The sequence below is a fragment of the Capricornis sumatraensis genome, chromosome 8 (assembly GCF_032405125.1).
Source record: "Capricornis sumatraensis isolate serow.1 chromosome 8, serow.2, whole genome shotgun sequence".
Lineage (NCBI taxonomy): Eukaryota > Metazoa > Chordata > Mammalia > Artiodactyla > Bovidae > Capricornis > Capricornis sumatraensis.
The window spans coordinates 37,577,779-37,721,957 of NC_091076.1; the positions used below are offsets into that span (position 1 = coordinate 37,577,779).

The following is a 144,179-nucleotide window of genomic DNA, read 5'->3' on the forward strand; positions in this document are numbered from 1 at the left end:
TACATACAACCAACTTATACTTGCAGAAAAATAGTCATTTGGGAGCAACTAGTCTCTCCACAAAAATGCAGCTCATGCAAACAATCAATATTAAGTGAAGTGGCAATGTATATTTTAAAGATTTTAAGTAAAAATGCTTTGATGGACAACACACTACAATGAGAACTGAAGGCTTCTGAAACCAGACAAAGATTTTTCTGTATCTCCCAGATGCCAGGCGAAGTAGGAGAAATATTTTGGTCTCCCATCCAAGAACAAACACTATATCTGCATTTTATTAAAAAAAAAAAAAAGCACTTTAGAAATAATCAAGCTCAAGATACAGTTTTTTAAAAAGCAGAAAATGTTACCAAGGCAGAATGAAGAAAAAAAATTGAGAGAAAATAAAAAGAAACAAGGGGAAAGAAATCTTTTAACAGAGTAGAAACTGTTAGAATCTCTGTGTCCCTGAAAGGTTTTGATCCAACCCTATTTGTTATCCTAGAAAAGCTCTTCTGAAGAAAGGTCTCAGTGTAAGAACTGCTTAAAAGAAGCCAACCCCTTGGAAATAAGAACGGCTCAGCCATTTATTAATGTCAAATATGCTGCCTGCATGAATTAGTCAGCTTGTCTTTTGGAAGCTATACAGAAAAGTTCTTCTGCACCTGCCTCTTAGTGTCCTGACACTTCTGGCTTTAATGACAACATAACAACCACCAGAAAACGAAATTTAAAAAACAAAACACTGAACACTACTATGTTTTACCTTCCGAATAGCTGATAGATCAATTTTTAAAGGCTTCTTACTGAAGTATCATCAGCGACTGGAGAATATAAAAGCTTGCTTAGATGTAAAAAGAAAAGGAAAACAGAGTCATTTTCCTAAACTGGCAAAATGTAACCAAATTACCACAAAACTTACCTTAAAAACAAAGAGAAATGGGGCAGAAAAGGCCAGATTTCTTACTGGCAGTACCAGTGGCAAATATCCCAGAATAAGAAAAGCTGCCAAATAGAAGAGAGAAAATTAAAGGACTTTCCTTTAAAAACAGCCAAGCCCAGTGCACACAGCATTCCTAACAGCTGGAGCAAGCTTCAGAAGCAACACACAGGTATAAGGTCCAGCCCTATTCTTTATTTACAGCACAGTTCAAAGTCATTGAATCAAGCACAAAAGAAACGACTCCCATTTCCTGATTTGGCATTGGATATCCTTCCTACCAGCTGCAATTACATCATTTTTATCCATCTTCTTCTTTTCCTTTTGGGAGGGTAGAAAAGGGACAAGTGACAAATGGGCCAAAGAGACTTCAAATTCAAAACCAAGAGAAATCCTTGCTTTCAGAGAAATAAAAGAAGGGATTCTCCCTCTTGTGAAAGGCAATCAATACTCTGCTCCAGTTATGAAGGCCGTGGATGGTGTGGGAAAGCTGTGGTGAAGAGATTCTTCCTGGAGGTGCCACAAGGATGGCGAGGACTCGGGTCGTGGGATGGCTGCTATGCCCACCATCAAGTTTGCTCTATCTCAGTCTTCACCACACGAAATTTAATGAACAAGGGAAAGTAATTATGCACAGAAAGCCAAAGTGGAAATGTAGGTGGAATGAACTTAAAAGAAGAAACTGAAAATGATCAAAAGTTACTCAGTTCATTTTTCTCAGATGGACATAGAAATCAGTGACCCACTGCTTCATGTATTTAACTTCCAAGGAGCGAGTTAACTGCACACTGACAGGATCCAAGGCATTGCTGGCTCGGAGATCTAGATGATGGGCTCCATTTGGGATGACGATCGCAAGTAAGGTGTCTGTGATATCCTTGGTTACTCCACCTCCTGACCAGGGGTCTAGTTCACCATTGCTAAGTGAGGGAAAGAAAAAAAAAATCAGATTGCTAGTTTTTCATATCTACATAAAAGATAAGATAGGAGAAACCTATTATATGCATAACACCTAAAATTATAAGCTTATGAACTAGGGAATATGATCTGAGGATTTAATCTGTCATATAGAAAGGTGCTTCTTCCTGGAGTTTGACAATACCTCTGTAACCAGGGACAAGGAATAGGACCAGAGAACCCTGAAAGTGGTGCCCCATCAATCAATTTAGACTATACTGGAACTTCGAATTTAGAAGACTCAATTCTAATCCTGGCTTCATTACTCAAAAGTTGTCTGACCTTACATAAGTTAGCTGTCTCAGTTTCCTCATATATAAAGCAGAGTTAACAAGGCCTACCTCAGGAGGTTGCTTTAAAGGTTAAATCAGATGGTACATGTATATATACTGAATAAATGTTAGGCACGAAGGAGTTCCTCAATTAAAACCTGTTTCATTCCTTCCTAGAACCCAAATATTAGTGATAAGGGAAAAAAAAAAAACCCTATATTTTAAAATGCTAATTATCTCTTCAGTCAATTCAGTCACACAGTTGTGTCTGACTCTTTGCAACCTCATGGACTGCAGCATGCCAGGCTTTCCTGTCCATCACCAACTCCCAGAGTTTGCTCGAACTCTTGTCCATCAAATCAGTGATGCCATCCAACAGTCTCATCCTCTGTCATCCTCTTCTCCTCTGCCTTCAATCCTTACCAGCATCAATGTCTTTTCTAAGGAGTTCTTCGCATCAGGTGGCCAAATTACTGAAGCTTCAGCTTCAGCATTAGTCCTTCCAATGAATATTCAGGACTCATTTCTTTTAGGATTGACTGGTTGGACCTCTTTGCCGTCCAAGAGCTATCAAAAGTCTTCTCCAACACCACAGTTCAAAAGCATCAATGCTTCAGAACTCAGCTTTCTTTATAGTCCAACTCTCACATCCATACATGACTACTGGAAAAACCATAGCTTTGACTAGACAAACCTCTGTCAGCAAAGTATTGTCTCTGCTTCTTAATATGCTCTCTAGGTTCATCAGAGCTTTTCTTCCAAGGAGCAAGAGTCTTTTAACTTCATAGCTGAAGTCACCATCTGCAGTGATTTTGGAGCCCCTCAAAATTAACTCTGTCACTGTTTTCACTATTTCCCCATCTATTTGCCATGAAGTGATGGGACCAGATGGCATGATCTTGGTTTTTTGAATGCTGAGTTTTAGGCCAGCTTTTTCACTCTCTTCTTTCACTTTCAACAAGAGACTCTTTAGTTCCTCTTCACTTTCTGCCATAAGGGTGGTGTCATCTGCGTATCTGAGGTTATTGATATTTCTCCCGGCAATCTTGATTCTAGCTTGTGCTTCATCCAGTCTGGCACTTCACCTGATGTACTCTGCATATAAGTTAAAAAATAAAAAAGCAAGGTGACAATATACACCCTTGACATACTCCTTTCCCAATTTGGAACCAGTCTGTTGTTCCATGTCTGGTTCTAACTGTTACTTCTTGACCTGCATACAGATTTCTCAGGAGGCAAGTAAGGCAAAATATAATAAGACAAGTGCCAGTCCTGAATATTCATTGGAAGGACTGATGCTGAAGCTAAAACTCCAATACTTTGGCCACCTGATCCAAAGAACTGACTCACTGGAAAAGACCCTGATGCTGGGAAAGATTGAAGGCAGGAGGAGAAGGGGACAACAGAGGATGAGGTGGTTGCATGGCATCATCAACTCAATGGACATGAGTTTGAGTTAACTCCGGGAGTTGGCAATGGACAGGGAGACCTGGGATGCTGCAGTCCACGGGGTCACAAAGAGTTGGACACAACTGAGCAACTGAACTAAACTGATACAGCTTCTCCATCTTTGGCTGCAGAGAATAGAATCAATCTGATTTCAGTATTGACCGTCTGGTGATGTTCATGTGTAGAGTTGTCTCTTGTGTTGTTGGAAGAGGGTGTTTGCTATGACCAGTGTGTTCTCTTGAAAAGACTCTGTGTAGCCTTTACCCTGCTTCATTTTGTACTCCAAGGCCAAACCTGCCTGTTACTCCATGTATCTCTTGATTTCCAACTTTTGCATTCCAATCCCCTATGATGAAAAGGACATCTTTTTTGGTGTTACTTCTAGAAGGTCTTGTGGGTCTTCATGGAACTATTCAACTTCAGCTTCTTCTGCATTCGTGGTTGGGGCATAGACTTGGATTACTGTGATGCTGAGTGGTTTGCCTTGGAAACGAACCAAGGTTATTTGTCATTTTTGAGATTGCACCCAAGTCCTGAATTTCAGACTTCTTGGTTGACTATGAGGGCTACTCCATTTCTTCTAAGGGATTTTTGCCCACCATAGTAGATATATAGTAGATATCTAGTAGTAGAGGTCTTTCTTAACCACCTCATCAAAAATTCAAACTCCCTCCCAACCCCCACTAACATTTCATAGCCTTCTTCCCTGGTTTATTTCCACCACCACCACCCCGCCCCCCCGCCCCTTAGCATCTATCTCCTTCTAACATTCTTATAAGTGCTATCTTGTTTTTACCCATCTCTCAAACTAAAGCTTCCCAACAGCACGGTTTTTTGTCTGTTTTATTACTGTATCTTCAGTGCCTGGCATACACTAGGAGCTATACAAATATTTATTGAATGAATAAAAAAGAATAATCTAGTTATTTATAATCTTATATCAGATGCCCTGCACAAAAGATGTCTATACATATATGCTTGTGAGTTCAGGAACATGTAAATCACTACAGTACTTTTTACATGGAAAAGTAGAGTTCACATAGGTAATGTGATTAATGTAAATATACAGACAGTGACATTCAGCTAGGTATAATACTGGCAAGAAACAATGAACTAAGTCAGCAGGTCTAAGTTTTATACCCCAGTAAGCCACATGACTTTGGGTAAGTTATCTGACCCCTCTGAATCTAATTCTCATGTGTATGACCAAAAAAATAACTTTTAAAGATAATGCCCTTCAATCACAGAGACATTGTGAGGTTCCACTTGAATAATACATTTGGAAATAAGGTATAAACTATAAAATACCACACGAATGTGCAGTATTATTATAATTATTATCACATTCTATAAGCATGAGAAGTGTTAATACTTCTGAGAGGTAAATGAAACATGAAAAGGGATGCCACAGCATTTCTCACAGAAATTTGGTCAGAAAAATGCATGCAATCAATTTTCTAGGTAAATGTTCAAGTTAAAAAGGAAATAAGCATTTAGGTACATTAAATATATATGTGCTTGAAATACAAGTCTAAAATCCCTGTTCTAGCCTGACCACACTTTTAACCATATTTTTGGTTTTTTAAGAAATTAATTCAATTGCAACTTAACATCATTCTTGGGGGGAGAAATCACTCTGAAATTTTACCTTTTTTGGTTTTATTAAAAACAAGAGGAAAAACTCACATGCAAAATAGGATGTTAGTTTTCAACTATGAGATAAATTTTTTTTTTTTGAGATAAATTTTTAAAGTAAACTACACAAGGGGTTGGATTTTCTTAAATGAACAAGTGGCCTTTATCATTATTCCAATTTGACAGGACCAACCAAGATAGGAAACTCTCCATTATTTGCAAAACAAAAAAGCCATCCCCACAGCTACATAATAAGCAAACTGCATTTGATTTAAAAGGTCATCTGAATCCACCCAGTGGCTTAGCAACAGTGTTTGGAGTTGCTGAGAGACCTAAAATGCACATGGACTTGAATTTCTTAGTCCTAGACATGAGAAAGCTAAATCAGTCAATGGGAAATTTACAGGAGAAAAAAAACTGGCTTTCATGAGAGAACCTAGATGCGTGCATAAAATTCCCAACAGTGAGCCTCACTTAATTGCTGGCAACAATTTCCCTGAAAAATTATGTTAAATTAACCAGCTTCTCAGGGACTCCTTTTTGAATTTACATTTAAATAACTAAAAATGACCATTGGTAAGATAATTTCTCAACACCTGGGTTTTGGGGAAAAAATAAATCCTTCCAACAAAAATACTGTGGAATAAGAAAATTGCTGAAATGGAACTATTAATAGCTACTATTAAATTCTTATTTGCTCAACATGTTTACTGACTGCCTACTATGTATCAGGTACTGACTCGGTACAGTTAACTCAACTGTGAACAGACAAAAATCTCTACCCTCATAGTGCTCACTTCTATGATTATCTACTCCTTGAAGTAACTCTGGCAGATAGTTATTATTTCTAACTAATATAAATTGGCAATTTGCCTGAAGGCACATGGTTAACAGAAGCAGAATGGCACCTAGGTCTCTCCAACTTCAAAGCCCAAGCTCTTAACTTGCAGATATCTAATTCAACAGTTAAAAACAGACTGAACTTTCTAACCAAAAAAAGTAGTCACAGTTGATGCCTTAAGGAGAGAAGTATCAACATAAAATATGCTTTCCACATGGTTCCTTGGACATTTTCTTATCGTCAACCATAAATATTTTGTAACTGATAGCCACTCAGTAGACAGAACCTAATGCTGCTTTTTTATTTTTGGAATGTGTTTTCTTTAGAAAAGCAATAGAATTTTGAATTTTTAAATAAGGTAAGTTTTACATTGAATTCTTCACACCTAGCAGTACATGGGAAAAAATTTCTTTTTAAAAGTATATTTGCCACCGCAGGAAGATAAACCAGCATTTTTATATAGTTCTGCCTTCATACTTTCACATGCCTCTGAAGTTTTCCTGAACTTTATGTCATTTCTCATCCTTATCAACACACACACTAACTGGGCATCTACTATGTGCCAGTCACTGTGGCAGGTGCTAAAGGCACAGAGATGATTAAGAAAAATTCTCTGCCACTGAGAAGTTCATAATCTCATTTGAACAGAGAAATGAGATTTCTCTGTTCTCTGAGAAATGAGTGAGGGGCAGAGAGAAACACAAACAGGTAAATTCCACACAGAGTGTTAAGGGATAGTCACAGGCTTTAGAGAAGCTAAGTGTGTAGGGGAAACATAACCTCCTTGGAGATGTCAGGGAAGGTTTCCTTGAGGATGCCTAGGTCTTAAGAAAAGGAAAAAAAGTGGAAGAAAAAAGACATTCAGAGACAAGTAGTTCCCTGCTAGCTCGAAGCTAAAGTACAGGGCTGTGCGTATACTTCCACTTATTCATTCAATGGGAATTTTTTTGGCATATAATTTGCCAGTTCAGTTCAGTTCACTTCAGTCACTCAGTCGTGGCCGACTCTTTGCGACCCCATGAACTGCAGCACGCCAGGCCTCCCTGTTCATCACCAACTCCCAGAGTTCACCCAGCTCATGTCCATCGAGTTAGTGATGCCATCCAGCCATCTCATTCTCTGTCATCCCCTTCTCCTCCTGCCTCCAATCCCTCTCAGCATCAGTCTTTTCCAATGAGTCAACTCTTCGCATGAGGTGGCCAAAGTATTGGACTTTCAGCTTTAGCATCAGTCCTTCCAAAGAAATCCCAGGGCTGATCTCCTTTTAGAATGGACTGGTTGGATCTCCTTATGGTCCAAGGGACTCTCAAGAGTCTTCTGCAACACCACAGTTCAAAAGCATCAATTCTTCGGCGCTCAGCTTTCTTCACAGTCCAATAATCACATCCATACATAACCAGTGGAAAAACCATAGCCTTGACTAGACGGACCTCTGTTGGCAAAGTAATGTCTCTGCTTTTCAATATGCTATCTAGGTTGGTCATAACTTTCCAAGGAGTAAGCGTCTTTTAATTTCATGGCTGCAATCACCATCTGCAGTGATTTTGGAGCCCCAAAAATAAAATCTGATACTGTTTCCACTGTTTCCCCATCTATTTGCCATGAAGTGATGGGACTGGATGCCATGATCTTTGTTTTCTGAATGTTGTGCTTTAAGTCAACTTTTTCACTCTCCTCTTTCACCTTCAGCATGAGGCTTTTTAGTTCTTCTTCACTTTCTGCCATAAGGGTGGTGTCATCTGCATATCTGAGGTTATTGGTATTTCTCCCGGCAATCTTGATTCCAGCTTATGCTTCTTTCCAGCCCAGTGTTTCTCATGATGTACTCTGCATAGAAGTTAAATAAGCAGAGTGACAATATACAGCCTTGACATACTCCTCTTCCTATTTGGAACCAATCTGTTGTTCCATGTCCAGTTCCAACTGTTGCTTCCTGACCTGCATACAGGTTTCTCAAGAGGCAGGACAGATGGTCTGGTATTCCCATCTCTTTCAGAATTTTCCAGTTTATTGGGATCCGCACAATCAAAGGCTTTGGCATAGTCAATAAAGCAGAAATAGATGTTTTTCTGGAACTCTCTTGCTTTTTCCATGATCCGGTGGATGTTGGCAATTAGATCTCTGGTTCCTCTGCCTTTTCTAAAACCAGCTTGAACATCTGGAAGTTCACGGTTCATATATTGCTGAAGCCTGCCTTGGAGAATTTTGAGACTTACTTTACTAGCGTTTGAGATGAATGCAATTGTGCGGTAGTTTGAGCATTATTTGGCATTGCCTTTCTTTGGGATTGGAATGAAAACTGACCTTTTCCAGTCCTGTGGCCACTGCTGAGTTTTCCAAATTTGCTGGCATATTGAGTGCAGCACTTTCACAGCATCATCTTCCAGGATTTGAAATAGCTCAACTGGAATTCCATCACCTTCACTAGATTTGTTTATAGCGATGCTTTCTAAGACCCACTTGACTTCACATTCCAGGATGTCTGGCTCTAGGTGAGTGGTCACACCATCGTGATTATCTGGGTGGTGAAGATCTTTTTTTGTACAGTTCTGCTGTGTATTCTTGCCACCTCTTCTTAATATCTTCTGCTTCTGTTAGGTCCATACCATTTCTGTCCTTTATCGAGCCCATCTTTGCATGAAATGTTCCCTAGGTATCTCTAATTTTCTTGAAGAGATCTCTGGTCTCTCCCATTCTATTGTTTTTCCTCTATTTCTTTGCATTGAATCACTGAGGAAGGCTTCCTTATCTCTCCTTGCTATTCGTTGGAACTCTGCATTCAAATGGGTATATTTTTCCTTTTCTCCTTTGCTTTTAGCTTCTCTTCTTTTCACAGCTATTTGTAAGGCCTCCTCAGACAGACATTTTGCTTTTTTGCATTTCTTTTCCATGGGGATGGTCTTGATCCCTGTCTCCTGTACAATGTCATGAACTTCCATCCATAGTTCATCAGGCACTCTATCTATCAGATCTAGTCCCTTAAATCTATTTCTCATTTCAACTGTAGAATCATAAGGGATTTGATTTAGGTCATACCTGAATGGTCTAGTGGTTTTCCCTACTTTCTTCAGTTTAAGTCTGAATTTGGCAATAAGGAGTTCACGATGTGAGCCTCAGTCAGCTCCTGGTCTTGTTTTTGCTGACTGTATAGAGCTTTTCCATCTTTGACTGTAAAGAATATAACCAATCTGATTTCGATGTTGACCGTCTGGTGATGTCCATGTGTAGAGTCTTCTCTTGTATTGTTGGAAGATGGTGTTTGCTATGACCAGTGTGTTCTCTTGGCAAAACTGTATTAGCCTTTGCCCTGCTTCATTCCGTATTCCAAGGCCAAATTTGCCTGTTACTCCAGGTGTTTCTTGACTTCCAACTTTTGCATTCCAGTCCTCTATAATGAAAAGGACATCTTTTTGGGGTGTTAGTTCTGAAAGGTCTTGTAGGTCTTCATAGAACCGTTCAACTTCAGCTTCTTCAGCGTTACTGGTTGGGGCATAGACTTGGATTACTGTGATACTGAATGATTTGCCTTGGAATCAAACAGATCATTCTGTCATTTTGGAGACTGCATCCAAGTACTGCGTTTCGGACGCTTTTGTTGACCATGATGGCTACTCCATTTCTTCTAAGGGATTCCTGCCCACAGTCTGGGCTAAATATTTCACTGGGTTAACTCTTTTAAGCATCACAGCAACTCTATAGGGTGATTGGCATTATTATTCTCATTTTACTGAAGAGAAAACTGAGGATCAAAAGCTTAAATAATTTAAGACAATTCACTCTAACTATGCATAGCTCTGTTAGGAAGTCCTTTCTTACACTAGCCGAAAGTTTTTTTTGGTTTTTTTTTTAATGTTGAGCCATATGTTTTACCTACTCTTTCAGTTCTACTCCAAACTTTTTTCAACAAAATCTATCCTTTCCCCAATGATGATGATGACAATAACTTATTTTGATACCTGGAGGAAAATAAGCATAAAAGGATAAATGGGCAACTAAAATACTCATGTAATGGTTGAATCCAACAAAAAAGCATAAAGTATTTGACCAAAACTCAGATATCAAAACCTTTATAGATAAGATTCAAAGACTCTACTTTACAAGTCAACTTGAACTTCAGCTTTATGAGGTCAAAGCAAATAAGGATGAGCTTATAGCCTCCACATGCCAGAGAAATCCATATAAGTACTATCTGGAGGTAAGTTTCTAAAAACAAGAAAATGACAAAGTATTTCCTTCTCTGAGGGAACAAAGATGAGCTTGATACCCAAGGCTTACATTTAAGCCTTTTCAGTCCTCTCAGTCCTTTCATGTTTTCCTGATTTCAAACATCCTAATTTGGTACAGTTTCCTACCCTAAATATACTTAATTGCTCAACTATCACCTCAAAAAGCTGAGCTGAAAGTATAGTTTTGAAGAATTCTACTGAGGACAAGGTAAATAATTCTAGGGAATTAAACAAAAAGAATCTTTAAGTTTTGCATTTAGTGTCTCACATTTGAGGGAGGGGATGGTATCCTACACCCAACTCCAGTACTCTTGCCTGGAAAATCCCATGGGCGGAGTAGCCTGGTAGGCTGCAGTCCATGGGGTCGCAAAGAGTTGGACATGACTGAGCGACTTCACTTTCACTTTTCACTTTCATGCATTGGAGAAGGAAATGGCAACCCACTCCAGTATTCTTGCCTGGAGAATCCCAGGGACTGGGGAGCCTGGTGGGCTGCCGTCTATGGGGTCGCACAGAGTTGGACACGATGGAAGCGACTTGGCAGCAGCAGCAGCAGCAGGGTATCCTACTGAGTGAGAAACTAGCATGAATCCAACAAGAAAAAGGTTCTTTTCCAAAATGGGCAGTGTCACTGGCCTAAACCCAGAGAGTGATCTTTCAGCTAAAATAGCATTGCTCCTTCCTAAGAGGGTTCAGTCATGTCTCAAAAGTCAAATGTGACTCTGTTTAGAAGAATTTGTAAAAGAATAACGTTTACAGTTTAAACAACTGGTTAAGAGATATGTATGGATATCTCTCTACTATTTCCACATAAACTTGGGGAATTTTCTTATTAAATGGTTGCTATTTTAATAACTAACAACCTAATGTTCAAGCCAAAACACGGAAATTTTGAAGTCACTATCAGGCACATTTAGAGTCTACTTGATTAACTCCAATATGAACCAATACCAAATATAATTCTTCTAGATAAACAGTTTTACAGAATAAACAGTTTTTGTAGTCAGATGGGCCAAGGTTGAAAACTGGCTTTATCACTTGGTAACTAAAACAAAACTGGTTAAGTTTTGGCAAGTGACTGTACACATTGACTTTCACTTTCCTCCTCAGTAAAGTAGGGACTGTAAAAACTTCTTTCAAAGTTTTTGTGGGAATTAAGTGATTTATTTAAAGTGCCTCATATAGTGCCTAGGACAGAACAGAGTGGGCACCTCAAAAGTGTTTGTTAGGTATATACTGAAGATTTTTTGTTATCATTGATAACAATAAAAACAATCATGAGATAAACTGAGAACAACAGATGATGCTTCCTTTTCTTTTGAGCACACTTTTAAAAATATTTTAACTTTGCTGCTGTTGTTTTTAAGCCTTTAAACATAGTGCAATAGAACAAAAAATCATATCACCTCTCAGAATCCTTTATCTTTCAAGGAGTAGAAAAATATGATAGATATCACTGCTATATTCTACATTGTTTTAACTGTACAACATTTTCCTGGTTTTCTTTTCTCATCCATTCTACAAATGTCTCCATCAACCAGAATTTTCTTTGAATCAACAAAAATTCACCTGAAAATGATGTTTGTGTGCGAACTGATGTTCTTGCCTCCATACATAGTAGGGATCCAAGAGGGCCTCGGTCTCACACCCCACTGTTTAAAACAGTCATCAGAATATTCCTTCATGTTCCACGAGTGAGGTTCGAACATGTCATCAACACCATCAGAACAGGTGGGCATGACCATTTCTGTACAGGCCTGAAAAAGCAAATCAGGAAAGATTCTAGTGAGAAAATGAAGCACAAAGAGTGAAATAAATTCCCCAAGGTCATACAGCTCAGAAGCAAAAAAGTGAGGGTTTGAACTCAGCAGTCTGGCTTCAGAGCCCCTGTTCTCTACTCCATACCACCTCTCTTTATTCCTAAGGCTCAGCTGAGAAGTCACAGAAGTTGGGGCTATATATTCCTTCTTCACAAACTATTTCATTTCATATCTATTATCATATTGAACTCTCAAAACAACTCTGGAGGAACATATTGCTATTATTATTACTATTCTCATTGTACAGATGAAAAAAATGGAGGCTCAGATAGAATCAAGTTAGACTCCCTCTTCTTTTCTGTGTCCATAAAATGCTACCCTTATAGGACTTACTAAGATCTATTGTAATATTAGTTTAGCTACCTATATTTTCCACCAAGCTACATTTGATGATTAGATCATATTTTATTTATAATTAAATAAATTTATATCCAGTTTGTATAGTTGGAGCCTGGAATTGTGCCTGACATGCAGTAAGTACTCACAATATATTTGGTGATGATTAAATACCAAACTGAAGTAGTATATATAGGATAGATAAACAACAAGGTCCTACTATATAGAAGAGGAAACTATATTCAATATCCAGCAATAACCCATAATGGAAAAGAATATGCATATATATAACTGAGTCACTTTGCTGTTTATTAGAAATTAACACAACATTGTAAATCAACTATACTTCAATAAAATTTTTTAAAAATTGAATTGGTATTTAATGAATCAATGAGGGAACTCATCCACAGTCTTGAAGTGTAAGGTAACAGAACTCAGATTTTTGGATCCAGGTTAGGTGACAAGATCTTGAGGATTCTGTTATAGTATGACCGAAACAGTGAAAAGTAAGCTCCAATTGGGGAAATTATACACACTTACCTGATAGCTCCAACCCTGGACTCCAAGACTGCTAGTTGCTGTCTCTGAGACATTCAGACATTTAGCCTGGCCCGAATAATTGTAATACACATTCAGAGCTTGGAAAATATTCCGCAGCATCAGGGTATCAGGTACATTGGAATATTTGAAATACTGGCATACTACCTGTTATTTTAGAGAGATAAAAGGGAGAAGAATCAAATATAAATATAAAATCACAGTTTATTAAAACAAAGAATAAACATGATTCTGATTTGATCATAAACAATCTTTACAATCTAACTTCACTGCTTGACAATTTCTATTTACTGAGTATAACCACTTTCATAAATGAATAAACCTTTAAGATTAGTCCCCATGGGACTTCCCTGGTGGTCTAATGGCTAAGACTCCACGCTCCCAATGCAGGGAGCCCAGGTTCAATCCCTGTTCAGGAAACTAAATCCCACAAGCCACAACTAAAGCGTTTGTATGCTGCAACTAATGATTCCACATAACCCAATTGAAAGAACCCACATGCCACAACAAAGACTGAAGATCCCATGTGCCACAACTAAAACTAGGCACAGTTAAAAAAAAAAAATTAGCCCCCAAATTATAGAAATAAACCAAAATTATCTGCAAGGTATGCAAAGTCCTCCCCACCTACCACTCTAGTTTCATCTTCCATAGCTTTTGCTCTAGTCTAGCAAAACCATTTCTACCACACCAACTTCTTGCCCTCCTCATTGCCATCGCTCACACTGAAATGCCCTGTTCCCACTCTCCCAATGCAGTAGTGCCTGGCAAACACCAACTCATCTTCCTCAATGCAGCTCAAGCATGACCTACTCCTTGAGGCCACTTGCCTATGCCTTCAAGGCAGGAAGAACTAAATCACTTTCTTCTTTGTGCCTCCACTGCATCCTGTGCCTATTTCTATCAGAGCCCCTGTAATGCTGACACCATTTGATTCCAGAATGTCTCCCTCATCTGGCAACTAAGTGCTTGCTGATTAAATGACTATCTTTTTATGAAAATGAAAAATTTATTAAATTTCTTTTGGAAAAACTCCACCAAGCTCCTATATCTGTAGCATTATAAGAAGCATCTCAGGCAGCTCCCCAGGTCCAAATACTCCTAACACTTGACTATAGTCAGTGCTAAAAATCACAGGTAATACCTGGGGTTGGGAGTGAAGACAGGACTGACTAGTCAGGGACACAGGGAACTTTCAAGGATATGAAAATATTTCTTATCTGTAGGGACCTAGTATACAACAAGTAGCACATTTATGATTTGTAAATAAATTTCACTTCAAAAAATGATAAACAAATATTGAACTCTAGATAATGTTGTTAAAGCTGAAGTATATAGTCTATATTTCATTTATTTCTGTTCTTTCTTTCCTTCTACTGACTTTGAGCTTCACTTGTTATTTTTCTAGTTCCTTGAGGTATAAATTTAGGTTGTTTGAGACTTTTCTTATCTCTTGAGATAGGCATTTATCACTATGAACTTCCCTCCCAGAAGTGTTTTCACTACATCCCATAAATTTTGGTATGTTACATTTCCATTTATCTCTATGTTTTTTTTTAAATTTCTCTTTTAATTTCTTCTTTGACCCATTGAGTGTTCAATAGCATGTTGTTTAATCTCCACATATTTGTGAATTTTTCCATTTTCTTTGTGTAATTTATTTCTAGTTTCATACCACTGTGGTTGGAAATGATGCTTCATATAATTTCAATCTTCTTAAATTTATTAAGATTTGTTTTGTGGCCAAACATTTGATCTATCTTAGAAAATGTTCTATGTGCACTTGAGTAGAATGTATATTCTGCTGTTTCAGAGAGAATGTTCTATAAATATCTATTAAGTTCATCTAGTCTAATGTGTTAAGGCCAATATTTCCTTATTGATTTTATGCTTGGATGAACTATCAATATAAGTGGAATATTAAAGTCCCCTTCTGTCACGTACTATTGTCTATTTCCACCTTTAGGTCTGTTAATATCTGCTTTACTTATATAGGCGCTCCTATGTTGGGCACATAAATATCTACAAATGTTATATCTTCTTGTTGAACTGACTCCTTTATTATTATGCAACACACTTCTTTGTGTGTTAGTAAAGTCTTTATTTTAAAGTCTGTTTTGTTCAATATAAGAATAGCTACTCCAGCTTTATTTTGGTTTCCATTTGCATGGAGTATCTTTTTCCAACCCTTTACTTTCAGTCTGTGTGTGTCCTTACATTTAAAATGACTCTCTTCTAAGCAATAATATTGATGGGTCTTGTTTCTTTAATTCAATCAGCAACTCTATGTATTTGATTAAAGAATTTAGTCCATTTACATTAAAGTAATTATTGATATGTTATGTGCTTATTGACATTTTGTTCATTGTTTTCTGGCTGTTTATGTAGTTTCTCTAGCTCCTTTCTTTTTTCTCTTGCTCTCTTTCTTTGTGGCTTGAAGATTTTCTTTAGTGGTAGGCTTATATTCCTCTCTTTATCTTTCATATATTTACTGTAAGTTTTTGTTTTGTGGTTACCATGAGGCTTATATATAACAATTTATATCTACAACAGTCAAAGTTGATAACACTCAAGCTTGATCTCACTGAAAAGCGCAACATTATTACCCCCCTCATTTTATGATTTTGAAGTCACATTCTACATCTTTATCTTGTGCATACCTAACAAATTATTGTAATCATAGTTATTTTTATTACCTTTGTCTCTTTCAGCCTTCATACTAGCTTTGTACATAATTAATCCCCTACCTTTACTACACAGTAAGTCCCCTACATATGAATCTTCAGATTGTGAACTCAAAGATGTAAATGTATTATAAACCTACTACAGTACAGTACTATGGAGCTAATTGTGCTTGTTGTTTACCTAGGCTAACTTTGTTGGATTTGCAAACAAACTGAACTTCTAATTGTGCTCTTAGAATGGAACTTGTTTGAATGTAGGGGACTTCCTGTACGTATTTTTCTTTCCAGTGAGGTTTACTTTTCATATGAGTTCTCATTACTAATTAGTGCCATTTCATTTCAGCCTAAAGAAGTCCCTTTTAACATTTATTCTAAGGCTGGTTTAGTGGTAATGAATGCCTTTAGTTTTTGCTTATCTGGTAAACTCTATCTGTTCTATAGAGTGTTCCTGGTTTAAAGGTTCTTTTCCTTTTAACACTTTGAATATATTGTGCCATTCCCTTTTGGCCTGAAAACTTTCTGCTAAAAAATCTGCTCACAGTCTTATGCGAGTTTCTTTGCATGTAAGAAATTACTTTCTCTTGTTGTTTTTAATATTTTCTCCTTAATAGAACTTCCATATGACCTGGCAATTTCACTGATGGGTATACACTATAGAAGATCATAATTTTAAAAGATACATGCACTCCAGTGTTCACTGCAGCACTATTTACAATAGCTAGGTCATGGAAACAACCTAACTGTCCATCAGCAGAGGAATGGATAAAGAAGCTGTGGTACATATATACAATGGAATATTACTCAGCTTTAAAAAAAGAATGAAATTGAGCCATTTGCAGAGACATGGATAGACTGAGAGACTGTCATACAGAGTGAAGTAACTTAAGAGAAAAATAAATACCATATATTAACACATATATGGAGAAGGCAATGGCACCCCACTCCAGTACTCTTGCCTGGAAAATCCCATGGACGGAGGAGCCTGGTAGGCGCAGTCCATGGGGTCGTTAAAGAGTCGGACACGACTGAGTGACTTCACTTTGATTTTTCACTTTCATGCATTGGAAAAGGAAATGGCAACCCACTCCAGTATTCTTGCCTAGAGAATCCCAGGGATGGGGGAGCCCGGTGGCCTGCCGTCTATGGGGTCGCACAGAGTCGGACACAACTGAAGCGACTTAGCAGCAGCAGCAGCAGCAACACATATATGTGGAATCTAGAAAAACTGTATAGATGATCTTACTTGCAAAGCAGAAATAGAGACACAGATGTAGAGAACAAATGTATGGACAGCAAGGGAGAGAAAGGGGTGGTGGTGAGATGAATCAGGAGACTGGGATTGACATATATATACTACTATGTATAAAACAGATAACTAATGAGAAGCTACTGTATAGCATGGGACACTCTACTCGGTGCTCTGTGACCTAAATGAGAAGGAAATCCAAAAAAGAAGGGACAGATGTATACCTATAGCTGATTCATTTTGCTGTACAGCAAAAACTGACAAAGCAGTGCAAATTGTTTTTATACTCCATTGCCAGTTTTTTATACTCCAATTAAAAATAATAATATAATCTGTGTAAAAATATGTATAAAGTTCCTTCTTGTCTTTAACTTCTTTTTTTTTTTTTTGGTTGCACAAGGTCTTTGTTGCTGTGTATGGCTGTCTCTAGTTGCAGTAATGAGGGGCTACCTTTAATTGTGGTGCACAGGCTTCTCATTGTGGTGGCTTCTCTTGTTGCAGGGCAGAGGCTCTAGGCGCATAGCCTTCAGAAGTTGTGGCACATGTGGTTAGGTACCCCATGGCATGTGGAATCTTCCTGGACCAAGAATCAAACTCACGTCCCCTGCATTGGCAGCCAGATTCTTATCCACTGAACCACCAGAGAAGTAAAGACTTTTGACATTTTAATTGTAATTTTTCTTGGTATTAGTCCGTTTGGATACCTCTTATTTGGAACTCTCTGAGATTCCTAGGTCTGGAAGATAGGGAAGCTTTCAGCTGTTTTGTCTTCAAATAAGATTTCTGCCTCTGTTTCTCTTTTTCTTCTGGGGACCCTATGATGTGAATATTAGACCATTTGATGTAAATGTTAGTCTATAAGTCCCTTAAGCTATTTTCACTTTTCTTCATTCTGTTTTCCTTCTGCTGCTCTGATTCAGTAAGTTCTACTGCCCTCTCTGAGTTGACTGATCTTGTCTTCCGTTTCATCTAATCTGCTGTTGATCTTCTCCAGTGTAATTTTATCAGTTATTATATTCTTGAGCTTTGTAACATCTTATTTGGTACATTTTAAATATTTTCCATGTCTTTTTTGAAGTTCTGTGTTCATTCATTCTTCTCCCCAGTTCAGTGAGCATCTTCATAATCATTACTTTTAACTCTTTATCAGATAAATTAATATTTCTCTCATTAAGATTTTTCTGAGTTTTATATTCTTCTTTCTTGGAACATATTCTTCTTGTTTCTTCATTCTGTTTGATTCTCTGTTTCAATTTCTATACAGTAGATGAAACAACCACCTCTTCCAGTCTTGAAGGAGTGGCCTCATATAGGAGACAAATCTTGTTGTTCAACTCTGCCTTAACTCTTGGTTGTCTTTCAAATCTCTGTGCTTATCCAAGCAGCCTACTATAGTCTTAATAACTCCAAGTAGTTGAAGACATGCCACAACCTGTCAACATTCCAAAAGGGAGAACCTTAGCTCTTTGATTCAGGCTGACTAGAAGCCAGACTCTCAAGCATCAGTTTTTAAAAATATGCAAATATATACAGTCCTGTGGGACTGCAAGCATGAGTCCTGTTGGCCACCAGAGTTGGATGATCTGGAAGTGTCCACTGCGCAGTCACAAAAAATGGGCTCCAGGTAAGTGTATAAGCTCTTTAATAGGTGATAACAGCAAGGCAGAATGAAAGCACCAAGATGGCATCCACAACCTACATTCTTTAAGAGCAGCCTTGAAGGCCACTAAATATATGTCAAATCTGAAGCCTGCCCTGCAGGCAGAAGCCCCAAACTAGCAAAGACGTCTCCTTCACAAAAATACTGGGCAATGTGCCCCAACCTGCTATCTGTGCAGTGCCCTGAGGGTGGCAACCTGTCAAAAATCATACCTCCAATTACACAGTCTCACGGGACCCAAGAATGCAAGCCCTAGTCCATCCCAGCCACCGGGGCCAGGTGATCAAGGGGTGTCCCAAGGGTGGCACCCATAAAAACTGGAGCATCATATATAAAAATCAGGACACCAGACATATGTAAAACTCTCTTCCAGGAAACACTTGCAGTCTGGAACATGGCAATAGGAAAAAAAAAAAAAAACAACCTGAACCCTTGAAAAGACAAAGAAAATTAACAAGTCTTTAGCCAGCATGACCAATGACCAAGAAAAAAAGAGAGAACTCAAATAAATAAAATAAGAAATGAAAGAGAAGATACTACAATTGATACCACAAGAATACAAAGGAACATAACAAACAACTATTATAGTTTGTTATTGATGTTATTGATATAACTTGATGATAATTATGTCATCAAATTCAACAACCTAGGAGAAATGGATAAATTCCTAGAAACATGCAACCTATCAAGACTGAATCATGATGAAACAGAAAATCTGAACAGGCTGAATACTACTAAAGACACTGAATCAGTAACCAAAAACCTTCCAAAAAAACAAAAGTCTAGGACCAGATGGTTTCCCTGGTGTATTCTACCAAACATTCAAGGAAGAATTAATATCAATCTCTCCTAAATTCTTCCCCAAAAAATAGAAGAGGGAGGAACACTTCCAAGTTCATTTTATAAGGCCAGCATTACCCTGATACCAAAACTAGTAAGCCTGCCACAAGAAAAGAAAATTACAGGCCAATATCTCTGATGACCACAGATGCAAAAATCCTCAACAAAATATTAGCAAACCAAATTCAATGATACATTAAAAGGATCATACACCATGATTAAGTAGGATGTATCCAGGGATTCAAGGATGGTTCAACATCCACAAATAAGCCAATGTGAACCACCATATTAACAAAATAAAGGATAAAAATCATATGATCATCTTAATAGATGCCAAAGAAGTATTTGACAAAAATCAACAGCCATTTATAATAAAAACTCTCCACAAGGTGGGCATAGAGGAAACATACTTCAACATATAAAGGTTATACATGGCAAGCCCAGAGCAAACACCATACACAACAGTGAAAGGCTGAAAGCTTTTCCTGTAAGATCAGGAACAAGACAAAGATGTCCACATTCATCACTTTTATTCAACATAGTACTGGAAGTCCTAGCCAAATAATGTAAGTTAAGAAAAATAAATAAAAGGCATCTAAATCTGAAAGGAATAAGTAAAACTGTCTCTATTTGCAGGTGACATGAAATTATATACAGAAAATCAAAAAGTCTCCATCAAAAACTGTTAGAGGAAATTCCCTGGAGGTTCGGCACTAGTTCAATCTCTGGTCAAGGAACTAAGATCCTACAAGCTCTGTGGTGTAGCAAAAAAAGAAAAGCTGTTAGAAAAATTAATGAATCCATTAAGAAAACTATGAATTTTCAAGATACAAAATCAAGTTTCAAGATATAAAATCAACATACAAAAATCTGTTGTACTTCTATATGCTAATAATGAACTATTAGAAAGAGAAATTAATAAAACAGTCCCATTTACAATTACATTAATAAGAATAAAATACCTGAGAGGAAGTATTTTAGATATGGAAGACCTGTACATTAAAAAAATACAAGGGACTTCCCTGGTAGTCCAGTGATTAAGACTCCACCTTCCAATGTGGGGACAAAGGTTTGATCCCTGGTCAGAGAACTAAGGTCTCACATGACAGAGTGCAACCAAATTTATTTTTTATATACAAGACATTAATTTAAAAAATGAAGATAAATGAAAATATATTTCATGCTCATGGACTGGAAGAATTAATATTGTTAAAATATCCATACACAAAGCAATATACAGATTCAATGCTATCCCTACCAAAATTCCAATGGCTTTTTCACAGAAATAAAATTTAAAAATTTGTGTGGAACCATAAAAGACCCCTAGTGGATAAAGCAATCTTGAGAAAGAGAAATGCCAGAGGCATCACACTCTCTGATTTCAAACTATATTACAAAGCTATTTTAATTAACACAATATGGTATTGGCATAAAAACAAAGACACAGAATAGAGAAACCAGAAATAAACCAATGCATATATGATCAATTAACTTATGACAAAGTCAAGAATATACACTGGGGGAAAAATAGTCTCTTAATAAATGGTATTGGGAACACTGCACAGCCACATGCAAAACAATGAAACTGGATGTCTATTTTACACCAAACACAAAAATTAACTCAAGTTGAATGACTTGAATGTAAGACCTGAAACCATAAAATCAACAGAAAAAAAACCACAGGTAGTAAGCTTCTTGACATAGATCTTAGCAATGATTTTTTAAATCTGACACAAAAGCAATAGCAGCAAAAGCAAAACTAAACAACTGGGATTACATCAAACTGAAAGGCTCCTGCATAGCAAAGGGAACAATCAACAAATGAAAAGTCAACCTGCTGAATGGGAGAAAATATCTGCAAATCATATATCTGATAAGGGGCTAACATCCAAAATATGTAAGAACTCAACTCAACAGCCAAAAAACAAAAAAAATCCGATTAAAAAATGGGCAGAAGATCTGAACAGACACTTTTCCAAAGAAGACATACAGATGGGCAACAAGTATATAAAAAGATGCTCCACATCATTAATTAAAAGGAAAATGCAAATCAAGAGTACAATGAGATATCACCTCACATCTATAAGAATGGCTATTATCAAAAGGAAAAATAGTAACAAGTGTTGGCAAGGATGCGGAGAAAAGGGAATTCTTGGGCACTGTTGGTAGGAATGTAAACTGATACATCACTATGGAAAACAGTATGCAGGTTCCTCAAAAATTTAGAACTGCCATATAATCCAGCAATCCCACTTCTGGGCATTTGCCCAAAGAAAAGAAAAACACTAATCTAAAAAGATATATGCATCTCCCTGTTCACTGTAGCATTATTTACAATGACATAGGTCTTGGCAATGATTTTCCAAGATATGGAAACAATCTAAGAGTTCATCAGTGCATGAATAAATAAAGGAGATATGGTACATATATACAATGGAATATTATTATGCCATTAAAAAAATGAAATCTTGTCATTTGTGACAACATGGATAAACTTTAAGGGCATTACGCTAAGTGAAATCAGTCAAACAAAGACAAATATTGTAAGCTCTCTCATATGTGGAATCTAAAAAATATTCTTTTAATTTAAAAATCTACACTAATAAATAAAGAGAACAGATTAATGGCTGCCGGAGACAGGAGGAGGGCAGCAGCGGAGAGAAATAAATGAACTGGTTTTTTGTTTGTTTAGTTTTAATAAATTAAATTTAAAAAAATAAAATCACATCACAGTATTTAGGAAGAAGTGTACTGATATCTGCAACATACTTTGAATGAATTTAAAAAATAAGATAAAAGGAAGGATAGAGGGGTGGATAAGTTAATATATATATTATAAGCAAATACAATATAGCAAAAATAATGTTGTTGTTGTTGTTGTACAATAGTCCAGTCGTGTCCAACTCTTTGTGACCCCATGGTCTGCAGCACGCCAGGTCTCCTTGTTCCTCACCATCTCCTGAAGTTTGCTCAAGTTCATGTCCATTACAAAATGGACAAAATGTTACTTACATTTTCACAATAAAATGTTGAGGAAAAATCATAGGCAACAGAATCAGCTGAAATAGAGATAGTAGCAACAACAGCAGTAGCTACTAATTATTGATTGCTGGGTTTACAAATATTACATCATTTAATCCTCCAACAATCTCACTAGATATGTATTTGTCTACTAGTTTACATGAATAAACTGATTCTTAGGTTAAATCACTTTATTCAAGGTTATCTAGTTAGTAAATGGTAGAACTTAGATTCTTTCAACTCCAGGTCTCTCTGGTTGTAAAACATATATCTTATCTATTATGCAGCTTAGGAGGCATCCCCTTGTAAAACTGCAAATACCCCAATGGCAAAAAAATACATTAAGCTTGCATCCTCTATTAACATCTTGACATGTACTCAGTGATCTGATCCCCTCTCATTTCATACAGAAAAGATACATACAAAAAGGCAAGTTCTGACAAAAAAAGAGACTGGTCCAGAAAAGATGGAGCTAGGCAAGGAAGAACCCAGTTACCCCACTTCAGAGAGAAATTCTGGGCAGCAGGAGCAACAAGGCCTCATCCAGGGACATGTTCCCACAGACAGGAAAGTTGCAAAAGGAGATGAGCAGTCACAAGCAAAGCTGGTCTCTCATCACAGTTCTGCCTAGGACCAGCTTCCAGCAACGCCTTCCTGAGAAAAAGGGAAGCTTGAAAAGACAGAAAAAATAAATTACAGGGAAATTTTAATACCTCTCCCCAAATTTATTTGGCACAACAATATGTCTACGGAATGTTAGATGATACTTTGTGAAAAAAGATTTACAGTCAAATAATTTTAGGAAATGTTGTAGCAGCAAATGTGAACAGTATTCTTAACTACAGGATTTCTCAGAGCCTTTAACATGCTCAACTGCAACGTGACTTTCCAAAAGCGAGATAGAATATGATTATTCTCAATAAGTTTTTGGAAATGCTGAGTGTGAGAAAGTCAGAAATTAAGATTCACAAACTTATCAAGCTTAAAGCAATAAGGAAATGAAAGCTGAAGAAAACAAGCAAAAGAGTGGTTTACTATTCTGACAACTCTCCATCATTCATGGTAAGTCAAAAATACCTAATTGTATAGCGCTTTTCTCAGACAATGTTCCTGAGACACAAACCAATCAAACTCTCAAGAATATATGAAAATTAAGAACTAATCATAGAATTATTAAACTATCTACTGCCACACAATAGATCATGTATAGATAGCAAAGATCATCATTCTTTCGTGCATGTGGATTCCCCCAGTGGACTCAGCTCTTTCAAAATGCAGCACAAGACTACAGAGCAGACCCATGGAATGCAGAGAAGAGCATTATGTTCAAGCACGGCATGGCAGATGAGGCAGGGTGACAATGCAAGCTGGGCCGAGGGAGAAGGGGGTGTTGATGTGCAGCAACAAGTGGCCTAAAACTCTTGAAGAGAACAGTAACAAGTGAGTGTGACTCACATGCTGGCATCAGATCCCCTCTCAGAGCAAGAACACTGGGCCTCTGTCAGGCAAAGAAAAGGCATCTCCATGAATAGTCATCTATGCAAACAGCTACTGTCACTCCTTAAAAGACACAAGCATGGCTGGAGACCGGCACCAGCTGACAATACTCGGGTTTTGGCAGCCCCACTTACACAGAGAGAACATCATGATCAGAAACTTGGCCTCTGCTGATAGAAATTCCATGTCCAGATTAAGGGCAATCCTGGGCCCACTGTCCTCTGTGAGGTCAGAGCACCGTTGGAGTACTGTGTCCAGTTCTGAGCACCACACTCTAATAAGGACAATGACCAACATGAGAAACTTTAGAAGGCAGCAATCAGCATGGGGATTTGAGGACAAATTGGTAATTTGTATCATCTCAATCTTTTATTATTACAAGTAAGGCTATAATAAATATCCTTGAGGCTAAATCTATCTATCTATCTACCCTTGCTTTCTTGAGATAAATTCTTAGAGGAATCACTGGCTTGAAAGAAATAAACATTTTTAAGTCTTTTGCTGCATGTCAAAGTACCCTATAGAAAGGAAGTATCAATTTATAATGCTACCAGTATGCTAGATAGAAGGCCTGGAAAATATCACTTAAAATTTGTTTGCCATAGATCAATGGCGCTAGTGGTAAAGAATCTGTCTGCCAAAGCAGGAGACATAATCGACACAGGTTTAATCCCTGGTTTGGGAAGATACCTTGGATAAGGAAATGGCAACCCACTCCAGTATTCATGCCTGGAAAATCCCATGGACAGAGGATCTTGGTGGGCTACAGTCCACAGGGTCACAAAGAGCAGTACATGACTGAAGCAACTTAGCACTTAGCAAGGCTAGATAGAAGGCCTGAAAAATATCACTTAAAATATGTTTGCCGCAAATTCCCTGGTGGTCCTGGGGTTAGGACTCAGCACTCTCACTACTGGGGCCCTGAATTCCATTCCGGATTAGGGAACTAAAATCCCATAAGCCACACAGTGTGGCCAAACAAAAATTAATTGAAATAAGATAATTTGATTATTTTAGGTGTTTCTAAATTTCCTTTCTAACACAAAGATTCTGTGAGTCTAAGTATCATCCTCTAGCTTAAAAGACACACTGCCTAACATATCTCTATGTACAGCTGACACTTGAAAAACACAAGTTTAAACTGAGTGGGTCCATTTATAAAGATTTTTCTCAATAAATATACAGTCAGCCCTCCATATCCACAAGTTTGGTATCCATGGATGGAAATTTCCATCTGAGGCTGGCTGAATCCACTGATGGGAAACCCATGGATAAAAAGGCCCACTAACCCTACTTCCTGTTGTTTAGTCGCTAAGTCGTGTTCAACTCTTCTGCGACCCCATGGACTGTCGCCCACCAGGATCCTCTGTCCATGGGATTTCCCAAGCAAAAATATTGGGGTGGGTTTCCTTCTCCAGAGGATCTTCCGAACCCATGGCTCCTGCATCAGCAGGTGGATTCTTTACCAGGGAAGCCCACTGACTGTACTATGCCATTTTATATAAGGGACTTGAGCGTTCATAGATTTTTATAGAAACATGGGCTCCTGGTACCAATCCCCTGAAGATACCATGGATACTAATGGAAGACTGTATTCCATTAAGAATTTTGGGGTGGCCAAGAGTGATTAAAGTTTTCCCCAAAACACGTATATTAGCAAAACCTCAGCACCATTCCCATGTTTATTCAAAAACTGGTAATTCAAAAGAAGTATTCATAAACTTTTGTTAAACTACTATAAGATGCATGAAATACCTATGTAAATGTTAAGCTGAATCATAGGAAATTGTCATGCTTATAAGTCAAACACAAATATTGGCACATTTGGTTCAATCTCATATAATATTTCAGCTTAAGCCTGAAATTTGCAACTATTACCCATATGACTTGGTCTGTTAATTATATACTTAGGGACTGTGATCTAATCAAAGAAAAATTCTCTGCCAACCACTTCTATTCAAAATACTCAGCATTAAGATAGCCCCTGTATTATGAAGCAGAAGAATTGATGCTTTCGAACTGTGGTGTTGGAGAAGACTCTTGAGAGTCCCTTGGACTGCAAGGAGATCCAACCAGTCAGTCCTAAAGGAAATCAATCCTGAATATTCATTGGTAGGACTGATGCTGAAGCTGAAACTCCAATACTTTGGCCACCTGATAAGAGCTGACTCATTTGAAAAGACCCTGATGCTGGGAAAGATTAAGGGCAGAAGGAGAAGAGGACAACAGAGGATGAGATGGTTGGATGCCATCACCAACTCAACGGATATGGGTTTGGATGGGCTCCAGGAGTTGATGATGGACAGGGAGGCCTGGCATGCTGCGGTTCATGGGGTCGCAAAGAGTTGGACATGACTGAGCAACTGAATTAATTAATTATACTGTCTATTTATTTTGTAGATACCAACAAACAATGCTTTCTAAACAATTTCTACATATGACATAGCATTTCTACTTAGACCATAAATCCACTGATATGAGAACAGCTGGGGCTGAATCTGCTAGTAAAACTACTGACTATTCCTTGAGTTCAGGTGTTTTCCCCATAGTGACCCAGGGAGAAACATAATAATCATCCCCACTTCACAGAGAAGGAAAAAGCTCAGAGAGGTCTGACTACAGATACACAAATTTAAAATAGTGAATACGGGTTCTGAACCCAGAATCTGGCTACAAACTCTTGGTACAACAATGTCTTCTTGATATGCATATATATATTATATAGTAACAATCATATGCATATAACTAGCATCAATTTCAGAGAAGGCAATGGTACCCCACTCCAGTACTCTTGCCTGGAAAATCCCATGGACGAAGGAGCCTGGTAGGCTGTAGTCCATGGGGTTGCTAAGAGTCGGGCACGACTGAGCAACTTCACTTTCACTTTTCACTTTCATGCATTGGAGAAGGAAATGGCAACCCACTCCAGTATTCTTGCCTGGAGAATCCCAGGGACAGAGAAGCCTAGTGGGCGGCCGTCTATGGGGTCACACAGAATCAGACACGACTGAAGCGACTTAGCAGCAACACCAGCATCAATTTAGTGCTTACCATACAGCAGGTCCTATTAAGTCCTCATACCGACTCTAATAAACATTATAGTTCTTTATCCCCATTTTGCTGATGAGGAAACCAAAGCAGAGAGAGGTTAAGAAACTTCTGCGAAGTCATACAACCAGAAAGTAACAGAACTGGGATTCAAATGCAGAACACTCTGAAGATACCATGTGTAACCACTACACTACACACACTCGACTCTGAAGTCACAGTATGAGTCAAGTAACAACAAAAACAGTGACTAAACATACCTGCAGCCTCAGGCTTAATTTTTTTTATTCTCACGTTACAGTTTTCTAAGTGCATTTGTTTTAGGTAAAAACTTAGAGAAGGGATTCTGTGGCAATATAAAATTACAAAAAACTTTTTATTAAGAAATAGTAAAAAGAAAACTGTAAAGCAGTAGAGTAAAATGAGGTTTAAGAAATGGACAGATTTAATTCACTATTTCCCAGAACAAATGTGAACATTCAGGAAAAAAACATAACAAGAGCATAAGAGGTCCATTTTAATAATTCTGTTTTAAATAGTGTAGAAATCATGGAGATAGTAGAACACTGTAATGTCCGTTCCAAACTGATCAGCTCTTAACCCAAATATAATGCCACGTACACCAGAGAAAGTAAAGATAATGAGTTGTTGAAAAGCTTTAAGTGTCCCTCTACCTATGAAGATAAGTATTTGAATAACAGAAAGAAAAAGAAGGCAAAGAAATGCTTTTAAAGAAGATAGGTCAAAAAAAAACACAAAACTATCTCTTCTCAGATAGGATGGCCCATCCACATTAGAGAAAGGATTAAGCAGATACATTCAGCTTTTCCAACAGATTTTCTTTCTCTAAGGCTTCAATACCCCTCTCACACTCACTCAGATAATCACATTAGTTTTGTCATTAAAAGCTCCCTTTTCATAGAATGCACCTAAACCGCTTAAACCACCCAGAGAGGTCGAATACATTATCAAACACCAAGACAAACAGAAGAGATTTTCCATCTTATGTCTTATTATTTCACTGTATCTATCTGCATGGTCAGGAGGCTAAGCCAAAAGATTTGGTGAGTTATCAGCTGAAAAATGATTCCAAAATAAACAAACTATAGTATCCTTTACCACTGCTCTTGAAACTGAGAACTGAGAGCTAGCAGTTTTTATGCTGACAGAGCAGTCAAATGACAGAGGGGTTTTCTATTTCCCTTTTCTCCTCTTCCTTGTGTTCTATCAGCCAAGGCCGTGATTATTTCTGCATGAATGTTGCAGCTTCTGTTAACAGTAAACAAAAGCAAATGGAGTCTGAGTGTGCATGGCTCAAAGATAAATTAGAAACAATGATACTTGAGTTGACGTGTAAAATGGCATTCAGACACCCCATATCGATACTTCAGAACTGTGCAAGTCCAGGCAGCACTGGAAATCACCTGCATTTTTTCATAACTATTACATATCATCTCACCATCCTAAGCTTGAGTTACAGACTCAGAAAAGGAACGCTGTTTGTTAGTCCTTTAAAAAGGAGGAAGTGTATCAGAGGGAGGAGGAGTCCTGGTTAAATGGAACTATCCAAGTGAAAGAGCAGTCTCCAACTGGGTAGTGTTCCAGGGATTAGGGGGTTGGGAGAACAGAGAGGGGGTCAAGAAAGGAGAAACAGAATGAACAGTGAAAGAAAGTGATCTGAAACTAAAAGCTTGGGAGGGAGACATGTACTGGAAAAATTCTGAAATCAGATAAGATAAAATTAGAGATAGATGGAGGCAAAGGAAGTTTCTCAAGCAAGAGGCAAAGAGAGGTTACTTTTGGTGGGATGCAGGCAGGAAAGAGATTTATAAACATATCATAAACAATCAAGAGTTCCTTAATAAGTCAAAAGAAAGGATAAAGTTGGTAACAAAACAAAAACAAAACAAAACAAAAAAAACTGAAGGAAATGACAAGAACAAGTCCTAGATAAAAGAAGTAAAAGGTCATTATGAGGCAAAGGCACAAAGTTACTTTGCCTTAAAAATAAACTTATAAAATATATATAAGTACACAAAAGATAAAAAAGACTGTGCTAAATCAAAAACATATGACAAAATATTTGAGATATACTCCACTAATTTTGAGTGATTACTTAGGAGAGACAAAAGACAAGACTATATATTTACAGTTAAGATTCAACAGCAAAATATCTCAAAAGGAATATTAAAGATGCAGAGACAAAACCAGTTAGGCTGTTTACTATTCCAAATCATAAATGAACATTAAAAAGATGTATTCCTCTGGCACTTATCCTAAGTTGGGTCAGCAAACTACAGGCCCCAGGCCAAAGCCAGCCACTGCCTGTTTTATAAATACTGTTGGAACATAGCCTTCCTCATTTATTTAAATATTGTCTGTGGTCACTTTCTTGCCAAAGCTACAAAGCTGAGTAACTGTCACAGAAACTATACAGCTCACAAAGCCTAAAATATTTACTATCTAGTCCTTTACAGATAAAGTTTGCCAGCCCCTATTCTAAATAACAAAGGAAGTCCCCATATGTTTTTATCATCTGACAACTCATTCTCCAAATGGGCATAAAGATGTAAATGTAATTCTCACTCTGTACACAGAGTATAAAGTTAAGCCTGATAGTTGTCACACTGCGGCCAGCAATCTACCCAACTCTTCCCTCAAGTCCTCCATTACTAGTTCAGTGCAATACGTGAGAAGATCATGGGCTCTGAACAACGGCAGATTCACATTCAAAACCACTTCCGCCACCTCTTCGTAGAGCTTAAATTTCTTCTCCATAAAACTGGAATTATAACTCGACTGTGGGGATTAAATGAGATAGCATATATGAAAGTGCTTTATAAATATAAAATAATATAGAAAGATAAGACATTATTAGCACCTATACATTTATGGCGACTAATGGTTTCAGATTTAGTTTTTTCTCATTATTTTGATTTAGGTTTTCTTACCATGTAAGAGAGATCTACTCCTTAAAATAATTTTGTAGTGTCAAAATTCAATTTAATTCAAATACACATTTACCTCTGACTTACTGTGTGCAAGTTATCCACTGGCTATTCTACTTTTTAGATGAAGAAAAATATCTCTAGTAGCAAATGATCTTAGTTCATTTGGGTTACAAAGTTTTAAGCACAGTGTGCATTTAATAATTCAAAAGAACAGCTAAATTAAAATTGCTTTTGAAATCTGGTTCTTACATTACCAATTCTTTCTACATTTACAGCACTCATTCTAGCTATAGAATCTGTTACATTTCTGAATTTAATAACCATCAAGTTGGTCAGCCTTTGTTTCTAAAACTATGAGGAATGCTCTTTACAAAGGAATGCTTAACAAGAATACATACGATAAAGAATTCTGGCATGAAAAGAACTTTAAATTTTATTGTGTCATGTTTCTTTAAATTTTCCAGAGCATTTTCACATCCAGTATTTTATTTGATCCTCAGCACAACCCTACTGAGAATGTAAGTATCATTATCCTATTCTGCAGAGGAAGACTTGGGGGCCTAAGAAGAGGAGAGACTTGCCAAAGACCACACAGCTGGTAGAGGGTAGCTCTGGATAAGGATCCAGAGTCAGCACTCTTTGTACTCCACCTTGCTGTATGTATGCAGCCTTTATGTCTCTAGTACTTAGATTACATTTAGCAGTTGACTGAATCATAGCACCATGATAGCAGCTGCCATTTATCAAGCACTGACCATGTGAAGAAAGCTGAGCGCCAAAGAATTGATGCTTTTGAACTGTGGTGTTGGAGAAGACTCTTGAGAGTCCATTGGACTGCAAGGAGATACAACCAGTCCATTCTAAAGGAGATCAGTTCTGGGTGTTCTTTGGAAGGAATGATGCTAAAGCTGAAACTCCAGTACTTTGGCCACCTCATGGGAAGAGTTGACTCATTGGAAAAGACTCTGATGCTGGGAGGGATTGGGGGCAGGAGGAGAAGGGGATGACAGAGGATGAGATGGCTGGGTGGCATCACTGACTCGATGGACATGAGTTTGAATGAACTCCGGGAGTTGGTAATGGACAGGGAGGCCTGGCATGCTGCGATTTATGGGGTCGCAAAGAGTCAGACACGACTGAGTGACTGAACTGACCATGTTATTACATATAGCTCTATGTGACTCACATATACAAATATACAGCACAGAATTGGGCACATAGTAACTATTTCATTAACAGCAACTATTGTTCTTATTTCTAAGAGTTAGTTTTTTAGTTCTAAGAGTTGTAATTCATACAACTCTATAATCTATGCATTTTACCTCCATTATTTAAATGAGGAAACTGAAGTTCAGAAGAGTTAGGAACCACATCCAAGTTTGAGTAAAACCAGGATTCCTACCTAGGTTTGAGATTCGATTAATTCCAGAGTCCCCTTGTCACTGAGACTTCCTCTGATGCTGAAAGTCAGAGAACGCACCAAAAAAAAGAGAGGCAGGGGGTGGGGGCCGGTGAAGAGAGAGACGTATGTTATTGTTAGGTAGGTAGAATAGGGAAAAGGAGTCCAAAATGGCAGTGGCTAAAAGACAAGGAAGTGAAAAGCCCACGAAAATAGAACAAAAGAAGGTCCAAGGACCAGAGTGAAGACTTCAGGTAGAACAAACAGCACTCCTGGCTAAGCCCAATTTGCATAGGGCAGGCCCAGGTGGAGGGAAAAACATAAAAGGAGGAGCCAAAGCCTTGCTCTCTCTCTCTTTCTCTCCCACGTGCATGTGCTCTTTCTCTCTCCCTCCCTCTCTCTCCCTCCCCCACGCGCTCCTCCACTCTCTTCTCTTCAAGTCTCTGGGTTGGCATGCCCTCCCACTTCGAGGATGGATTCTCCTGCTATCTTCTAAATAAAATTGAGCTGTAACACTGATTTGCCTAAGAGCTATAACACGGTTTGTCCTGAGAGCTGTGACACGCCGAGGGCTTTAATGCCCGTCGCTCCAAATCTTTGTTGTGATGAGACAAAGAACCGAGGAACATACACTCGTGTGACATTATTAAAAGTGATGAAAGGATATCTTCCTGTTACCTTGACAGGCCAAGCAGGCAAAGGCTGTAAAAAGTTGGACTCGTAAGGGTAGTCCACCATTGCCAGATTCACCCAGGTTTCAGCGATCCAGTCTTTCAAATGCTGAACATCCTGCAATTTTGTTAACGGAGTGCATAAGTGAAGGGCTTCAGAAAGCCAACGCAAGCCAGGGCCTGAGAATAGAGTCACATTGTTGGAATCAAAAAAGCTCAACAGAAGGGTTTTACAGATCATTTATTCTTCACTTGTGTTTTAGAAAACTCAGTCTCCTATGCAGTTTCTCCAAAAAGGCTTTTTCAACATTCAACAAAATATCTTTAGAGCAACTGGTTAATCTCATGATAGATAAGTTGCCTATTTTCCTGGGGCTTACCAGAGTTAGTATTCTCAATCACTGTCATTTGTAAATAAACAAATGAAACACTATACAGCAAGGAGAATGCATAAACTATACCTAATAAAACAAATGGATTTATCTCACAGTGTTGAGTAAAAGACAGCAGAGACAAAAAATACATACTATGCAATTCCGATTATTAAAAAATTCAAGAGTAAGCAAAGTTAATTTACGGTTCTAGAATTCAGTATAGCAACAGGTTTGATAAGCACATAGGTAGTAACTGCAAAGGGCCAGAGGGGATTTGGGGGTGGGGGTGGGGAGGGATTTCCTGATCTGCATGCTGAATACACTATGTATTCACTTTGCAAAAATTCACCAAGCTGTATATTTTGATTTGTGTACTTTTCTATATGTTATACTTAAATATGTAAAGTGAAATAAAAGAAACTGTTAGTCGTTCAGTTATGTATGTTATATTTAAATAAAAAGTTTACTGAAAAAGTGGAAAGTGTTAGATTTAGCACTTAAAAGGTACAAAAAAAACCAAAACATTATTCCATTCTCTTAATTAAAGCTTACCCTTTTTTGCAAGTCGATTAATGGCATCCCAGGACCTGCGGATACTCTCTGAACAATTTGGGCCACTTTGGCTAAAATCTCTAGTTACAATCTTCATAAATACGTCACAAGGCACCAGATCATTAAACTGCCAGATGGGGGCAGAGGATGCAAGAGCTCTAAATGGTAAGAAGACCAACAGAAAGAGAAAAGAAAAAAATGTAACTCACAGAATTCAAGTTTTAAAATTGAAACTGATACTGAACAAGAGTGGTGAGAAAAATCTACAACTCTTAGTGAAATAGAAATTAGAAATCTCAGTACAATAGAATAGGATATGTTTTACCTTCCCCCCACCCCCCTCCCCAAAAAAAAACACTCTATGTTCGCTTTGCCAATCATTAAGAAAGTGCTCACATCCAACATAAATGCATTTACCCAACCACCAAATGAGGATACTTCATCCTGAACCAGGCTGCAAGCATGCCACCATAAGAGCCCCCTAGGGCAATGACAGGTTGATTTCTAGCTCCTGGGATTGTTCTTTTCAAGTATTTGATTAACTTTGCAAAATCAGCCAGAGCTTGTTCCGTTGTCAGAAAATTCAAGTGTCTGGAATCCTAAAGAAAAATAACAAAGAACATGGGTATAAATGTGCACATAATAGCAGCTTAGGTATAACAGAGATCCAGAAAAAAGCCAGATAAGCTTTTCTCCAAATAGAATTTCTAGGCAACTGAGTTAAAACATCCAGTTAAAGCATTAGCACTGCTAATTTCAACTCATGGAAAGTGATTTTAAGTTTGTGGGAAGAAAATAATATATTTTTGCATTCAAATGTAATTTCTATTAAATGCTATTTACCAAAGACTTTGCTGAGGTAGTAAAAACAACAGAGATAAACATTTAACAACAGATGTGATAGCATACAATACTAATTTTAACAGACAACTATTCTAATTTTTATTTCAAATCTTGAAACATTTACAAAGGCTACCATATAAAGCAAAGGTAAACTAAATCTTGTGAAAAATGCAAGAATCATCAGTAAAAATAAAACATCCTTCCTCATCAGAAAGATTATTATGCCTGATATACCAACAACTGGAACAAGTCAGCCTGCCTGTTGTACAACTATAAAATTGCAGTTAAGGAAAAAAAAAAAAACAAGATATGGAACAACCTTTTTCAGACATTGGAAAAGCAACACAAGACTTTGATTCCTGAGAGAAGAATGTTGTTGTTCAGTCGCCAAGTTGTGTCTGACTCTTCGCAACCCCATGAACTGCAGCACGCGAGGTCTCCCTGTCTCTCACCATCTCCCCGAGTTTGCCCACGTTCATGTCCTTTGAATCAGTGATGCCATCCAACCATCTGATCCTCTGTCACCCTCTTTTCCTTCTGCCTTCAATCTTTCCCAGCATCAGGGTCTTTCCCAATGAGTCAGCTGTTTGCATCAGGTAGCCAAAGGACTGGAGTTTCAGCTTCAACATCAGTCTTTCCAAAGAGTATTCAGGGTTCATTTCCTTTAAGATTGACTGGTTTGATCTCCTTGCTTTACAAGGGACTCTCAAGAGTCCTCTCCAGAACACAGTTCAAAAGCATCAATTGTCTGACTTTTTTAAAGTCTAGCTCTCACATCTGTACATGACTACTGGAAACATCACAGCTGTGACTTACTTACTCAGGAAGTAAGTTCCATGATCATCTAGTTATCTGCCTAGGGAGAATTTCCTCACTGCAATGTAGGAAGATGGAACTCAAACGGAGTCCTGGTAAGCTGAGAAGATTAAAGAAGAGTCTCCTTTTAAAAGGTGAAGGCTAATTCTTCCCCCTTTGAACTTGGTCTCAACTTAGTGACTTGGTTCTAACACAAATAGAATGTGGCAGAAATGATATATGACTTCCAAAGTCTGGTCGTAAAAAGCATTGCAGGTGGACTTCCCTGGTGGTCCACTGGGTAAGACTTCACCTTCCAAAGCAGGAGGTGTGGGTTTGATCTCTGCTTAGGGAGCTAAGAGCCCACATATGCATGTATGCTAAGTCGCTTCAGCTACGTCTGACTCTTTGTGACCCTTTGGACTACAGCCCACATGACTTGCGGCCGAAAAACCAAAATGTAATACAGAAGCAATACTGTAATAAATTCAATAAAGACTTAAAAAAAAAAAAAGCACTGCAGTTTCCACCTTGCTCTCTTGGATGGCCAACCTTGAGGGAAGCTAGCTGTCATGTCATGAAGCCACTCAAGCAGGCCTTTGGAAAAACCCAAGAGAGGACAAACTAAAGCATCTTGCTAACACCTAGCACCAATTTGTCACTCATATGGATCCTCCACATAAGTAGAGAGGGTCCTCCAGCCTCAGTCAAGCCTTCAGGTGACTGAAGCACTAAATGACGTCTTAACCTCATGAGATCCCCTGAAACAGAACCATCTAGTTGAGTCACTCAAAATTCCTTACCCACAGGAACTGGAAAATAATAAATGTTCATTGATGTTTTAAGCCACTAAAGTTTGAGGTAAATTGTTATGTAGCAACAGGTAACTAACACAGCCACATATCCATATTGGACTATCCTATTTAACCTTCATATTTTGGTCTCACCACTTTGACTACTCCCATCACCTGGTATATTTTGGAACCACAGAGGCCCATCTGTCCTCTCTCCTATGCATGTCACTTACTCCTTTAACCTTTCCCCTTATCCAAGATGTATGTTCTCTGACTTCTTAACTTCTCTCTCATGGTCTGTCACTATTCTTTACTTTCAGTTTTCACGGCACGACATATAGCTGAGTACGGTTTTTCTCCAATCTTATGCATTTGCAATATTCCCCCATGCTACTGACAAATTCTCCAAGCACATGAAGGGAAGGAAGTATAGCATAGAGAGCCCTCACCTCCTTTTTCCTAGCAGAGTATGGACCACAGGGAACTAGGAAAGAAGATTGTGTTTTTATCTGCAACAAACTACTTTCCAATGGTTTAAAAACCTATCAACTTTCCTAATCAGATAATTATGCAAAATAAAGAATAGAGTTTCCCATGCAACAATTACTCTGGTTTTCATTTATAACACAAGAACTTTTTATTTATTTATTTATAATATAAGATAATAAAATTTCCGAAAATAAAAAGTTCTTTTAAAACTGGAAGCCTAGAAAATGACTGACCCAAGTTACTCTAACTCAAATTTCTCCAAAATCACTGTATGGGGATTTCCCTGGTGGTCCATTCACCTTCCAAAGTAGGGTGTACAGGTTCGATCCCTGGTCAGGGAACTAAGATCCCACATGAATTAGGGCCAAAAATATCAAAACATAAAACAGAAGTAGTATTGTAAGAAATTCAATTGAAGACTTTAAAAAAGAGTGACCACATTAAAAAAAAAGAAAGAAATCTTTTTTTTTTAATGCCTGGTATGTGTATAAAGGTGGTATACATCATGATCCTAGGTAGTGCACAAATATTTTTAATTTAATACTTGTTTTATTTCAATATAACTTAGAAAAAATAGTACATAAAGCCTTTATTTAAAAAGTACTAAGTTTGAAAAGTGAGTTACTAAAAGAAAAATAGTGAATAATACAGATGGGAAATCCATATAGTCAGAAACACAAGGGTAGTACATAAGTGACTCAGCTGAGGAAAGGGTGTCTTGGCTTATCGAAGTGTAGATCTCTGGCCAAGGCCAAAGTTCCTTGAGAGAAAAGAAAGGCCAGGAGAGAATCTAGTCACTAGCTGACCTCTCTGAATCACAGAGATGATCTGAACTTGTCTTACTGAAAAAACACCTTACTAAACAAGTATTTGTGTAGTCCTAACATTTTTTTCCAGTGATAGACCCAATAATTTACATATATAATTTATAAAGAGGATGATTTATTGATATTTTTAAACAATGAAAAGTTCCCTCCAATCTCCACATTCTTAGATTAAGATTTACCTGGCAAAGGCTAGCCTCGTCACATTGAGTTAAAGACTGATCAACACTATAAAAATGGTAATAATACGATTTTTCAAATAATTTTTAAAATAATATGATTATTTTAAAAGAATACAGTTTTTTAAATTGAGGCTTTAAAATTATATATGAAATTATATACAAAAAGGTTTCAAATTGTATACGAAAAGGTTAAATACAAGTTACTAAAATTTCAGTCAGTTCAAGTTAAAGCTATCATTTTTCTTACAGTGGAACATGTGATTAGAAAATGTTCTAAACTTAAAAGACATACTTACTGAGAAGGAGTCAGCACCAAAGGGTAGGGACTCTCCATAGTACCGATGTTCAGCAAACACCAACATGGCTTTCATTTCCTCAGCTATGTCCCACATGAACCCCTAGAAGGAATTTACAAATTCACAGGGTAAAATTAGGATGCGAAAAAAGTCTTAATTTTTTTGTAACTCATATGAAATGGATGTTAAACCATACCAAAAAGAGTTCTCTGAGAATCTGGACAATTCATATTTGTGCTACAGATAAATGATATAACTGTTTCATTGTTGCACATCCAACTCATACTGTTCAGAATGAAACAATTCAAAATAAGACCACATTGCACAACTACCAATCATTTCAACTCTCCTTATTCTGACACTCTAGCCTCGGAATCAACATTATGTCTAAAATAGCCTTCAAATTGCACTGTGTCCCAAAGAATCTAGGAAAGAGCAGGATCAATAAGCTATCTGCCTACTCACAAATAACTTTTCTTTATAACATAAAAGACAACAGTACAAATAAACATTGGATTCCCCTGGGTTTACTATTAACTGAGTGCTTACAATTCATTAAATACCATTCTAAGCACTTTATATGTATCAATTCACTTAATTATCATAACAATCTAAGACATAGGTACTTTGATTATTAATCTTATTTACATGAAGATAAATAGTGGGTAACAACAGCTAGTACTGAGTGCTTCAGTTCAGTTCAGTTCACTTCAGTCGCTCAGTTGTGTCCGACTCTTTGCGACCCCATGAATCGCAGCACGCCAGGCCTCTCTGTCCATCACCAACTCCCAGAGTTCACTCAGACTTATGTCCATCAAGTCAGTGATTCCATCCAGCCATCTCATCCTCTGTCATCCCCTTCTCCTCTTGCCCCCAATCCCTCCCAGCATCAGAGTCTTTTCCAATGAGTCAACTCTTCACATGAGGTGGCCAAAGTACTGAAGTTTCAGCTTTAGCATCATTCCCTCCAAAGAAATCCCAGGGCTGATCTCCTTTAGAATGGACTGGTTGGATCTCTTTGCAGTCCAAGGGACTCTCAAGAGTCTTCTCCAACACCACAGTTCAAAAGCATCAATTCTTCAATGCTCAGCTTTCTTCACAGTCCAACTCTCATATCCATACATGACTACTGGAAAAACCATAGCCTTGACTAGACGGACCTTTGTTGGCAAAATAATGTCTCTGCTTTTGAATATGCTATCTAGGTTGGTCATAGCTTTTCTTCCAAGGAGTAAGTGTCTTTTAATTTCATGGCTACAATCACCATCTGCAGCGATTTTAGGAGCCCCCCAAAGTAAAGTCTGACACTGTTTCCACTGTTTCCCCATCTATTCCCATAAAGATAAAAGTGATGGGACCGGATGCCACAATCTTAGTTTTCTGAATGTTGAGCTTTAAGCCAACTTTTTCACTCTCCTCTTTCACTTTCATCAAGAGGCTTTTTAGTTGCTCTTCACTTTCTGCCATAAGGGTGTGTCATCTGCATATCTGAGTTTATTGATATTTCTTCCGGCAATCTTGATTCCAGCTTGTGCTTCTTCCAGCCCAGCTTTTCTCATGATTTATTCTGCATAGAAGTTAAATAAGCAGGGTGATAATATACAGCCTTGACGTACTCCTTTCCCTATTTGGATCAAGTCTGTTGTTCCATGTCCAGTTCTAACTGTTGCTCCCTGACCTCCATATTGGTTTCTCAAGAGGCAGGTCAGGTGGTCTGGTATTCCCATCTCTTTCAGAATTTCCCACAGTTTATTGTGATCCACACAGTCAAAGGCTTTGGCATAGTCAATAAAGCAGAAATAGATGTTTTTCTGGAACTCTCTTGCTTTTTCAATGATCCAGCAGATGTTGGCAATTTGATCTCTGGTTCCTCTGCCTTTTCTAAAACCAGCTTGAACATCTGGAAGTTCACGGTTCTCATATTGCTGAAGCCTGGCTTGGAGAATTTTGAGCATTACTTTACTAGTGTGTGAGATAAGTGCAATTGTGCAGTGATTTGAGCATTCTTTGGCATTGCCTTTCTTTGGGAATGGAATGAAAACTGACCTTTTCCAGTCCTGTGGCCACTGCTGTTTTCCAAATTTGCTGGCATATTAAGTGCAGCACTTTCACAGCATCACCTTTCAGGATTTGAAATAGCTCAACTGGAATTCCATCACCTCCACTAGCTTTGTTCATAGTGATGCTTTCTAAGGCCCACTTGACTTCACATTCCAGGATGTCTGGCTCTAGGTGAGTGAACACACCATAGTGATTATCTGGGTGGTGAAGATCTTTTTTGTACAGTTCTTCTATGTATTCTTGCCACCTCTTCTTAATATCTTCTGCTTCTGTTAGGTCCATACCATTTCTGTCCCTTATCGAGCCCATCTTTGCATGAAATGTTCCCTTGGTATCTCTAATTTTCCTGAAAGATCTCTAGTCTTTCCCTTTATGTTGTTTCCTCTATTTCTTTGCATTGATCGCTGAGGAAGGCTTTCTTATCTCTTCTTGCTATTCTTTGGAACTCTGCATTCAGATGCTTATATCTTTCCTTTTCTCCTTTGCTTTTCGCTTTAATGAGTGCTACGACTCATTAAAAACCATTCTAAACACTTTAGATATATTAATTCACTTAGTTATCACAACAATCTAAAAGATAGGCACTTTGATTATATCTACAGGCAAGGACACAGTTTAAACAACCTGTGACAGTCACAGAGCGAGAAAGCGGCAGGGCCAACATTCAAGCACACGCCACCTAGCTCCAGAATACAATCATCAAGTGCAAACCTCCTTATTTCCAATAATACATAATGCTGGTCACTAATCAACAGCTGCAATTTTTTCACTTACCTAAAGTTGTGACCTCAGAATCCTTAACAAAGCATTCTAGGTGGCCAACATCAATTAACTAGATTTAGATTTGCTGTTGTTATTTAGTCTTTTCCGACCCCATGGACTGTAGCCCACCAAGCTCCTCTACCCATGGGATTTCCCAGGCAAGAATACAGGAGGGGGTTGCCATTTCCTTCTCCAGGGGATCTTGCAGACTGAGGGATTGAACCCGCATTTCCTGCACTGGCAGGCAGATTCTTCACTACTGAGCCACCAGGGAAGTCCCAGATTTAGATTTAGCATAGATTACAACTGCTTGTCATTCCTAGTGCACATTATTCCTTTTTAATGAGCTCTTATTCCTTTACAAAGACTGAGTGAAAGTGTTAGTCATCCAGTTGGGTCCAACTCTATGATCCCATGGACTGTAGCACACCAGGCTCCTCTGTTCATGGAATTCTCCAGGCAACAATCCTGGAGTAGGTTGCCAATCCCTTCTTCAGGCGATCTACCCAACCAAGGGATCAAACCTGGGTCTTCTGCATTGCAGATAGATTCCCCACCACTGAGCCACCTGTGAAGATCCTAACAAAGACTAAGACAAATTTTTTCTTTGTCTTGACCAATAAATGAACAATTAAAAGAGCTGTATGCATGTGAGGACGGAGAGTTTAACCTATATTTGTGATGGTTTCAGTAACACTATTTTCTCTCTTAACACTTGCTCTTCTCTACCCCTGCCATGTATCTATAGACATCTGTACCCCAGCTCAAGATGCCCCCCTCTGCCTGCCCTCTTGACGACTTGCTGACCATGCCCTCCTATCAATATCACTCTCGACAGGTATGGATCTCTATTACTTTGTTGCAACATTTGCTTATCTGTGTCTGACCCTAACAGAGTATGAGTTTCCTAACAGAAAGGATCATCCATCAAAGTAATCAGAAGAGTTGACCTCAGGTTTTGAGAGGAAGCAAATGTATTAATTTGGACGCAAGCTACCCCACATCCAAGGTCAGGAGCAGCAGCCATGAGGAGATAACCCACGTCCAAGGTAAGAGAAACCCAAGTAAGACAGTATGCACTGAGAGAGGGGATCAGAGGGCAGACAGACTGAAAAACCACAATCACAGACAACTAGCCAATCTGATCACATGGGCCACAGACTTGTCTAACTCAATGAAACTAAGCCATGCCATTTGGGGCCACCCAAGATGGATGGGTCACGGTGGAGAGGTCTGACAGAATGTGGTCCACTGGAGAAGGGAATGGCAAACCACTTCAGTATTCTTGCCTTGAGAACCCCATGAACAGTATGAAAGAGCAAAAAGATAGAACACTGAAAGAGGAACTCCCCAGGTCGGTAGGTGCCCAATATGCTACTGGAGATCAGTGGAGAAATAACCCCAGAAAGAATGAAGACACGGAGCCAAAGCAAAAATAACACCCAGTTGTGGATGTGACTGGTGATGGAAGCAAGGTCCGATGCTGTAAAGAGCTATATTGCATAGGAACCTGGAATGTTAGGTCTATGAATCAAGGCAAATTGGAAGTGGTCAAACAGGAGATGGCAAGAGTGAATGTTGATATTCTAGGAATCAATGAACTAAAATTGACTGGAATGGGTGAATTTAACTCAGATGACCATTATATCTACTACTGGGGGCAGGAATCCCTTAGAAGAAATGGAGTAGCCATCATGGTCAACAAAAGAGTCTGAAATGCAGTACTTGGATGCAATGTCAAAAATGACAAAATGATCTCTGTTCATTTCCAAGGCAAACCATTCAATATCATGGTAATCCAAGGCTATGACCCGAACAGTAATGCTAAAGAAGCTGAAGTTGAATGGTTCTATGAAGACCTACAAGACCTTTTAGAACTAACACCCAAAAAAGATGTCCTTTTCGTTACAGGGGACTGGAATGCAAAGTAGGAAGTAAAGAAACACCTAGAGTAACAGGCAAATTTGGCCTTGAAGTGCAAAATAAAGCAGGGCAAAGGCTAATAGAGTTTTGCCAAGAGAATATACTGGTCATAGCAAACACCCTCTTCCAACAATATAAGACTCTACACATGGACATCACCAGATGGTCAACACCAAAATCAGATTGATTATATTCTTTGCCACCAAAGATGGAGAAGCTCTATACAGTCAGCAAAAACAAGACCGGGAGCTGACTGCGGCTCACATCATGATCTCCTTATTGCCAAAGTCAGACTTAAATTGAAGAAAGTGGGGAAAACCACTAAGCCATTCAGGTATGACCTAAATCAAATTGCTTATGATTAGACAGTGGAAGTGAGAAATAGACTTAAGGGACTAGATCTGATAGACAGAGTCCCTGATGAACTATGGACAGAGGCTCATGACATGGTACAGGAGACAGGGATCAAGACCATCTCCATGGAAAAGAAATGCAAAAAAGCAAAATGGCTGTTGGAGGAGGCCTTACAAATAGCTGTGAAAAGAAGGGAAGCGAAAAGCAAAGGAGAAAAGGAAAGATATAAGCATCTGAATGCAGAGTTCCAAAGAATAGCAAGGAGAGAAAAGAAAGCCTTCCTCAGCGAACAATGCAAAGAAATAGAGGAAAACAATAGAATGGGGAAAACTACAGATCTCTTCAGGAAAATTAGAGATACCAAGGGAACATTTCACATAAAGATGGGCTGGATAAAGGACAGAAATGGTATGGACCTAACAGAAGCAGAAGATATTAAGAAGAGGTGGCAAGAATACACAGAAGAACTGTACAAAAATGATCTTCGCCACCCAGATAATCACGATAGTATGATCACTCACCTAGAGCCAGACATCCTGGAATGTGAAGTCAAGTGGGCCTTAGGAAGCATCACTATGAACAAAGCTGCTGCTGCTGCTGCTGCTGCTAAGTCACTTCAGTCGTGTCTGACTCTGTGCGACCCCATAGATGGCAGCCCACCAGGCTCCCCTGTCCCTGGGATTATCCAGGCAAGAACACTGGAGTGGGTTGCCTTTTCCTTCTCCAATGCATGAAAGTGAAAAGTGAAAGTGAAGTTGCTCAGTCGTGTCCAGCTCTTCACGACTCCATGGACTGCAGCCTACCAGGCTCCTCTGCCCACAGGATTTTCCAGGCGAGAGTACTGGAGTGGGGTGCCACTGCCTTCTCTGATGAAAAAAGCTAGTGGAGGTGATGGAATTCCAGTTGAGCTATTTCAAATCCTAAAAGATGATGCTGTGAAAGTGCTGCACTCACTATGTCAGCAAATTTGGAAAACTCAGCAGTGGCCACAGGACTGGAAAAGGTCAATTTTCATTCCAATCCCAAAGAAAGGCAATGCCAAAGAATGCTCAAACTACGCGCAATTGCACTCATCTCACACGCTAGTAAAATAATGCTCAAAATTCTCCAAGCCAGGCTTCAACAATACGTGAACCATGAACTTCCAGGTATTCAAGCTGGTTTTAGAAAAGGCAGAGGAACCAGAGATCAAATTGCCAACATCCGCTGGATCATCAAAAAAGCAAGAGAGTTTCAGAAAAACATCTATATCTGCTTTATTGACTATGCCAAAGCCTTTGACTGTGTGGATCACAACAAACTGTGGAAAATTCTGAAAGAGATGGGAATACCAGACCACCTGACCTGCCCCTTGAGAAACCTATATGCAGGTCAGGGAGCAACAGTTAGAACTGGACATGGAACAACAGACTGGTTCCAAATAGGAAAAGGAGTACGTCAAGGCTGTATATTGTCACCTTGCTTATCTAACTTTTATGCAGAGTACATCATGAGAAAAGCTGGGCTGGAAGAAGCACAAGCTGGAATCAAGATCACCAGGAGAAACATCAATAACCTCAGATATGCAGATGACATCACCCTTATGGCAGAAAGTGAAGAGGAACTAAAGAGCCTCTTGATGAAGGTGAAAGAGGAGAGTGAAAAAGTTGGCTTAAGGGTCAATACTCAGAAAACTAAGATCATGGCATCTGGTCCCATCACTTCATGGCAAATAGATGGCAAATTTATTTTGGGGGGCTCCAAAATCACTGCAAATGGTGATTGCACTTCCAGTGGTCATGTATGGATGTGAGAGTTGGCCTGTGAAGAAAGCTGAGCATCGAAGAATTGATGCTTTTGAACTGTGGTGCTGGAGAAGACTCTTGAGAGTCCCCTGGACTTCAAGGAGATCCAACCATTCCATTCTGAAGGAAATCAGCCCTGGGTGTTCTTTGGAAGGAATGATGCTAAAGCTGAAACTCCAGTACTTTGGCTACCTCATGCGAAGAGTTGACTCATTAAAAAACTCTGATGCTGGGAGGGGTTGGGAGCAGGAGGAGAAGGGGACAACAGAGGATGAGATGGCTGCATGGCATCACTGACTCAATGGACGTGAGTCTGAGTGAACTCCGGGAGTTGGTGATGGACAGGGAGGTGTGCTGCGATTCATGGGGTCGCAAAGAGTTGGACACGACTGAGCGACTGAACTGAACTGAACTGAACTCCTTAGAAGGAAAGTTATGACCAACCTAGACAGCATATTAAAAAGCAGAGACATTACTTTGTCAACAAAGGTCTGTCTAGTCAAGGCTATGATTTTTCCAGTAGTCATGTATGGATGTGAGAGCTGGACCATAAAGAAAGCTGAGTGCTGAAGAACTGATGCTTTTGAATTGTGGTGTTGGTTAAGACCCATTGCCTTGGCATAGAAGAGCAATTGCACAAGGAAGTGAAAGAGAGACAAGGCAGGCCCAGTTGTTTCACAGAATTACAGAGCAGGAATCTGATGGAAAATAAATTCTGATTTTATCTGTCACTCATCTAAGAGAAATAGATATCTAAGATCAGTTCTTAGGGAATTATTTTATTTTCAACTAACATATTTAGACTAATAACATCCTAAAGAATGTTATTTCCTAAGGAAATAATTATAAATATGGAATACAATAACACAATATAATTGGGTTCATATCTTTGCTTTTAATGTAGTTCAGTTCAACATTTACTAAGACCTTCTGAATACCAAGCACCATGTCAGACATTGACAGTGGAGAAAATATGATTCAGTCCCCACCCTAAGGTAGTTCACAGACTAGCTTTCTGGTATAAAGCTGACATTTTCTAGTCTTAGCTCTGGCTGATTAAAAAGGAAAATTTCTTCCTTTCATTTGTCTTAATTAAGTTTTGTTAACAGATTTAAGCATTATTATAAAAGAAGATAGAATATATAGTCAAGAGAAGCAAGCTAACAGCTACAATATTTTTTATCCTCACAAATATAAGAAAAATAGTACAACAGGAAAGCTAAAATATACCTTCATCCATTCCTATTTGAAAGTCAAACTTCCATTTTTTTTTCTTATTTGCACTGGCTTTGTTTAGATTTTATTAATTAATTCATTTAACAAATAGTTATTGAGTACCTGCTATATGCCTAACACAGTCCTGGATCTAGGATACAACACTGAACAAGCAAACAAAAATTCCTGCCCCTGTGTTCTCATTCTAGACTGTAATAATAACAATAAACTATATTTATTACATAGTTATGACATCCCTACTCCCATTTCTCCCATATCCTTGTTCAATTGTGAAATAAGCTGGGATATTTTTTCATCTTTTAAAATTCAGTTGTCCAAAAATAGTATCATATTTCATTCTTTTCACATGTAATTCTTTAAGGCTGAACAGGCTTATTGGATGTCTGTATTTATTCTTTTGTAAACTGCCTATTCACATACTTTTGCTGTTTCTCTATTATTTGTGAGTTTATCTTTTTGTTTTTTTTTTAAAAAACTTCAGAATTATTTGGTCATATATACTACAAAAGATTTTTTTCCAGTTGATCATAATAAAAAAAAATTGAGCACAAGAGTTTCACAAATCTGCACATACCGTGTTATTGCAAAACCAAATAATGTCTCCTTCATTACCAGTGTAGAAAAGTATTGATCCACCATCTTCCTTCCAGTAGTTATCAGCTATTAGGTATCGCTGTTTAAAAGTTCTATCGATATTAAATCCAAAGTGATCAACCTATGACAAAAAAGAAACAGACAAGACATATTTCAAAGGAAAGTAATTAAAAACTAAAAAGTACATATATTATTCTTCCATTCAAATCAAGCTACACTACAAAAATTAAAAAACTTCAAACTTCATTTGGTTTCAGTAGTAGTAGTAATATTGATAGCATATTCAAAAGCAAAGAGATTACTTTGCCGACTAAGGTCCGTCTAGTCAAGGCTATGGTTTATCCAGTAGTCATGTATGGATGTGAAAGTTGGACTGTGAAGAAAGCTGAGAGCTGAAGAATTGATGCTTTTGAACTGTGGTGTTGGAGAAGACTATTTAGAGTCCCTTGGACTGCAAGGAGATCCAACGAGTCCATTCTAAAAGAGATCAGCCCTGGGTGTTCTTTGGAAGGAATGATGCTGAAGCTGAAACTTCAGTACTTTGGCCACCTCATGCGAAGAGTTGACTCATTGGAAAAGACTCTGATGCTGGGAGGGATTGGTGGCAGGAGGAGAAGGGGACGACAGAGGATGAGATGGCTGGATGGCATCACTGACTCGATGAACGTGAATCTGAGTGAACTCCAGGAGTTGGTGATGGACAGGGAGGCCTGGTGTGCTGTGATTCATGGGGTCACAAAGAGTCGGACATGACTGAGCGACTGAACTGAACTGAACTGAACTGAGTAATATTGATATTATTTTGAAATCATTTTCTTCATATTTTAAGATAAAGCGATATTATTGGTCAAGATTTTCAGTGTAAAATATACAATTATAAAATCAAGTAGCCACTTAAAAACACAATAATGTTAAAATTAAATTGGAAATAGTAATATGAACTTAGTAATTTTTAAAATACAGACATTCCTTACTACTTGAATTTTCATTATTGAAACTTTCAATATTGAAATTCAAGGACTAGAAAGACCATTGAAGAGGTCTATAAACATTGTCATCCCAATAACAATTGACATTGCAAGGGCCAGGATCTTGGTATCTCATACTATACAAAGGACTATCATTGGCTGAAGTTTTAATTAATTGAACATAAAACAAATGAAACATAAAAAGAATAATGATTGCAGCTAATTAAAACATTTGATTCCATATTTTAATTGATTCATGAAAATCCATTATTCCATAAGGATATCAAAAAAGAGAAAGCAAGAAAAATATTTATTCCTCACCATTTATTTATTAAGCCAACTCCTCATTTAGAAGTTGTAAATAAAAAAGCAAAGAACTCAACATTTAACTTGCCTTTCCAACAGGATTGTATTTCAGGGTACTAAATAGTCCCAACTGATGAAAAACAGCTCTGTTTTATCAAATGTCAGCTAATGCAGAAGCAATGACAGAATTAGAAAAATGGTATTTGACAAACCTAGTCCATATTTAAATTAACCCAGTTGTCCCTAAATTGTGATTTATATCTTGTTTGTTCAAACTAGGATTTATTAACATTAATTTTGTTAGAAGTGATATTGTTTTGACTACATAAGAAAAAGTTTTTCTATTTTACAGCTGTATATAAAGGATTTAGAGAGAAAATACCATGCTGTTTTAATTTACTTGAAAATACTTCAGCTTAGGACTTCTCTGGTGGCTCAGCGGTGAAGAATCCACCTGCCAATGCAGAGGACACGGGTTTGATCCCTGGTTGAGGAAGATCCCACATGCCTCAGGACAAATACTGAGCCCACATGCCACAACTCCTGAAACCTGTGCTCAGCAATGAGAAGCCCACACACCACAACTAAAGAGTGGCCCCCACTCGCCACCACAACAGAAATGTCCGTGCACCAATGAACACCCAGCACAGCCAAATAAATGAATAAAATTATTTAAGAAAAGAATAAAAAAATATTTCAGCATTAAAAAAAGTGAAAAGGTAAAATGGGAACGTCCTAGACTGAGCCAGCAGTTAAGACTCACACTTCCACTGCAGGGAGCACAGGTTCAGTCCCTGGTTGGGGAACTAAGATCCTGCGTGCTGTAAGATGCAGCCAAAAAGTATTTTTAAAAATTGTTTTTAATTTTTGTTAAAGTAAAGTGAATTTAAAGGAAAAAAAATTTAATCTATACTAAAAGAGACAAAAAGACACTGGATACTGAGACTTTGCCAGATACACTACAAATTATGTCAAAATGACACAATTTTGAGCTTAAATCAAACTTCACTAAATGAACTCACCACTTAAAAAATACAATTGTTAAATGCTATAACATGGTAAAGTTCACATACAACTATCTGAATTTAAAGAGTTACAACAGACAGAGCCTACCAAGTCTTTAGGATCACAGGGTCTGAATTCCTCAGAGCTCCGGAGGGACAAGAGTGAGAATGCAGGGTCTGGTCTGGGGTACACATAGGCTGACCCAGTGTTGCTCCAACCTCCCTGGGTCAGGAGTTAGTCCTGACCTAACCCAGACAGGACACGACTGAGTGACTTCACTTTCACTTTTCACTTTCATGCATTGGAGAAGGAAATGGCAACCCACTCCAGTGTTCTTGCCTGGAGAATCCCAGGGACAGGGAAGCCTGGTGGGCTGCCATCTATGGGGTCGCACAGAGTCGGACACAACTAAAGTGACTTAGCAGCAGCAGCAGCAGCAACCCAGACCTTGCAAGATTTCTCTAGACCATTCCAAAAGAAATGGAACTCCATCTACACACACACACACACACACACACACACACACACACACACACGCTTCACATTCATACCACAAGTTCCAAAATGCAAGTTTCTCAACTCTACACCTTATGCACATTTCCCAATGTCCACAATCTTTACCATATATGGTCTTAAAGTATAGGCTATTCTAATATAAAGACTATTTACCATTCAGTAAAATAGCAGTTTTATGGGGCAGGTATATAATAATGATATCCATGTGCTAAAAAAAACAAAAACAAAAAACCCTCCTATGACATATCTTGAAGAGAGCACAGCAACCCACTCCAGTATTCTTGCCTGGAGAGTCCCCTGGACAGAGGAGCCTGATGGGGTCCATAGGTTCAACAAAGAGTCAGACGTGACTGAAGCGACTTAGCAAGCACACATGACATACATTAACTCACTCAATCACTTATTCAACAAGCATCAACTGAATGGGCCAAGTACTTGTTCTAGGCCAAGAAGTAAACTAAGCAACCAGATAAAGAAGTGACTGAGCCACAGCTCCTTAATTTAACTCAAACTAATTCAACTACACTCACTAAGCCTCAAAGTAAAAAAGAGCAAGAGAAATAGACAAACAGTGAAGGAAAGATAAACAAGTGATTCCACTTGCTTCCGTTCAAATTAATATAATGTTTCTCCATGTAAGGTCCCTAGATACCAGCATCAGCTTCATCTAGGAACTTGTTAAAAATACGAATTCTCTGGCCTACTGGTTAAAAATGCAAATTCCCAGGCCTACTGAATTAGAAACTGTGAGGAGTAGAACCCAGTAACTTGTGTTTTAACATGGCCTCCAAGTAATTCTGGGGCTTCCCAGGTGGCGCTAGTGGTAAAGAACCCGCCTGCCAATGCAGGTAGACTTAAGAGACACAGGTTCAACCTCTGGGTCAGGAAGATCCCCTGTAGGAGGGCATGGCAACCCACTCCATTATTCTTGCTTGGAGAATCCCCTGGACAGGAGCCTGGCAGGTTGCAGTCATTAGCGTCACAAAGAGTTAGACATGACTGAAGCAACTTAGCACACATGCACACCAAGTAATTCTGACGTACAACTAATGTTCTGAGAACAAATGAGTTAAGCCCCTAAATAAGACATGAATCTGCTCTTCCTTCTCTTGATCGAAGTTTCAGAATACTTTTAATATGTAAGCCTCTCACTATGCTGAGACCTGGGTTCAATCCCTGGGTGGGGAAGATCCCTTGGAGAAGGGAATGGCAGCCTACTCCAGTATTCTTGCCTGGAGAATCGCCATGGACAGAGGAGCCTGGCAGGCTACAGTCCATGGGGTTGCAAAGTTAGACATGACTGAGTGACTAACATACACACACACAATGCTGAATGAGACTCTGATGCTCAAAGATGTGAATTACTACCCACCATGGCGCCTAAATACATGCCAACTGCATCATTTGAAGCTCAACAGGAAAAACCATGATCTGTTTCAACAAAGGAAGAAAGACTAGCTGTGCTGGAGTTAAAGAAAGGAAGTACATGGCTCTCTAACAAGATGACTACTTCCCCCTGGTATTCTCAAAGATAATTCTGCCATAGTGATTTTCAATTTACCCACTGACTTTAGAGCCGAGCTTTGAGAAAAGGCTTATATCTAGAATTACAAGAGCCACAAAAACTTTAGAGAAAGCCAAACTTCCTTATATGGCCACTCTCAGGGCAATCCTGCTGCTAGCAATCCCCAATTGTTTAATTTGGGAGAAAGGGGGTGGAACTCTGGTATGACAGAAAGAAAGCAGATTCAGGAGTTAACAGATGTGAACTTGAATTGTTACTGCGAGGCCTCAGGCAAGCCACGTAACCTGTATGAGCCCCATTTTCATCCTATATAAAATAAAGATAATAACACACAACTCAAAGGATTACTGTGAAGATTAAACATAACTAAAGTACCAGGAAGAGTCCCTAATGTATAATGCATGCTCAAGGAATGTTAGCTCTCCACTCCACCCCATCTGCACACCAGATGGGATATCAAGATGAGGTAAGTGAGGTGGAGAGTGACGAAGCTCTACACAGAATTACAGGACATCCCACTAGAACATCAAAATCTCCTATTTCTAGAGTGCTTCAGCTAAATAGTAAAGAGCTAGAAACAAGTAATGAAATATCCTTTGCAAAATATTCATTTACAGAATTTTCTTGACTCTTCCTAATTATCAGGGACACCCACTTCAGACTATACAGCTGTAGACAGTTCCCAATACCTAATGGCCTGGCACACTAGGTGCAGTGTGCCCTCTGCTGTGGAGAGCTGAGGGCTGCATACCACTTTCAGCTATGTGATCCTGAATAGAAATTTTATAAACAACAACAGAAACAGAGACAAGGGACTTAGAAGCCAGTTGATCTGCACTGTTCAACTGAAAAAAAAAACCAGGCTCAAAGAGGTCAAGTGGCTTGGCCAAGGTTACAAGTCAGAGGCAAACCTGGAATTTTTAATTATCTTTTCAATTTGGTATATTGAGATAACTAAAATAATAGCACCATAAAAGCCATGCAAACATGATCTCAAAAAGGGAAAACACCTCTAGTCACACACAGCAGTTCTCTCTACAATATGGTCCTATTTCATGAGATATTTCCCTCCTTCACCTTGTAGAAGATAAAGAGATCCATGAGAATGGGTAGACAGGAAGAAACAAAGGGAACATCCTTTAAATAGTTTATTGTGACAGCAATAACTACGTGGACTTTAAAACTGCTCAAAAATAAAATTTACATCCAGAAAAGCCTTAAGAACATCACACCTACTAGAAGCAGTTTTGGTGGCAACTTGGAGAAAGGTGGGGGAGGTGCGTAACACAAAACACCTATTCTGGGTGTGGTACTGTGTTGGTGCTTTACACAGATCACCTTACCATCCTCCCCATCAGCCTCTGGGGCATGTTCATTACACCAGTCCTATAAATAAGGATATGAAAGCTCAGAGGTCAGATAACTTGCCTAAGGTAATATAACTAATAAATAAAGTAAATACAATTCTTCTTCATGTGCATTTTTCACTACCCAATCCTACCTCTCACAAAATCCAGTCTGCTTTTTTCATCGTAACACACTACTGCAGATAGGGCTGGCTACAAACTTCAATCATCAGCAGGGGGCACTAGGGCATCTCTCTCCTAGATTTGCAAAATGAAGTATACATTACCACCCATTTACTAACAGTTTTACTGAAGAACATGGTCTTTTCACTGACTTAACTCAGTAATTGTTACTATATTGTTTTTAACTCATTTAAATAGGCTACTTATATAAAAAGAAAACAATGTTGACTCTTACTCAGTAGGCTTTAGTTTTAGAAAAATTGGTTTATAGTTGATTTCATTTACATATCCAGATATACAATAACAACAGAATTTTACTAAAATACACAGGGCAAAAAAAAGGCACACTTCAAATTAAGGTAGCTTGAAAGAGGGCTCTCTGGTGCCCAGTTCTAGACCAGAGACATTGAAATGAGATAAGACTTCCTTTCCTCCATTTGATGTGCCTCTCCTGTAATAATTTTGGATTTATGGCATGACATTCTATTCAGTTCAGTTCAGTCGCTCAGTCGTGTCCGACTCTTTGCGACCCCATGGATGGCAGCACACCAGGCCTCCCTGTCCATCACCAACTCCCGGAGTCCACTCAGACTCACGTCCATCGAGTCAGTGATGCCATCTAGCCATCTCATCCTCCGTCGTCCCCTTCTCCTCCTGGCCCCAATCCCTCCCAGCATCAGAGTCTTTTCCAATGAGTCAGCTCTTCTCATGAGGTGGCCAAAGTATTGGAGCTTCAGCTTTATAATCAGTCCTTCCAAAGAACACCCAGGACTGATCACCTTTAGAATGGACTGGTTGGATCTCCTTGCAGTCCAAGGGACTCTCAAGAGTCTTCTCCAACACCACAGGTCAAAACCATCAATTCTTCAGTGCTCAGCTTTCTTCACAGTCCAACTTTCACATCCATACATGACTACTGGAAAAACTATAGCCTTGACTAGACGGACCTTTGTTGGCAAAGTAATGTCTCTGCTTTTTAATATGCTATCTAGGTTGGTCATAATTTTCCTTCCAAGGAGTAAGTGTCTTTTAATTTCATGGCTGCAATCACCATCTGCAGTGATTTTGGAGCCCCCCAAAGTAAAGTCTGACACTGTTTCCATTGTTTCCCCATATATTTCCCATGAAGTGATGGGACCAAATGCCATGATCTTCGTTTTCTGAATGTTGAGCTTTAAGCCAACTTTTTCACTCTCCTCTTTCACCTTCATCAAGAGGCTTTTTAGTTCCTCTTCACTTTCTGCTCTAAGGGTGGTGTCATCTGCATATCTGAGGTTATTGATATTTCTCCCAGCAATCTGATTCCAGCTTGTGTTTCTTCCAGCCCAGCATTTCTCATAATGTACTCTGCATAGAAGTTAAATAAGCAGGGTGACAATATACAGCCTTAACATACTCCTTTTCCTATTTGGAACTAGAGTTCCTAAATGGAGACTAACGTTGTTTCTGGGCAAGCTGGACCTCCCCTGAAGGGGTCGACACCTTCATGGTAGAAGGACACAACTTTCAGAATGAACCAAAATCTGAAAGGATGGTGGGGTTTTGCCAGGTTCCGGGTCTGTGGGTGGAGAAAAGTGAAGCTGTCCCTCACCCAGGAGGAGCCCCTGAGCTGGGACTAGACGGGAGAGCAAGCTATATATTATGAATCAGATCATGGGTGACTCTCAGCTTATTTTCACTTGATTATGTCAGAAGATTTTAAGAATCCTTTGAATGTTCTATTGTTGCAGCAAAAACAGAAATGAGTGAACAGCCTTTGTTACATACATACTTGTCAAACAGGCCTGCAAAAATTTAAACAACCTTGGTTATTCTCTAGCTATTACTACTAACAAACACAGCTAGACTTGCCCTTGACAAAGCTAAACAAAACGAATTACTCTCTGATTGTACTTGGCACCTGACATTCTTCTTCCCCCTACACTGTCTTGTAGCATTCTGCATTTTCAAAAAGGCCATGGGCTAGATAACTTCAGTGACACCAGTCCTGGTTGCTGAGTTGCCTAAAGCCAGCTGTGGCCATTTTGAAAACTTGCAGAAAGAAAAAAAAAAAAATAGAAGACCTTCAAAATGATATAAAACTACCTATTGCCGAGGGAAAAGGGGCACAGTTCTTGAGATGCTAGACTGCTATGTATTCCCTTTTGCTGGGCAAAGATAAAGCCATTTTTCTTATCCTTCCAAAACTCTGTCTCTGTATTTATCTTCAGCATTGGTGCACAGAGTCAAGATTTCGTCACTACTACCTTTATTCATCTGTATTTTCTAAAGGAGATCGGTCCTGGGTGTTCTTTGGAAGGAATGATACTAAAGCTGAAACTCCAGTACTTTGGCCACCTCATGCAAAAAGTTGACTCATTGGAAAAGACTCTGATGCTGGGAGGGATTGGGGGCAGGAGGAGAAGGGGACGGCAGAGGATGAGATGGCTGGATGGCATCACCGACTCAATGGATATGAGTTTGGGTGAACTCTGGGAGTTGGTGATGGACAGGGAGGCCTGGGGTGCTGCGATTCATGGGGTCGCAAAGAGTCGGATACGACTGAGTAACTGAACTGAACTGAACTGATTCTGAAGTTCTTGCTGTTCAGTTGCTCAGTTGTGTCTGCCTCTTTGCAACCCCATGGACTGCAACACGCCAGGCTTCCCTGTCCATTACCAACTCCCGGAGCTTACTCAAACTCATGTCAAGTGAGTTGGCGATGCCATCCAACAATCTCATCCTCTGACATCCCCTTCTTCTCCTGCCTTCAATCTTTCCCAGCATCAGGGTCTTTTCTAATGAGTCGGCTCTTTGCATCAGGTGGCCAAAGTATTGGAGCTTCAGCTTCAGCATCAGTTCTTCCAATGATAGGACTGATTTCCATTAGGATGAACTGGTTTGATCTCCTTGCAGTCCAAGGGACTCTCAAGAGTCTTCTCCAACACCACAGTTCAAAAGCATCAATTCTTTGGTGTTCAGCCTTTTTTATGGTCCAACTCTCATACATGATTACTGGAAAAACCATAGCTTTGACTAGATGGACCTTTGTCAGCAAAGTATTGTCTCTGCTTCTTAATATGCTGTCTAGGTTGGTCATAGCTTTTCCTCCAAGGAGCAAGCATCTTTTAATTTCATGGCTGTAGTCACCATCTGCAGTGATTTTGGAGCCCAAGAAAATAAAGTCTCTCACTGTTTCCACTGTTTCCCCATCTATTCGCCATGAAGAGATGGGACCAGATATCATCATGATCTTAGGCCTCCCTGGTGGCTCAGAGGTTAAAGCGTCCGCCTCCAATGCGGGAGACCCGGGTTCGATCCCTGGGTCGGGAAGATCCCCTGGAGAAGGAAATGGTAACCCACTCCAGTATTCTTGCCTGGAGAATCCTATGGAAGGAGAAGCCTGGTAGGCTACAGTCCACAGGGTCGCAAGAGTCGGACACAACTGAGCGACTACACCTTCCTATCATCATGATCTTAGTTTTCTGAATGTTAAGTTTTAAGCCAGCTTTTTCACTCTCCACTTTCACCTTCATCAAGAGGCTCTTTAGTTTCTCTTTGATTTCTGCTATAAAGGTGGTGTCATCTGCATATCTGAGGTTATTGATATTTCTACCAGCAATCTTGATTCCAGCTTGTACTTCATCCAGCCTGGCACTTCTCATGATGTACTCTGCACGTAAATTAAATAAGCAAGGTGACAAGATAGCCCTGACATACTCCTTTCCCAATCTGGAACCAGTCCGTTGTTCCACGTCCAGTTCTAACTGTTGCTTATTCTGAAGATACCAGGAAAGACTGGAGGGTAAATTTGACTTAAAGAATTTAAAAGAAAACAGTGTCCCTTGATGACAGAGTGGAGATGGTGATAAAGAAAAGCATCACAAGTCCCTCCAAGAGGAAGGTGAGTCTAAGAAACAGGAATGTCCTTCCCTCCCCACAGGGATGCTCCTTTCATTGTCAATCATAGAAGGTCTAGTTTATTTTAACAAGTAAGGTGGATGTTTGCTCAGAGATATCCTTCAAATCAAATCATCCTTCTATGTAACAAGATGTGGCATATTTTCAAACATTTTTCTGTGCATATTAATATACACAAGAGAACTGTATTCTTTCCTTCTACATATTATTTGTAACCTGCTCTTAGTCTCAAAGAAGAAACTCTTAGATATAAATTATTTACTTAAAGGTAAAATAACAAACTGGGAAGGGAATAAAAGGATATGAGAGACTCCACTGCGGAAAAAAAGTTTGGCTATCCAACTTCCTGCACCTATAAAGAGATTGTTAGAAAGGCAAGAACACAATAGCTACCATAGTGCCCCTCTACAAGACAGATACTTTATAATTATTAAATGAATTCAGTTCAAATCTTCTAAATGTGGTTTCCCACATTTCTGTGTATAAGGACCTCTTGTTAATGTTAAATTCTCATAGACATTTTATATATCAAGCTAGTGCTTGAGAAAATATAAGAGAAGCTATTATAAACTCAATAATGGTATAAAAAATATCACAACAGCATCTAATTATATTTTTAACAGTACATACTTGGTCAGAAAATGGGTACAGCAAAATTTTACAGTGCTCAGGAAGCCTCCTTTCCCCTAACCAGGACTTTGGACCCCAAAAGGAAAATCATATTCTAAATTACCAAAATCCTATGACATCATAATATTTTATACTCTAACATTAAAAGGTGAAGATATCCTGCCCTTTCAGTTCAGTCAGTTCAGTCGCTCAGTCGTGTCCGACTCTTTGTGACCCCAGGAACCACAGCATGCCAGGCCTCCCTGTCCATCACCAACTCTCGGAGTCCACCCAAACCCATGCCCATTGTGTTGGTGATGCCATCCAACCATCTCATCATCTGTCGTCCCCTTCTCCTCCTGCCCTCAATCCCCCCTAGCATCAGGGTCTTTTCCAATGAGTCAGCTCTTCACACTAGGTGGCCAAAGTATTGGAGTTTCAGCTTTAACATCAGTCCCTCCAATGAACACCCAGGACTAACCTCCTTTAGGATGGACTGGTTGGATCTCCTTGCAGTCCAAGGGACTCTCAAGAGTCTTCTCCAACACCACAGTTCAAAACCATCAATTTTTCTGCGCTTAGCATTCTTTAGAGTCCAAATTTCACATCCATACATGACTACTGGAAAAACCAGAGCCTTGACTAGATGGACCTTTGTTGGCAAAGTAATGTCTCTCCTTTTTAATATGCTGTGTTTATGCCCTGTCCTTTAGAAGACCCAAAACATTCCAGTAAATCAATACATGTTTTGTCAAAGAATAGTCAAGTGTTCCAGCAGAGCAAGGTTCCGGTATCATCTATTGGCTAAACAACTCTATGACAGCACCACAGAGTCAATAACTTACTGTGGCTTCAGGAAGCTATGTGCCACTAGAACTACCTGACCACAGCCTAAGCTCTCAAGTTTGAAATTATCTATTTAAATTTTAGGAAATATTACATCATCAGAGGGCACTATTGTATAAGCAATAAAGTGGGAGAACTGTTACGTTTTAAATATTAGAGTCATAAAATTTTAGGACAGGAAGGGAACTTAAATCTCAAGTCCTAAGTCTGAAATGAAAAAAACCTGAGTTATAGAGATGTCAATTATTTTAAATCTTTCTTTTCAAACAAAGATGTATTCACATAGCTTAATATCAGAGTTCAAAATACCTGTTGTTAGGAGTCAGAATAGTGATTACTCTTGTAGAGGGAAGGTGACTCTAAAAGAGAATTAGAGGATTCTAGAGTTAAGCTGGTGCATTTTTTCTATACTTGTAAGATAATTAGGGCTTCCGTGGTAGCTCAGTGGTATAGAACCCACCTGACAATGAAGGAGACAAAAGAGACGTGGGTTCGATTCCTGGGTCAGGAAGATCCACCGGAGGAGGGCATGGCAACCCACTCCAGTATTCTTGCCTGGAGAATCCCATGGACAGAGGAGCCTGGCAGGCTACAGTCCATGGGGTTACAAAGACTTGGACATGACTGAAGAGACTTAGTAAGATAATTAGCAAATAGATTTGTAAACACTTGAGACTACATTTAAGATACATTTTTTATTTTATAATGTACATGCCTGTATTTCTACCTCACTATGTTGTTCTTTAGTCACTAAGTCATGTTCCACTCTTTTGCAACCCACATGTACTGTAGCCCACCAGGCTCCTCTGTCCATGGGATTTCCCTGGCAAGAATGGGTTGCCATTTCCTTCTCCAGGGCATCTTCCCAATCCAGGGATTAAGCCTGGGTCTCTTGCATTGCAGGCAGATTCTTTACTGTCTCAGCCACCAGGGAAGCTCCTATTTCACTACAGTCATACATAAATTATACTAAATCACATCTATATTTAACTTCTCTTTCACTTAAAAATGTGTATTGAGTACTCATTAAGTAACAGGCATTAGGAAAGAGAACTAAGATACAATTCCATTTCTCAAGTTTTTAATCTAAAAAAGTGATGAGCATAACTAACAAACAGTCACAAGACGGTAAGTTCCACATACAAAGTATTGTGGGAGCTGATAGGTTACAGTCTGACCCAAGGGAATCATGGAAGGATTCACTGAGGAAGTGATACCTGAGTTGAACTCTGAAGAGTAACAAGAATTTTTTCAAGTACAGAAAAGCATGTCAAGCAAAGAGTATGATGAACTCTGCAGAACAAGCATATTCAGGAACTGCTGTTGTTTGTAGCAGAAGATACATAATTTAAGAGATGATGAGATTAGATTCACCAGGCTAACACCTAAAATCTCCCTATAAAGAGAAACCTGAAATCTGAGATTGCCTCTCTAAACCAACAGTAAGTGTAATAGGTGCATGAGCAATAGAGCTTCAATGAGGCAGAGATTTTTGTCTGTTTTGTTCACTGCTAAGACCCCAGTGAGTAGAATAAGGTCTGGCACATGGTAGATCAATGAATAGGGATTCCCCTAGTGATTCAGGGGTTAAGAATCTGTGCTACCACTGCAGGAGTCCTGAGTTCAATCCATTGTCAGGGAACTAAGATCCTGCTTGCCACACAATGCCACCAAGGCAGGGGGAGGGGGGATCAATGAATACACATAGAATGAATGTACACATCCTAGCTCTGCAATTGGTATTAAAACAAACCCAACACAGCTTCAGAGAAAACCATGACTCAAAGCAATGAAAATGGAAATCAATTGCAAGGGTCTGTTACTGCCTTTGGAAGAGTTACAGAATGCTGTAGTCAGATGTACCTTTTACCCAGACAAATCACATCTCTGAGTGAGAACCCAAACATAAAATCTAAACCTGACTCATAATAGTTTAGCTTTACCCAGGCAGCTGAGGAACCAGAACTGTATGCCCTCTGCTGGGAGGAGAAACAGGAAGATTTATTTGTCCAAATTAATGCAGGCAAATCTGACTAGATGGGCAGGGGAAGGACTAATCAGCATTTTGCTGAAGTATATAAGCTAAAAGGTCAGGGGTGACTTTGAGACAGGGTTTTTGTTGTTCAGTCGCTCATGGTGTCCAACTCTTTGCGACCCCATGGACTGCAGCACGCCAGGCTTCCCTGTCCTTCACTGTTTCCTGGAGCTTGCTCAATCTCATGTCCATTGAGTCAGTGATGTCATCCAACAATCTCATCCTCTGTTGTCCCCTTCTCCTCCTGCCTTCAATCTTTCCCAGCATCAGGGTCTTTTCCAATGAGTGGGCTCTTCACATCAGATGACCAAAGTATTGGAGCTTCAGCTTCGAGTGAATGTTCAGGGTTGATGTCCTTTAGGATTGACTGGTTTGATCTCCTTGCAGTCCAAGGTACTCTCTCAAGAGTCTTCTCCAACACCACAGTTCGAAAGCATCAGTTCTTCGGTGCTCAGCCTTCTTTATGGTCCAACTCTCACATGCATACATGACTACTGGAAAAACCATAGCTTTGACTATGTTTTTTTGGACCTTTGTTGGCAAATAATGTCTCTGCTTTTTAATGAACTATCTAGGTTTGTCATGTATTCTTGGGCTTCCCTTGTGGCTCAGCTGGTAAAGAATCTACCTGAAATGCAGGAGACCTGGGTTTGATCCCTGGGTTGGGAAGATTTCCTGAAGAAGGGAAAGGCTACCCATACTTCAGTATTCTGGCCTGGAGAATTCCATGGACTGTACAGTCCATGGAGTTGTAAAGAGTCAGACAAGACTGAGAGACTTTCACTTTCACTTCTTTCAAGGAGCAAGTGTCTTTTAATTTCAGGCCTTCAGTCACCTTCTGCAGTGATTTTGGAGGCCAAGAAAATAAAGTCTCTCACTGTTTCTACTTTTACCCCATCTACTTGCCATGAAGAGATAGGAATGGAACTGGATGTCATGATCTTCATTCTTTTAATGTTGAGTTTTAAGCCAACTTTTTCACTCTCCTCTTTCACCTTCATCAAGAGGCTCTTTAGTTCCTCTTCACTTTTTGCCATAAGGGTGGTATCATCTGCATATCTGAGGTTATTGATGTTTTTCCTGGCAACTTGATTCCGGCTTGTACTTCATCCAGCCCAGCATTTCATGTGAGGTATGCTGCATATAAGTTAAATTAGTAGAGTGACAAGATACAGACTTGACATACTCCTTTCCCAGTTTGGAACCGGTCTGTTGTTCCATGTCTGATTCTAACTGCTGCTTCCTGACCTGCATACAGATTTCTCAGGAGGCAGGTAAGGTGGTCTGGTATTCTTATCTCTTAAGAGTTTTCCACAATGTGTTGTGATCCACACAGTCAAAGGCTTTAGCATAGTCAATGAAGCAGAAGTAGATGTTTTTCTGGAATTCTCTTGCTTTTACTATGATCCAACAGAGAGATGTTGGCAATTTGTTTTCTGGTTCCTGTGCCTTTTCTAAATCCAGCTTGAACATCTGGAAGTTCTTGATTTATGTACTGTTGAAACCTAGCTTGGAGCATTACCTTGCCAGCTTGGGAAATGAGTGCAACTGTGCAGTAGGTGTGACAGGGTTATAGTCACATTTTGTAGTGCTGGAAAGCACTTAAAGCTGTGGTTCTTGACCAGTGCACAGCTATTTAACCTGAATGACAGCTTCCTATAAAATGTCTATCATACTGGCTCATTCAGCAGCATACTGCTGCTGCTGCTGCTGCTAAGTCACTTCAGTCATGTCTGACTCTGTGCAACCCCATAGAGAGCAGCCTACCAGGCTCCCCCGTCCCTGGGATTCTCCAGGCAAGAACACTGGAGTGGGTTGCCATTTCCTTTTCCAATGCATGAAAGTGAAAAGTGAAAGTGAAGTCAGTCAGTCATGTCCGACTCTTCACGACCCCATGGACTGCAGCCCACCAGGCTCCTCCGTCCATGGGATTTTCCAGGCAGGAGTACTGGAGTGGGATGAGCAGCATACTAGTGTTCAGTAAATCAAATGTGCTGCCAAATGTCTATTTGATCAATGTGTAAGATACGTTTTTCCAGCAAAGAGTTTACAGAGAAGAAGAAACATGGGAGAGGTATAAGGTCCAAAGGCAAAAAGTAATTAGAGGGAATAGTTAAGACTCTAGGTGGGAGGGGGATTAGTAATGCCTGGAGATTCTAAGGAGACACGAGAAAATGGTGCCAAAGACACAGACGGAGGGATTTGATTTGGATAGGACGAACCCCTCCTCTGCTGGGAAACAGATGGACGCAGAAGGAATTACATCTCTAGGTGGAGAAGGAAGAAACTGAAGGGGTTATAGCTAAAACACCTCTCACACAACAACAAAGTTGTTTAATCAGTGAAGTAGGGAGCAAAGCTATCTATTAAAGGAGAATAGAAGGGTACAGTGTAGCAATGATTTGAAGATAAAAGTACAGCATGGAAGAAGGAACTGATGCTCAGGCCTCCATTGGATCCCTGAGTTCAGAGGCTAAATTTGCAGGCAAACTTCTTACTTGTGGGATTGCTTCAGCAAACATCCACCACCCAGGATAGTAAAGAAGTTTAGTGGCTGGATAAAACCAGGATGGGAACTTCCTAAAGTACTGTGACATAATACACAAGAGACAAGAGAGTTGAGGTCATCCCTGATGTCCTTGCAACCATGAATACCCAAAGCCATGAGGTCCTCTCCTTCATAGGCAAGTACTGCCAAAATGTCCTTGTTGAATTGTAAGGGAATCTAAATTATGTTATATTTATTCCATTTTAAAAAGTGAAAAATCTTGCTGGAACCCAAAGGATGTCAGAAACTGCAAATAATGCTGAATCCTAAAGAGTCAGCAAACCCTATATGGTCAGCCCTTCATATCCATGGGTGCAGAATCTACAGATACGTAGAGCCAGTTGTACTATGCCATTGTACAGTATGATATATAAGGACCCTAAGCATCCATGAATTTTGGTATCCTTAGAGGGGTCCTGGAATCAATCCTCTGTGGATCCCAAGGGAACATATTCTATGTTTTTTTCCTATGCTAACAAATAGACAGCATATACAGCATGAATATGCTGGACATAGGGATGATTCAGGTCCTGGAAGGATGGAGCAAAAGGTGTGAGATTTTATCACACTACTCACTCAGAACAGCATACAATTTAAAACTTATTGTTTATTTCAGGAATGTTCCATTTAATATTCTTGGACCAAGGTTGACTGCAAATAACAAACTGTGGAAAGAAAAACTACAGATGAGGGGGACAATATATAAACATTAATAATCTTTTAAAAATGATATAATATTATCAAACAAAGCTTCACAGGTTTATATTCTCTTACTTTGTCAAGTACGGTATGACATATTACTAATATTTTTCTTTCTTCATGATGGAAGAGATGAGGCTGGTATCTAGTCAAATGTAATGGATAAAGACCCCCACCCCTAAAAAGGTGAAACCATGCTTCTAAAGTTCAGGATACAGACCTGTGATACAAGTAATCTATAATCCAGTCTTCTGTATCCCCTCCTCTGAAGGAAGGTCCTCCTGCAGGGGGCCATGAGTACTTCCCAGATCTACACCTCTCCAACTGAGCAAAACCCCAGTTCTTACCCATATAGCATGATTTCTAAAATCCTCACAACTCCATTCACGTCCTAGTACACTTATCTTCCCTCTCACAGATGGCATACCCAGAATTGAGTGTTATACGTGAAATGTGGTCTAATGAAGTGCCATGCTCATCCATGGCTAGAAACCAATAACTCTGTTAGTATGTTTATAGATATAGCTCCACCAACACAGCCTACTTTAAATTGAGAGTCAGGGAAGGTGTTTTGGATTGAACAATCCCCCAAAATTCATGGTCTTCCTGGAACCTCAGAATGTGACTTTATTGGAAATTGGGTCATTACAAACATAATTAATTAAGATGAGGTCACGCTGGAGTAGGCTTGGCCCTTAATCGAATATAATTGGTTACCTTTTTAAGAAGAAAAGAAACACAGACAGACACAGAGAGAAGGCTATGTGAAGACAGAGAAGGACTACAAACGACAAACAACAACGTGATGACAGAAGACACTGGAATTATGCAGCTGCAAACCACTAAGCATTGCCAGCAACCACCAGAAGCCAGGAGAGAGATAGAACAGATTCTCCCTAGGAGGAACCAATTACACCAACACCCTGATTTTGAACTTCTGGCCTCCAAAACTGTTAGAAAATAAATGTGTGTTATTTTAAACCTCCCAGTTTGTTGTACTTTGTTACAGCAACCCTAAAATACTAACAGAGATGGTCCTCCATGGAGGTGGCATTGAGAGTAAAGCCTGAAGGAGCCAGCCAGTGGAAGAACTCTGGAGAGAAGTAACAGAAAATACAAAGGCTCAGAGACTTGGCATGTTGTTAAGACAGGAGACTAGAGTCTCTCTAACATGGTGAACAAGGGGAAGCACTGTGGAATGGAATGAGGAACAGGTCCAGGCAGGCCACAATATGGAGCTTAAATTTAACATGAAGAGCAATGAGAAAGTGTTAAAGAGTTATAAGACTTATTCTCATTTGTATTTTAAAGAGATTGTTCTGGCTATACTGTAGAGACTGGCCTGTAGAATGAGATGACAAAAAAAAGGGCGGGAAGAAGGGTAAACAGAAGGCTACTGAAAGTTCCAGGTGAGAGATTATGGCAAGGCTAGTAAGCCAGGTTTCTTTATATATAACACATATAACATAATACACCACTTTCTAAAATCATAAAACACCCAGGAAAGATCACAGTTTAGAAAAGGACCCAGTGTATGACATCAGCAGTATTTGCAAAACAGCAAAAAGGAAGTCTTCTGAACAGCTGTAACCACCACTATCATCCTTTAATAACTGATTCTGCACTGACTCTGTCCACTATAAATATAAGAACTCCAGTAAATGGTGAAAGAGTTCCAAGGCCATCAGGCTCCCAGTAGCACTTAATGGAAATTAACAAAGCAGATTTTACTTCTACCCTTTTTATTCAAAACCTATTTCAAGAAATTATACAAAGTGAGAATCTAATTGTTCTCAAACTTGACTGTCTCTGTTTCTCTCTGGTGAGATAAAAGACATCAGGGGCCACAATCTCTACCTAGTTACCTCTGTCAAAACAATAAATAAACTATTGTTTTTTTAAGTAATGCATAAAATAAGATACTACTACACAATGCTAAAATACAACTCCTCCTGCCTCACAAAGGATCTTCTGTGAATAGAACTGCTGAAACAGACAACTTACAGCATTCTCTCTTTAGAGATTACTTAAAATAAGTTTTTCTTATATTAACTAATACATGACTTTAAAGGTTTTTAGCATTCCAAATTAAACTTTACAATATGTCCACATGAAGATCCTCCACAAAAGAAAGCAACTGAAGAAAGTAGCAGCAGTTTTCCTCCGGGGAACTCCAACATCCAATTGTCAGTCCTGGTGTCACTATAAAATGGGTTCTAGAGACTCTTAATCATCACCTTAAAAATATACTCTATAGACTACTCATTGTTTTCAGCAGTCATCCGGTCTGAATGATAAGGGCACTGTAAGAAAGATAAAGGAAAGGAAAAGGATATCCTCAGCTGAAACCAAAAAGCTCAGAACAATGACAGCAAGTTCACACACGACCGAGTAGCTCCTTTGATTACTTTCAGGTGCTTCTGTCACTGCGCCACCATCCTGTATAGCAACTGCCCTGGAGCTAATAGGATATACAGATAAATGACAGTGAGTGGTTAAAGACATTCATTCATTTAATAAGTATTTCTCTAGTGCCTACCAATGGTTAGTGCTAGAGATAAAACAGTGAACAAGCTAGATATGATTACTGCCTTCATACAGCTTATAACCTAATGAAAGGCAAGTAATAAAGGAGCAAATATACAATAAAGAAATACTAAGAAACTGTAGTTTTGCACAGAATATAACAGAGAGCTTAATTTTAATAGGGTGGTCAGAAAAGAGGTCTCAGAGCAGGCAATAGTTAATGAAGCCTTTAATCTCCACAGCCTTTCAGTCAGGTATGTCAACTGTGTAAAAAGGGGATTTTATTCAACGCCACTTCCTACACGAAGCATTCCTTTGCCTTCCTGCTTTGTGTGTCCATGGTACTTTTAGCTCTATTATAGTGCTTTTCAAGTGTAGCTTTTGCTCTGTAGTTACTTATTTACATATGTTGTACACCTGCTATACTATTAAAAACTCTAAAGTAATCCGATAAGATGCTAGAATCTATTGATTAAAACCATGCGTGTTATTCCCACCTGCCCTGTGAATAGGGTAAGGACTGCACTAAGGGCTAAATGTACATTCTTTCATTTGCTCATCAAAGGAAGTGAAGAGGCTGCATGAACCCCACAGCAAAAAGTACAATGGGCATAGGACTTGCTTCATCAGTGACTGTTGAGTTGAATTGAGGAGAAAAAGGGAGAAGTGTGATGTAACATCAAAAGACCAAGTAACCCAGGCTGGGTGAGGGCCACACCAGTTAACACTGCTCTGGGCCCCTGGAGCCCACCAGTAAGGCTCTGTTAGCTTTCTACCAGGTGTGTTAGCCTTAGGAGGATCTACCCTGATGGCTCAGATGGTAAGGAACCTGCCTGCAATGAGGGAGACTAGAGTTCAGTCCCTGGGTTGGGAAAATCCCCTGAAGTGGGAAATGGCAACCTACTCCAGTATGCATGCCTGGAGAATTCCATGGACAGAAGAGTCTGCAGGCTACAGTCCATGGGGTCACAGAGTTGGACACAACTGAGCAACTAACACGCATAACATAACCTCAGGAACCGTGAACAGATCCTAAAATTATCAAGTTAAAATCCTGCTCAACCTTGAAAGGGTAGAAGAGCAGCAAGTACATGGCTACACTAGATAGAAGAATAAAAGGTACAATCTTTGCTCTCAAAGAGGCCAAGGTCTAGTCTGCTACAATGTATATAACCAAGAAAAGCTTCACTTCAAAGTCTCATTTGATTTACAAAAATAAAGAACGAAGGAAAAGGGAGGGCTTCCCTAGTGGCTCAGTGATAAAGAATACGCCTGCCAATATAGGGGACATGGGTTCAATCCTTGATTCTGGAAGATCCCACATGCCAAGGAGTAACTATGACCGTGTGTCCCAACTATTGAGCCTAGGATCTAGAGCCTGGGAGCCACAACTACTGAGCCTCTGAGCTGCAACTACTGAAGCTGGCAGGAATGAACACCCAGCAAAGCCAAAAATAAATAAATTTAAAAAAAAAAAGAAAAGGAAAAAAATCAATGGAAAATAAACAAAATCTTCTGAGGGAAATTACTCAGGAGTAGGAATTCAAGTCAATATGACTTACTATACAACATTCCCTCCCTTTAAAACTACAGTTCAAGAAGCTTACAGTGAAAAGGTAAATAACACTCTTCGCAAGTGATGGTGTTTTCATCTCAGAGCCTAGTACCTCTTAAGAGTTTCCCATTTTAAAAAGTTTTTTTTGGTTCATCCACAAAATGGATGAGTCTAAAACAAGAAATAAATCTTCTCCCTTATGGTATTCCGCTTTTGCTTGCTGGTGCACTGGGATGACCCAGAGGGATGATATGGGGAGGGAGGTGGGAGGGGGTTTCAGGATGGGGAACACATGTACACCCACGGCGGATTCATGTCAATGTATGGCAAAACTAATATAATATTGTGGGGTAATTAGCCTCCAATTAAAATAAATAAATTTATATTTTTTTAAAAAACCATGTGAAACATCAATATCCTCTGACAGTTCTGTAATTGATGTGAATGCAAAATATCCTGCGTCTTGTGATTAAAAACAATAAACAATATGAGAAGTCAAAAAAAAATAGAAATACAATTCACATCAGGAAACTTAAATTACAAGCCCTGTTATACAAGCACATAAATGTTGAAGAGGAAAATAAGACAATAAGTAAGTAAAGAGTAAATGAATATGTATTATTCTCGCATGCCCTTGTGAAAAGAAGAAAAAAAAAAAAACCTGATAGGGACTATTTAACTACCAAAGGAAAAATCTGTAAGGGATACCAAAGTCCCTTCTTCCCCAAAGAGACTCATCTTCCTACAGTAGGAAGCAGCTTTTACCCTGAAGTTCTCTCTCCTCTGAACTACCCTGCTACCTACCATGCCTGCAATACTTTACACTCACCCTGTAGTAAAGATTTTTGCTTCCAGGACTTAACCTCTCCATTACAGGAGAAAGATTCATCTTTGTAAGGCCCATATAGTTTAGTGTTTTATAAAATGGAGGTTGTGATCCAATAGTGGATTATAAACTCAATTTAGTGGGTCACAGTCAGCATTTCTCTTTAACAAAATTGCACATTATTCAGAAAGCCAGCTACAGAATTTATGTCTATTAAGAAATTTTTTAAAATCTATAGCCTGAATCATTACGCTCTTGTGGGTGTATTAATTCTCGGACTTTCTACTTGAGGGAGAATTACCTATTAAATCATATTCCAAGATGTAACTGCAATTCAGGCAACAAGAGCCATTTCACAACGTAGAGCATAGCTAACAGCCAAACAAATATTACAGACATTAAGTACCAGGGAAGCCCAGAGAAGGATAGCTCATGCTAAGCTAAGTCAATTAGGGAAGGCTTTCCTGAGGAAGTGAGGCTTAAAGAACTCCCAGTGAGACCTGCATTAGAAAACAGGAGAAGAGGGGGAAAAAAAAAAACAATGCCAGCTAGCCTGGACTGAAGCGGAAAGAACAGAGAAACTCAAGAGACTAATATAGTAGTTTACTTTGGGCCCATACAAGGTAAGAACCCTGGGGGTGTAAAGGAAGGGGCAAAAACTAGAAAGGAATCATGGACAGTCTTGGTGATTGACTGGATTTTGGGCATGAAGGCAAAAGTGAGGCAATCAAATAACTCAGAAGTTTTTTATCCTGCATGACCAGGAAGAGAGTGGTGCCATTAACAGCAATGAAAAAAAAAAAATCAAAGGAAATTTAGAAGGGAGTCTTATGCAATCTGTAATAAAACATTAATGCTTGTTATAGAAGTTTATCTTGTTCTGAATGCTTATACCCCTGAGTTGTACCTCCGTAGCCATGTGAGGGCTACTAAGCAATATAAGCAGCATACTATTCTTAGGCATTCACTATCTGGAAGAACCAAGGCTTGACATTCAGCCAGTTCTTAAGATACTGAAACACCATACCTGTTGGCAAAATAATTACCTTAGCACCTCAAGTGATGCCGTCCCAGTTTCTTCTCCACATCTGCAGACCTAAAGAATTAACCTTTTGCAAGATGTCCCAGCTCTATGACTCATTTCTGCTTTGACTGGGCAGTATCTATGCCATGTTGGTAGCACTAGGTAAAATATAATAACAAGTGCCAGTCCTGAATATTCACTGGAAGGACTGATCCTGAAGCTGAAGTTCTAATATTTTGGCCACCTGATGCGAAGAACTGACTCGGAAAAGACCCTGATGCTGGGAAAGATAGAAGGCAGGAGGAGAAGAGGACAACAGAGGATGAGATGGTTGGATGGCATCACTGACTCAACGGATGTGAGTTTGAACAAGCTCCGGAATTTGGTGAGGGACAGGGAAGCCTGGAGTGCTGCAGTCCATGGGGTCACAAAGAGTCGGACACGACTGAGTGACTGAACTGAACTGATATGTTTTTAAAGGTTAAGCCTAAAATTTATTTCCATTTTCTAAGCCTACACGAGCTAAGCAAGGGATGAGACAGTCAAGATATCCTGAGAGGCATGGGGTCAGTCAGTTTATTATTTTAAAATGAAGTAACATGGAATCCACACATCAACTAGAGTTGCCTGCACTTGTTAGATATATGTAATCAAAGATAAGAGTAGGACAGTAAATGAACTGGAGTATGCATTAGGAGCAAAATAACAACAGAGGACATCACTACTTTTCCATTAGTTTCCTGAAAGGGGAACATTTTTTTAACAGAAGGGAACAAGTGAGTGTTAAACAGACCAGATACATTCAAAATTGAAGAAGTATTTCGAGAATAAAGCTTTGCAAGAAGACCAAGAGGAAAGAGTAAGTATGTCTGGGATATGGAGTGGAGAAAGGTCACATGAAGAAGAGAGACTACAGATAAATGACTAACAATGCAAATTACTAAAAGGGTTTAGCAATGTTACAGCATTTGACTGCAAAAACCCTTTCTGGAAATCTTTAAAGACCATGATCCATATTTTTTGGAAAGTAATTCCTCTGGAATCTCAGCCAACATCTATTTCACCACAGTAACACTCACATTCTCCAGAGAGAGACCAAAGCACTGGGGGTATATAAGTAACAGCAATAGATCCTTCCACACCTTGCCTAAGGTCAGATATCTGCATTTAATGTTTGCAATAAAACAGGACATAACATGCAGTTTCACTGCATCAGCTCAGTCTCACATGTACAGAGCTTGGTGCTGTGTCCTCCCAGATCCACAGATTAGCGAAATTCAAGGTTGCCTTTGAGAGACCATGGAGAGATGCTCAGTAAATATGAATTCCCTTCTCTTTTAAAGTGTGGTCATTTTTCTGGATATTTAGATAGTCCAGACTATATAAGAAGGAAAAAAAAAAAAAGCCTGCCTTGGTCTTCACTGGCTGTGCCAGACATTGTCGAGAGAAAGGAAGCATCCGATGCCAAGGAGAAGGGAGTCATCACCACTGCTTTCCAAAGTTGTTGCATGAGCGGCGCCCTCAAAGGAAGAGGCCATCAGTGCTCAGGAAGTGACAGAGGTTTCCGACAGTTTTCAAGCACGGTGTCTGCAGTGTGACCCTTGGTTCAAACTGCATAAAAATAAAAATTAACTGACGAATGATAACAAGTACTTCCTCACTTTCCTATCTGCTAAATCACAGCCATTGTTTGGGTTGCAGCTCCTTGTTTAAATTAGGTTATTATATCACAATGATGCTGACCAAACATGCCAGTCATACAGCAACAGGAAAACATCAAAAATGCCAAAGTGTGTCAAGGTCTAAACACACACACACAAGTGCTTTTGCACTAATAAAATCTAGCCAGTACCAAGGACATCTTTCAAAAATCTGGGTTGTTTTTTTTTTTAACCTCCTAAAAATCACAAATGTTCTGTGATGAAGTGGAAAGCGAAGGGAATCTGCAGACAGATTTGAGCTGAATGTCAGTTCTGCCATCGATTAGAGGTATCTGAACTTCAACAAGGTACTTCATATCTTTGGGCTTGTTTTCTTCTAAGTAAAATTAAAAATAATAATGACTATCCCAGATGTTTTTTTTTAATTTTTAAATTTAAATTAGAGTATAATTGCTTTATGATTGTTAGTTCCTGCTGTACAACATGAATTAGCTATAAGTATACATATAGCCCCTCCCTCTCAATCCTTTGTTTTTTAATTAATTTATTTATTTTTATTGGAGGCTAATTACTCTGCAAATATTGTGGTGGTTTTTGCCATACATTGACCTGAATCAGCCATGGGTGTACATGAGTCCCCCATCCTGAACTCCCCTCCCACTTCCTCCCCATCCCATCCCTCCGGGTTGTCTCAGTGCACTGTCTTGTGTGTCTTGTTTCATGCATCGAACCCGGATTGGTCATCTATTTCACATATGGTAATATACATGTTTCAATGCTAGTCTCTCAAATCATCCCACCCTAGCCTTATACCACAGAGTCCAAAAGTCTGTTCTTTATATGTCTCTTTTGCTGTCTCACATATAGGGTCATCGTTATCATCTTCCTAAATTTCATATATACGTGTTAATATACTGAATTGTTGTTTTTCTTTCTAACTTACTTCACTCTGTATAATAGGTTCCAGTTTCATCCACCTCATTAGAACTGATGAAATGCATTATTTTAAAAAATGCATTATTAAAAAGGAATGCATTCTTTTTAATAGCTGAGTAATATTCCATTGTGTATATGTACCACAGCTTTCTTATCCATCTGTCTGCCAATGGACATCTAGGTTGTTTCCAGGTCCTAGCTATTGTAAACAGTGCTGTGATGAACATTAGGGAATACATGTCTCTTTCAATTCTGGTTTCCTCAGTGTGTATGCCCAACAGTGGGATTACTGGGTCATATGGCAGTTTTATTTCCAGTTTTTTAAGGAATCTCCACACTGTTCTCCATAGTGGCTGTACTAGTTTGCATTCCCACCAACAGTGTAAGAGGGTTTCCTTTTCTCTGCACCCTCTCCAACACTTACTGTTTGTAGGCTTTTTGATGGCAGCCATTCTGACATGCATGAGATAGTACCTCATTGTGGTTCTGATTTGCATTTCTCTGATAATGAGTGATGTTGAACATTTTTTCATGTATTTGTTAGCCATGTGTATGTCTTCTTTGGAGAAATGTCTGTTTAGTTCTTTGACCCATTTTTTGATTGGGTTATTTATTTTTCTGATATTGAGCTGTATGAGCTGTTTGTATATTTTTGAGGTTATTTGTCAGTTGCTTTGTTTGCTATTATTTTTTCCCATTCTGAAGGCTGCCTTTTCACCTTGCTTATAGTTTCCTTCATGTGCAAAAGCTTTTAATTAGATCCCATTTGTTTATTTTTGCTTTTATTTCCATTACTCTGGGAGGTGGGTCATAGAGGATCTTGCTGTGATTTATATCAGAGTGTTTTGCCTATGTTTTCCTCTAGGAGTTTTATAGTTTCTGGTCTTACATTTAGATCTTTAATCCATTTCGAGTTTATTTTTGTGTATGGTGTTAGAAAGTGTTCTAGTTTCGTTCTTTTACAGGTGGTTGACCAGTTTCCCCAGCACCACTTGTTAAAGAGATTGTCTTTTCTCCATTGTATATTTTTGCCTCTTTTGTCAAAGATAAGGTGTCCACAGGTGCATGGATTTATCTCTGGGCTTTCTATTTTGTTCCATTGATTTATATTTCTGTCTTTGTGCCAGTACCATACTGTCTTGATGACTATAGCTTTGTAGTATTGTCTGAAGTCAGGTAGGTTGATTCCTCCAATTCCATTCTTCTTTCTCAAGATTGCTTTGGCTATTCAAGGTTTTTTTGTATTTCCATACAAATTGTGAAATTATTTGTTCTAGTTCTGTGAAAAATACCGTTGGTAGTTTGATAGGGATTGTACTGAGTCTATAGATTGCTTTGGGTAGTATACTCATTTTCACTATATTGATTCTTCAGATCCATATTTCTCTATTTGTGTCATCTTTCATTTCTTTCATCAGTGTTTTATAGTTTTCTATATATAGGTCTTTTGTTTCTTTTGATAGATTTATTCCTAAGTATTTTATTCTTTTTGTTGCAATGGTGAATGGAATTGTTTCCTTAATTTCTCTTTCTGTTATCTCATTGTTAGTGTGTAGGAATACAAGGGATTTCTGTGTGTTAATTTTATATCATGCAATATATTCACTGATTAGCTCTACTAGTTTTCTGGTGGTGTTTTTAGGGTTTTCTATGTAGAGGATTATGTCATTTGCAAACAGTGAGAGTTTTACTTCTTCTTTTCCAATCTGGATTCCTTTTATTTCTTTTTCTTCTCTGATTGTTGTGGCTAAAACTTCCAAAACTATGTTGAACAGTAGTGGTGAGAGTGGGCACCCTTGTCTTGTTTCTGACCCAGATGTGTCTTGTGATGATTAACTTGGATAATAAATTCATGCAAGTGCCCACCAAGGGCCTACAGGAAGTGAGAACTTGGTATATTTATATTAGTATATTATTAGCATTCACCTCCCAAGTCTGAAACCACTTTCAAATACACACACAAACATACACAATGATTTGTGTCATGTGTTTAATATTGCCACTTAGGAGGAAGAAATTAGTAACATGAAACCTTAGCAAGTTATTCTTAGTGTTCACTTAAAAAGCCGTGACCTTGGACTGCCCTGGTAGTACAGTGGATAAGAACACGCCTGCTATTTCAGGGGGCACAAGTTTTGATCCCTGCTCTGGGAAGATCCCACATGCCATGGGGCAACTAAGCCTGTGCACCACAACTACTGAGCCTGTGTTTAACTACTTAAGTCCAAGCGCCCAAGCACCCAGAGCTCTACAACAAGCGAAGCCACTGCAATGAGAAGCCCACATATCACAATGAAGAGTAGTCTGCGCTTTCAGCAACTAGAGAAAGCCCACATGCAAAGCAACAAAGACCCCAGCACAGCCAAAACTAATTTAAAAAAAATTTTTTTTCAATGACCTAACAAAGTAAAATTTAACAAAAACAAACTTTTCAGCTCTCTTGGGTAGTGACTTGGTAACATTAAGAGCCTCTTAAACACCAAATATGTTGTGGTCTAGTATGGGATATGCTTTTGCTTTTGACTTTCTGTCCAATCACCAGTAACCAGTGCTATAGCACAATATATTTTAGTACGCAAAGTGAAAGTCTCTTAGTCGTGTCCAACTCTTTGAGACCCCATGGACTATCCAGTCCATGGAATTCTCCAGGCCAGAATACTGGAGTGGGTAGCCATTCCCTTCTCCAGGGGATTTTCCCAACCTAGGGGTTGAACCCAGGAGTACATGTTCATTGCTGTACAAATAATGTAGCTCTGAGGAAAGGTACATACTGCAGCAATGAAACATGGCAATTTTAGATTTTTGAACTGATTTATAAAGAAATTAAATAATCTGTGATATCCTCTTCATCACTTCATATACTAAAGATTATAAATCCCTATCTCAAGGAACTACTTATTTCCTCCCAGGTGGGAAAACAATGGCTCAAACAGCTGGACTTGTGATTAAAGAGATTAGCTTAAATTTTCAGTCTAATATCCTTTAAAACAATAACACTTTATTAAATAAATGGGAGAATAGTACTATTATTCTAAACACTATGTTTAAAGATGAGACCAATATCCAGACTTTTAAAGAAAACAAAATACTTAGGTAGAATTAATTGGACTTGACTCCCTAATCCATGGACTGGGAGACTTTCAAAAACAGAGTGCCAAACAGTGACCTGTGTCCTTTGGAGTTATTGGGCAGGAGGAGGGACATTCAACGACCTCTGCAAGTGGAGTGGAAAAGATATGCCAGGGATAGTCCATGTAGCATAGATTAGGGACCTTTATAGGAACTCTAATTAACTTATTCCAAGCCAAATTTTGTACATGGACTGCTTAAAAAGCTTAAAATGGAGGATCTGCTAATGGATTTATGGTAAACTACATTAAGTGCCAAGTTTAAGGGGACAAAATTCTACAGTAGTGACCTTATTCCTTTATTCCCATGGAGAGAGAGAGAGTGAAGTAGCTCAGTCGTGTCCAACTCTTTTCGACCCCATGAACTCTAGCCTGCCAGGATCCTGCATCTACGGGATTTTCCAGGCAAGAATACAGGAGTGGGTTGCCATTTCCTTCTCCATGGAATCTTCCCAACCCAGGTATCAAACCCAGTCTCCTGCACTTCAGGCAGACTCTACTATCTGAGAGATCAGGGATGTCCTCTTATTCCCACAGAGTGCCTTTTAGTGATCATCAATGGATGTCTCTTAACATATTTTGCTCTAGAATGTATACAGTCACCCCAAATATATCTCCTAGTATGTTTTACCCTAGGTGGCATAGTCTCCTTCTGCTAGTAAAATAGTTCCCATTCATTTTTTAAATAAATTTTTATTGGAGTATAGTTGATTTACGATGTTGTGTTAGTTTCAGATGTACAGCAGAGTGAACCAGTTATACATATACATATATCCACTCTTTTTTACAGTTCTTTTCCCATGTAGGTCATTATAGAATATTGAGAATTCCCTGTGTTATACAGAAGGTCCTTATTAGTTATCCACATTATATATAGTAGAGTGTATATGTCAATCCCTTATCTTCCAATTTATCCCTACCTCGCTTTTCCCCCTGGTAACCATAAGTTTGTTTTCTACATCTGTGACTATTTCTGTTTTGTAAATAGATTCATTTGCAACATTTTTTTAGATTCCACATATAAATGATATCATATAATATTTGTTTTTCTCTGACTTAACATCACGCAGTATGACAATCTCTAGGTCTATTATGTTGCTGCAAATAATATTATTTCATAGTTTTTTTATGGCTGAGTGATATTCCACTGTGTGTGTGTGTGTGTGTGTGTGTGTGTGTGTGTGTATGCACACACACCATGTCTTTATCTGTTCCTCTGTTGATGGACATTTAGGTGACTTAGAGTACATGTATATTTTTGAACTATGATTTTCTTCAGGTATATGCCAAAGCATGGGATTGTAGGATCATATGGTAACTCCATTTAAAATATAACTATCATATGATCCTTCAAACTCATTCATTTAAATACTTCTTTCCATAACACAAAACCAAGGCCAGAAGAAAGTTCTGTATTGTTAAAACCTCTATTATGATTTTTCTTACTCTCCAAAATTACCCTACTTGCTATTAAAAAAGATAATTGAAACTCCTTATTCCTCTACTTTATTAATGTCTAATCTGGATTTCCTTACAAATGTGACTTCTACAACTATCTCTAAATCATAAATTACAAAATCTTCTATCTATTCCAGAAATACAGTTAGTAAAGAGGCAAAGTGAAATACAGGCTTTGATGACACCAAAGCTCAGTTTAAATCCTGATGCTATCATTTATCAGCTATGTGATCATGGATAAATTACTTCATCTCTGAGCCCTTTATTCCTCTGTAAAACAGATGCAGTAGCTCTGTGCAGGGTTAAAGATAAGCATATGAAGAGCAGTACCTGTCACAAGGTGACTGTGTCATATCCTGGTGAACAGAGTAGTGCTATGTCTCACAGCAACACAACACCAAGTCATGTTCTTAATGTCAATGAAAACTTCAAAGAAGGAATATCCACACCAAGAGTGTATAAGTGGAAATAGTAACATTGACTTCACAGTGTTGACTGCCCACCTCTTGCCTCATCACCTCTGCCCTATCTCAGGGCAGATCTCCTTTCAATTCCTCCTAATCGTTTCTAAATTAGTATCTTGTACACAATATATCCTCTACTTGGACAGGAATCTCAATCACCTCCATTCTCCTGGCCAATAATTCCTCCTCAGCTTCCTGCCTCTGCTTTAACCACTGCTGACCAGAGGACTCCCTAATATCCAAGACTTAGGACCCTACTGTGGCTCCCACAACATATTATTTCCTTAAAACACACATCATAGTTGTAATTCTTATCACTATCTTCTTTCCCATTAAAATGTAAGCTTCATGAGGTATGTCTTGCTTTCCCCTTATCCCTAACTATTGAGAATATGGCACATAGGAAGAGTTCAATAAATACGTGTCAAGTGAATATATAACTGTGTTGCTTTACTAATGTTAGATTCATAACTTCTATTATAGTTATACTTTCAAACATGTAAATTCTATCACACAACCAAACTGCAGGGCCGCTGTGGGAAAGTTCCTAAAGAAATCTGACTTTAATAAAACTGTCTTTTCCTTATGCCATGTGGACAGTTCTCACAATATAAATAGCAAGAAAGAAAACATCATGAGCCTGACAGAGACACAGCAGCTGTTTCTCTCCATTCACAGCACCACAGGCAACTTGGAACTAAGTGACTCATACACAACAGATAGCAAGGATTTAAAAACACACATGGTTAATTAGACTCTGTTTGCAAATGAAAAGCAAAAAAAAATAAAATAAAAATACTGCCTTTACTTTAGCTCTCTAATAAACAAAGGCACTTCACAATCACCACAGAAGTAGCTTTTAAGGAGAAATTGTTCCTGAAATGTTCATTCTTCACCCTTCCCTCAGCCCACATTCATACACATATAGGGACTGCTGCACTCCCTCCCATGACCCTTCTCTGTAGACATGCTGAGAAAAAAGTCAGTACAGTTCACCTCCAGATCATCAAAATAAGAGGATGAAAACAAGTAGGCCTGTTATTTGCCTGGCTTCCTACCTTGTTCCATCAAAGCATCTTAGAAGGTTGGGAATCAAGTTTCCATACTCTTCCCTTCCCTATGCATACACACCCCTTCCTTACCTCAATGTGCAGGGAAGCAGGAAAAGGGAAGGGGAGAGATATTGATTCAAAAAACATTTGTGCAGACGATATTCTAAGTAAAACAATGTGCAAAGGGCTGTGAAGGGGTATGGATACTTACAAGACACGCTTCCTGCTTTGATAGAGGAACAAAAGGTTTTAACACAAGGCTAGAGTTGAGACAAATGCCATGAGAGAAGTACAAAGAAAGATCTGACCAATCACACACTTTCTGGCCCCTGGAGGAGAAGTGTCTGAGATGGAGCTTAAAAAATGGAAGGGGTTGATAAAGGAGGAAAGAGGCACAGGAGAGGCATTCCAAGCAAAGGGAACAATGTGGGTTAAAACACAGAAACAGGATGGGCATGTGTGGAGAACAGATTAGCAAACTGGAAAGGTGGGTTGGAGCCAAAGGGTGGAAGGCCTCAAACACTACAGGATTTTTTTCTTGAGAAAGCAAAAAATCAGGAAACACTGCAGGTCCTGAGAAGAAGAGTGGTTTGACTGAAGGGGAGGTGATTAATGTGGCCCATGGGGACTGCAGTGGAGGAGGAACTACAGGTTTCAAGGAGGACCAGTTAAGACTCTTCCAGGGACTTCCTTTGTGGTCTAGTGGATAAGAATCCACCTTGCAGTAGAGAGGACATGGGTTTGATCCCTGTTTGGGGAACTAGGATCCCACATACCACAGAACAAACCTGCATGTCACAACTAAGACCTGATACAAATATTAAACAAATATAAAAATAAAAAAAAAAGACTCAGGGAAACCTTACTGAGATAAGCCTTTCCATTCCACTGTACACCCATATGTATATATACATATCACCTTACTTATTTAACCTATATGCAGAGTACATCATGCGAAATGCCAGCCTGGACAAAGCACAAGCTGGGATCAAGATTGCCAGAAGAAATATCAATAACCTCAAATATGCAGATGATGACACCACTCTTATGGCAGAAAGTAAAGAGGAACTGAAGAGCCTCTTGATGAAAGTGAAGGAAGAGACTGAAAAAGTCAGCTTAAAACTCAACATTCAAACAATGAAGATCATGGCATCCTGTCCCATCACTTCATGGCAAATAGATGGGGAAACAATGGAAACAGTGAGAGACTATTTTTGGGGGTTCCAAAAATCACTGCAGATGGTGACTGCAGCCATGAAATTAAAAGACGCTTGCTCCTTAGAAGAAAAGCTATGACCAACCTAGATAGCATATTCAAAAACAGAGACATTACTTTGCCAACAAGTCCATCTAGTCAAAACTATGGTTTTTCCAGTAGTCATGTATGGATGTGAGAGTTGGACCATAAAGAAGGCTGAGTGCCAAAGAATTTGATGCTTTTGAACTACGGTGTTGGAGAAAACTCTTGAGAGTCCCGTGGACTCCAACCAATTTGATATGGATCAAACCAGTCCATCCTAAAGGAAATCAATCCTGAATATTCAGGATTATTATCCTGGAGAAGGAAATGGCAACCCACTCCAGTGGGAAAATTCCATGGATGGAGGACACTGGTGGGCTATAGTCTATGGGGCCACAAAGAGTTGGACATGACTGAGCGACTTCACTTTCTTTTTCTTTTCCTGAATATTCATTGGAAGGACTGATGCTGAAGCTGAAGCTCCAATACTTTGGCCACCTGATGGGAAGAAGTGACTCATTGGAAAAGGCTCTGATGCTGGGAAAGATTAAAAGTGGGAGGAGAAAGGAATAAAAGAGGATAAGATAGTTGGATGGCATCACTGACTTGATGGACAGGAGTTTGAACAAGCTCCAGGAGTTGGTGATGGACAGGGAAGCCTGGCATGCTGCAGTCCATGGGGTCGCAAAGAGTTAGGACACAACTGAGCAACTGAACTGATTACCTTGCTTCCTAGGTGTCACAGTGGTAAAGAATCCTCCTGCCTATCAGGAGCCGCAGGAGACGGAGATTAGATTTCTGGGTTGGGAAAATGCTCTGGAGTAAGAAATGGCAACCCACCCAAGTATTCTTGCCTGGGAAATTCCATGAACAAATGAGCCTGGTGGGCTATAGTCCATGGGGTCACAAAGAGTCTGACAAAACCGAGCACACATCACCTTGCTTATTTCCTTCAATGCAATCATTACAGTCTATAATTATCTTATTTACTTAATGTTTATTTGCTTATTATCTACTTCCTAACCAGAAAATAAGTTCCACATGAGCAGTCCAACTATTGTCTCAAGAACCATGCCTGCCATATATATAGACTCTCAGTAATTCTTTTTTTTTTAATTTTTATTTTTACTTTATTTTGCTTAACAATACTGTATTGGTTTTGCCATACATTGACATGAATCAGCCACGGGTGTACATAGGTTCCCAATCCTGAACCCCCCTCCTACCTCCCACCTCCCACCCCATATCATCTCTCTGGATCATTTGAAAAATGGTAACAGTGCCACAAGGAGAAAGTCGTCATTTAACCAGATGAGTCTGGTTCTGAGTCAGAACTATAGATCCAAGAGAAAAGGGAATTCTCCTACACTGCTGGTGGGAATGTTTAAGTTGATACAGCCACTATGGAAGAAGTATGGAGATTCCTTAATAAGCTAGGAATAAAACTATCATATGACCCAGCAATCCTGCTCCTAGGCACAAGTGCCAAAACTGAAAAAGACACATGTACCCCAATGTTCACTGCAGCACTATTTATAATAGCTGGGACATTGAAGCAACCTAGATGTCCATCAACAGACGAATGGATAAAGAAGCTGTAGTACATATATACAATGGAATACTACTCAGCCATAAAAAGGAATGTATTTGAGTCAGTTCTAATGAGATGGATGAACCTAAAGCCTATTATATAGAATTAAGTAAGTCAGAAAAAGGAATATAAATATTATATACAGATGCATATAGATGGAATCTAGAAAGATGGTACTGATGAGTTAATTTTCAGGGCAGCAATGGAGAAACAGACATAGAGAACAGACCTATGGGGGGAGGGAAGGAGAGAGAGAGTGAGATGTACGGAGATGGTAACACGGAAACTTACAATACCATATGTAAGTTATATAGCCAATAGGAATTTGCTATATGACTCAGAGAACTTAAACAGGGGCTCTGTGACAATTTAGAAGGGTGAGATGGGGAAGGAGATGGGAGGGAGGTTCAGGAGGGAGGGAACATGGGTGTACTTATGACTGATTCTTGTTGGTCTATGACAGAAAACCACAAAATTCTGTAAAGCAATTATCCTTCAATTAAAAAAATTAAGTGACAAAAAAAATCCTAAAAAAAAAAAAAAGAACTACAGATTCAAGTAGACATATTAGGAGGCAGAGTGAGGTAGTGATTAGAATACACTTGGTACCTCAGTTTCTCCATCTGTAAATTGGGAATAGCAGTACCAAAACCACATGAGGTCGATGGGAGAATTAATGAGCTAATATGTGTGAAGTGTTTACATAAACATAAATACAATGCTCTATGTTATGAATATTGTATCAGTGGGAGAGCTAATTTTTAATTTAAAAAACATTTTACATGATCTGAGTCTGTATCTTACTCAAAGTTGAGATGGAAGAATCGTTTAGGTCTCATCTGTCCACAGGGTCGCACAGAGTCGGACACAACTGAAGCAACTTAGCATGTATGCATACACTGGAGAAGGAAATGGCAACCCACTCCAGTACTCTTGCCTGGAGAATCCCAGGGACAGAGGAGCCTGGTGGGCTGCTGTCTATGCAGTAACACAGAGTCGGACACAACTGAAACGACTTAACAGCAGCAGCAGCATTTACCAAAGACAATTAATGGTAAGGCAAAAAACAGAACTTGTGCCCACATCCCTACCTGATATATTAATATATGTCCACTCTTGATATAATTCCCTATAGATAGGAGGCACTCATGAACAGAATTACAGGTGCATCAGAGATCAGCAGATCTAATATCTTCATCTTACATATTAGTACACTGAGATCTAGAGTGAAGCAACTTGCCCAACATAGTAATACAAGTTAGTAGCAGGGCTGATACTAGCAACCAAATTTTGAAAATGTTGTGTTTTATGTACCTAACGGATAAAATCCCTGTAATATGCAGATAGATATAAACATGCATGCTTAGTCACTCAGTTGTGTTCAATGCTTTGTGACCCCATGGACTGTAGCCCACCAGGCTCTTTTCTCCATAGAATTTTCCAGGCAAGAATACTTGAGTGGGTTGCCATTTCCTACTCCAAGTGATCTTCCTGACCAAGGGATCAAACCTGAGTCTCTTGTGTCTCCTGCATTGCAGGCAGATTCTTCACCATTGTACCACCTGACAGTATAAACTCTAAAATTAACTTCTGCTGAAACTACATTTTAGCATTAATTGGTAAAATATTAAAAACTCAACTATTAGAAAGACAGTGTTAGATTTAGTATTATCAAGGAGGTATTTGAAAAAATCTGAAAGGATACAATTATTATCATACATTTTTCTCTCCACAATTTACCAAAACTAAAAATAGTATAGGAAAAGAGTAGAATTAGCTTCATATGCCTTTTTTTATGTATCAGTCTTATGTGAAAGAAAATAATTTCAGTGAGGAAAAAAGTTAATTTCTATGCCTTATTTACAAGTGTACTATACTACATCCCACTGGAAAAAAAAAAAAGAAACATTTGTACTAGTTAAGTAACAGAAAAGAATTCACAAAGACTTTCATATTTACCAGAATAACTATTTTAGATATGATACGGAATGACATATATTTTATTCTGAGTGGAGAGGAGGTACGTGCTCAGTTGCTCAGTCGTGTCCAACTCTTTGTGACCCCCTGGACTGTAACCCACCCTCCTCTGTCCACAGGATGATCCCGGCAAGAATACTAGAGTGGGTTGCTATTTCCTCCTCCAGAAGATCCTCCCCACCGAGGGATCAAACCCCCATCTTCTGCAGCTCCTGCATTGGCCGGCAGATTCTTTACCACTGAGCCACCTGGGAAGCCCCCAGAGAAGAAATTAAAGCCATATGAAAAAACTTTAAGATAAAATAAAAATAACATTTACCATTTACTAAGTGTTTACCAAGGGATCTAAACTGTGCTAAATAAACACTTTACACATATCAGCTTATTTCACAACAAATCTGTGAGATGAATAGTATAATTGTCCCTATTTTGCTGATTACAAAAATAGAAGCTCACAGTAACTTGTCTGAAATTACTCAGGTAGTGTTAGAAACAGAATGCATTCTCAAACCTGTATGATTGTCAAGCTCTATCAAGTTCCTAATCCTCAAAAGTTTTGATCAAGATCAATTTATCATAGCTTAGGGGTGAACTACATGACCCCTTCTGACAATGATTCTGTGAATAAAAACAGAAATCAGTTCAGAATTCGTATAATATTTGTGGCAGTATGCTCCAGGCTTAAGGAGAAGGTCATCAATAGATGAACCAGTACGAAGAGGAGAAAGGAAAAATGAAAAGAAGAACAGGAGGAGAAAAAGCGATAGGCCGTTCCAAGGCACCTGACACAGCTCCATTTTACTAGACATTCACTAGGGCCACCATGACAAGAAAGGGAAACCCAGAATAGGAATTGAAAGTAGAACTGTAAGGGTAGAAAGAAGAACTGTAAGCTATAAATCAAAATTGCTTCATCTACCATTCTGGTCTCACCACAGACGAGGAAGGAGCTGTAGGAAGGCCCTGCAGGAGTCAGCAGCCATGAGCTCAGTGCTGGGCCAAGATGCACAGTTCTCACATAAACACTGGTCAGTAGTTAAATAAGAATAGTTGAGTATAGATGACTGACCACTAGGTTTCTAGAAGAGGCATTACCACAAGTGTCAGCATGTAGATCAACCTGAAATGCATGGCACTACAGACAGTGTGGTTTAAAGACAGAGTAGCGGAGGAACCACCATTTACTTCATTAAGATCCTCAATTTCCTAATGTTCCAGGCACTGTGCGTGTGCTCTCCTAAATTACCATATTTAACGCTCACAACAGCCGTAGGTAGATGTAACAGTTAATTTTAATGTCACCTCAGCTGAGCTGTGGTGCCCAGAATGCTCAAACATTCTAGCTGTTTCTGTGAAGGTGGTTTTTTTGGATGGGATTAACATTTAAAACAGTAGACTTAGAGTCTAGCAGCTTTACCCTCCATAATGTGGGTGGGTCTCATCCAATTAGGTGAAGCCTGAAGAGCACAAAAGACTGACTACTCCTGAGCAAGGAATTAATGCAAGTTGACTGCCCTGGGACTCAAACTGCAGCTCTTCCCTGGGTCTCCAGTCCACCAGCCTATGCTGCAGCTAAGGCTCCTCAACAACATGAGTCAATTTCTTAAATCAATCTCTCTGTGAAGAAAGAGATATACATACATATACACACACACACACATACACACACATCCTACTAATTGTTTCTCTAGAGATCCCTGACTAATAAGTAGATACTGATTTCTATTTTCACCAGTGAGGAAAGTAACAGCCTGAAAAGACCCATTCTCCTTCCCCATTACATCACACAGTAAAATGCCTTCAGGATTCACATTCAGATCTGAGGGACTAGCATGGGAGTAAGAGAGTAATGAGAACCATGGAAATTGAATAAACACAAGTCACGCATCTGAAGGAGCCCTTTACAACATTCGCATCACACATATGAGTGAATGAGTGAGTGAAAGTCAGTCAGTTAGGTCCGACTCTTTGCGACCCTATGAACTAAAATACAGTCCATGGAATTCTCCAGGCCAGAATACTGGAGTGGGTAGCCTTTCCCTTCTCCAGGGGATCTTCCCAACCCAGGGATCGAACCCAGGTGCAGATTCTTTACCAGCTGAGCTACCAGGAAAGCCCAAGAATACTGGAGTGGGTAGCCTATCCCTTCTCCAGAGGATCTTCCAGACCCAGGAATTGAACTGGGGTCTCCTGCATTGCAGGCAGATTGTTTACCAGCTGAGCTATCAGGGAAGCCCTATCACACATACATGCAGAGCCCTTGATGTGCCCAAATGATGTGTTATCCTTTCTCTGGTCTCCTGACTCAGTTATTTTTGATTAAAAAAAAAATCAAACATTCCTACTAAATCAACATTTGAAGACTGTGAAAGAAAAGGAAATATAAATGGTAAAAAAAAAAAAAGAAGGAAAAGATTAAAAAGGAAAATAAATAGATGATTTGTGTCATTAATTAAATGACAGTAGACCTTGTTTGGGCTTTTTCTGGGTAGTCATCCATTTAATTCCTCAACAAATATTTATTTCGTACTTTATATTTTTATGGGGTTTTCTGGGTAATGGATAATGCTGTCTAGCTGAGGAGACACAAAATAGTAAATGTGAAAAAAGTCCAACTAAAATCAGTAAAGTTTCACAGGAAAGGTGATATTTCAGCTGGGACCGAGGTATGCATTTAACTAGCGGAGAAGAGGGGGGTAATTCCAGACAGAATTTCTGACACAGTAAACTTCAATTAAGTCTATGTTCTATGTTGCTAAAAGTGTGGAGAAGGTGGAAGGAGGTGGGGATCTATGGCAGGATATGAAGCTGAAAGACCAGCATGCGATGAGAAACAATACGAAGGACTTTGACCTTTATTCTGCAAGTAATCAGAGTTACGAAGGAGGGCTAAGCCTTTATACTGAGACCACTCATGGAGTTTGCATGAATATAATAACAACTGGGAATAGCTTAGACAGATATAACAACAGATAAAGAAATCATTATAAAGTTGAATGAAAATTAAACCTTGAATAAAGACTAAGTCTTAGGTACAATAATGTTTATCATTAAAAGGCATGAAAGTACTTCATCTGCTCTAACTTAAAAAAATTAAAGTTGAGTTTACACATACTTTTCAATCCCAACTAAAAATTTATGGTGCAGAAAAACTGGCAATTACTATAAAACCATTATTGTGCAATAATTATTATACAACACATTTGTATATATGTGAAAGTCTTTCTCAAAACAGTGAAATAAAACTCAATTGGAGTTGATGCAAATAAAATTACTATTATGGTAATAAATCCATTTGTGGAATCTGAGTCCTAAAATGTGAACTAAATATAAGCCAGAGGGCAAAATGTGGCTGAATAAGGCCAAACAGATCTTGTAAATCACCACAAATGGAAAAAGAACTGGCCTTTTGTATCTAAAGAGTGAAGTGGTCAAGAAAGAAATTTATAATGAAGGAATATAAATTAGGACCTAAGAGATCATTCAGTCTCTTCTACCTTTTCATTCCCCCTCTATTCTGCTGAGAGTTCTCTCACCATTCCTAAAAGGATTATAGATATCCATTCCAGTAGTTTCCCTTCAACTTAACTTTAGTTATGGAACTCTGCAAAATCCCAGCATATAGAACAAATAAAAATATAAATCTCAGGCTGAAAGAAGTCAGGGGGAGGGGTTCTGGGGTACCCTAACTTGGTTTCCATATGGGCCTTCACCATCCCTCTGAGACAGCTCCCCCAAAGCCTTAATTTTTCAGTAAAATGTGAAACACATTGGTCCTTGTTCAAACCTCTCAATTTACATATGAGGAAACTGAAGCCTAGAGAACTGCCTAAGAAAAAGATGTTTCCTAGTACTCCTGCTAAAACTAGAATGCTTTCTCTTCATAATCTCTAAATTTCTGGGTTAAAAATGATTTCTTATACTAGAAGTTCACGTCATCCCTCTCTATCAAATTCTCATTTAAAATTCACTTGGGTTAGTAACCATCAATTTACTATATCTCTGCTCAAGACCAAATACTTTGTTAGGGATATGTCATCTATTCTCATTTAACCACCACCAAATCCCCCAGAGGTCAAGAAATTGGGCTCAGAGAGGTATATGCAACTTCCCAAGGTCAGAGAGCTAGTATTAATAGATTGGAATTCTGATCTATCTAACTCCTAAACCCAAACCTCAGACTCTTGAAGTTCTAATCCCAATGTTTCCCAAATTTTTGCCTATCTTTTCACATGCATGCACACACGCGTGCTCAGTTGCTCAGTCATGTTCAACTCTTTGAGACCCCATTGAATGTAGCCCACCAGGCTTCTGTGTCCATGGGATTTCTCAGGCAAGAATTTTGGGGTGGGTTGCCATTTCCTGCTCCAGGGGATCTTCCACCACCCAAGAATCAAACCCCCGTCTCTTTTATCTCCTGCCTTGGCAGGCAGATTCTTGGCAGGCACACTTTCACTGTGCCACCTGGGAAGGTCATTTATCTTTTCACAGGCTCCCAGAACTGTAAGTGATATTGTCATTTCACAAAAGATGTACCTCCTCATCCAGGCTTCTCAGGGAATACCTACCTCATGCTTCAGCCAAGCACAAAGGCATCATGCCTACCTTAAACCTCTGAACTCAAAATTCAGAACTATAGAGATGCTCACCTTCACTACCCCCCTCCAAATTTTGACAGACTCCTACAACTTCCAGGGAAAGATGAAAACTCTTAATAAAAGGGCTACAAAAGCAATAACTCTGAACTGAGCATAAGACAATAGACTGACATTTTAGATTGAAAAAATATTATATATTATCTGGTAAGATATTAGAAATTTGAACTTATGGGCTGCTTTGGGACAAAAGATGACTGTCACCGCGAAGTAGGCTCCAGAGCTGGCATTAAATAATTTGAATTTGGCGGGAGGTCAAAGGAATTTTAGGGCATCCTCTGTAAGCAGGAGTTGAAGTGACTGTGATGGTCAATCACAGTCGGGAGTGTAGAGCCAGAAATGACAATAAATTATTGGTGACGGAAGGTGAGTTTAAATAGATGGGACTTGGGCCACCGGACAAGTCCTCAGCATTAGGGTTCTACAATTTCGATGAGCTTCAGTGCCTGAAAACCACAAAACCCCAGTCCTCGCCACCCACTCGAACACCCCAACCCTTTTGGCCTTACCTTCTGTTGGATGTAGCGAATCGAATACTTCGGGGTAATAGTAGGGCGAGATCTGAAGCTGGTTGACCAGGGTAGGCTGCTAGGGGCCCTCAGTGACGGCGAAACGGGGCTGGCGGCCCCAGGAGTCAGGGAAGCTAGGAGCAGGAGCAGGAGAGAGCAGCGCCCCATGGCTCAGGACCGTGGCTGCAGAGCGGGTAGGAGGGAGACAGGCAGATGCACGCAGCGCCGCCCAGCCCACAGCTCCGGCCCCGAGACAGGCCCCTCCTTCCCGGGGGAAACCCAATGCTACCCCGCCCCTCAGCAAAGCCTCTCAAATTCGAATTGCCAAAGCCATTCCGACCCCCGTCCCAGTCCCACAGGGCGCCGCCAGGTTTCATTTCCCTCTTGTACCGTCCCCTCTTTATTAGAGTTCACCTTTATTCCCTTCCGACTCAAAGCCTACCTTTACCATCCCAGGGCCCCTCCTATCTGACCTCTGAACCCCATTCTTAACTATATCACCCCCCACAAACACTTTCTCCCACCCTATATCCTCCCCTTTATCGTCACTGCCAAACCCTGCCCTGTCCACCTCTATTTCATCGCCACATCCTTGTCCTCCGCAAATCCTACATAAGCGTGTGCATGCGTGCAAACGTGCCAGGCCGCTTGGGTCGTGTCCAACTCTTTGCGACCCTATAGACAGTAGCCTGCCAGGCTCCTCTGTTCATGGGATTCTCCAGGAAAGAATACTAGAGCGAGTTGCCATGCCCTCCTCCAGGGGAATCTTCCCAACCCAAGGATCTGACCCAAGTCCCCCACATTGCAGGCGGATTCTTTATCGTCTGAGCCACAAGGGAAGCCCCGGGAAGGGCTACTGCCAACTTAAAACTGGCACTCGCCACCAGCTCTACAAGGACTAAATCATTCACTAGTCACTCAGCCCTGACAGTCAAAACACCCTGAAAAGAGGAGCGCAGGGTACAGATCTGCTCCTCCTGACTGGCAGCGGCATCTGCCAATCCGTGTTAATGTGTTCATATCCTGCCCTTTTCACTAAAATCATGTATACTACTAAGCTATCCCCACTAGGTCTGGCTCCTTTGCACCGCCACCTCCATGCCAGCCTAATCACCTCCTAGGGCACTCTGTCGGTTGGTCACCCCTACACATGCGTGAAATCCACACAGTCCACTTCTCAACGGAGGTCTTCCCGGAATCCCACTAGGTCCCAGTCCCTGCTTCCAAGCTACGCCCCCTTCCGTCTTCCGGCACCCAGCTTCGGACCCCGCCTTCCCCTCTCCTTGCGGGCAGTCCCAGCCCCAGCGGGCGGAGTCCCCTTCGGTCTTCGTGACTCTCCCACCACCAACTTCCGCTTCTCCTTCCAGTCAGGCAGGTGAACCTCGGTCTGAGGGGCGCTCCCACCCACTACCACCCTTCCCGGGGTCCCTACGCCTGGCTGGCTCAACGCTGCCTCAAAACCAGCTGTACAGACTGTAGTACTGCTCAATCAGTTGGGAAAGGACACTTGCCTAAGCCTCTCGGACAAAAATGGTTGTTCCCAAAACCTCACAAGTTGTCGAGCTACATCGCCAACCTCCGCGGCGTCGTCTTCTGATTGGCTCTAAGGCCAGACGGTCATGGCGTCACTTCCGGCGGAAGGAGGCGCGGGAGATTTGATTGGAAGACACTCTCTTGCCGCTTGAGTCTTGGGGTCCGCGTCACTGATCTTCGCCCGGACAGGTTCCTGGTCCTCTGCCTCAGGTGAGGAGGTGCGGGAGGAGATTCTCGGGGAGCAAGGGCCGGAGACTCCTAAGAAGACCTTTGAACGTCGTTCTGAGTGAGCATTCAGAGCATTCCATGTTTTTTTTTCAGGAGTCAGTCTCTTCTATAAACGGGCGGTTATGAGAGTAGAAGAGTGAGGTCAGTTCTTTTCCTTTTAGACGGTGCTGTTGCAATCAGTCAGAGAGCGTTTGTGTGTGCCATCGACCTGGAAACGAGTAAGTGTCTGGAACCCGAAATACAGGGAGGAAAAAGGTGCTACTGCAATTTTTGAGGTGCTCGGAGGCTCGTACACAGCGGGCTGCTATGCCCAGTAGTACCTGCTGAAAAGGGATCTTTTCCAAACTGCTTTGATGAGTCAGAGGGACAAGTGCTCACTGAGCAGAGTGTTCAAACCAGAAACAAGTTTTCTAGGTACCTTCCTTGTCTCTCACATCAAGCCATACCAACCTCTTGAATATCTCAAACCATACACTTCTAGCCAGTTTTACTTTGGTTCAGCACAACTGCTTCATAACTATGACTGTAGCCTCCCAGCTGATCCTTTCAATTTCCTTACGTTCCAATCCAGTCTCCACGTTGCTAGGCTGATAAAGTACAAATCTGATCAGGGCACTCCCCATTAAAAACCTTTCCTTTGGTCACTCCTGTTTGCCCTCAGGTTTAAGTCTAAACTCCTTAAAGTGGTTAACAGGGCCCTTGTCTGGCCTTTGCCTAGTACTCCAGCTTTTTTTTTCACCTCTCCAGCCCTATGCTCCAACCACATGGAATGTCCTTTTGAGTCCCTCAAATGCACCATTCTCCCTCACCTTCAGACCCCATCTGAATCCCATCCCACCTAGTTCTTAATCATTGTTTAGGTCTCAATTTATGAAGCTTTCTATCAGGAGGCCTTTCATCATCCTGCAAAATTGGGTCACAAAGCACCCAGTAGTTACTTACTTATTCTACAGATAGTTTTTTTAACTGTCTCCCTCTGTGCCAAGAACTTCTAAGTACTAGGATCACAATGGTGAACAAGATGTGAGAATCCTTCGGAACTTAAACTTTTTGTGTGTGGGCTTAAAAAGAATGAAGTGGAATCTATTTGAGTTAGGTTTGTTTGGAAAGGCGTCTGAGAAGTTGACACTTAAATTGAGGCCTAGAAGATGAGAATGATCTAGCCATGCAATAGAAGAAAGGAAGAAAATTCCAGAGTGAACAGGTTATGTAAAGGCCTTAAAGCAGGAAAGAACTTAGCATCTTAATGTTCAAGAAACTAAGAAAAGGCCAGTGTTGCTGAAATGTGTTCAGAAAGGACAGCTGCATGAGGTGATTTTTTTCTATCTGTAACCCTGTCCCCTTCCCCATCTCTGGAACTTTACCTGTCATAAGTGCAATGAACAAACTGTGCTTGATACTCACAAAGAGTTTCCTGAGTAACGTTTTAAAAATATTTTTGATCAGTATTTCTCCAAACAAAAGAGGTTTTGTCTTTTTTGCTTATTTGATTTTTTTTTAATCTCCTGCCTCCCTCTCCCTTTTCCAGAATTTTCATTTTAATGTCAGAAGATCATTTCTCAGGGACTTGTTATGACTGCCTTTAGAAAGATTAGACAAAGTATGCACCCTTGGAGGGAGACCATTAGACAGCTTTAATAAAGCAACTCAAAGTAACTACCATTTCCATAGCTGAAGAGTCTGTCCTATAATATATGAAATGAGAAATCTGAGAGCAACAGAATGACAAAAGATTTTCTTGCAAAGCAAGAGCAGTTTGAGGAGGAATGAAGAAAGGGAGAGGAGTTAGTCACATCTCCTTCTCTGTATGCCGTTAGAAGTGTGGCCCAGTTTTTTAAAGGAGTGATTTCATCCTTTGGCCACAATCTTAGACTAAATGAGTCCCCTGTTATATTTTCTCATGGTATAATGTACTTTTCCTGTATAGAATTTTCTACCTATCTCTTACTAGGCTATAGATCTAGTGACCAGGTAGAGACCTTGTCTATTTTGTTGATCACTTATATTATTCCCATCAGCTGGTATTTATCAGCTGCACAATTAATTGATAAATAAGTAAGTATATTGAACTTGGACTTCCCAGGTGATACTAGTAGTAAAGAATCTGCCTGCCGATGCAGGAAACACAAGTCGCGAGTTCAATCCCTGGGTCTGGAAGATCTCTTGAAATAGGAAATGACAACCTGCTATGGTATTCTTGCCTGGAAAATTCCATGGACAGAAGAGCCTGGTAGGCTACATCCATGGGACCACAACGAGTCAGATGCGACTGAGCACATATTGAACTTATTAAATTGGAATATGGTTTGTTGACTGTGGTGGAACTGAAAGCAATATAATGCTATATTACCATCCTCCCCAGTAAAATCAAGAAGAAAGATAAACCGCAGGTAGATGCCACATATGGAATTGTTCCCAAGTCTGTGATCATGTTTTCCTAACTTTAGTGTTTGCTCATTCCTCATGCTTCATTCAGTTGTCCATCAAACATAAATTCAATACTTAAAATCAGACACTGGAGAGAGAGAGAGACAAAACAAACTAGATGACCAAAATCATAAGGAAATACTATGAAGACAGCAAAGGGAATGACTAGTAGTGACTGCCTAAAAGGATCTGATTTCATATTTGTCCACTGCCAATGGATGGAAAGTCTTTTTGCCGTTTGCTGAGTTTACCAAATGAAACGCAAATAATAAAAATACCTTAATGACCTTTTACATTTCAGTTCTCAAATTTACCATTGTTATAGTTTTCTGAGCCTATTTCTCCACTAGAGGGCAATAAACCCTTAAATAATAACTGTTTAACCAATTTCTTGCCTTTAAAATATAGCAATTCGTGCTTACACAATTAATTTAGAAATTAATTCCCAAATATTTCTGCTTATATATGTTTTGCATTTACTGGTGACTTGATAGACCAGGCCCCCATCTTCATGAAACTTTCAGACTAATGAGGGTAGAACTAACAGAAACAAGGGAGCATATGTACATTTTCATGATGGCGTATATCACAAGTGTGGTTAAAGGAATAAAATGGATGATATCATGGAAACCAAGCAGAAGAGAGTATTTATTGAAATGAAAAGGGGCTCTCTTCAGGTTAACATTAAAGATTTAATGACGAGAATGAGAGCCAACTATTTGAAGAACTAAGGGAAAAGCTTTATAGACAAAGAGAAAAGTAAGAACAGAAGCCTGAAAAGAGAAGTTATTTTGTGCATTTAAGGAGCAGAAAGAAGGCTGGCTTGGCTTGAAGTGTAGTGATTAAAGAGGGCAAGTGGGACAAGGTGAGGTCAAAGAGGTGGTGCTAGATGAGCTAAGGCCTTACAGGCATTGTGGGGAATTGAGGCTTCATTTCAAACTACAAGATTTTAAGCAGATAAAAGACCACATTTTCAGGAGGGAGTTTTGCCCTGTTTTATCTCCCCTAGCTCATATATGGGCTTCTGCTGTGGCTCATGGTAAAGAATCTGCCTGCAGTGCAGGAGACACAGGTTCAATTCCTGGGTCAGGAATCCCTGGAGAAGGAAATGGCAACTCACTCCAGTATTCTTGCCTGAAGAATCCCATGGACAGAGGAGCTTGGTGGTCTACAGTCCATGGGGTGGCAAAGAGTCAGATATGACTGAACAATTAACACTTCACTTTCTAGCACATAGGTAGCTGTACCACCATATTAACACTGTACCCAAACTGGATTTTAGAGATGTTCAGAGAAGATGCATTTACTGACGTACATTCCATCATTTGCCACTTGGCAAGAAGGAACTTGAAGTCAGTAGCACTAATAATAGCAGTGTTCTCTGGCCTGCCTTTATACTGTGTCACCTCTTCTACCTTATCCTTAGAGATTGCCATGTGGCCTAAGGTGACAGCCAAATCTAGGAATACATATCTGCTTTTGGTAGAACCTTATTAGTCATGTATACCTAAGGGTTCAAAAGCAAGGACTTCAACAAGAATTAAGCAGGGTGAAATGTCTTTGTTTTTTCTTTTTTTTTGTTTCCTATGCCCCCTTTAATAACATAAACCAGTGATTTATGTAAATCCATTTATCTATAATCTTTGTAAGTTTCCATCTTACTGCCTTCAGTGGCAAGATTTTATTTTCACAGAAATATTCTGATTGATAGACAGGATTAATGTCACTTTAAGATATCCGTTCCAAAATCACACTTATAAATTTGCGATCATCCTCAGGATGAGCTATATGTAAAAGATTTTTTTATGATTTTAAACTAATGACTTCCACTTTATCAAAATTTACTGATGCCAGTCTCAGAACGTTTCACCCATTTTCAGAAATTGAAAGCTTTTGCCATGTGTTTACAAATGAAAATTTATTGATATAGCTTTGTCTTGAACATCTACAGAGACGTTTATTTCAGAGCATTTACATTATGCTATATATAAACTAATCAGTTTTAAATTTTTGATAAACCAACATTTGAATTTTTAAAAAATATAAAAGAGGTGAATTGCTATTTTATTGTTTTACTTCTCTGATGTGTTTTATACAAGGCTCATAAAGCACTTTGAACTCTCCTTTGATTTTTATTTTTCTATTTGTACTCTCTAAAATGTCTTTTTTTCCCTCTTCAGGTTGTATAAAAATGTACCCAGCCCAAATACTGAAATCTAATGAAGTGATATTTTCCCGCTAAAAAGAACTGTTTCCCACCAGTTCAGGTTTAAACATTCATGTAAGTTCATTTACGTTCTTTCCTGTTAATGGTAGGAACAAGTTCTGTATAGCCCTTCTTTCTTAAATTACCAATATTTGCTTGAGCTACTCTGTTTTAAGTCTTACTTTCTTAACTATGTAGAAAAAGAAAATTAGTTTTCCAATATACTGACACTTACTACAAAAAAACATCTATTGACTTTGTAGTGAAGGTTAGGTGATTTTCCTAAGAATTGAGTTATTCACATGCAATTAAAGATTTGCCAGTCATCCCACGGCTACTTTGTTTTGCAGACCACAGTGGGAACACATGAATAGAAGAAGAAAATTTCTTCTTGCCTCAGTTCTTGCTCTCCAGAATTCTAGTTTTATATATCCTTCATGTCAAAAGTGCTTTTCTCGGATAATCCTGGTCTCCAAAAGGTAAATATAAAGCCTGAAAGTGTGAGAAGGAAAATATAAGAATTCAACCAACCATGGAATATACAGTACCATAGTATTCACTGTTGGGGTGGGGGGGGTGGAATCCATGGTTAAGTATACCTCTGCAGTTCAAACCTGTGTTGTTCAAGGGTCAGCTGTATAAAGTTAGTTTGGGGGGAACTTCCCTGATGGTCCACTGGTTAAGAATCTGCCTTCCAATCCAGGGGATGCAGGTTTGATCCCTGGTCGTGGAAGTAAGATCCCACATGCAGTGCGGCAACTAAGCCTGTACACTGCAACTACTGAGCCTGTGTGCTCTAGAGGCCACACACCACTACTACAAAGAAGCCTGCTTGCTGCAGCTAAGAACTAACACAGCCAAATAAATCAAAACTTAAATGAACCCTCAAAATTTTTTTTAAGTTTGGTCCTTCATTTGAGAAGATTATCATATTCATATATGTGTGTATGTATGAATATGATAATTTCATATGAAGGAACAAACTTAACATATACATAAATTAGAGCAAAGAAGGCAACTCATTTGTCCATATAAGCCATCCACCCAGCTCAAACTAATAATTGTTATTTAGTTACCAAGACATGTCTGATTCTTTGCAACCCTGGATTACATCACGCCAGGCTTCCCTGTCCTTCACTGTCTCCTGAAGTTTACTCAGATTCATGTCCACTGAGTTGGTGATGCTCTATCTAATTACCTCACCCTCTGCCGCTTTTTTCTCCTTTTGCCTTCAATCTTTCTCATCATCAAAATCTTTTCCAACAAGTCATCTCTTCACATTAGGAGGCCAAAGTATTGGAGCTTCAGCTTCAGCATCAATCCTTCCAATGAATATTCAGGATTGATTTCCCTTAGGATTGACTGGTTTGATCTTCTTGCAGTCCAAGGGACTCTAAAGAATCTTCTCCAGCACCACAGTTTGAAAGCATCAATTCTTCAGCTCTCAGCCTTCATTATGGTCCAACTCTTAACATCTGTACGTGACTACTAAAAAGACCATAGCTTTGACTATATAGACCTTTGGCACAAAGTGATGTCTTTGCTTTTTAATATGCTGTCTAGGTTTATCATAGCTTTCCTTCCAAGGAGCAAGTGTCTTTTAATTTGATGGCTGCAGTCACCATCCACAACAATTTTGGAGCCCAAGAAAATAAAATCTGCAACTGTTTCCATTGTTTCCCCATCTATTTGCCACGAAGTGATGGGACTGGATGCCATGATCTTAGTTTTTTGAATGTTGAGTTTTAAACCAGCTTTTTCACTCTCACCTTCATCAAGAAGTCCTTTAGTTCCTCTTCGATTTCTGTCATTAAAGTGCCATCATCTGCATATCCGAGATTGATATTTTTCCTGGCGGTCTTGATTCCAGCTTGTGAGTCATCCAGCCTGGCATTTTGCATGATATATTTTGCATATAAGTTAAATAAGCAGGGTGACAATATACAGCATTGATGTGCTCCTTTCCCAACTTTGAACCAGTCAGTTGTTCCAAGTCCAGTTCTGTTGCTGCTTGACCTGCACACAGGTTTCTCAGGAGACGGGTAAGGTGATCTGGTATTACCAACCTTTTGAGAATGTTCTAGTTTCTCGTGATCCACATAGTCAAAGGCTTTAGCATAATCATTGAAACTAAAGTAGATGTGTTTTTGGAATTGCCTTGCTTTTTCTGTGATCCAACAGATGTCGGCAATTTGACCTCTGGTTTCTCTGACTTTTCTAAGTCCAGCTTGCACATCTGGAAGTTCTCAGTTCATGTACCGGTGAAGCCTAATTTGAAGGCTTTTAAGCATAATCTTGGTAATGTGAAATAGGTGCAATTGTACAGTAATTTGAGCTTTCTTTGGGATTGCTTTTCTTTGGGATTGGAATGAAAACTGACCTTTTCCAGTCCTGTGGCCATTGCTGAGTTTTCCAAATTTACTGGCATATTCAGTGCACTGCTATTCCATAACAAGTGACATTTTGGGTATAGGAGTGCCTCTAGAAATTAAATCAGGGACTGTGACTTGAATGTGTTGTCTACCCTTGATTCTCAAAATGTGGTCTGAGGAACAGCTGCATTGGCATCACCTGGGAGCTTGTTAGAAACGCAGAAACTTGGGCCTTGTCCCAGACATAGTGAATCAGGATCTTTGTTTTTAACAAGATCCCTAGGTGTTTGGAGAAGGAAATGACAACCCACTCCAGTGTTCTTGCCTGGAGAATTCCAGGGACGGGGGAGCCTGGTGGGCTGCCGTCTATGGGGTGGCACAGAGTCGGACACAACTGAAGCGACTTAGCAGCAGGTGATTGGTTTGTGTATTGAAGTTTGTAAAGCTCTAATCTACTCCACACTAACATTTATTTCAGTTAAGGCTTAGCTTATTCCCAAAAGGATTAAAGGAAATTGTATAAATAAATACCTTCATTTTACTTATAATATAAAAATATATAATTTAGTATATATATTCATAATTGCTAATAATGCATTAACGCTAGTAATGTGCTAATCCTAGTCTTTCTTAGGCTATCGTTGATATTCTCTATTTATAAGATAGTTCATTCTTAACCATACCATTCTTGTATTTATCATCCAAGAAAGAACTCCCAGCAAAGAATCCAAAGCCTTGGATTTCGTCATAAAAATCACTAACTTTGTCACCTTGGGTAACAATTCACCACAATTTCCCAGTTATGTGAATGGGGCTAAATGCCTTGTTTACCTGTCAAAAACAAATAAAATATGTAAGTTCAGTTCAGTTGCTCAGTCGTGTCCGACTCTTTGCAACCCCATGAACCACAGCACGCCAGGCCTCCCTGTGCATCACCAACTCCCGGAGTTTACCCAGACCCATGTCCATCAAGTTGGTGAGGCCATCCAACCATCTCATCCTCTGTCGTCTGCTTCTCCTGCCTTCAGTCTTTCCCAGCATCAGGGTCTTTTCAAATGAGTCAACTCTTCACATCTGGTGGCCAAAGTTTTGGAGTTTCAGCTTCAACATCAGTCCTTCCAGTGAACACCCAGGACTGGTCTCCTTTAGGATGGATTGGTTGGATCTCCTTGCAGTCCAAGGGACTCTCAAGAGTCTTCTCCAACACCACAGTTCAAAAGTATCAATTCTTTGGCACTCAGCTTTCTTTATAGTTCAACTCTCACATCCATGCATGACCGCTGGAAAAACCATAGCCTTCACTAGACAGACCTTTGTGGACAAAGTAATGTCTCTGCTTTTTAATATGCTGTCTAGGTTGGTCATAGCTTTCCTTCCAAGGAGTAAGCATCTTTTAATTTCATGGCTGCGATCACCGTCTGCAGTGATTTTGGAGCCCAAAAAAATCAGCCACTGTTTCCCCATCTATTTCCCATGAAGTGATGGGACCAAATACCATGATCTTCGTTTTCTGAATGTTGAGCTTTAAGCCAACTTTTTCACTCTCCTCTTTAACTTTCATCAAGAGGCTCTTTAGTTCTTCTCTTTCTGCCATAAGGGTAGTGTCATCTGCGTATCTGAGGTTATTAATATTTCTTCCAGCAATCTTGATTCCAGCTTGTGTTTCTTCCAGTGCAGCGTTTCTCATGATGTACTCTGCATATAAGTTAAATAAGCAGGGTGACAATATACAACCTTGATGTACTCCTTTTCCTATTTGGAACCAGTCTGTTGTTCCATGTCCAGTTCTAACTGTTGCTTCCTGAACTGCATATACGTTTCTCAGGAGGCAGGTCAGGTGGTCTGATATGCCCATCTCTTGAAGAATTGTCCACAGTTTATTGTGATCCACACAGCCAAAGGCTTTGGCATTGTCAATAAAGCAGAAATAGGTGTTTTTCTGAAACTCTCTGGCTTTTTTGATGATCTAGCGGATGTTGGCAATTTGATCTCTGGTTCCTCTGCCTTTTCTAAAACCAGCTTGAATATCTGGAAGTTCACAGCTCACGTATTGCTGAACCCTGGCTTGGAGAATTTTGAGCATTACTTTACTAGCGTGTGAGATGAGTGCAACTGTGCGGTAGTTTGAGCATTCTTTGTCATTGCCTTTCTTTGGGATTGGAATGAAAACTGACCTTTTCCAGTCCTGTGGCCACTGCTGAGTTTCCCAAATTTGCTGACACATTGAGTGCAGCACTTTCACAGCATCATCGTTTAGGATTTGAAATAGCTCAACTGGAATTCCATCACCTCCACTAGCTTTGTTCATAGTGATGCTTCCTAAGGCCCACTTGACTTCACATTCCAGGATGTCTGGCTCTAGGTGAGTGATCACACCATCATGATTATCTGGGTCATGAAGATCTTTTTTGTACAGTTCTTCTGTGTATTCTTGCCACCTCGTCTTAATATCTTCTGCTTCTGTTAGGTCTGTATCATTTCTGTCCTTTATTGAGCCCATCTTTGCATGAAATGTTCCCTTGATATCTAATTTTCTTGAAGAGATCTCTAGTCTTTCCCATTCTATTGTTTTCCTCTATTTCTTTGCATTGATCTCTGAGGAAAGCTTTCTTATCTCTCCTTGCTATTCGTTGGAACTCTGCATTCAAATGGGTATACCTTTCCTTTTCTCCTTTGCTTTTTGCCTCTCTTCTCTTCACAGCTATTTGTAAGGCCTCCTCAGACAGCCATTTTGCTTTTTTACATTTCTTTTTCTTAGGGATGGTCTTGATTCCTGTCTCCTGTACAATTTCACCAACCTCTGTCCATAGTTCATCAGGCACTCTATCAGATCTAGTCCCTTAAATCTATTTCTCACTTCTACTGTATAGTCATAAGGGATCTGATTTAGGTCATGCCTGAATGGTCTAGTGGTTTTCCCCACATTCTTCAATTTAAGTCTGAATTTGGCAATAAGGAGTTCATGATCTGAGCCACAGTCAGCTTCCAGTCTTGTTTTTGCTGACTGTATAGAGCTTCTCCATCTTTGGCTGCAAAGAATATAATCAGTCTAATTTCGGTGTTGGCCATCTGGTGATATCCATGTGGAGAGTCTTCTCTTGTGTTGTCTGAAAAGGGTGTTTGCTATGACCAGTGCCTTCTCTTGGCAGAACTCTATTAGCCTTTGCCATGCTTCATTCTGTACTCCAAGGCCAAATTTGCCTGTTACTCCAGGTGTTTCTTGACTTTCTACTTTTGCATTCCAGTTCCCTATAATGAAAAGGTATCTTTTGGGTGTTAGTTCTAAAAGGTCTTATAGGCCTTCATAGAACTGTTCAGCTTCTTCAGCATTACTGGTCAGGGCATAGACTTGGATTACTGTGATGTTGAATGGTTTGCTTTGGAAACAAACAGAGATCATTCTGTCATTTTTGAGATTGCATCCAAGTACTCTATTTTGGACTGTTTTGTTAACTATAATGGCTACTCCATTTCTTCTAGGGGATTCCTGCCTGCAGTAGTAGATATAATGGTCATCTGAGTTAAATTCACCCATTCCAGTCCATTTTAGTTTGCTGATTCTTAGAATGTCGACATTCACTCTTGACATCTCCTGTTTGACCACTTCCAGTTTGCCTTGATTCATAGACCTGACATTCCAGGTTCCTATGCAATATAGCTCTTTACAGCATCAGACCTTGCTTCCATCACCAGTCACATCCACAACTGGGTGTTGTTTTTGCTTTGGCTCCACCCCTTCATTCTTTCTGGAGTTATTTCTCCACTGATCTCCAGTAGCATATTGGGCACCTACCGATCTGGGGAGTTCATCTTTCAGTGTCCTATCATTTTGCCTTTTCATACTGCTCATGGGGTTCTCAAGGCAAGAATATTGAAGTGGTTTGCCATTCCCTTCTCCAGTGGACCACATTCTGTCAGACCTTTCCACCATGATCCATCCATCTTGGGTGGCCCCACACGGCATGGCTTAGTTTCATTGAGTTAGACAAGGCTGTGGTCCGTATGATCAGACTGGCTAGTTGTCTGTGATTGTGGTTTTTCAGTCTGTCTGCCCTCTGATGCCCTCTTTCAGAGCCTACCATCTTACTTGGGTTTCTCTTACCTTAGACGTGAAAACGTTTGTAAATTGTAAAACACTGATGCATATTAATTCTAAGATTTGCTAAGAATTTTGCATTAACTCTAATGCATTATTAATACATAATTTCTGAACAAGTTCTAATATATGTTTAAAACATTTAAAACACTAATTCATTTCACTAAAGCTTGGTACTAGTGAGGTTTTATCACCCTAGTAAATGGATTACCTTCACTTATTCTATGACCAGAATACAACACAAACTGCAGCCAGTTTGGTTAAGATTATATGAATGGATGTCACAGCTCCATTATCATTGTGGATAAAAAAAATAATTAGCACAGATAATGAAGGTGAATCAGTAACTTATATGAAGGATTAACCTTTGTTCAAAATAGTCACCTTGTGAGTCATGGAATTTAGGCTCCCCCTAGTGGCTATCTTGGAGAAGGCAATGGCACTCCACTCGAGTACTTTTGCCTGGAAAATCCCATGGATGGAGGAGCCTGGTGGGCTGCAGTCCATGGGGTCGCTAAGAGTTGGACACGACTGAGCGACTTCACTTTCACTTTTCACTTTCATGCATTGGAGAAGGAAATGGCGACCCACTCCAGTGTTCTTGCCTTGAGAATCCCAGGGAGGGGGAGCCTGGTGGGCTGCCGTCTGTGGGGTCGCACAGAGTTGGACACGACTGAAGCGACTTAGCAGCAGCAGCAGTGGCTATCTGGAAGCAATCAAATATATACAGCTGTCTTTTAACGTTATTTTCTGTTTGCACTTTTCCACCTTTTTTAAGCCAAATGATTAGCGACATGAAGAAAAAACATTCTAGGATTAACCATTACCATAGATGTTTTAAGGGGTCAGTTTGCTAAACTAAGAATGTTAAAGATGGATAGCAGTACAAACAACTAGAAAAGAGGGAAACAAAAGCAGAAGTGGCAGGAAAGCAATGTTTAATTATAAGAGAGCAGCAGACTAAACACAGTAATTTGACAAGATCTGTACTAGACTCTTTAACTTTCTTTCCTTATACTTTGCCTCATTTTATCCTTCTTCAATCCTGGATTTCACAGGTGATTAAGTTTAAGTTTAAAGATCTTAATATGTATCCCGGGACCAGAGAGCTAGTACATTACAGTAGTGTTATACTTAACACAGTATTTTTTTATAAGAAAGACTTTGACCATAATTGCAACACAAGTTAAACAAGATGTTTTGTACCTATTTTCTGTAATCTAATAAATTCTCAACATATTTCAATGAATTTTTAAAAAGTTAAATTATCCTTATCATAGTGAGAAAAATATGACTAGGAACGTTATAAATATTTAAAGATTACTCATTGTTCTTTGAACAGAAGATAGACATTAAATTTTAGGTCTTCTCTTGGTGTGGCATTTACTTCACTATATTTAGTTTGCCCCCACCAGTAAAAGTAACTTAGAGAAAATTTAAGAGGTTGATCTGAAATCATTTTACAATGTAAGTTGTACATTTTGTACGGAAAATATTTTTAACCTTTACTTTGCCAGATTTATTTTACATCACAAAAAAAGGTAGTGAACATCTCTTTTTTCCCGCACTTTTCCAGGTCTAACTGTCCAAAATGTGGCTCTACTGGTGAAGCTGAAAATGCCATTTACAGATACAAGCTTTCCTTAAAAGTTGCAGAATCAAACAAATTATTTGGCATTACTGTGTTTGGAAGCTGCTTAGATGCATTTTTTGGTCTCACGGCCACTGGTTTGCACAGGTAAGAATATTTAAAGCATTCTTTTTCCTAGCCACGTATGTCAAGTTTGCAGATATGTGTTTTTAAAATAATATGCATTTAGTAAAAAGGTGACCACTCAACCTCAAATCATCAGTTCATTTAAAAAGATAAGAAAGAAAGAAAAAAAGATGTTTATTTTCTGAATACATATTGTGATGATGTTAAACCATGCTCCTTTTATTCAGACCAACTAAACGGTAATTAGAGTATTAAATTACAAAACTTTAATCTGAGTTAGAGAAATACAGATGAAGAAAGTAAAATCATTTCAAACTGAAGGATTATTCAAATCAAGTGGCTAAGGTCTCTTGAGGAAGAAGAAGCTATTTGAAGAAACATTTACATATCAGAAGTAGAAATTTTGTCATTTATTTCATTTGCATTGCAACTTCATCTGCATAATTGGACCTGTTAAGATGGTGTCCTGACAGTGTAAGTGTATATAGAGAGAGAAAATCTCTGTCCATCTCCTTGTAGCTGTGAGCAAACTGATTTGAAGAAAGGAAAAGCCAAGGATCACAGCCAGGATTGCCAGTGATGAGGAAAGACTTCCCTCTGCATTGAGGAGAAGGGCTAACGATCCCACCACTTCTCCCACTGCCACTTTTAGAATAATTGTTAGGCCTGGTTACTGGACAGGCATCTACTTTATTCACACTTGATCAACTGCTTTTGTCTTTCTGCTGCTAAGCTAAGTTGCTTCAGTCGTGTCCAACTCTGTGCGACCCCGTAGACGGCAGCCCACCAGGCTCCTCCGTCCCTGGGATTCTCCGGGCAAGAACACTGGAGTGGGTCGCCATTTCCTTCTCCAATGCATGAAAGTGAAAAGTGAAAGTGAAGTTGCTCAGTCGTGTCCAACTCTTTGTGACCCCATGGACTGCAGCCTACCAGGCTCCTCTGTCCATGGAGTTTTCCAGGCAAGAGTACTGGAGCGGGATGCCATTGCAAAACACCTACCTGTTAAAGTCACGTTTCTTTTTTCTATATGTAACTCAAAAGTTTCATGCTTTCCCATTTTTTATTTTCTTTTCAATTAAGGTACATTCAGGATCCCAGTGAAATTCCAGAAACTCTGGGCAGTGATACAACTCAAAACCTATTAACTAAAGCAGTGGAAACTTGCTTTGTTGGACAAAACTTTGTTTTTGGAGTGACGGTAATTGAGACTAGTTTTGTTCTTAGTATTATGCTAATATTTCCATGGTAATGAATTTTCTAAGTAGTTTTTAGGAGTCATAAATGTGAGGGCCTGTAGAAACCCTTTAAACTACATAAAAATAGGCTATAAGTGATCCTTTAAAACATCATGTATATGACAAGTTCCTCTTTCAAAAGCTAGAAGAGCACTGTTGAAAGGCTTTCAGAGCTTTAGAAATCTAAGTTTATTATAAATTCACAAGTGTTAGGTATTTTGTTTTGATATTTGGTATTTACTGTGCTCTCTAAATTCGGTTTAGATTCTATACCAAAACTTTCATCAACTCTTATCTACAAAAAGGAAGAGGGAAGTAACATTGAAAGCAAAGTAACTGAGTACTGATAACTCTCAGAATAGGTTAGGAGGGATGGTCTTAAATATAAAATTGACTGTAGAAAAAGTCTAAAGAACGTGCTGACTCTTAAGGAATAATCCTTTTCTGTCTCTTGTATGCTAACGGGAGCAAATGAATATTTTGCCTATATTGCAATTAGGGCTTTAAAAAAGGGAACACAGCACTTCACAACTGAACAGTGAGAAAACCCAAAGGGAAGTTGAAACTAGGAGCTACAGAGGTTTTCTGTGTTAAAATCTTAGATGCCTCTTTTTCTCCTTTTTTGTTTTTAACAATACAAGAACATTCCTTTAAACATTCAAAGTTTATGGAAGCTAGTGAGAAATGTAATAGTAACTACCATTTATTGAACAACTACTATTTGCTAAGCACCACAATTTTTTGTGTGTTATTGCTAATATAATAATCCTGCCTTTTTATCCTTATTTTATGAATGAAAAAACTGAGGCTTCTAATAACTTATGTAAAGTCCCCACATTAGGAAATGTTTGGAACAGAGTTTGAAGACAAGTCTCTTTACTCCAAGGTTTATTTCCCCATAATTACAATTCCCTATATAACCCTATCATGCTAGAAGAATTGAATTATGGGGGTGAGAGTTATAGCTACATCTGTTTTAGCCTTTTAAATCCCTGTTTCATGTTTAAGTCAAAGGAAAAAAAAATTTATTCTCATTTAAATTCATTTCCTTCTTTCACAGAATTTTGAAAACCAGCATGGAAATGGTTCAGGTTCTAGTAACTTCTCAGAGCAGTGCTCAGACCACAAGAGAGTAGTTAAAGCACTCATAGCTTGCCAGATCATTCCACCAGACCCAAGTGTTGTAGGCTTCACTGTCATTGACTATTTCCGTCAGCTTTTGCAGCTTTCTGCTGTCAGGAAACTTCACTGTGGCTCCCAGACACCTAATGGCCACTTACTTGCTTTAGAAAGTTCGAATAGTGATCTCAGCAACTTATGCGGCCCTGACAGCAGTTCTTGTTTTGAGCCCCATGACAAAGATTATTTTCCAGGATTCTGGCAGCTATCACTAGAACTCACTTCTGTTGTTTCACAACTAACAGATGATGGCTTTTCAGCTTCAGAACAAAGCAAGGCCATTGGTACTCTTCACCAGAACAGAAAGTGCATCTCCTCTGCAGAGGCCACTGGTTCCAGTAGCTGCCTTGATACCATTCAGGGTTCATGGAGCCTTGTTTCACATATGGACAAAAAGAGTTCAGCACAAAAGTTAGATGAAGAACCTGGCCTACAGGCTAATCAGCCAAGTGCAGTTCATAGCAATCATCATGAAATTGGAGTTCCTGACTCTAATTTATTCCCTATGAAAGTACAGGAGCGATTTGAACCAAGGAATACAAAATCCTTCCACAGTGCAGTGGAAGTTACATATTCTCAGCATGAGATAACATGTCACCAGAATCAGGAGGTAGATACCCCCCCCACTTTTCAGCAGAGATGTATGTGTTATCCATCTTCATCACTCAGACTTGAGGAAATAGCCAGTGGTTCCCAGGACTGTGACCTCGAAATCTGGGATGACCTGCCACTCTCTGAAAGCCTTAACAAATTTCTGGCAGCTATCGAAAGTGAAATCGCTATAAACCAGACAGATGCCAGTAGCAGGAAATGTTGTCTTGATAATGACATCAGTAAACTACATGTGGACCACAGCAGGTTATCATTGACTCCACAAAGAACCCCTGGAGCCTTGCATACACCACATATAGCCTTAAGGTCACCACCAGCAACAGTCAAAGCAAACTCCAGCAGAGATAACTTCCTTTCCAACCATGAAGCAAATCCAAGTCCTAGCGTTCATAAGGAATCACAGCCAGAGAACAGAGCAGAGGCTCTCTCATTTAGTGGTAATAAAAGAGATATTTCTGAACATTCTCTACCAAATGTTCATCTGTCAGCTCTGTTTCCATCTTCAAAAGGCTCAGGCACAACAGTTGCTCTTAAGTCTATGAGAATTCTACCACGTGAGACTGAAATTTCATGTAAGCACAATACTTCAGAGGCTGACCATTCTTGTCTCAGCAGCAAGTATAATAATGGATGTGGAGAAAAATCACTTTCAGAAATGAGTGAAAAGTTGACAACTTTGCATTCTAGGAGGTATAATGTTGTTTCCAACTTTCCCAGCTTAGAAAATAAACAATACTGTAGGTGGCCAAAGAATCAGGGCAACAGTTTGACAATTTGCAGGAAACTCACATATCCTTTAGAAGCTCTTCACAGTACTCCAGACAGAAGTATGAATACATTGAGAGCAATGCTTTATGAACACACTGGTAATAACCTAACACAGAACTGTTCTACTGGTCATGAAGGCAATTACAGTGCTTCTGTGGATCTCTTTGATGATAGTCCTAAAGAGATGGACATTGTAACAGACATGACCAAAAGGTCACAGGATATTTTATTACAGTGGGGAAAGTCTTTGGCAGAAAGTCATCATATAGAATCTGATTTTTCACTGAGATCACTTTCTGAAAATTCCAGCCAGTCATCACAAAAATTATCCTTGCAAAACACATCTGCCTCTCTCTATCCAAGAACCTGTCCCTCTCCACCTCATTTTCAGTCAGATTCAGAATATGATTTTGAATATAGCCAAGACTTTGTTCCATGTTCACAGTCAACTCCAGTTACTGGATTCCACCAAAGTAGGATTCATGGGATGAAAGGAGCTTTCCAAAAATTACCTGCTTTTTATTTGGACCTTGATGCCAACTATAAAAAAACAAGGATTTCCTCTGCAAATGACGCACAGCAAGCCACCCCTATCTGTCAAAAAAATATAAAGACACCTAGCCAGAAATCCAGAAGCCCTACTGTATCTGGTATTACACCACCAGAGATCTCCAACAACCATCCTGTCACTGAATGCCTTGAAACTGATGCTGACGAATGGGTCCCTCCTACCACACAAAAAGTGTTTCCTTCAGAAATGCTTGGATTCCGGGCCATGGGTCTAAAGAAATGCCATGCTGCTTATAATTCTCCTGATCAAAATGAATTACCAAGAAAAAAACTGAAATATGTAAAGCAAAGAACTGGTAAATGCTTAATTAAGAAAGAGTTAAATTTAAAGAATATGCTTACAGCAGCAGTTATAAAACAGAAAACTCCTGACTGTAACAATATAAGGTCAGGCTGGATTTCTAAAGAGTCAGTTTTGGGACGTGGTTCTTGTGCGGAAGTCAAATGTTGCCTCCCATTTTCAGAAAATTGGTCACCTTCAGCACATGAAGCTAAAAGTGCTTGGTCTCCTGAATTGTTCTCACAAAATGTCACCTAAACCCAATTTCTGAGCTTTTAATAGTACGTCTCTTTGGAAACTCTGCCTCCAATGTCATGGAGAGCAGACTTAGCATTTTGAAGACTTGACGCAAATAGAAAAGAGGTGCTATTATGCCTATAAACAGGGAAGCCATTGTTTTTCCTAGCGTTTTATCCAGAATGATCTGATTTCAGATAATTTGGCACTTTATCTTGTATTGATTGTACTTAAGTAATATTGTTAATTTTGCTTGTTAAAAGTATTTGTTAAATCACACATACATGCAGAAATAAAGCTTTTGCAGACCAAAACTTAGTCTTTCTAAGTTCTTCAACTTAGATCAGAAAATGCCTGCCAGCTACTGTTGGGTTTATGATACAAAGCTACAAGATCACTGATCTCAAAAAGATTTTAGTCTACTAGGTAAGACAGAAATATAATAGACAATTTCAGTGTAATACAATAAACACAATGATGGAACTTTTTTAATGGATAGTACATTTATGTTGCTCTGGGAGCATGGTAGATAATCAGTTAACCCAGCAGCATCTGTGGGCTTTGACTCAGAAGAATGGTCAATAAAGACTGAATTAAATGTGAAACTGTCACTATTTTATTTAGTCTGTATTTTTTGAATCCTTTGGAGGAGGCTGCTAGGCTGTACTGTCCATGGGATTACAAAGTCACACACAACTGAGCAACTCCACTTTACTACATGCTAGGTGCTGGGAACTCAAAAGTCCAGGCCCTTTACCTCAAGGCCCTTCTACATGATCTAGAAGAATAAACAAGCAGTTAGTATCAATAAGTTCTATGATAGGAAGGTAATATCAAAGGGCTAATAATGAGCAAAAATGAGGAATAGTTTCCAGACGTTCAAGTCCTTAGCATCACGTCACCTGTGCCCTGTAAAGGTCTCTTGCTGTGCACAAGTTTTCTCTAGCAGCTGAGCAGGGGCTGCTCTTCATTGTGGCGCACAGGCTTCTCACTGCAGTGGCTTCTCGTTGCAGAGCACGGGCTCTGGACGCACAGGCCACAGTAGTTGCTGCACTCAAGTTCAGTAGTTGTGGCACATGACCTTAGTTGCTCCGTGGTATTTGAAATCTTCCCAGACCAGGGATCAAAACCTCATCCCCTGCACTGGCAGGCAAATTCTTATCCCCTGTACCACCAGGGAAGTCCATGCACCCCATAAAAAAATTTTTATGTGTCTCCGGTCAGCTGCTTTTGCCATTCCCCACAGCAGCTACTCCAAATCTTCACTCTTCATGCCACCGACCAACCTACTCTCCTTGCCTCGTACTTCATGGAGATCACCTGGTATTCCCTTGCCTTCTCACACCCATGCTTTGTGACTTGTCTATATCTCCTCACCCACAACTTTTATCCTGTAATCTCCGAAAATAATGAACACCGCCTCCTGCCTTTCTGTTTGGGCTGTTGCCATTATACCCATCTTCAATATTATCTAATGTTTAGCCCATATTTAAGTTTTTTTACAAGATGATGTCCCTACATCATCTTGTAATTGTTGATGTTTAACCAGGATTTCATTAAAGTGACTCCATGGTTTTCAGTTATGTCTCGTCTCATTTTCTAGAACATAATTAGATTTAGGATTTTGACGGAGATATTTCATAGGTTTATGTTGTACCTTTCATATTGTATTACATTAGGAGACACAGTGTCAAGTGGCCCCACTATTAGTGATGTCAGATAATAAGATTGCTTGCTTACTATGTTGCCCACCAGATCTCTATTGTTCGGGTACTTTTTTTTAAGAATGAAGAGTCAGGACTTCCCTGGTGGTCCAGTGGTTAAGAATCTGCCTTCCGGTGGAGGGAACGCAAGTTTGATCCCTGGTCAGGGAACTAAACTCCCACATGCCATGGGGCAACTAACCCCAGGCACGCTGTGAAGACAGCACAGCCAAAAAAAGAGTAAAGTCAGTATTAGAGAATTCCCTGGAAGTCCAGTGGTTAGGATTCTGCACTTTCACTCTGAGGACCTGAGATTCAGTCCCTGATTGGGGAGCTAAGATCCCACAAGTCACGCAGCATGGCCAAAAAAAAAAAAGCTACAGTTGTCTACCAGTGGTAAATGAATCTGTTTTTCCCACTCTCCATCAGTATTTACTCAAGAATTTTTATTTTCTCAATGATATGCAGTCAGTTTCACTCATTATTCTTTTTGATGCTCCATGTAATAGTTCCTCCCACATTTCTGGCCACTATTGTTTATAGCTGGTGGTTTAGTCGCTAAGTCGTGTCCGGCTCTTGCGACGCCATGGACTGTAGCCCACTAGGTTCCTCTGTCCATGGGATTCTCCAGGCAAGAGTACTGGAGTTGATTGCCATTTCCTTCTCCAGGGGATCTTCCCAACCCAAGAATCAAACCCAGGTCTCCTGCATTGCAGGCAGATTCTTTACCAACTGAGCTGTGAGGGAATATATAGCTAGTCTTGACCAAAAAATATAGTCACTGTCAAATTTCACGTCACTCACTGTTCAACCTACTGAAATTTGTTCTCTCTCCCCACCTCCAGTGGCTATGGTGTTAGTTTTCTAACCCTCAAATCCAATGGATTTGTCATTCCATATTCTATTTGATCTCTTTGCACTCTATTTCCAAGATAACATTTTTGTGGTTTCTGGTTTCTCCTAGACTCTAATCAGGCATACCTGCAGGGTTTTTTGTTTCCTTTTTACAGGGCTTTTATAAACAAGTTGATTTTTAAATGGACAATAAAATCCATGGTCCCATATAAGGTATAGTGGTTTGTCAGTGAATATTTAGAATAATGGATAAGGAAAAGATGTATGTTTATTGCCCAATCAGTGATGTGAAGGGTCTTCCTAGTATATAGGCCAAGGATATAGTCTCTTCATGTTCTTTATTATCAAATGTGCCATTCTTGGCTGATTTCATATCTCCCACTGTGATTAGAGTAGTAGTACAGTTACTATTGTACTGAACTATATAGATCTTAACTCTGCTGCTGCTAAGTCGCTTCAGTCGTGTCCGACTCTGTGCAACCCCATAGACGGCACCCCACCAGGCTCCCCCGTCCCTGGGATTCTCCAGGCAAGAACACTGGAGTGGGTTGCCATTTCCTTCTCCAATGCATAAAAGAAAGTGAAGTCGCTCAGTCGTGTCTGACTCTTGGCGACCCCATGGACTGCAGCCTATCAGGCTCCTCCATCCACGGGATTTTCCAGGCAAGAGTACTGGAGTGGGGTGCCATTGCCTTCTCCAAGATCCTAACTCTACAGTTCCCTAATATCATTTATTTAATGCTGGTTACATCTTTACTCGGCTTCCCTGGTGGCTCAGAGGTTAAAGCATCTGCCTGCAATGCAGGAGACCTGGGTTCGATCCCTGGGTTGGGAAGATCTCCTGGAGAAGGAAATGGGACCCTACTCCAGTATTCTTGCCTGGAGAATCCCATGGATGGAGGAGCCTGATGGGCTACAGTCCATGGGGTCACAAAGAGTCGGACACGACTGAGTGACTTCACTTTCACTTTTACGTCTTTACTCATGATGATGCATCCATTGTGCCATTATGAGTACTGGCTTCCAGTAACAAAGATTATTACTCTGTTTCATCGATAATTACCAAAAATGCAAGTCTTACCCAGAGAATGCAGGAAAATGTGAATAATAAGTCATTTCCTAGTTATATTTAGCCGTTGGACTTTTCTAACACAAACATAGAATATGTATTCTAATCATGTCTTCTCTCGAACTTCTTAGGCTATAGTTATTGCATTCCTAAACTGTGACCTCTTAGCCACACCCAGGAAGAATAATCCAGAGGTACACGGGTGAAGCAAGAATGGTTTCATTTGTGCAAGGAATGTCCATTTCTCCATCAGCAAGGCTTAAGCCCAAGCCTAGAGAGCAAAATGTCACCATCAGTCTAATGTCTAATGTCGCATGTTAGAAATGAGAGGACACTGATTGGAAGAGCCAGTTGGCATAGCAGAGCAACAGTCTTGAAAGGCTTTGGATAAGGTGGCCCGTCCTGACACAGTGCAGAACCTGCAGAGAGGGTAGAGTGATCTCCCTGGTGCTAGTGATGGGAGGCGGACAGAGTTAAGAACAATGTCCCTAACCTCACAAATCTGGGGTCTGTAAACGAGAGACAGTACAAGAGTTGGAAAACACAGACCAATGGGAGCCAAAGCACAGACCCACACAACTCAATTTCAAGGTTAAAGTCTTGTTTCATTGCTATTAATGCTTTTTTCCCTAAAATCTAATTATTAATGTACTACATTAGTTTTGTCTTTGTTCATATTTGTTTTGTTTTGTTGTCCCCTAAGCATATTGTTTTATGGATAAATTATTTGTGAACATATTATAACATGTCACCTTCCATGAGTTGTCATTTAGTAATAAAAGTCCCAGGATTTTTACTCTTTTAGATCATTTTTAAAAACCACTCTCAAAGTTGCAACTACCGTTATTAGTCTAAGACAGTTATTTCATTTCTAAATAGTGGGTTTCATCAGTTCTTAGTATTTTCAACCTGGAAGGGACCAGGGAAAACATCTGAATTAGTGGTTCTCATCCACGGGCTTCTTCTTTAAATTACTTGGGACCAAAAAAGAAAAAAGAAAATCACTTGGGACCTTTTAAAATTATATTGATGACTAGATCCCATCCCAGACCAGATTTATCAGAATTTGAGGGTAAACTCACATATCAGTAGTTTTCTCAAATTCTCTAGGTGATTCTAATGTGAAGCCAATGTTAAAAAGCACTGATCTAAACCTTAGATCCAAAGATGCTAAAAGTCTTCCCAAAATGCACATTTACACAAAGTTGAGGTTAGTATGTGAGGGACCGTAACTCTTAACTCCCAGACTCTATTACCCCATTCTGCCTCCTTTATTATTGAATGTTAAATAAAGACTGGCAATAACATTTCTTTTAATTCAACAATTCATACAACAAACATCAATTGTTTTCTGTGTACTCTCCATTGATGATAGAATGATTCAATAGAAAATGACTCATAGAAAAACACTCTGGAAACTTAAGGTTGGAGAGAAAGCTGATGGAAAACTTTGAGGATTATCTAGTTAGCATTTGTCCTTTAAAGTCACTGCCTATTCTGGATCCTCTACCCAAGGTACAACAAAATTTTTTGCTTATAATTTCATATGAGGGTGGGGAGAGACTGTCTCCTATTAAAACTGATATGCTTAATTATTTTCTAATAATGAGAACTGCATCGTTGACTGTTTTTGCTTTTTCTTGTAAGGAATCCCAAACCAAACATGATGCTTAGTTTTAGGCACTGCACTGGGCCTTATGGTTTTCTCCCTCCTTTTAAGTAATCTGAATTTTATTTCTATTTTTATTAACATTATGACATAGTGTTGTTTATTATAAAAATGCCTTATATTAGTTTGAAAGGAAGTGAAGTAAATTTTTATACAAATTTAAAAACCTATTTAAATTTCAGCTCATTGAGATTGCTACCATTGAATGAATAAAATATGTGTAAAGTGCTGTTTTTTCCCCCCCTAAAGTGTTTTACCAAGTAAAACATAAAATATAGACCCCTAAATTTATCTAAAGGAGAAATTTAGATATGTGGTTTTTTTCAATCAGGATTATTCATTTTCTCAATTTTTTTGATAATCATCACATATGAGTCACAGGTTGCCAGTTCCTTCTCCAGGGAATCTTCCTGGACCAGGGATCAAACCCACTTCTCCTGCTTGGTAGGCAGATTCTTTACCACTGAGCCATCAGGCAAGCCCTTATGCACAGGTACCAGAATCTAATGTGATGTTGTAGCCAACCAGACTTTTCTTTTGGCTGCTGATCTTTAAAGAGTCAATATCCATTTCTTGATAATCATAACTTATTTGTTAGGTCATATCATTCATTAAGGAAGCTCTGTTGATAAAGAATCCCTCTGCAATGCAGAAAGACCCCGGTTCAATTCCTGGGTCGGAAGATCCTCTGGAGAAGGGATAGGCTACCCACTCCAGTATTCTTGGGCTTCCCTTGTGGCTCAGCTGGTAAAGAATCCGCCCACAATGCAGGAGACCTGGGTTCGATCCCTGGGTTGGGAAGATACTCATGGAATCATGGACTAGATAGCCCATGGGATCGCGAAGAGTCAGACACGACTGAGTGACTTTCGCTTTCACTATCATTCATTAAAAGTATTCAGCAAATTGTGTGTTGAGTTCTAGAAGGTACCTACCACTGCACTAGGTTTAAGAAAAATGCCATCAAGAAGCACGAGGTCACATACATTACACCGTTTAACCTTCTTTCAACCCTGTGAAATAGGTATTGTTATCCTCATAGCCTTTTCTTTCTTATTTGTAAAACAGATATAATACCTCTTAAAGCTACTGTGACAATAACTGTGGGACATAGTTCCTGCCACACCACCACACCTGCCAGTACTAGACTAAACTTTTCTGTTTGCTTTCACCTACCCCTTTAATTCTTCAGATACCATTTTGAATTAGTATCTGCTCTCCTGTGGCTATAATTTCTTTACCCAACTTCAATTTCTCACCTCCACCGTGGCTTTTTCCCATCTTTCTCTCTCTCTCTATTAAAATCCAATCTTTTTCTGACCCCTTGCTTTGGCCTTGCAACCCAAAGTATTTTTTGAAAAGATGCCTTATCACTGATACATTGCTGATGGCATTGTAATTGGTATGAATTCTGTGGAAGATGATTTGGCATTATCTATGAAAATTTTAGAGGCAGTATTTCAACTTCTAGAAAGTTATCCCACAAATATATTTATGTATAAGGAAATATTAAAGATATTCCATAGTTTTTAATAGTAAAATAGTGAAACAAATAACTATCAACATTTATAAGTGGTTTTGTATGTGTAGAATATTACTGGAAGGATACAAAAAAAAACAGTGAAGAAAAACAGTTTTAGGGACTTCCACGGTGGTCCAGTGGTTAACAATCAGCCTTCCAATGCACAGGACAGGGTTCCATCCCAGTTTAGGGAGCTAAGACCCCACCTGCCTCAGGGCAACTAAGCCCTCAATCTGCACCTCAGAGCCCATGTGATCTGGAGCCCACAGGCTGCAACAGAAAATCCTGCATGCCACAACTAAGACCCAATGCAGCCAAAACTAAAATATTTAAATATATATTTTTAAATACCAAAATGCATATATATGTAAAAAATAAATAATTTTTTAAAGTTTTAAAGATCAGAATGTGGTATTATATGTCTATATTATATGTATATATCTATATGTGTGTGTGTGTATTTCATGAGTATAATAATACTTTAAACCTCAGGTGCCTTCTGATAGAAAACCAATTCATCATCTCTAAAACTGATAAAAACAAAGAGAAAGAATTAGACATTTATCTTAATTTTCTTATATGAACTCTACCATTGGAGAACCAAAGAGATGTGGGGAAGTTCTCCTTATAAAGACTCCAACTATTACGTTTCATAAATGATAGAAATGGAATATCACCATTTTGCAACCACTGATGAATAATGGATGTACTCATCGAGCATCAGTGACTGCTGCTGCTGCTAAGTCGCTTCAGTCATGTCCGACTCTGTGCAACCCCATAGATGACAGCCCACCAGGCTCCCCCGTCCCTGGAATTCTGCAGGCAAGAACACTGGAGTGGGGTGCCATTGCCTTCTCCGCAATGACTGCTAATATTCCAAAAAGAAACAGGAGTGAGTACCTGTCTGTTTATTAGATGAGTTGTTGCTTGATTCATAACTCATTCCATAAAGCCAATTAGGTCTTCAAAAAAAAAAAGGACAAGATATTATATGCTTCCTAATGAAAGAATATATGATTTCCTTTCATCTTGCCAGAGGGATTGAACCTGAGTCGAATCTTGCTTCTTTATCTACCAGTCAGTTTGTGTAATATACAACTGACAAAAGACCATGTGGACCTACATCAGTAAAAATGAAATCAGCAAAATCCAGACTAGGAAACTGCACATCAAATAATGCATGTTCTTCAACAGATGATTTTAAGGAACTGGAGATAGAGGAGGAGCCTGTAAATCATTTTAAAAGCTCATGAAAATTTTTTCTTTAATGGGCAAGACCAAACTCCAGGGCCTTGAGATGCACACTTATCAGCATCACTTGATTACTATGAAAGTCAAGATAGCAGCTTCTCTGAAGAGGAGAGGAGACTCTGGAATGGTTGGCAAAGTTCTATTCTTGGCTCAAATACAAAGGTGTTTACCTTTAACAGTTTATTAAATGATACATTTATATTCCTTCATTCATGTTTTAGTTTATATTTTTAAATGTTTTTAAACTAACTGAAAAAAATTGTAAATAGATGCATTGTAATGAGGGAAACAAAAGGCACTGACAATGTAGAGCTTCCTCCAGGCCTGTCCTCTTGGGCATTTTACATATTGTGTCATTTACTGAAGTCAAATACTTCACTCAAGGCCAAGGCCACATTACTAGTGGGCAGAGCCAAAGCTCTGATTTTTCCAGTGCACTGTGCTGTCTGTAGGGGCTTAGAGGGAACGCTGCATGAGTCCTCATCTCTTAGGCCAGGCATTTCTCTCTAAGACACTTTCTGCCTTCCTGTTGACCAATGGCTGCAGCCAGTCAAATAATTTAGGGTTGAAGATAGGCGAAGTATTCTGCAGTATTTTTACCTGGTCTATAACTTGCACTTTCAGCCTAAAGTAGTTTGTGATATGATAAGAGAAAATTGTCTCCATAGGAAAGAAATTAACACATCTATAAAAAACTTGCCTTTTCTCTAATAGGATTCAATGTGTTTCCTGCAGTTCCCTTTAGGTACCAAGCTGAAGTGAATGACCACTTGGCCTGTATCTCCCTTTGTCACAGATCCTTCACTGGCTCAAGAATTTTCTGCTGACTAACTAGAGGTGCCAGCTCTGCCAGAAACAAGTGTTTGTCCATCTCTTGCCTGCCTTGAGTGGGAAATGATAACTCATGGCATTACAAAACCCCAGGCTGACCAGTGGTTTTTACATCTTGTGTACAGAAACCACGAGGGCTTGGAGTGTGGGTTGGTAGACACAATAGGACCTAAAAGAGCCATATATACCAGCAATTGGTGGCACAATGGTAAAGAATCCACCTGTCAATGCAGGAAACACAAGAAACATGGGTTCAATCCCTGGGTGGGGAAGATCCCTTAGAGTAGGACATGACAATCTCCTCCAGTATTCTTGCCTGGAAAATTCTACAGTCAGAGAAGCCTGGTGGTCTACGGTCCATAGGGTCTCAAAGAGTCAGACACAACTGAGCGACTGAGCACACCACAGCACATTGATTATGACTCCAATAATTATAAAGTCAACCAACCAAAAGCATCTTGAAAACAAATGTTATCCAAGATGGCTAAAACAGACCTAAAAATCAGCAGAAGCCAGAGAAGTAGTTTTCCCACACTCTGAAGATCTAAACTTAAGATATATGTGTTCATTAAAATGGGCATTTTTCATCAGGCCTTAACCAGATTACTTTTCTCAGGATTTACAGCTTGGTTGGTATCAGATGAAGGGATTCATTGAAAGCATTTGTACAAATAATTTGAACAAGTTAAATGGATGTGATCAAGTTAACCAGAGCCAATAAATGCTGCTGACAATATGTTGTAACTCTCCTAGCTCTTGGGGTATTTTTTATGTAACAAAGGGGAAGTGAAGATGGTAACTCTCATATTGAACCTGTAACTAAAGCAGCCCATCAGCCCAATTAGCAATATGTGAGTTCAGTTCAGTTGCTCAGTCATGTCCAACTTTTTGTGACCCTATGGACTGCAACACACCAGTCCTCTCTGTCCATCACCAACTCCTGCAGTTTACTCAAACTCACATCCATTGAGTCGGTGATGCCATTCAACCATCTCATCCTCTGTTGTCCCCTTCTCCTCCCACCTTCAATCTTTCCCAGCATCAGGGTCTTTTCAAATGAGTCAGTTCTTCCCATCAGGTAACCAAAGAATTGGAGCTTCAGCTTCAGCATCAGTCCTTCCAATGAATATTCAGGCCTGACTTCCTTTAGGATGGACTGGTTTGATCTCCTTGCAGTGCAAGGGAATCTCAAGAGTCTTCTCCAACACCACAATTCAAAAGCATCAATTCTTCGGTGTTCAGCTTCTTTATACTCCAACTCTCACATCCAAACATGACTACCAGAAAAATCACAGCTTTGACTAGATGGACCTTTGTAGGCAAAGTAACATCTCTGCTTTTTAATATACTATCTAGGTTGGTCATAACTTTTCTTCCAAGGAGCAAACATCTTTTAATTTCATGGCTGCAGTCACCATCTGCAGTGATTTTGGAGCCCCCCAAAATAAAATCTGTCACTGTTTCCCCATCTATAATACTATGTGCTATAGACTAAATATTTGTGTCCACCCAAAATTCATATATTGAAACCTAATCCCCAAAGCGATACTATTTGGAGGTAGGGTTTTTGGGCTTCCCTGGTGGCTCAGACAGTAAAGAATCTGCCTGCAATGAGGGAGACCTGGGTCCAACCCCTGGGTTGGGAAGATCCCCTGGAGGAGGGCATGGCAACCCACTCCAGTATTTTTGCCTGGAGAATCCCCATGGAGGGAGGAACCTGTCAGGCTACAGTCCATGGGGTCTCAAAGAGTCGGACACAACTAAGCAACTAAGCACAGCATAGCACACAGGGTCTTGACTGGTTCCAAACTGGGAAAGGAGTACATCAAGGTTGTATATTGTCACCCTGCTTATTTAACTTATATACAGAATACATCATGTGAAATGCCTGGCTGGATGAAGCACAAGCTGGAATCAAGATTGCTAGGAGAAATATCAATAACCTCAGATATGCAGATGACACCACCCTTATGGCAGGAAGCAAGGAAGAATTAAAGAGCCTCTTGATAAAAGTGAAAAAGGAGAGTGAAAAAGTTGGCTTAAAACTCAACATTCAGAAAATGAAAATCATGGCACCTGGTCCTATCACTTCATGACAAATAGATGGGGAAACAATGAAAACAGTGACAGACTTTCTTTTCTTGGGCTCCAAAATCACTGCAGATGGTGACTGTGTAGCCATGAAATTAAGATGCTTGCTCCTTGAAAGAAAAGCTATGACAACCCTAGACAGCATATTAAAACGCAGAGACATTACTTCACCGACAAAGGTCTGTCTAGTTAAAGCTGTGGTTTTTCCAATAGTCATGTATGGATGTGAGAGTTGGACTATAAAGAAAGCTGAGCACTGAGGAGTTGATGCTTTTGAACTGTGGTGTTGGGGAAAAGTCTTGTAAGGAGAGCCAACCAGTCAATCCTAAAGGGAATGAGGCCTGAATATTCATTGGAAGGACTGATGTTGAAGCTGAAACTCCAATACTTTGGCCACCTGATGGGAAGAACTGACTCATTTGAAAATACCCTGATGCTGGGAAAGACTGAAGGCAGGAGAAGGGGATGAGAGAGGATGAGATGGTTGGATGGCATCACCGACTCAATGGACATGCATTTGAGTAAGTTCTGGGAGTTAGTGATGGACAGGGAAGCCTGGCATGCTGCAGTCCATGAGGTCACAAAGAGTCAGACATGACTGAGAGACTGAACAGAACTAAACGTATGAGGGCAGAGACCTTATTAAAGAGATCACAAGAGAGAGCTCCCTCACCCCTTCTGCTATGTGAGAACACAATGAAAAGATGGTCATCTATGAACCAGAAAACACACACTCACCAGATATCAGATGTACAGGACTTTGATCTTGGATTTCCCAGCCTCAAGAACTGTAATAAATAAATTTCTGGTATTTATAAGCCATACAGTCTACGGAATACAATGGCACCCCATTCCAGTGCTCTTGCCTGGAAAATCCCATGGACGGGGAAGCCTGGAGGGCTGCAGTCCATGGGGTCCTGAGAGTCAGACACGACTGAGCGACTTGCCTTTCACTTTTCACTTTCATGCATTGGAGAAGAAAATGGCAACCCACTCCAGTGTTCTTGCCTGGAGAATCCCAGGGACGGGGAAGCCTGGTGGGCTGCTGTCTATGGGGTCACACAGACTCGGACACGACTGAAGTGACTTAGCAGCAGCAGCAGCAACCTGAAAAGACTGACACCGTCTCTCAATGGCCTACTAGATAACTAATTTTCATTTCATATATATATATAGTTTTATTTATTATGTGCCTATTATATGCAAGACACAATGGCACTTTACTTGTATTACCTCATTTAATCCTCAAAGTAGCACTAGTATTCTGAACACTAGCTCAATTTTTTTAAAATTTTATTTATTTATATATTTATTTATCTGGCTGGCTGGGTCTTAGTTGTGGCATTTGGTATCTTTGATCTTTGTTGCATCGTGTGGTATCTTTAGTTGAAGCATGTAGGATCTAGTTCCCCAGCCAGGGATTAAACCCAAGCCCCCCGCATTGGAAGTGCAAAATCGTAGCCACTGGACCACCAGAGGAGCCCCTAGCTCAATTTTAAAGGAGAGAAAACTGAAACCCAGATAAAATAACTTGTTCAAGGTCACAGCCAGTATATGGTAGAGCTAGGGTTCAAGCATAAGTCTTTTGTCTATAAAACTATGCTCTTCCCACAAAGCTTAAGGCAAAGATTTATAATAGCCTACCCTAATGTCCATTTTCTGCTTCTTCTTTTGAAATAAATATCCTATTTCATTCAGGAAAGAAATATGCTCTGTTGAAAGATTATGTTTCCCAACCTCCCTTGCAGGTCAAGTTCTGGCCAGAGAGATAATATAAATGAAAATGTTGTGTGGAACTTCCAAAAAGTTTCCTTAGAATGAAGGGATCAGGCCATTCTTTCTCCTTCCTTTTCTCTTCTTTCCTGCTGCTGAGACTAGGATGTGATGGCTATGCCTCTAGCAGCCATCTTGTACAGGAAAGTGACCTTGAAAATAGAGGCCTGTGTGAGAGACAGCCCAGGTCACTGACAACACCATGAAACCATAAGGCTAGCCTTTTCAAGCTGCTAACTTCTAGACTTCTTTCACACGAGAAAAAGAAACTCCTGCCACGTGAGAAAAAGAAATCTCTGCCTTGTTTTCTTGGGTTTATTATTGTTTGTGTTAGTCACTCAGGCATGTCTGACTCTTTGCGACTCCACGGACTATAGCCCACCAGGCTCCTCTGTCCTTGGAATTGTCCAGGCAAGAATACTGGAATGGGTTGCCATTTCCTTCTCCAGGGGATCTTCCCAATCCAGGGATCGAACCTGGGTTTTCTGCATTGCAGGCAGATTCTGTACCATCTGAGCCACCAGGGAAGACCAGCGTTTATTATTATATATAACCAAATTATCCTAACTAAAATATGCCACATATATCAGTATTCCACCCACATTTTGTCTGCACAATTACCTAAAGCCAAATAATTTTGCTCTCAATGACCCGCTAATTAAACATTGTCTGTGGCTCCAGGTTGTTTAACTTTTTATTAAAGAGGTCCAAAGAGAAGAGAACTAACATTTGTATGCCTTATATGTTTTAGTTACCAATATATATTATCTCAGATTATTTCACATTCGATCTCATTCCATGATCATTCCCATCATCTCTAATATATCCTGGTTTTATATATATCCTATCTAATATAGGATATAGCCTATCCTAATATATCCTATCTTTTAGAAACAAAGTTCTTTTTTGGCCTCATAGTCCTCTCAACACACCTTATCAGCAAAAACTACTTAAAAGTTTTATATTATAGCTGCTGTTCATCCCCTCTCTTCTGATTCTCCTGAACCAAAGCAAGACATTCTCCCAGCCCCATCACTCTGATAAAATAACCCTTTTGGAATCACCCATGACGTTCATGTTGCTAGTACAATGGTCATCTCTTAGTCCTTGTCTTTCTTGATATATTAGCAGCATTTGACACAGCTGATCACATCTTCCTTGAAATACTTTCTCCCCTAGGCTTTCAGAATACCACTGCCTGTTTCACTGGTCATGTGTTCTGTCTCTTGCTGGTTCTTTCTTGTGTGTCAGTCATTCAGTCATATCCGACTCTTTGCAACCTCATGGACTATAGCCGGCCAGGCTCCTCTGTCCAAGGAATTCTCCAGCAAGAATACTGGAGTGGATTTCTATTTCCTTCTCCAGGGATTCTTTCTTATCCCTGGCTAAATGCTGGAGGGCCCCAAGGGTTCAGTCCTCAGGCCTCTTTTCCACTTAAATTCACTTATTTGGTGATGTCAAACAGCTTTATGATTTTCAATACTATCACTGCGGTATCAGCATCTAGTTTCTCCCTCCAGCCTGATCTCTTCCAAAATTTCGGAAATATATATATATATATATATATATATATATATATATATATATATATCTGCCAACTCAATATTCCTATTTGGATACAAACAGATATTTCAAACTGGACAGGTCCTAAACCAACTCTTGACTCACCTTGCCTGCCAAAACTACTCCAACAGTATTTTCCTTATAAATGTCAATACAACACTACCAGCTGCTTACGGCAAAAACTTCAGTGTCTTTCTTGACTCCTTTCTCTACATCTGAACCATGAACAAAAGGATTCCTTGGCGGTCTGGTGGTTAGGACTCAGTTCTTTCACTGCCAAGGGCTCAGGTTCAATCCCTGGTCAAGGAGCTAGGATCCCACAAGTAGATGAATGGAGTGGCAAAAAAAATAAAATAATAATAAATAAATAAACCATGATCAAGACTTCTAGGCTTTATCTTTAAAATATTTACAGAATCCATGTTTGAGAGTATTAAAAATTACTCAAAGCTTTTTAGATAGGATTATAATGGTGTGGTTGTTTTAAAAACTGTTAGTGATACATTCAAAAGTATTTTTAGATGAAGTTACACGATATGTGGGTCTTGCTGTAAGATAATTGTAATGGAGAAAATTGGAATATAGAAGAAATAAAATTGATTGTGAGTTGATGGTGAACAATGTCATAGATGGAGATTTGTTATACTAGTCTGCTATGTTTTACCTATGTTTGATATTGTCTTTAACAAAAAGTTAAATAGTTGTCATCACACATCAAAAAAATCATTTTTATGTGTGGCAATGGATGTTAACTAGCATTATGGTGGCATTCACTTTGCTATATATATATATATATATATATATATATATATATATATATATGTCAAATCATTATGTTATACACCTGAAATTAGTACGTTATATGTCAATTATATCTCAAACATTTTTTACAGTTAAAATAGAGTCAGAATACAAACACTTCCCACAAATCCAGACCCACTCTCATGTCCCAAGTCACCTTCTTTCACCTGGATTATAGCAGTAATCTCCTTAAATAGTCTCTCTTGTTCTACCTTTGTCCATTTATGCCCTCAACAGGGCAGCAGCGTGACCCTGTTAAAATATAAGGCAAGTCATACTTCTATTCAAAACCCTCCAAGGGCTGCCAAATCACACTAAGTAAAAACCAAAGTCTTTGCGATGGACTCCAAGGTGCAATGATCTACACCACCACTCCCCTCAAACCTTTGCCCTTCACTTTTTCATCTTGTTTTTGCCATGTTGGTATCCCTTTGCCTTGAGACCTTTGTGTATTCCATTATTTCTGCCTAAAACACTTTTCACCAAGACACATACACCATTCATTCTTTCAGGTCTGCTATTAAATGACATGTTGTAAATGAGGCCTTGCCTTAACCACCTTCTGTAATATAACAACACTCTACCATCACTATTTCTCTCCCTCACTATTTCTCTCCCTTGTCCTGGTTATTTTCTCCATACTATTTATCAGCCCCTGACATTATTATGTATTTCTTTATTTTCTACCCCTCCCATGCTAAATCAATTCCATGAAAATAAGTTGCTTTTGCTTTGGTTTGGTTTCTTCCTTACACTGTTTGCTAGTCACTGGTATAGTTGCAGTGACTAGAACACTACTTGGGACTTAGGACATAGTAAGTGTTTGATAGATAAATGAATACTAGTATTGAGATCCTCACTCTACTTTATAATGAGGAAATTTAGATTAAAAAGTCGTTTAGTAACGTGCCCAAAATAATACATATCCTTTTGGCCTAAAGCCTTTGTACTCTTCATTCCTTTCACCTACAATGTTTCCATGTTCAAAGCAGGGTCTTAATCTTTGTCTTCTATACCTGTGCACTTTCTATTCCAAAATGCTGAAAGTATTTCACAAGGTTACAATGAGGATTAAATGTAAATATGAACAGCAATTAACTTCATAGAATTTTAGGCCATATACAAGTTACAGTTCTTGTAGTCTTATCTTTAAGATCAAAGAAAGAGTAGCCTATTTCTTCAAGCTTCTTTTCATATAGATATGAAAATACAGCTATTCTCTGGGAAGCCTGAATAAATTCCAAGCATTAAAATTTGGATAGGCTGTCTTATGTTACTAATGTGTGGTTTCCTGCAAGTAATGGAAATGAGGTATTTTCGTTCTTGAAATATTCAGAGGCGAGCACCTGGCTAAAAATGACAGTCACATGATTGTAGTTTAAAAATAGCTCTAGGTTTCATCTCTCAGCTGCAGATGTGTTTGCAAGTATATAGAGAGCATACAGCAGGTACAGTCTGCCAGTCAGACTAACTATTGTGAAATAATTGAGTAAATTAATGATAGTGATCATCAAGTTTTTTCAAAACACTGGTTTGCAATTTGCCAAAGAATTCTGTGTCTAAAGCATTACATTGCCCAAATGAGAAGCACAATGATCTAAACGTTTAGATATCTGGGGAATAAACCACGTTTATAATTTCCTTCTAGTGATCTGTGCTAGTTTGTACACAGATAAGCATTCAAAAATTCTATTCACCCTCCTGCCCTCCCTTCATTCCACAAGTGTTGTTCCACTCTCTCCCATGTACTTGGAAAGCTGGAGAGGGCCCTTGCAGACGTCATGAGGGCACAGGGCCACTGCAACACTGACCACACAGGGAGAGATCTCAACATTATCATTATGGTCCACATCCAGCATTATGAGAACATGGATACCAGAACCCCCATAAATAATCTTCAGATCAAGCCCTGAGCCTTTGAAGTGGGAACAGTGACTCCAAGACCCTAGACTACCAGAGACCTGACCCTAGGGAGTACCAAATAGTGAGAACTCACACAAAGGAAACCACTTGAATATAAGACCCAGCATCACCCAACCACCAGTAGCACCCTGTGCAGGATGTCTCATCTAAACAACAAACAAAGCAAAAATTCAAATCCAGTAATCAGCAGATAGGATTACCACCTCACTCAGCCTTGCCCATCAGAGGAAAAACAAACAAAAACTCAGCACAAATCTCACCCTCTACAAAGCGTACACAAACCACTGGACCAAACTTAGGAGAGCAGAAACCAAAAGGAAGAAAGAATTCAGTGTTTAAGCCTGGGCAAATGAGATCTCAAATACAATAAGTTTAAAAAAGAATAATGAAAAGGCAGAGAAATACTACACAAATTAAGGAACATACTAGAAACACAGAAATCCAAATAAATGAAGAGGAAATAGGCAAGCTACCTGGAAAAGAATTCAGAATAATGATAGTAAAGATGATCAAAAACCTTAAAACAAAATGGAGAAAATGCAAGAATCAATTAACAAAGACCTAGAAGAATTAAAGAATAAACATACAGAGACAAGCAACACAATTACTGAAATTTAAAATTCTCTAGAAGAAATCAATAGCAGAATATCTGAAGCAGAAGAATAAATCAGTAAGCTGGAAGATATAATGGTGGAAATAACTTCGGAAGAGTGGAATAAAGTAAAAAAGAATGAAAAGAACTGAGGATAGTCTCAGAGACTTCTGAGACAATATCAAATGCACCAACTTTCAAATTATAGGGGTCTCAGAAGGAGAAGAGAAAAAGAAAGGGTAGGAGAAATTTTTTGAAGAGAGTATAGTTGAAAATTTCCCCAACATGGAAAAGGAAATAGTCAATCAAGTTCAAGAGGCTCAAAGAGTCCCATACAGGATAAACCCAAGGAGAAAGACACCAAGACACATACTAATCAAACTAACAAAGACTAAACACAAAGAAAGAGTATTAAAAGCAGCAAGGGAGAAGCAACAAGTACCATACAAGGGAAACCCCATGTGCTTAACAGCGATCTTTCAGCAGAAACTCTGCAGGCCAGAAGGGAATGGCAGGGTATATTTAAAGTACTCAAAGGGGAAAATCTACAACCAAGATTACTGTACCTGGCAAGGATCTCATTCAAAATTGATGGAGAAATCAAAAGCTTTTCAGACAAGCAAAAGTTAAGAGACTTCAGTACCACCAAACCACCTTTACAACAAATGGTAAAGGGGCTTACATAATCAAGAAATAAAAAAGAGGAAAAAAGATCTACAAAATCAACCCCAAACAATTAAGAAAATAGCAATAGAAACATATATATAAGTAATTATTTTAAATGTAAATGGATTAAATGCTCCAGCAAAAAGACACAGACTGACTGAATGGATACAAAAACAAGACCCATGTATATGCTGTCTACAAGAAAGTCACTTTATACTTAAAGGCACATTTAGACTAAAAATGGGAGAATGGAAAAATATATTCCATGAAAATGGGAAGCAAAAGAAAGCTGGAGTAGCAAGCCTCAGATCAGACAAAATAGACCTTAAATATTACAAGAGATAAGGAAGGTCACAGCATAATGATCAAGGGATCAATCCAAGAGGAAGATATCACAATTGTAAATATCTATGGACCCAACATGGGAGCACCTCAAAACATAAGACAAACACTAACAGACATAAAAGGAGAAACTGGCAATAACACAATAATAGTAGGAGACTTTAACACCCCACTCACACAGATCATGTAATGGACAGATCATCAAAACAGAAAATTAATAATGAAACACATCTTAAATGATACATTAGATGAGACGGATCTCATTGATATCTTCAGGACATTCCATCCAAATGCAGAAGAATACATCTTCTTCTCCAGTGTACATGGAACATTCTCCAGGATAGACCACATTTTGGGTCACAAATTGAACCTCAGTAAATTTAAGAAAGTTGAAATTCTATCAAGAGTTTTCTCCAATCACAATGCTATGAGACTAGATATCAATTATTTTTTTAAAAAACTGTAAAAAACATAAACACACAGAGATTAAACAACACATTTCTAAATAACGAACAGGTTATTGAAGAAATCAAAAAGGAAATTTAAAAATTTTTAGAAAAAAAACAACAATGAAAACATGACAACTCAAAACCTATGGGATGCAGCAAAAGCAGTTCTAAGAGGGAAGTTTATAGCAATACAATCCTACCTCAAGAAACAAGAAAAACATCGATAAACAACCTAACTTTACACCTAAAACAAATGGAAAAAGAAGAACAAAAAAACACTTACACTTAGTAGAAGGAAAGAAATCATAAAGATCTGAGCAGAAATAAATGAAAAAGAAGTGAAGGAAACAATAGTAAAGACTAATAAAACTAAAAGCTGGTTCTTTGAGAAGAAAAGCAAAATTGACAAGCCTTTAGCCAGACTCATCAAGAAAAATAGAGGGAAGAATCAAATCAACAAAATTAGAAATGAAAAAGGAGAAGTTACAGCATACAATGTAGAAATACAAAGGATTATAAGAAACGATTACGAACAACTCTTCGGCAATAAAATGGATAACCTGGAAGAAATGGACAGATTTTTAGAAAAGTTCAATCTTCTAAGACTGAACCAGGAAGAAATTGAAATTATGAACAACCCAATTACAAACACTGAAATTGACATTGTGATAAAAAATCTCCTCAAAAACAAAAGCCCAGGACCAGATGGCTTCACAGGAGAATTCTATCAAACATTTAGAGAAGAGGTAAGGCCTATCCTTCTAAAACTCTCTCAAAAAATTCCAGAGGAAGGAACACTTCCAAACTCATTCTACAAGGCCACCATCACTCTGATACCAAAACCAAAGACAACACCAAAAAAGAAAACTACAGGACAATATCACTGATGAACATAGATGCAAAAATCCTCAACAAAATTTTCAGAATTTTGCCAACAGAATTCAGCAACACATCAAAAAGCTCATACACTATGATCAAGTTGGGTTAATTCCAGGAATGCAAGGATACTTCAACATACGCAGATCAATCAATGTGATACACTATATTAACAAACTGAGAGATAAAAACCATATGATCATCTCAATAGATGCCAAAAAAGCCTTTAACAAAATTCAGCACCCATTTATGATTAAAACTCTTCAAAAAATGGGCATAGAAGGAACCCACCTCAACATAGTAAAGGCCATATATGATAAGCCTATAGCAAACATTATTCTCAATGGTGAAAAACTGAAAGCATTCCCCCTAAGATTAGGAACAAGACAAGGGTGTCCACGTTCACCACTACTATTCAACAAAATTCTGGAAGTCCTAGCTACAGGAATCAGAGAAGAAAAAGAAATAAAAGGAATCCAGATCAAAAAAGAAGAAATAAAGCTCTCACTGTTTGCAGATGACATGATACTTTACATAGAAAACCCCAAAGATAGTATCAGAAAATTACTAGAGCTAATCAGTGAATTTAGCAAAGTTGCAGATACAAAACTGATACACAGAAATCACTTGCATTTCTATATACTATGAAAAATCAGAAAGAGAAATTAAGGACTCAATCCCACTCACCATTGCAACAAAAAGAATAAAATATCTAGGAACAGACTTACCTAAGGAGAACAAAGAACTGTACACAGAAAATTATAAGGCACTAATGGTCAGGAACCAACAGTTAGAACTAGACATGGAACAACAGACTGGTTCCAAATAGGGGAAGGAGTACATCAAGGCTGTATATTGTCACCCTGCTTATTTAACTTATATGCAGAGTACATCATGAGAAACGCTGGGCTGGATGAAGCACAAGCTGGAATCAAGATAGCTGGGAGAAATATCAATAACCTCAGATATGCAGATGACACCACCCTTATGGCAGAAAGCAAAGAAGAATTAAAGAACCTCTTGATGAAAGTGAAAGAGGAGAGGGAAAAGATTGGCTTAAAGCTCAACATTCGGAAAACAAAGATCATGGCATCTGGTCCCATCACTTCATGGCAAATAGATGGGGAAACAGTGGCTGACTTTATTTTGGGGGGCTCCAAAATCACTGCAGATGGTGATTGCAGCCATGAAATTAAAAGACGCCTACTCCTTGGAAGGGAAGTTATGACCAACCTAGACAGCATATTAAAAAGCAGAGACATTACTTTGCCAACAAAGGTCCATCTAGTCAAGGCTATGGTTTTTCCTGTGGTCATGTATGGATGTGAGAGTTGGACTATAAAGAAAGCTGAGCGCAGAAGAATAGATGCTTTTGAACTGTGCTGTTATAGAAGACTCTTGAGAGTCCCTTGGACTGCAAGGAGATCCAACCAGTCCATCCTAAAGGAGATCAGTCCTGGGTGTTCATTGGAAGGACTGATGTTGAAGCTGAAGCTCCAGTATTTTGGCTACCTGATGTGAAGAGCTGACTCATTTGAAAAGAACCTGATACTGGGAAAGATTGAAGGCAGGAAAAGAAGGGGACAATGGAGGATGAGATGGTTGGACGGCTTCACCGACTCAATGGACATAAGTTTGGGTAGACTCTGTCAGTTGGTGATGGATAGGGAGGCCTGGCATGCTGCAATTCATGGGGTCACAAACAGTCGAACACAACTGACTGACTGAACTGAAGTGAACTGAATGAAAGAAATCAAAGACAATATAAACAGAGGAGAGATATTCTATGTTTCTGGGTAGGAAGAATCAGTATTGTGAAAATGACTATACTACCAAATGCAATCTACATATTCAATGTGATCCCTATCAAATTACCAACAGTATTTTTCACAGACCTATAACAGAAAAATTAACAATTCATATGGAAACACAAAAGACCCCGAATAGCCAAAGCAATCCTGAGAAAGAAGAATGGAGCTGGAGGAATCAACCTTCCTGACTTCAGATTATACTACAAAGCTACAGTCATCAAAATAGTACGGTACTGGCTCAAAAGCAGAGATGTAGACCAATGGAACAAAATAGAAAGTCCAGAAATAAACCCATGTGCCTATGGGTACCTTATTTTTTACAAAGGAGGCAAGAATATACAACGGGGCAAAGACAGCCTCTTCAATAAATGGTGCTGGGAAAACTGGACAGCTACATGTAAAAGAATGAAATTAGAACACTTCCTAACATCATACACAAAGATAAACTCAAAATGGATTAAAGACCTTAATGTAAGACCAGAAGCTATAAAATTCTTAGAGGAAAACATAGGCAGAAAACTTACAACATAAATCAAAGAAATATTCTCTTTGACCCACCTCCTAGAGTAATGGAAATAAAAACCAAAGTAAACAAGTGGGACCTGATTAAACTTAAAAGCTTTTGCATAGCAAAGGAAACTATTAGCAAGGTGAAAAGACAGCTTTCAGAAAGGGAGAAAATAATAGCAAATGAAACAACTGACAAAGGATCAATTTCCAAAATACACAAGCAGCTCATACAACTCAATGCCAGAAAAACAAACAATCCAATCAAAAAGTGCAAAAAAAACTTAAACACATTTCTCCAAAAAAGACATACAGATGGCTAACAAACACATGAAAAGATGCTCAACATCACTCATTATTAGAGAAATGCAAATGAAAACTACAATGAGATATCACCTCACACTGGTCAGAATGGCCATCATCAAAAAGTCTACAAACAATAATTGCTGGAGAGGATGTGGAGAAAAGGGAACACTCTTGCGCTGTTGGTGCGAATGTAAATTGATACAGCCACTATGGAAGACGGTATGAAGATTCCTTAAAAAACTAGGAGTAAAACCGCCATATGACCCAGTAATCCCACTCCTAGGCATACACTCCAAGGAAACCAAAATTGAAAATGATGCATGTATCCTATTTTTCAATGGAGCACAATTTACGATAGCTAGAACATGGAAGCAACCTACATGTCCATTGGCAGACAAATGGATAAAGTTGTGGTACATATACACAATGGAATATTCAGTTCAGTTCAGTCACTCAGTCATGTCTGACTATTTGCGACCCCATGAATCGCAGCACGCTAGGCCTCCCTGTCCATCACCAACTCCCAGAGTTCACTCAAGAGTCACGTCCATTGAGTCAGTGATGCCATCCTGCCATCTCATCCTCGGTCGTCCCCTTCTCCTCCTGCCCCAATTCCTCCCAGCATCAGAGTCTTTTCCAGTGAGTCAACTCTTCTCATGAGGTGGCCAAAGTATTGGAGTTTCAGCTTTAGCATCATTCCTTCCAAAGAAATCCCAGGGCTGATCTCCTTCAGAATGGACTGGTTGGATCTCTTTGCAGTCCAAGGGACTCTCAAGAGTCTTCTCCAACACCACAGTTCAAATGCATCAATTTTTCGGCACTCAGCCTTCTTCACAGTCCAACTCTCACATCCATACGTGACTACTGGAAAAACCATAGCCTTGACTAGACGGACCTTAGTTGGCAAAGTAATATCTCTGCTTTTGAATATACTATCTAGGTTGGTCATAACTTTTCTTCCAACAAGTAAGCATCTTTTAATTTCATGGCTGCAGTCACCATCTGCAGTGATTTTGGAGCCCAAAAAATTAAAGTCTGACACTGTTTCCACTGTTTCCCCATCTATTTCCCATGAAGTGATGGGACCGGATGCCATGATCTTCATTTTCTCAATGTTGAACTTTAAGCCAACCTTTTCACTCTCCTCTTTCACTTTCATCAAGAGGCTTTTTAGTTCCTCTTCACTTTCTGCCATAAGGGTGGTGTCATCTGCATATCTGAGGTTATTGATATTTCTCCCGGCAATCTTGATTCCGGCTTGTGTTACTCAGCCATAAAAAGGAACATATTTGAGTCAGTTCTGATGAGGTGGATGAACCTAGAACCTATTAGAGTAAGTAAGTCAGAAAGAGAAAGATAAATATCATATTCTTATGCATATACTTTGACAGTACAGTTCCAAAGCATCAATTCCAACCAGTCCATCCTAAAGGAAATCAATCCTGAATATTCATTGGAAGGACTGATGCTGAAGCTGAAATTCCAATACTTTGGCCACCTGATCCCAAGAACTGACTCATTTGAAAAGATCCTGATGCTGGGAAAGATTGAAGCGGGGAGGAGAAGGGGACAACAATGGATGAGATGGTTGGATGGCATCACCAATTCAATGGACTTGAGTTTGAGTAAACTCCGGGAGTTGGTGATGGATGGGGAAGCCTGGCATGCTGCAGTCCAGGGAGTCACAAAAGAGTCGGACACGACTGAGAGACTGAACTGACTGAACTGAACACATATACACGGAATGTAGAAAAATGATACTGAAGAATTTATTCATAGGACAGCAATGGAGAAACAAACATAGAGAATAGACTTATGGACATGAGGAGAGAGGAGAGGGTGAGATGTATGGAAAGAGTAACATGGAAATTTACATTACTACATGTGAAATAGGTAGCCAACTAGAATTTGCTGTTTGGCTCAGGTAACTCAAACAGGGTCTCTGTATCAACCTAGAGGGGTGGGATGAGCAGGAGATGGGAAGGAGGTTCAAAGGGGAGGGGATATATGTATACCTATGGCTGATGCATGTTGAAGTTTGACAGAAAACAACAAAATTCTGTAAAGCAATTATCCTTCAATAAAAAATAAAATTTAAAAATAATAAAAGCCAGACAATTAAAAAAAATTCTATTCAAGTTTGCAATTTGTTCCATTTAACTAATGGAAAAAAATAATGTGCAAGTGGAAATAAACTTGTCAAAATTCCCTTAGTGGCAAAAAGCAGAAAGAGTCAAAAAACTTAAAAGAGTCAGTCTCTCCTCCAGCTAGTGGTATTTGCCTCCCAGTCTCTGCTGTTTACAACTGAATAGGTTACATTAGAATCATATGAAATTGCCAAAATAATAATAGAATACTTAGGACTTCCCTGGTGGTCCAGTGGTTAAGAATCTGCCTGCCAATGCAGGGCACACAGGTCCAATCCCTGGCCTGAGAAGATTCCACCTGTCACAGAGCAGCTAAGCCCATGTACCACAACTACTGAGCCCATTCTCTAGGAGCTCACAAGCTAAAGCGACTGAGCCCAAATGCCGCAACTACTGAAGCCCATGCTTCACAACAAGAGAAGCCACTGCGGTGAGTAGTGCATGCACTGCAACTAGAAAGTAACCCTGACTTGCTGCAGCTAGAATGCCAGACAGTCCAGAGTCATAGTGTTATTGCTTTGTTATCCTGTTAACTCGACCATGCTCCATGACCCACTGTGCTCAGTCTTAATCCAGGACATTTGTCCCTCAGATGCATATCCCAAGGCAGACAGTGAGGGGCAAGTGTTGAAGTGGGGATGAATTTTAAGAAAAGGTGCAAATTCATTCTGTAAATGACTCCTACAGTGGAGGTGGGAGACATCTAAAAGCAGATTCTTGCATCTGCCCTATGTTGTTGTTAGTGTTCAATTGCTAAGTCATGTCCAACTCTTTGCAACTCCATGAACTGTACCATGCCAGGCTTCCCTGTTCTTCACTATCTCCTGGAGTTTGCTCAAACTCACATCCATTGAGTCAATGATGCAACCCAACCATCTCATCCCCTATCACCCCCTTCTCCTCCTGCCCTCAATCTTTCCCAGCATCAGGGTCTTTTGCAATGAGTTGCCTCTTTGCATAAGGAGGCCAAAGTATTGGAGCTTCAGCTTCAGTGCTTCCAATGAATATTTAGGGTTGATTTCCTGCTCAATAAATGTTTAATGAATGAATGGGTGAATGAATGAGTGCCTCATTAGTAATGTGTAAGTAGTCTCATTCCTAATTACGAAGGATAGTGTCTTAAATGCTATCTCTAAAAAATAGAACCATATAATGTGTTTTAGCTGGAAGGGATCTTAAAAATATCTAATGTCATGTCCATATTTTGTAGTTGGGAAAATTAAGACTTGAAAGCCATATGGTTTCTCAGTATCAGCTGGGACTAGAATTTGACTTCTAATTCTCAGGGTAATACTCTTTCCAATATATGATAGGATAAAGCATCTTTGAGGAGATACCCCATGTCCAAGGGCAGAGAAGCCCCAGCAAGATGGTAGGAAGGGTGAAATCACATTTTACATATGAACCTACCAGAGATGCTTAGAGGGCTGAAACAAATCCTGTTTGCACCAGGACCCAGATACCCAACAGAGACTGAGGCAGAACTGTGTATGAGTGTCTCCTGCGGAGGTACGGGTCAGCAGTGGACTGCTGCAGGGGCAGGGCTCTGGGTGCAGCAGACCTGGGTATGGCATAAGCCCTCTTGGAGGAGGTCGCCATTAGCCCCACCATAGGGCCGCCAGAACTTACACTGGACTGGGGAAATAGACTCTTGGAGGGCACAAACAAAACCTTGTGTGCACCAGTGACCCCGCAAGAGACTGACCCAGACTTGCCTGTAAATGTCCAGAAGTCTCTGGCAGAGGTGTGGGTCTGCTGCAGGGTTGGGAGCACTGAGTGCAGCAGTGCTACATGGGACCATTTGAAGGAGGTTGCCATTATCTTCATCACCTCCACCATAGTTTGGCCTCGGGTCAAATAACAGGGAGGAAACACAGCCCCACCCATCAACAGAAAATTGGATTAAAGATTTACTGAGCATGGCCCCGCCTATCAGAACAAGACCCAGTTTTCCCCTCAGTCAGTCTCTCCCATCAGGAAGCTTCCATAAGCCTCTTATCCTTCTCCATCAGAGGGCAGACAGAATGAAAACCACAATCACAGAAAACTAACCCATCTGATCACATGGACCATAGCTTTGTCTGACTCAATGAAACCGTGAGCCATGCCCTGTCGGGCCACCCAAGACGGACAGGTCATGGTGGAGAGTTCTGACAAAACATAGTCCACTGGAGAAGAGAATAGCAAACCACTTTAGTTTTCTTGCCTTGAGAACCCCATGAACAGTATGAAAAGGCAAAAAGATGGGACACTGAAAGATGACCTCCCCAGGTCCATAGATGCCAAATATGCTACTGGAGATCAGTGGAGAATTAATTCCAGAAAGAATGAAGAGACAGAGCAAAAGCAAAAACAACACCCAGTTGTGTATGTGACTGGTGATGGAAGTCAAGTCCAATGCTGTAAAGAGCAATATTGCATAGGAACCTGGAATGTTAGGCCCATGAATCAAGGCAAATTGGAAGTGGTCAAACAGGAGATGGCAAGAGTAAACATCGACATTGTAGGAATCAGTGAACTAAAATGGACTGGAATGGGTGATTTAACTCAGAAGACCATTAGCAATGGCACCCCACTCCAGTACTCTTGCCTGGAAAATCCCATGGAGGGAGGAGCCTGGTGGGCTGCAGTCCATGGGGTCACTGAGAGTTGGACACGACTCAGTGACTTCACTTTCACTTTTCACTTTCATGCATTGGAGAAGGAAATGGCAACCCACTCCAGTGTTCTTGCCTGGAGGATCCCAGGGATGGTGGAGCCTCGTGGGCTGCCGTCTATGGGGTCACACAGAGTCAGACACGACTGAAGTGACTTAGCAGCAGTAGCAGCAGCAACTGTGGGCAAGAATACCTTCCCCACAGAAGAAATGGAGTAGCCATCATAGTCAACAAAAGAGCCCGAAATGCGGTACTTGGATGCAATCTCAAAAACAACAGAATGATCTCTGTTCGTTTCCAAGGCAAACCATTCAATATAATGGTAATCCAAGTCTACATCCCAACCAGTAATGCTGAAGAAGCTGAAGCTGAACAGTTCTATGAAGACCTACAAGACCTTTTAGAACTAACACCCAAAAAAGATGTCCTTTTCACTATAGGGGACTGGAATGCAAAAGTAGGAAGTCAAGAAACACCTGGAGTAACAGGCAAATTTGGCCTTGGAGTACAGAATGAAGCAGGGCAAAGGCTAATAGAGTTTTGCCAAGAGAATGCACTGGTCATAGCAAACACCCTCTTCCAACAACACAAGAGAAGACTCTACACATGGACATCACCAGATGGTCAACACTGAAATGAGATTGATTATATTCTTTGCAGCCAAAGATGGAGAAGCTCTATACAGTCAGCAAAAACAAGACTGGAAGCTGACTGTGGCTCAGATCATGAACTCCTTATTGCCAAATTCAGACTTAAATTGAAGAATGTGGGGAAAACCACTAGACCATTCAGGTGTGACCTAAATCAGATCCCTTATGACTATACAGTGGAAGTGACAAATAGATTCGAGGGATTAGATCTGATAGACAGAGTGCCTGAAGAACTATGGATGGAGGTTCGTGACATTGTACAGGATTCAGGGATCAAGACCATCCACAAGAAAAAGAAATGCAAAAAGGCAAAATGGTTGTCTGAGGAGGCCTTACAAATAACTATGAAAAGAAGAGAAGTGAATGGCAAAGGAGAAAAGGAAAGATATACCCATTTGAATACTGAGTTCCAAAGAATACCAAGGAGAGAAAAGAAAGCCTTCCTCAGTGATCAATGCAAAGAAATAGAGGAATAGAATAGAATGGGAAAGACTAGAGATATTTTCAAGAAAACTAGAGATACCAAGGGAACATTTCATGCAAAGATGGACACAATAAAGGACAGAAATGCTATGGACATAACAGAAGCAGAAGATATTAGAGGTGGCAAGAATACACAAAAGAACTATGCAAAAAATATCTTCATGACCCAGATAATCACAATGATGTGATCACTCATCTAGAGCCAGACATCCTGGAATGTGAAGTTAAGTGGGCCTCGGAGAAGGCAATGGCACCCCACGCCAGTACTCTTGCCTGGAAAATCCCATGGAGGGAGGAGCCTGGTGGGCTACAGCCCATGGGGTTGCTAAGAGTCAGACACGACTGAGCAACTTCACTTTCACTTTTCACTTTCATGCACTGGAGAAGGAAACGCCAACCCACTCCAGTGTTCTTGCCTGGAGGATCCCAGGGATGGGGAAGCCTGGTGGGCTGCCATCTATGGGGTCGCATAGAGTTGAACACGACTGAAGCAACTTAGCAGCAGCAGCAGCAGGAAGCAACACTATGAGCAAAGCTAGTGGAGGTGATGGAATTCCAGTTGAGCTATTTCAAATCCTACAAGATGATGCCGTGAAAGTGTTGGGCTCAATATGCCAGCAAATTTGGAAAACTCAGCAATGGCCACAGGACTGGAAAAGGTCAGTTTTCATTCCAATCCCAAAGAAAGGCAAAACCAAAGAATGCTCAAGCTACTGCACAATTGCACTCATCTCACACGCTAGTAAAGTAATGCTCAAAATTCTCCAAGCGAGGCTTCAACAGTACGTGAAACGTGAACTTTCAGATGTTCAAGCTGGATTTAGAAAAGGCAGAGGAACCAGAGATCAAATTGCCAACATCCGTTATATCACTGAAAAAGCAAGAGAGTTCGAGAAAAACATTTACTTCTGGTTTATTGACTATGCCAAAGCCTTTGACTGTGTGGATCACAACAAACTGTGGAAAATCCTTCAAGAGATGGGAATACCAGACCACCTGACCTGCCTCCTGAGAAATCTGTATGCAAGTCAAGAAGCAGATCAAGTTAGAACTGGAGATGGAACAACAGACTGGTTCCAAATTCAGAAAGGAATACATCAAAGCTATATTTTGTCACCCTTCTTATTTAACTTATATGCAGAATACATCATGAGAAATCCTGGACTGGATGAGGCACAAGCTGGAATCAAGATTGCTGGGAGAAATACCAATAACCTCAGATACGACCTCAGATATGACACCACCCTTATGGCAGAAAGTGAAGAAGAACTGAAGATCCTCTTGATGAAAGTGAGAGGAGACTGATAAAGCTGGCTTAAAACTCAACATCCAGAAAAACTAAGATCATGGCATCCAGTTGCATCACTTCACGGCAAATAGCTAGGGAAACAATAGAAACAGTGAGAGACTTTATTTTCCTGGGCTCCAAAATCACTGCAGATGGTGATTGCAGCCATGAAATTAAAAGATGCTTGCACCTTGAAAGAAAAGCTATGATCAACCTAGACAGCATATTAAAAAGCAGAGACATTACTTTGCCAACAAAGTCCATCTAGTCAAAGCTATGGTTTTTCTAGTAGTCATGTATGGATGTGAGCTGGACTATAAAAAAAGCTGAGCACCAAAGAATTGATGCTTTTGAACTGTGGTGTTGGAGAAGACTCTTGAGAGTCCCTTGGACAGCAAGGAGATCCAACCAGTCCATCCTAAAGGAAATCAATCCTGAATACTCATTGGAAGGACTGATGCTGAAGCTGAAACTCCAATACTTTGGCCATCTGATGCCAAGAACAAACTCATTGGCAGTTCTGATGGTGGGAAAGATTGAAGGTGGGAAAGGGGGACGACAGAGGATGAGATGGTTGGATGATATCACCGACTCGATGGACAGGAGTTTGAGTAAGTTGTGGGAGTTGGTGATGGACAGGGAAGCCTGGTGTTTTGCAGTCCATGGGGTCGCAAAGAGTTGGATACGACTGAGTGACTGAAATGAACTCAACTGAAAGCAACTTTCTCATCATTAGCAATGCTGCTGCTGCTGCTGAGTTGCTTCTGTCATGTCCGACTCTGTGCGACCTCATAGACCGCACCCACCAGGCTCCCCCATCGCTGGGATTCTCCATGCAAGAACACTGGAGTGGGTTGCCATTCCTTCTCCAATGCATGAAAGTGAAAAGTGAAAGTGAAGTCGCTCAGTTGTGTCCGACTCTTCGCAACCCCACAGACTGCAGCCCACCAGGCTCCTCTGTCCATGGGATTTTCTAGGCAAGAGTACTGGAGTGGGTTGTCATTGCCTTCTCAATCATTAGCTATAATTAGCTTATAATTTTCCCATCCTGAATACAGCATAGGAAATGTATTTAATATTATATTTGGAGAAGGCCTTAAAGATTATTCAATACAGCCTCTTATTTTACAGGGAAGAAATCCATAGTGCAAAGAATTTGTCTAAAGTAAACTTGTTAGAAAATTGACATTCAAACTCAAGTCTTCAGATCCCGGATCCATAGCACATTCTGTGTCATGCTGGAAGACATTAGTGTACTTGAAACTGGTTTGCTTTTTCATTGTTTGATGGCATATGATCGTCTAAATGTGGGCAACAAGAAATGTTTATTTATTTACAAGTACATGGGGAAGCAATTTCCATTCATCTTTTTAAAAAAATTCTGTTACAAATAAAAAGTTATTAATACATTCATCCTTTGCACACAAAATACATTCTTTTTACTCTCAGTATGAATTATTTCTTATAATAAAAACCAAAGCTACAATGGACAGTCAAGCGGTTTGGCAATTTGACAATGTTTTTTCAAGAAGGAAAATCCACACTTTGAAACACAGTCGATATTCATAAAGGAATTGTATATTAAAAGTGCTCTTTCACTGAATCCTTGAAGATTGAGTGCTGCTCTCCGGTATGATTTGTAGCCGTCCTTTCCCACGAAATTCTCCATGTGATGAAAACCCAATTTGCACAAGACTGAAGTAGTCTTCATGACATTGACTATCATATGTAAATGATGGCCTCATAGAAAAATTCTTATAGACACAGTAGTGTGTCAGCCATTATTCAAGAGTCTCCTAATTGATCAACTGATCTAAGATTATAAGTTGCATTCTCTAAGGATTTTAAGAAGCTCTGCTTAAATGAACACAAGTGACTTGATTTGCTAGACTAATTGCTTAAATTTTAAGAGACGTGAAAACATATCCCCAGACAGAAAAGTTGTACACAAATATACACACATACACACACACATATATATAGCAGCATTATTTAGAATAGCCAAAAAGTGAAAACAACCCAAATGTCCATCAACTGCTGGACAAGTAAAATGTGGTATGTGTATACATACAATGGAATATTATTTAGCCATAAAAAATGTATTAATTCATGCTACAACATGATACTTGGTACAACATGAAACTTAAAAACATTATGCTAAGTGAAAGAAGCCAGACACAAAAGAATACATATTGTATGATTCCACTTATATGGAATGCCCAGGATAGGCAAATCTGTAGCAACAAAATAGATTAGTGGTTGTGAGAGATTGATGGGGAATCAAGAAGAGTGATTGCTAATGGGTACAGAATTTCTTTGGGAGATGATGAAAATGTTCTGGAGTCAAAGAATGGTGATGGTTGCACAACTTTGTGAAAATACCAAAAAACATTAAATTGTACACTTTACAGGGGTAAATTACATGATGTACGAATTATGTCTGCATTTTGAAAAGAGAAATGCAACTTCATTTTAAAATATCTTGTCAGATTCCTGCTCCCTCTACCACTTTTTAATGTGGATTAAAGTGTTCAGACAAGCACCTTTCTACAAAATGTTTTCAGATAATTGCACTCACATCATCATCGGCTTATACTTCTAACAAGCATTTTATTAAAAAGGAATACATGAACACAGAAGACATGATACAGCATACCGTTAATATCTGCATATTAACATTTAAAATCAAGTATTTTGCTTGTGTTGAAGCTAATAGTTAGATTTTATATATTGATGTATTTAGATATTATTGAGAGCCTATGCTTAAAACCAATAACCAATAAAGAGCTGAGTTCATAAGATTCCATGATGAACAAGTTTGTTTATGTTTGTTGGTTACAACTATGTTTATGTTAAAGATCCATTTCAATGGAGATATAGAAAGGGAAACTAGGGATTTTCTAAGTCTTCATAAAACAGCTTATCTAAATATTTTAACTAGCTGCTGAGAAGACCTCCAGAATTATATATTTTGTATTTTATTCCATCCCTATACTAAAAGTCATGCATTAAAATGTAGGCAACAATATATATGGGGCATACGTTTCCCTTTAGATTACGAAAAAAAACTCTTCTTAACCCTTTATTATCTGAAATTTTAATCAAAAGTGTTTTTGTTTGTTTGTTTGCTGAAAACAGCAATTTTATTCACACACTTTATGTAAGTGTATTTAAGTAGCTCCCTTCAGATCATCAAAGAGGCCCCAACCATCAGATATGCCTAGAGGCCACTTCAGTGAGCAGAAATTAGAAGCCAGCATTCCAGTCATTTGAAATTTTCTACAACAGGAACACGAAAGCCCCAAAATGCCCTAAAGGAATAAAAGGATTCACACACAAATTTTTTTTTAATAAATCAACTGACATTCAAGTAGCCTACAAGAAATTTCCACTAACATTCGGCAATTGTATAGAACAAGAGAATATTTATTCTTAATGATTACTTTCCAGAAAGCAGTATGTTTAGCAGCTGTTTTTCAGAGGGCTTCTCAAGTTTTGCTATTGTTATTTAATCCAGGCATAACTGTGTAACTTTAAACAAAAGCTCTGCACCATTCAACCAACTAGTGACAAATTATTCTAGCAGACCAGATTCTTATCTTTTGCTATTCTGTGCAAGAATTTTTGCTTTACTAGGCATTTGGTATTCTGATTTTTAATTCAGAATGTAAAAAAAGGCAAGAAACCCTGCTAATATTAGGTGTTGGTAATTATGTCCATCAAATTATGTCATATATGAAATTACATTCTAAAAGTAGTTGACAAAAGCTGGGATTCGTGACTCCACTTTTACCAAGAGGAGAAAATGAGAGCCACACCACCAGAATAAGTCTTCAGAAGCACACTTGTTTATCAATAATATGTTAACTAAAGAAGAAAATACTGACTAACTGAAGAGTTACAACAGTGTTTGTGATCTAAATCTGATTGCTGTCAATAAGAATCCTGACATTCTCCAAGGGGATAATAATTATCACCTTAATGAGCTTTTTCTGTCAGGTTTTTTCTTTTTTTTTTTTAGGCAAAAGGGTAATACTAAATGGCAAACATGGCCCTTTAAAAAGAAGACAGGATCAACCAATTTTTCTTCTCATGGAGGATGGGATCAAGAAGAAAGAGGTTCAAATCACACTGTGAGGTATTTCAGTAATAAGGTTAAGTTTCCTGATAATGAGTTTACAACCCTGGAACTGCCCATTGGAAGAGAGAGAATACCTTTCTTGAAGTAGGTAAAGAAGTGGAGTCTCTTGGGTAACAGTTATGCACTAAGGCAGAAAAATGGATTAAATACATGACTTTCTTTTAAGGCTCTTTCAGAAGCGGAGTTTTCATTTTTGTTTTCCTGAAGTCAGGAGGGCTCCTTGTTTTGCTCAAATGATCTATACTTATATCAAACCATCCAAAGTCTGCTCTTCATCAGGGAGAAAAGAACAAAGATTTGGGTGCTTACTGTTTACCAAGTTCAGTACTTTCAATTTATCTAATCTTCACAATAATCCTGACAGGTATATTATTATTAGTCTATCTGGTAGATGAGGAAACGGATGCTCAAGAGATTGTGCTTTGCATAATGTTACAGCTAATTCAAGGGGATGCTAGGACTCCTCACCCCTGGCCTAGTGTTCCATCTTCTAATCACCTCCCGACATCACACCTCCCTGATGTGTCAAAGTCACAACCCACCAAGGATTCCATCAGGAACTAGAACACAACACCTCTAAAAATTTTGCTTTAACTCAGTGGAAAAGTAAAATTTTGACTCAGGCACATCATGCAGTCAATTAAAGAGGAGGCTAGCTTTTGTGCTCTGATTTCTCATCCAAAGGAATCAAACAAAGTCTCACCCAAACTCAAGTGTTTCTCACCATAGTGATGCAAGACCAATGACTTTTGTTTAAGAAGACCAATAAAGAGCCATCTACCAGCCTTGCAAGGATGCAAGTTATTTTGCAGGTAGAATCATTAGAGTCATGGGCTTTATTAGTAAATATTGCTTATAATTATCTCTGATTTTCAAATCAAAGATCTATATGTCGTTACTTTCTACATGAAGCAACTTGGTCTCCATTCTTTTAAAACCATTTTCGCATCATGTTTTTTCAAAAGAATCGAACAAACTAACCAAACATCATTTGAGATTTTTCCAAGATCGATCTTGGGGACTGCTTTATGCCAGTGACCACCAACCCATCTGTGATGGGAGCTGTACAACTTCATGTTTGTATATTTATGGGATCTTTTACTGAAGATTCTGCTCTACTAAAAAGGTCTATCCTGAAACCCTGAGGAGATAGCAACTATTCACTAAAACTGAGCATGGCCTATGCTTGGCAAGTGACAGATACATAATTTCCATGATTTCATGGGGGCTTCCCTGTTGGTTCAGACGGTAAAGAGTCCGTCTGCAATTCAGGAGATCTGAGTTCAATCCCTGGGTTGGGAAAATCCCCTAGAGAAGGGAACAGTTCATTCAACTTCTACTAAAACAATACATTTTTAATCTTTAACTCAAGATCCAGTTTGTGATTCAACAAGACATCAATGAATGGACCAAAAAAAGCAATTCCAGCCTAAGGGTATAACGGCCAGTCTCGACCTAATGACATGTAAGCAACCTCCTTCCTGGAGAGGGACATGCACTTTGGGCAGAAGAGCAAAACCTTAAAAAAATTATTAGCTGTGGGTCAACAGATATTTAATTAAACATGTTATGAGGAGCAAAGTGCTAGAAGTAGAATTTTAATAGGTCATCTCATCCACCCCGAGAACTGCTGGAATCCTCTCCACACCATCTTTGCCAAGTTCTCATTGAGCCTTTGCTTGACAGAGGCAGCCCCTTCCATGGGGAACCAACTTGTTGAGAAAGTTCTTTCTAATGTGAAGTTCAAGTCCATGGCCCTGTGACCTCTATTCAGTGGGTCTTATTCCACCCCTTCAAACCAGAGTCTTATTCTAATATACCCACTGTATTCCTCTCTTTCCCAAGCTAAACGTCCCCAAATCCTACAAATATTGTTCAAACGTTTTAAATCTAAAACTCCTTCACCATCTTTGCTTTGCCTCAATTTGGTTTCTCTTTTTTAATCACCAGAAACATTTTGTATTGGGCTATAGCTGATCTCAATTTGTTTTTAAACAATGGCTCCCCAAAATGACTGCAAAGTTCCCATGGGCTTAGGAAAGGAGATGAAATGTTGTCTCCCCTGCTCTAACATTACTATAATTAATGAGCTATTGGAAGGGATGATAATTTCTCAGTTCAGTATGCTCTCTCCCCAGTCTGAAGAATCTAAGGAAAATCATTTTTCCCTCCAAACACAAATAGGCTCAGGTCACAGATATGAAACCCAAGAAGAAGAAGAAGAAGAAGAAGAAAAAAACACAAAGCACATCCCTTTCTTAGCTCCAAATTAGTGTTTAACCATACTGCTTATGTAGAGTACATTTTGTCAGAAGGGTAACATGTTTTTTCACTGCTTTTCATTTTCTAGTTAAGTCTCAAAAGTATTAGCTGCACTAAAACACATCTGTCAGGGCCATGGTTGAAGAGAATAAATAACCCGTTGAAGTTGAAAAAAAAAAAAAACAACAACAAAAACTTCTAGAAAAAAACGAAGGGTAAACACGAGAAGAGCTCTTTCAGAGGCTAACAGGGCAGTGATCCTTAAAGTACTTATGATTATGAAATACACAGAGTTTTGCAGGATTGAGAAACAGACAATGTCTATCTTTAAAGCTGTTGGTTTGATACATGGAAAAAACTAGCTTTTTTTCTGACTATAATATGATCCCATTCATGTAGATTATTTAAAAAGGAAGAATAAGTTTTCATTTTAGTCAGAGGACCAATTCAAAATCATTTGCAACTGGTATTTACTCAGAAAGATTCATTAACTGAAATTTGATAGTGGATCTGGAAGAATTATGGGATAGTTTAAAGGGTAAATGAGGCAAATCATTATCTAACACTGGAAGTCACCAGTGTCCTCCAAAGACATATCTTCATAAACAGAAGAGGAAAGAAGAATCCAGTCCTTGGTTAAATACTTCCTCTTCTCTCCAACAAGTCTAAATTGCTTAAATAACCCTAATCCAAGTATCTTATTTTGGCCAATGGCTTTTGCCTCTCTTACCAAACTGTAACTCAGAAACTAACACACTGTCAATCCATTTCATTTTCACTTTTATTTATTTTCTTGCCTCTTTACTTAGAGGTGCTAACATGAAACAACTTAAAAAAAAAAAAGAAGAAGAAGAAGAAAAGGCCAGGGAAAGCTAACGGCCTACTCTTAAGTAATCCACAGAAGAAAACCTGGCTATATATAATCAAACTTAAATGTGACTATAATTTAATAGCTCTAACAAAACACATGGAGGACTGAAAAGCCTTGCATAAGTAAAGGACAAAGCATAAAATCCTTTGAGGATACAGCCTATACAGAGCCATAAGATCATTAATATGAGTAAACTATATGATTTCACAGATTCTCCAGGTATGGTTCTATGACATGATTATGATGTGTTGTAAACAGAAAAAAGTTTGCCATATATTTAGTAACTTCATTTAAAGGAAAAAAAAAAGATCACACCAAAATGGAGGCGGACATGGACTCTGGTGGTCTCACGAATCAGATCAGGCCAAACTGAACTATGAGAACACAACTCTCTTTTTCATCCATCGTTAAATGAGAATTCATTTTCATTTAAGAAGGCTCATCTTAGCAAATATAACCAAGGCAATAGCAACTAATAGACAAATCAACACATTTAGGACCTGGCCTGGGTTAAGATGACCATATTTAAATAGTGTCCTTTCTCAAGTTCTATTTTAGAAATTTCTGTTTAACCAGAAAAGCTCCTCTTGGCACTAAGTTGTTTATTCAACTAATATTTATTGAGCACCTACAATATTG

The 144,179-nt window shown here is 39.3% G+C and overlaps 2 protein-coding genes and 1 non-coding gene across 5 annotated transcripts; 2 read left to right on the top strand and 1 right to left on the bottom strand.

Annotated features, from left to right (window-relative positions):
* Positions 1-1,163: 1,163 nt before the first annotated feature.
* On the bottom strand, positions 1,164-88,158 carry PRCP (prolylcarboxypeptidase). Of its 3 annotated transcripts, XM_068978149.1 has the most exons (12): positions 88,096-88,158; positions 86,982-87,164; positions 72,726-72,780; positions 64,919-64,923; positions 45,874-46,014; positions 37,180-37,281; positions 33,374-33,555; positions 32,957-33,114; positions 32,038-32,210; positions 12,996-13,160; positions 11,869-12,056; positions 1,164-1,839 (listed from the first exon to the last, which is right to left on the bottom strand). In XM_068978149.1, exons 2-12 carry the CDS (start codon positions 87,147-87,149, stop codon positions 1,623-1,625), a joined length of 1,554 nt encoding a protein of 517 aa, XP_068834250.1. In that variant the 5' UTR covers positions 87,150-87,164; positions 88,096-88,158; the 3' UTR covers positions 1,164-1,622. The 3 variants fall into 3 exon arrangements, with proteins under 3 accessions (XP_068834250.1, XP_068834249.1, XP_068834251.1); XM_068978148.1 differs by lacking the exons at positions 64,919-64,923; positions 72,726-72,780; XM_068978150.1 differs by lacking the exons at positions 64,919-64,923; positions 72,726-72,780; positions 86,982-87,164; positions 88,096-88,158 and adding an exon at positions 77,100-77,152.
* TRNAW-CCA (transfer RNA tryptophan (anticodon CCA)) lies at positions 54,983-55,054 on the top strand. The gene has a single exon. It is a non-coding gene; the product is annotated as a tRNA-Trp (tRNA).
* A 5,233-nt stretch (positions 88,159-93,391) lies between the features above and the next one.
* DDIAS (DNA damage induced apoptosis suppressor) lies at positions 93,392-106,631 on the top strand. Its single transcript, XM_068978698.1, has 5 exons — positions 93,392-93,450; positions 93,726-93,854; positions 101,420-101,581; positions 102,641-102,758; positions 103,856-106,631. Exons 2-5 carry the CDS (start codon positions 93,742-93,744, stop codon positions 106,460-106,462), a joined length of 3,000 nt encoding a protein of 999 aa, XP_068834799.1. The 5' UTR covers positions 93,392-93,450; positions 93,726-93,741; the 3' UTR covers positions 106,463-106,631.
* Positions 106,632-144,179: the final 37,548 nt, after the last annotated feature.

Bases quoted from the DNA above. Each gene is read 5' to 3' on its own strand.
- DDIAS (XM_068978698.1), top strand. From the start codon at position 93,742: ATGAATAGAAGAAGAAAATTTCTTCTTGCCTCAGTTCTTGCTCTCCAG. The intron at 93,855-101,419 runs GTAAATATAAAG...GCACTTTTCCAG, and splicing joins ATAATCCTGGTCTCCAAAAG to GTCTAACTGTCCAAAATGTG. The intron at 101,582-102,640 runs GTAAGAATATTT...TTTTCAATTAAG, and splicing joins ACGGCCACTGGTTTGCACAG to GTACATTCAGGATCCCAGTG.
- PRCP (XM_068978149.1), bottom strand. From the start codon at position 87,149: ATGGGGCGCTGCTCTCTCCTGCTCCTGCTCCTAGCTTCCCTGACTCCT. The intron at 37,282-45,873 runs GTATGTGCAGAT...AATTCCTTCTAG, and splicing joins TTTGGTTTTGCAATAACACG to GGGTTCATGTGGGACATAGC. The intron at 13,161-32,037 runs GTAACAGGAAGA...CTAAAATAACAG, and splicing joins TGCCTGCTTGGCCTGTCAAG to GTAGTATGCCAGTATTTCAA.